This window comes from Canis lupus, chromosome 12, assembly GCF_048164855.1.
Source record: "Canis lupus baileyi chromosome 12, mCanLup2.hap1, whole genome shotgun sequence".
NCBI lineage: Eukaryota > Metazoa > Chordata > Mammalia > Carnivora > Canidae > Canis > Canis lupus.
The window spans coordinates 40,497,153-40,630,016 of NC_132849.1; the positions used below are offsets into that span (position 1 = coordinate 40,497,153).

Here is a 132,864-nt window from a genome sequence, read left to right on the forward strand (position 1 = left end):
CCTTGGACTGGATAATTTCAAAGTCCCTGTCTTCTATCTCACAGATTCTTTTTTATGCTTGATCCATTCTTCTGTTGATGCTTTCTATTGCACTTTTATATCATTCATTGTATTCTTTTGCTCCAGAATTTCTGTTTGATCCTCTTCTGTGATTTCCATTTTTTAATTAAACTTTTCATTTTGTTTGTTTGTTGTTTTCCTGATATTGTTGAATTGGCTTTCTGTGTTTGATTGTAGATCACTGAGTTTCCTTAAAATAGCTCTTTTGAGTCCTTTATCAGGTAAATCATAAATCTCTGTCTTTGGGCTAGGTTACGGGAATATTATTTTGATCCTTCGGTGGTATCATGTAACCTTGAGTTTTCATGTTCCTGGAAATTTTGCATTGCTGCCTTTATATTTGAAGTAGCCTTCATTTCCTCCAGTCTTCACTAACTTCTCCAAGACATCCAAACCCTTCCTTCCTTCCTTTCTTCCTTCCTTTTCTTCTTTCTTTCTTTCTTTCTTTCTTTCTTTCTTTCTTTCTTTCTTTCTTTCTTTCTTTCTTTCTTTCTTTCTTTCTTCTTTCTTTCTTTCTTTCTTTCTTTCTTTCTTTCTTTCTTTCTTTCCTTTTTTCCTTCTTTCTTTTCTTCATTAGTGTCCTAGAACTTCTCCTCTGGAAACCTGGACTTCCACAAAGACCATCTTGTCAGTGGGTGATTGTCTAAGACAGTTGTTTTCCAGATTTCCAGGGCTTCCCAGATGGCAGCTGAGAGGGACTAGAGCCAGTTCATGAGCCACTGCAGGTATCACAGCTAGGACCAAGATCTGTAAGCATGTTACATAATGCAAGGTGGCAAGACTCTTCTCAATGTTCTTGGTGTATGGTGCTGGATCCCATAGCTCCCACAAGGCCATCTTTGTCCCTGGATAGATACTGAATTATTTTTGTTTGGAGGGGGGACAAAAATGAGGGACATCTTATTCCACCATGGTGCCTTATAGCCTTCAATTAGTGTTCTCTAAAACAAAGTTCTCTTTCACAGACTCTCCATTTAATGGGTTATACACATATGGACAACCCTAAACACCTAGGATCATCACAAAGAAGATAATCTAACAGTCAGAAAAGGATTACCTGCATGTTAATCAGTGCTATATCTTAATACCTGCATATTTGTCTCCCAAGGACCCAACGAAATTTAAAAAAAAAACACATTTTTTGTTAAGTTGTAGAAAGTGAACATTGCACATTAAGAGATCTGCAAGCTTCTTGCATGCAAATTCAGTCTAGCAAAATCTTACCTAATCTTATAAAAAAATAAAATTAAATTAAGGACACCTGGGTGGCTCAGTGGTTGAACATCTGCCTTTGGCTCAGGGTGTGATCCTGGGTCCAGGGATCGAGTCCCACATCAGACTCCCTATGGAGAGCCTGCTTCTCCCTCTGCCTATGTCTCTGCCTCTCTCTGTGTCTCTCATGAATAAATAAATACAATCTTTAAAAATAAAATGAGATAAAACCAAATATAATAAAATAAAAAAGAAATGATTAAGAATTGAAAAGTAGTTTCTCTCAAAAAAGTTTAAATCAATAGATCACAGCTTTTTGAGTTGTGCTTACACTCACTTCCTCACTTTTTTTTAACAAAAGAAAATTATTGATATGAAACCTTTGAGAAGTTTCATTCCACATGAAATTTTGAAACTAAGAGAAACTCCTTTCATCCTATAGTCCATAGCCAACTTTACCCCAGTATCAACCAGGAAAAAGCATACCTTTAAATTATATAGGTTCCTGAGGGGTCAAGATCAACCTGTTTGTAGGCCCTAGTGTAGTCAATATGGTTAATTGAGGTGGGATTTTTTTTTACCTAAACAATGAACCAGCCTTAAAAAGAAATACATCTTTATTGTTTACATAAGTATTTCTCAGAAATGAGGTGTGGCTTTCATGATCTTATTTGCATAGTGAGATTGATCTTGTGACAGATTTTCACTTTTGATAGTGAATTTCTTGAGAAAGAGCATTTTATTTCTTTATAATTCTTTGTATAACATGTAGCTTGGAAAATGAAACACTGTATTTATTAACTAGAGAAGAGGAAGTGGAGAACAGGGTAGAGAAGGGAAGGTCCAGGTTATAGTATTTGATGACATATCCCAGAGGTAAAATGACCTTGGAGGGGAAAGATTGGCAGAGGTCATGAACTCCTGTGAGGTATGAACTGGAATGAGCTTCTGGATTCTGGAGTCTAAGGTTTCTTAGATATATTCCTTCAGATCCCTCTGAGGTGCTTTAGGGGCCTCACATCTAAGGTGGGGCACAAGGGGTAAAACTTATTGAAGCCCAAATACATAAAAATAAATTCAGTAATTCCATGAGAACAGCGCACGCGCATGTGTGTATGTGTATGTGTGTGTGTGATAAAATTCACTACAAGTAAAATCATATTGTATTTGTTGCTTTGTAACTGGCTTATTTCATTTAGCGTAATGTCTCAAAAGCTCATCCATGTTGTAGCATGTATCAGAATTTCCTTCCTTTTAAAGACCAAATAATATTATGTTATGTGTATATACCACATTTTTAAGATCCATTCATTCATCATAGGACATTTGGATTACTTCCAAATGTTCTTTTTTTATATACGATAGCCACTGGAATGAGTGTGAAATGGCATCCCATTATGGTTTTGATTTGAGTTTCCCTGATGACTAATGATGTTGAATATTTTTCTTGTGCTTCTTAGCCATTAATATATCTTCTTTGGAGAATAGCTATTCAAGTCTCTTGCCCACTTTTTAAACAGAGCAACTCATTTTTAAAAAAATATATTAATTTTTATTTATTTGAGCTTCCAATTAAAATTTGAAGAAATAGTTCCACTGATTCTTTTAAGAAAAAGTATATTCAGAAAGACTAATCTATCCCATCTTCCCTTATAAAGACAAGGGCTCTTCAGTTGAGTTCAGATGTCAACTTTCAGAGCTGTGCTTTGCCTTACACGTAGATTAGTGCCTTATACACTTCCATAAAGACCATCTCTCCAAATAAGGTCACATTCTGAGGTACCGGGGGCTAGGATTCTAACATACATTATTCTGGAGCAGATAATTCAAGTCACAACACATTCCAACAGCCTACAGTTGCAGAATGTTGCCCTTGATTCAGATGGAAGTCACTCCAGGCTCATCATTAACCAGCCTCTCTGGGGTTCAACCTCTCCCTGTAATGGGTAGGACAAGGTGACCTTAAGACCATCTTTCAGCTCTAAAATCTCTCTTCCCCCTTCATCGACACCTACCCGCTTGATATCCATTTCCCATGTGCCTGGAACTCTGCTAAGGATTCTCTCAATGATCAGTTAAACATTTGAAAAACACTTGAAACCAGTGACATGACACCTGTCTCCAACAGTCCCAAGGCTTACAGTTGCCACATGAACTGGGGAGACTTTGGGCCCTGAGGCTCCAACCCCAGACTTTGGGCCTTGAGGCCTGTCTCAAAGATGGCATCAAAGGCTCTTGGTCTCATTATGAGAAAGAATTCAAAAACAGACAAGCACAGTGGGTGAGCAGTACAAGCCAGAAAGTTTATTAATGCAAAAGTACACTCTTGTGATGTGAGAGTGGGTGAGTCTTGAGGGGGTGGGGAAAGAGAGAGAATGAAAGAAGGTGAGAGAGAGAGAGAGGCCCATGTGCACTGAGATTCGGGTTTCTATATGGTTTCTATAAAAGTATTGACAGTTATTAACAACAAGGTGGAGAATTCATTGCTTGTGGTGGAGATTTCTTGGAATCAGGGTTTCATGCTTTTCCTTCTTTATTTGGTCAGGGGTCAGGTGTCATGGTACCTACCATCTTGGGCCTGTCTGGTTTCTTATGGCTTTGTTTTCGAGTGAGCAGGACAGGCCTCTGACTTCCTCAATAACTGGCCATGTTTTCCTCTTTGCTGGTCTCCAGGTATCCTTGCAGTGGGCCATCAGAGAGGGAGTATACTTTGAGGACAGATGGGACTTAGCAGAACCCATCTAAGCTCAGTTTCCACCATCTTGGGACTCTATATTTCTCATTTCCTCACACATCTGGAATACCAGCCTTCTCACCTCAGCCCTGGAGCCATGACAGTCCCAGTCTCACCAGGGGAGCTGTTCATGTGGAACTATAAATGTTGTCCTTGGTGACAAAATTATCCAGTGAGGGTGGGGAAATGCACCCACACAGCAGGCAACCTGCAACTGACAACAAGTCTCCCACAAAACACCCAGCAGCCAAGCTCCCAAGTGCTTATTAGCATCAATATCTGCTTTGCTAACATCTCCTCACACAGACCTCTTGAGCCCTAGAAAAATGAGATGGACATTTAGGTTTGCAACCTCCTTATAGACACAGAGTCATCCATAGGAGAAACTGGTAGGAAACATTGGCACGTGCCTTCCCCCTGGTGGGAGCACATGATCCATTTTCTTTTTCCTTTTCTTTCTCCACCCACTGCTCCTCATGGAAAAAAAAATTTAAACTACGGAAACATGTGAAAAAAAAAAAAGGGCATGAATATAATGAACCACAGTCTTACCATACAGAGGCAGTTATTGTGACATCTTGACATTTTTGCTTCCAGAATTTTCCTCAACCATTGTAAAACATAGTTGAAATCATATTGAATGTATTATTTTCAGTCCCATTTCTCATTCATTTGATAGTCTCACAGCATTTTGATAAGTTGATTATAGTCAGCTTCATAACGATTGTCATTTGGGAGACTGGCAACCCACTGACGAAGCAGAAATTCAGCGTGAGTCAGTTCTTTAGCCCCATTGGTGGTTGCCTTTCACGTTGACTTTGAGATTTCTTCAGACCCAGGGGGGCATCTTGTTTACCATTACAATACTCCCCTCAGATTTCAATGCCTCCTGCCAGGCCATAGATTAAAGAAAAACTGGGCAAGGCTCTAGGTGGTACTCCAGTGAGAAAAGAAGGGATCTGAGCATTGAGCAAGTCTGAGTCCAAGCATGTGGTAACCATCCCCCTGGAAACAGCACCAGTGTTTTCTCAGTATCTTAGCTACCAGGACAAGCAGCATGAACTGGGGACAAGTCTTGTCTTAAGTGTCCTATGGAGTCAGAGATGGCAAGAGACAGCTCAGGTGGGCAAGGCCCAGCTCACACAAACTCCACTGCCCCAGATACTGCCCACCCATTGCATTTAGTACTTAGTGAATCTACAAGGTATTCAGACCCATTGCAAAGACAAATTAATGGAGGCCTGAAGATCTTAATGACTTGCCTAAATTAAGTAAGGGGCCAAGCTGGGATTCTAATTCAAATCCAGAGGTTTTTACATGATAACCAAGTTGCCTCTTGAGGTCCCTGAGAAGCTTCCTTCCTCAAGCAAAGCAATAAGATATTCATTTCTACTGAAAAATCTTCTCTCAAAAAATAAAGCCCCCAAGTATAGTCAGTAGAGTGGGCAACGTGGTATTACAGGTAGGTCCTGGTTCAGGACTGGGACATGCAATGTCCCGACTTGATCTGCTGGCATATTGACAGCTGGTGGTCCTGCCAAGTAGGGAGACTCCAGGCATTGCCTTGAATTGTCCTTGACGGAAGAGTCACTCCATCCGAGGGCATGCTGCCTCCCCAAAGACAGCCTGTACTCAGTTACTTGTCCATGTTGGAGATTTTAAAGGCTTGCCCTCATGCCTCAGAGTGGAACAATTCTGAAGATTCTAGAAGAGTCTAGACCAGCCATGGGGGGCTGCTGAGACCTTTGTTGCAACAGCCTCTACCCGGGTCCTTCTGCCTACTACCTCCCTCTTCGTTGTCTCACAGGCACCCATCCCACCAACACTCCCCAGTACATCTGCACATAATTTCCTTCTCAGAGTCTGTTTCTCAGGGATCTTGCCCTAAGACCTTAGACCATTAGTCACTTGCATGCGATGAATGAAGGGGGTATAGAAATACACATTTTCCTTCCATGACTCCTGAAAATTAGCATACTCCCCCTGTGCCACACTGAGGGGAGAGGGTCTTCTCTGCAAGAGAGGGCGGGGGTGGGGGAGCACTCTGAGAAACAGTAGGCTGGGTGGGGTGGCAGAGCTGGGGCCTTTCAGCAGCCAGAGGGATGGTATGTGCACTGAACAATTGGAAATGCCCCTACCTGTGAGGGAGACAGGAGGGAGGGACCCAGGAGGTAAGAAAGAGATTAAACCCATGGTTTTCAATCCAGGCTGCACATTAGAATGGCTCAATGATCTTTTTAAATATATTACTACCAGGAGCACCCTCATTCAACCCCGAGTGTCTGACTTGACTGATCTGGGGGAGGGTATTTTTTTTTAAATCTTCCTAGGTGATTCTAATGTACAGCCAGGATTGAGAATCATTTGGTGAACAGAGGTGGGCAGGCACGGAAGGCTAATAAGTGCCCGTAAAATCTACTCTACAAGTTTACTCTGACCACTGGTAGAAGGGCCCTGACTTTCCACTACAGATCCCCTCCAGGGCCCCCTGGCATGCTCACAGAAGGCAACCCTACCTCTTAACCCTATAAGGGCCCTCCAACCCTCTGGCAGCACCAGGGTCTTGGCCCATGTGTGCATGTGGGGAGGGGGTTACCTTTTCTGAGCAGGGGGCCAGCAGCAACCAGAGCTACTACAGGGATTTGTCCCCAAAGCACTCTCCTGGGATGCCTGCTTACCCATGGATTCTCGTGCCCTACCCCAAATTTCCTAAATGGAAATCTCAACATTTTGTAACAACCCTCTCCCCCAGTGAATCTTACGTATATAACTTTGAGAACCACAGCAGAGGGCTCACTGCCAAAGAGCTTTCTCTCATACACCAGTTCACTGGTGTGACAGTTTTGTTTTCTATGCAGGAAAGGAGGTCTCCCCAACTCCTTCCTAGCACACACTTGGGTAGAAGTCAGTTCAGGTTCCCCAGTGAGCAGATGAGCTTGCTGGTGAGTATCTGAGTATCTGAGCAGAGCATGAGAATGTGAGAGCAGGTTCTTTCGAGTTAGTTTTTTCCTTTTAGCAGATTATTTTGAGTTAGTTTTTTGAGATAGTAAACATCGCTACATGGCTCGTGAATTGTCCCAAATATTTTTTTCCCGTTGTGCAATTGAATTGACAGTTTTGCATAATAAAAGGTTAACATGATGAACAAAGAAGAAATGAATAAAGCTTGATTGTTCAGACACAGAATTTGCAACGGAGCACACTGTACTTATCGTCATGCTCCATCCATTGTCGGATGATCGTCCTCTCCAGATGTAAGTATGGCCCTAGCATGGATAAAAATAGATATTAATAGGCTTGTACACAACCTCCCAGTAGCATTGCCTTATCAAGGAGGCACAACTATTTCTTTGACCTCCTCTTGGCTTTCTGTAATCATTAACTGGCATATCTCTGTATTGCTCATCCACAGTTAATACTTGGCAGTTTTCACTTCCTCGTTTCATTACTTTGTGATGGCACCAGAATTCAGATTAATGACATTATTTTGATTGTCTTTCATAGTGTGTCGGTGGGCAGTTGGCAGCCCTGTAAAGGACCCCACGGGGACCCTCGGCTGCTTCAGGCCCCACGGTCTCCACTTTCTCCTTTCTCTTAAGGCCCCTGCCTAATTTGCTCTTTCCTTCTGGGGATTCACTTATCTGTGCTGTTGTAGTATTTTTGTCACACCCAAGATTGGCTTAGATGGAGACAGCCTCTTCAGGATGTCCCTTTCTTTCGCACCCCTCAAAATGAGCTTAGGCATACTTTTTAATTAGTTTTATTGTTCATCATGCTGGGGGACAGATGGAGAAACCCAGAAATCCACAGGAAAAAGCTGCACTGGATCTTGACCCTGCCAAGATCATTTTCTTCCTTCCTTTTTTTTTTTTTTTTAGAATTTTATTTATTCATTCATGAGAGACACACAGAGAGAAGCAGAGACATAGGCAGAGGGAGAAGCAGGCTCCCTACTGAGCAGGGAGCCTGATGCAGGACTCAATCCCAGGACCCGGGGAGCACGACCTGAGCCAAAAGCAGATGCTCAACTACTGAGCCACCCAGGTGCCCCTCCAAGATCATTTCGTAGAGGGTCTCAGGGAGTCTCTCCCATCATGAGGCACTGAGGATCTCTTTTCAAGGCAATTGATTCAAAACTCAGGGGTCTCACCAGAACCCAATGTGAATTTGGGGATATAGATCTAGTGGTTTCTCAGACCCTGCAAGAACCTGCTTGTCGATCCTTTGTTCTGGGCATCTCCTCTCTTCCTCTTCAAGGTCTGCTGACCCACAGAGAGCAGCCACTGGCAGGGTCTATGTGACATGATGGTGGAGGCCTGGGTGGGCCTCGGGACACTGCGGCCATCATGGGTCCTGAAGGCAGGCCTGACTCAGTGGAAGAGGAGGTGGGTCCCAGGTGGGGACCAGGGGGCTGCATCTCAGAGCAGATGTGAACTGCCCCAGGTGGGAAGAATGTGAGGGGCATGGCACACTTCCTTCTGACCTGGAGTATGATAGGCTGGAGAATTATGAGTAGAGAGCACCCAGTTTATAGCCCTGGGCTGGATTTCTCTGGAAAACACAAATCCCTGGGAGTTGGCGTCCAAAGAATACATATGGATGAAGAGAGAGAACATCAAAGAACCAGCAAAGCCCCAAAAGGAAATGCCCTTTGGATCTGAAACAAGCCTTCTTCCCAGAGTCCCCCACGTTCATCCACAGAGACTTGTCTCCTAGTCCCAAGAATGCTCCTTTGGGAGATGGTTCCCTTTTCAACCCAATACCCCCAAGTCTTGCTCTGAGGCAATAGTAGTTGCTTCCAAGGGGAAAACAAAAATATTTGATGATATGAGAGAAGACAAAATCATCATCAGTAAGCAGGGAAACCCTCAGTGTTTTTAGGCACTGTCTCATGATACACTTAGGTGGGCAGAGCCTTCTGAAGCATTTGCACAGTGTATTTTTCTGGAACTATGGCTTTCAAACATTTTTGATTGCATACCCTATTAGTAAAGTCATTTTGAGCCCGCACCACAAATAGATGTCTATTTATTCATTAATTATATTCATGCGATAGTGTGTTTATTGCTGACTGTATTTACAGTGAAAGTTTCAGCAGAATATGTCCCCTGGGGTGCAGGCGTTCTGTTAAATAAATATGAGGGAGATGGGGCAAGCCTCATAACTCTCATATCACAGTCCACCATGACTCAGAGGAGAAGGGCCTGGCCCAAGGCAGAGAGCTAGGAATTGTGGAAGTGGGATTAAAGCCCACTTCCAATCATTGAGGGACCCCTCCCCATCCACCTGGCTGCCGCCCAGGGGTGCAGTCCCAGCCACACTTGGCAAGCGCTCCAATTCTTCCTTCTGTGGTCCAAACCCATCTTTTCCTCACCATCACAGGATGAGGATGGATCCAGTCACATCAGTGTCTGGTGCTTTCTACATTTTTTTCTTGCTTTCCCTATTTTATCATTCTCACCTGTAACACAGGTGAGCTGTGCTATCGGGGTTCTCATCTCTTTATTCCCCAATCTATTAAGCAGCAGGGATGTGGACCTTGCCCCAGGCTCACCAAGCCCAGGGGTTAATGAGGTCTGCAACCTATTTGTAGAAAGAAAGTGCCCTTTCCAGCAGAAGACCCATGTGAGGTGACTTACTCTGAGTGGCCCCTCTTGATGTGCAACACATGGCAGCCGCACGTTGCACTCACTGGGTGAGCCTGTTTCAAGAGGGCTTCTGTAGAGACTCGGATAACCCATTCCTGTTGCCCCACATAAAACAAAGGCACTGACATACCTGGAAACAATGGGGAAAAAAACCACACCCAAGGCAGCCAAGAAATTGGCTGCTCAGTGGGGGGCTCCAAGAGGTTAGCTGGAATTAGGAGGGGACAGAGAAAACCTTGCAGGTGAACACAACATCCTCTCTCCAGGAGGCCCTGAGACCTGGTCCAGGAGTCACTGTTTAACTAAGGTGGGGCACTCCCAGGTGAGCCCATATAAGGAGGAGCCTGAGGGAAGGAAGAGGCACAGACTCTGCCAACGCTGCTAGCCTGCTGCGTTTCCTCCAGAGACTGCTACCCTCCTCTGCCCCCGCCGTTCTCCATCCTGCAGAGTGCTGCTGCTGAGCGTGTAGGACCTGGCCAGCCCTAACCTGGACCACTGACATCAGATACACCCATCTAGGAAACAGGTAGGATGGGAGCGGTGACCTCCCGGGGCTTTGGACCAAAGTAGTGGTCCAAACTTCAGTGAGCATATGCATTTCTCCCAGAAGGTGTCTTAATTATGTCCATTCTGAGTCTCCCCACCAGAGATGTGTGTTCGGTAGCTCCAAAAACCTGATACTTCTGGTGCAAATGGTCCAAGGTTAGGCTCTAAGGAAAACTAGGGCAAAGGATGAACCGACTCCCTAAGAGATCATCATCTAAGCTTGGCATATGTCCTCTAACATTAAGTCACCTTTGATTTTGTGTGCGAAGGGCTACATGGACTGTAAGGGACACTCTGTTGGAATGAATCCTGTCTCCTTGTTCACCCATGTTCAATTTCTGACACGGTGTATAGGTTTAATATTTGCAGAAGGAAGGAATGGGGCCCAGGCCTTGCCTTTTGTTTTCAGATGATCTAGCTTGATAATAACAAGAACAAAGTTGGAAAATCTGGATTGACCACAAGACTGATTCCCCCTTCAGAGATTGAGATGGTTTCCGTTACCCTTACGCTACCTCACTGTCGGTGCCTATGCCTCTGTGGCTGTTCAGGTCAGGTCGTCTTTGAGATGGGATTCTGTTCCTAGGGAGCTAGAGTGCTAGCTGTTTTGCTTGAACCCAAGCTAACCAGAGTAGAATAAGTGCAGACCTTTTCCCTCTGTGGATACAGTTGGGTTATGACCTGCTAACTGCCCTGCTGGTCCCTGGACAGAAACAGAACTTTGCTGACTCCCATGTGTCATCAATGGGGTAGTGACTCAGTCTCTCTTGAATTGTCCCAGCTGGACCTAAACCTGTGTTGTTGTTTTTTTTGGGGTTTTTTTTGTTTGTTTTGTTTTTTCCTGTGGGTGATAGCTTCAAGAGGATCCAATACTTAGCACATTGGGTAATGAGAACATAATTCGCCAAAGGTATTTGTGCCACCGGTATTTGTGCTTCCCACTCTCTACCTCCTGCCTAGGCCCTCTCCACCCCAGAGTCCTTATATGCACATTTGCATATAAAGGCTCTGATGTTACAAGCACCCTAACTCCACCTGCAGGACCATCTTCTCCCCTCAAATGTAGCTCAGGACTGTTAACAGAAATCAGCTCTTCTTTGCTAGGATGTCCTAGCCCAGTGGACACCTCTTAGAAAATGTGCCGGCAAGAACACTCAAGGAACATGGTTCTGCTTTTGTTCTGACATTCCTAGAGATGTTCAATCTAGCCTCAATAACAAGAATAGAGAAGAGGAGGCAACCTCCTTTAAAGGGCATAAGCCTGAAGGTCATCATTGCTTCTACTTATTATCACTTGTATTTACTGTGTTCCAGTGCAGCCCAGTACCTAACTATAACAGCTGATTGAAATAAACCAGGGTTATCCCCTTTATTCAAGTTGACCCATGAAAAAACTCAAGTGGCCCTGTGAGAGGTATTACAGGAATAAAACTCTGTGACCCCTCAGAACAGCTCTTCTTGGTCTTCTCTTGGATCAGGCAGCAAAGGGAAGATTGCCAGAAAAGGCTTCCAAAGTAGAAATCCAAATGTCAACCACCACACACTGGCCATCTCCTCTTCCATACATGCCTAGATTTGAAAGATTGCATTAAAACGTACTCTAAGATTTAGGGGAAGAGGTGTAAGCCCCAGGCTCTCCTCAGTGGAGGTCAGCAGTGTCGGAGTGAAGGAGAAAGCAGGCATCTTCACCAATATTGCCTCCCCCACCCAAACACAGTTCCCTTCTTGCATTTTCATGCAAGTTAGGTTGGCAGTGATGGTGATGAGAGGGTGATGTCAAGTATCTATGGACAAGATAGAAATTTATGGAACCAACCAGATTTAAGGGCCTAACGTTCTCCAGATCCTATTCAGGGGAGGTTCCTAACAAGACAGGAATAGTATTGCCAAGGTCCCTGGAAACAATGCAACCCTGCAAACCTGATTCTGTCAAGTGACCTCCATTTGAGACTCCTGATCTCTAAGATTGAAAGGTAAAATAAACTAATTTAAGCTGGAAGAAAAAAAATAAATAAATAAAGGCTCTGAGAAGGGCCCAACCAAAGAAACTGGTCCAGCAGAATCGGCCAGCACTTCCCATACCCAAAGCTGGGCTGGAAGCACTGCTTTGGGCCCTCGCCCTCCTGGGTTCCGTCTGGCTTGTCTTGATCCCTAAATTATCAGGGAACTCCTCTACCATGTACTGCTTTTTGCTTTGCACTAACCGTTTTGAATTTAAAAAGACTGTGATATGGTGGAGGCTGTGCATGCTCACCAGTCTGCAAAGCTGGGTCCCGCAATAAACAACCAGGAAAGCTTGACCGAACCTTATTTCCTCATTTTAATAATTAAGATAGTTGAACAAGGTGATCCTGGAGGGGCCTTCCAGGCCCTGTGAACTGTGCAGCTGAGCGTCATCTCCTGCTCAGAGACCCTCTATTTAGCTAATACACAAATGCAGGTAGGTCTTCAGGAGCTGGTGTAGGGGTGTGGCAATGAAGGCTGGGCCCACTGCTGCCCCTTCTGCTGGAGTCATAGGGAAGATGCCAACAGTGTCCTGTACTGAGGTAGTGACCCAGGATGGGCTGCCTCTGAGTCCTTGGGCTCTGAGATTGACATTCTCATTCTGCCAAAAGAGCCACAAGGGACCTTTGGTTCGTTTCTCTCTGAAGTGATGGTCCCTCTGGCAGTTCTCTGCCTTCTGCTCCCTGGTCAGCCCTGCTGTGCCCACCTCCCGTACCTGTGTATCAGGTCAGGCCTGACCAGGAGGACCTCCTGGAGCTCAGGGGACTGAGCCAGGCCCCATCACCGCCTGGGGACCACAGGCCCTGAGGGGTGTATCTCCATCAGAAGTGACCACACACCTGCCTTCAGGAGACGCAGCCAGTGACCCACACCTGGATCAGTACTGGGCACAGGAGAGGTCACAGGAATCTTTCCTCGATTCTCCTTGCCAAACATCAGGTCTTGTCCCCAGTCAAATCCTTACCGGTGTGGCTGCCAACCAGCTAAGCTACATCATTCGGCTCCATCTCCAAACTCCCCAGCATCCCTTCAGGAAATAAAGGTAAGAAACTTTTAGATGGCATTGGCTGGGGGAGAAACTCGGGGCAGAGGCATTCAGGATGTGCTGGCTCCCAGGACTCTGGACTGCCGGCCACCGTGGGCACATTCCTTCAACTCTGGGGCCATCCTGATCCAACACTGCTGTCTCCCCATGATGCTGCCTGCAACTCTGTCTTCTTGTGACCACGTCACTCTCTCCAGATGGGCACAAGCCTCCCCGTGGCTCCCGCAGGGCCTTGCCTGTTCTGGCACAGAGCCGAGGCAGCAGGAAGGAGGGAGGCTTCCTGGGGTGGCATCTCCTCCTGGCTTCAGCTAAGGCTCCGTGGGTGCAGTCACTCCCTCTCCTGTCTGCTCTTCCCACAGGGCCTCTTCACACCCCTCACAGGCACGCTCCTAGATCCTCCGCTCCTCTTTTTCCCACCTCCTCTGCCTAACCCCAGCCCCTCCAGTGTTCTGGCCTTCTTGGATTTTTTAAGGGGGGAGGTGAGAAAACGTGAAAGGAGGATTGTGGGAACTCTCAGAAGCCTAAGCCCCCCTCAGCCTGCTTTTCTCTGCTTCACTCACCTTCTCACACACACATACACACACCTCTTCTAACTTCATCACACACAGACATTCTAAGTTCATTTTCTTTCACAGTGCTCTTTGACCTATTTAATTCAGAAACTCGTTTCAAAAGACTTCCTCTCCCACCAACCCATGCCCCGTCCACATCCACCTGGGTGGAACCTTGGTTTCAGAAAATGCTCAGAGCAAGCAGGTTGACCTGGGCTTTCTTGGGACACACCATTGCCGTAAGTTCTGGAGCTGGTTGGCAAAGGGAGTCTCTCCCTTAGAGTGGTTGACTGCTGGTGCCACTGACCCTCTGTCTCCACCCCTGCCACCCCCACACCACATGGGGAGCGGCCGTTGGTAGAGCCAGGACCGGGCTCCCAGTCCCACACTCTCCCGCACTGCCCCTGTGGCCTCCACAGGCCTGAGATGCCCAGAAATGCCAGATGCACACTGGGAGGCCCGAGCTCCAACTGCTGTGGCCGGAGCAGTGGCCTGGATCTTACCCTATGGACCCGCGTCGCAGGAGGGGACTGTAGAGCAGGCCCAGGGGGTCTCTGCCATTGGATGCCTGAGGGCTCACGTCTGCGGGGTGAGAAAGCCAGCGGTGTGTGGGCTCCGATTCAGCACCACAGGATGCTGGGCTTGCATGAGAACTTTCCGTAGTGGGTTTTGTCCTTCCTGGCAGCTTGGCCTCATTGCTTTCCCACTTGTCCTCAGGATCCCCAACAACCCACCGGCTGTCTCGGTCCCCTGCCCTTCTCCCTATGTTTCTGTCTCATCTGTTTTCTTTACTTCATCTGCCTCTGCTGAAAGTCTAAGACCAAGAAAAAATTATTTAAGAATAAATTGATTATCTAAATGTGGTATCAACTTTCAAAGAACTTTAGGAAAGCGAAAAGGCCCTACACCCAGGGAACACAGGGCCAGCCTACACACCCTCTCTGATTCATGCCTCTAGGCCATGAGCACTCGAGCCTGGGCTCCCTGGGGAGGGTGGGTCAGAAATAGCAGCTCTGAAGACCTAGATTACACATGACAGGCCCCAATGTCCTAACCCCCGCCTCCCCCCCCCCCCCCCCTTCTTAAGAAGGAGCTGGAATGTGCTAAGTAGAAAGTGTATCTTCTCTTTATGAATAGGAAAAACAAAAACAAAAACAACCCATGCCCTGAAATCCCAAGATCATACCAAATATTACACAGTGTTTCTGGGGCACAGATAGAACCTAGAATGAACACTCAGCCTTGTCCTCTGAATATATTGCCAATATACTCAGGAACTTTCTAGGCTTCCTCTGTGATTAAATGACACATATCAGAGATCTTTGGGAATGGGAAAGAGGGTCTTTTCATGCAAAGGCAAGTTTCACTTTTTAAAAAAGATTTTATTTGAGAGAGATGGAAAGCATGAGCAAGGGCAGAGGGAGAAGCAGGCTTCCCACTGAGCAGGGAGCCCAACATGGGGCTTGATCCCAGGACCCTGGGACTATGACCTGAGCTGAAGGCAGACTCCTAACCGACTGAGCCACCCAGGCACCCCACAAGTTTCATTTATTTATGTCTGCACATGGTGAACCCAATTTAACTGAAAGAAATAATAGATCAGTAGGTTCCTATTTCATTGTCTGCCCAGCGGTATTGGTTAGGGTGCATTAGAACCCACATTATCTGCTCCAGAAATATAGAACATTGCAGTGAAAAGCACCAACCTTCTGAGAGTTCTAAAGGGGGAACAGGCAAGAGGAAGGGTACAGCATGCCTCAGCGGAGCGGTACAGACTCCCCTCTGCCCGGCATGCAGATCATTTTGCTACCCTGCAGGGTCTCCTATGAGGGACCCATTGGCTGAGGTCTTGAGCAACCTGAGACCCCAGGTCCTGGAAGTGGCTGGAAGAGGCTGGGTCCACACAGTGAGGGCACCAGGGAGCAAGGAGGATGGGGCTTCACTATCTGGGGGCCACAGAGAGTGGTTTTGGCTTTCTGCCTCCCCCCTGCCGGGCCACCCATCTCCTAGGCCATCAGCCCTGATGCTGAACCTGAGTCCCTGGGGGGCAGGCAGTGGGTGGTTCTGTTTGGAACATTTACTCCTCTGCTGCCTGTTCCAGGGCTGGGAGCTTTGAAAATCTGAAGCCATGCTAGAGCCTTCTTTCTTTTCTTTTTCTTTTCTTTCTTTCTTTTTTTTTTTTTTTTTTAAGATTTTATTTATTTATTCGAGAAACAGAGAGAGAGGCAGAGACACAGGCAGAGGTAGAAGCAGGCTCCATGCAGGAAGCCTGACATGGGACTCGATTCCTGGTCTCCAGGATCACACCCTGGGCTGAAGGCGGCGCTAAACCGCTGAGCCACTCGGGCTGCCCTAGAGCCTTCTTTCATTTCTCTGGCTCCCATGGCCCTCGGTGGGTTAGAGATGACCTCAGACCTCTCAGTCCTAATGAAACAGAAGAGAAGATGCCTCTTGGCAGGGGACAGTGACATGACCTTCTTGCAGGCCAGATTGCCAGCCTCAAAGCGGAGGGCTGGACGGGAGTCTCTGCCAAGGGCTGGCCAGACTTGACTTCTTTGACTGTAAGCCTCAGTTTCTCCTACTGGATAGTGAGCCCACAGACTCCTCCTCTGAGACCTACCTTTCTAGGGGCCGCACATCCCTCTCATGGCTTTCAGGCCACAAAGGCCAGAAACTCACTGAGATGATTCTGAAGTGGGGGAAGCACAGGTCTAGGTGTTAACTTCCTTTCTAAAATATAAAGTTTGTGCTCCTTTTCACCTTGACCCCACCTCATACTACGTCTCTTGAGAGATAGTCTTGTGCCTTCCCAGCTCATAGGTGATTTGTATATGTACAAAATTCCCCTTCTTTCTCTTTTTCTCTCTACCTCTCCCCCTCTAACTCCTTCTCTTCCCCTTGCTCTATCTCCCCACTGCCTTCATCTCTCCCTCTCCTCCTCTCCTCCTTCCTCCTCCTTCCTCCCCCTCTTCCTCTCCATACTCACCTGCCTCTCCCTCCATTCCCCCTTCTCTCTCTCTCCAAAGCCCTGAGGTGTGCCTAGGTGTCATATAGCTGCAAGTGGTTTGCACGGGGCTTTTTTCCGCCAGAGAGCAGTTAAGTGCCTTATTTTCTCCACTCGGGTGGCTAAATTATTCTCAATGTGTTAAACAGTGTAATTAAACACATACACACGCGAGTGCGCCGGGCCCCTTCCCCCACCCTCCTTCCTTGCTCCTTGTCAGCAGAGAGAGTGTCAGCCCCAGCCTTCAAGCTCTGTTAGTTTTAATTTGAGTTGTGGAATTAGTAATGGGTTTTGCTGGAACACTGTTGTGGGAAATAGATCGCTCCTCGTGCAGGGTTTGGGCACCATTTCAAATGAGTATTTGTTAAAGGGAAAACCATCCCTTGTCATGTTCTGCTACATTACATCAGATTTATTTCCATTGTTCTGAAAAACACCAGCCAGGAGAGAGCTGTGTGCATCACTCCTGGGCAGGGAACAATTGAACTCGGGCTTCCTGTTTCTTAGCTCATTGAAAACAAAATGCGAACAGAATCACCCTTTGTTGCTGGGACTTGCTAAGCTCCTCCTGGAGGCGCAGACCCCAGGGTAGGCAAGTGGGGCACCTGTCTCTGTGAAGCCTGTGGAGCTGCGGGCTGGTCCTGTCAGTACCACCGGCCCAAAGTGGATGGTTTGGTGGCAAAGCCTGGATGTGGAGGAAGAACAGTTGAGAGAACCCCAGCAAGTGAAAATTGAAAGGATCTGCCCAGTGCAAGGATTCTTCTGCGCAACCCCTTCCCCCACCTGCCCTTTAAAGGTTATTCAACCTCGGCTTGACCATCACCACTAAAGAGCGCACATGGTCATTTGTGACATTAGCAGATCTTCGGCGCTATCCGATAAGGCGTCCACTGGCATGGGTAGATATTTACATTTAAATGTAAATTAATTAAAATAAAATTTAAAATTCAGTTCCATAGTTGCACTTGGCTGTATTTCCAGCGCTCAATAGCCACATGTGCTAGGCTTCTGGGTACCACTCTGGGGATCTGGCGAGATCTACTGTTGGAAGTCCAAGATGCAGCTGGCCAATGCCTGGCATGCCCATCACCTGTTACAGTGCCCTCGCCCCTGGGTTCAGGTTCATGGCTAGGGCAGTGGGCACCTGGGGAGATGCTGACACGCTGATCATCAGGAGACCTACCACATAGCTTTTATTACATCCCATGCCAAGCCCTTGATAAAAAATCATGTTGCTTAATATCCATGTAGTGCTCTGAGGCTGATTACCACCACCTCCAGCCCATTTTTTTTGTAAGGAAAGGAGGCTCAGATAGTAAGAGCATTGCTCAAGATAAGTCAGTCTCTAAGCAACATCTAAAGTCAAACTTAAGTTTAAAGTTTCAAACTGATTCCACATGCTCTTGACCACCATCCTATGATGTTGACGTCATCTTCTTTCTTTGTTCTTCTTTCTTCTTTTTCTTCTTTCTTTCTTCTCTCTTCTCTTCTTTCTTTCTTCTTCCTTCTTCCTCTTCCTCCTTCTTCCTCCTCCTTTTAATAAAGGGCCCAGACAGAGCCCAGTTTTCTGAACAGGAACATAACCCTGGGAGGTCAGAGAAGCAGCAAGAGGGAGCCAGACTGTGGGACCAGGATGGCTAAATCCCTGTTCTCTCAGATCAGGATTATTCTGGAGCACTGGGAACAGGACTTCTGGGCTGGGTCTGACAGTCACTGTAAGTCCCTTGGTCTGTCTTTCTCCCAGGAAATGTTTCTAGATTTCCAACTTCTCAGGAGGTGGTCTCTAGATTCCATATGTGTTTAGTTGCTGGCATTTTTGTATCATTAGAAAACCCCACCTTTTCCAGGTGGATGTAACTGCTTACCAGAAAACCTTGCTTGCAAGCAAAGGGCTCCGTCCTGGCTGGGTGCCCTGTGCTACCCTAACACCCTGCTTTGGCTACCACTGAGGGTGCTGATGTGCTGCTTGAAATGTGGCCCCCAGAACTGAACACAGTGGATTGGACGTCTGCCAGTGGTCAAGAGCAGCTTCGTAGGAGGCCAAGATCTACCCGGTGTCTCTAGCAGCACCTCCCTGCCGTGGCAACTGCTCAGAGTGGGCACATCTTTCACCATGTTGTCTCATTTACGATAGGAAGCCAAATAAGCCCTACAAAGTCTTTTCAAAATGAAAGTGAGCCAAGGCAAATCTCACTCACTGTTTACTTGCACAGTTAACTTTTAAATGAGAAGACAGATTTGCAGTTTCCTTGGGTAACTTCCATCCTCTCGGTTTTGAGGTCCTTTAGAATTTTAATTGTGCCATCTGCTTGGATAATTGTTCTTCCTTTATATCATTAAAAATGATGAAAAAGTTGAAAAGTATCTTCATTTTCATTTCAACATCTTCATCCAGGATCAAGATAAAAAAAAAATGTTAAGCAGGACAGGACAAGGGAGAGTTCTGCGACTATTATGGCACGGTGATTTTGAGATAATCCAAAATTATTCATCCATAATCTCTAGCTCAAACTGTGAATTCTGTGTCCTCTCCTGTACTACACCACACAGTATTTCTGTGCTATACAATACTATAGCGTACAACCTACCCAGTCTTGCAGTCTAGTCTGATTTTGCCATCCTATATATAGGAAATAAGGGGAAATTTTATCAAATACTGTTCTTAAAAAATCGAGGTATGTTCTATATGTATCTTAACACACATGACCACATCTATGTGGCATTCTTCTCCTCTAAAGTAGGAACTTTTTTTGAAAAGTAAAAAAGAAAAAGAGAAAGAAAGCTTAGTAATTGATTTTGATAAGGCTGTATTTGCTTCTAGAAACCCGAGTATCATTTCCTAAGTGTTCAAAGTGTTTCTTTGTAAGTCCACTTCAGAATGCTGCTGTGAATATCCTACTTCTTAAAAATATTATTATAGAGTTATAAACAGTTTTTAAATCAGTGCTTTGGGGAGGAATGATTGTTAATTACAAATAAATTTCCTGTTTTATTTATTTATTTATTTATTTATTTATAAGATTTTATTTATTCATGAGAGACACACATAGAGAGGCAGAGACACAGGCAGAGGGAGAAGCAGGCTCCATGCAGGGAGCCTGATGTGGGACTCGATCCCAGGACCCTAGGATCACACCCTGGCCCAAAGGCAGGTGCTAAACCGCTGAGCCACCCAGGCTGTCCAAACTTCCTTGTTTTAAAAAGAGAATCCCTCCCAAAGTTTCTTATATTATGTTCCCAAATGCATTAACATTTGGCTCAATTTATAAAAATTAAACTTCCAAACAAATAATCATAACACATTTCTATTTGCGTGAGAATATCTATGTTCATCAAAAGATACTGTAAATGAAATAAAAAGATAAGCCACCAAGTAGGAAAGGATATTTGCAATACATATGACTAACAAAAGATGACTATCCAGAGTAAATAAAGATTTCCTACAAATCAATAAGAAAAAGACAACGTGATAGACAAATGGGCATAAGATATGGATATTCATTTCACACAAGAGGGAATATGAATGAAGAATAAACATACTGAAAGATGCTCAGTCTTACCAGTAATCAGGGAAACATAAATTAAGACTGCAAGGAGTTGGCATTTCACTCCCACCAGATGGGTTCAAATGAGAAGCTCGCCAGTAACAAGTGCTAGTGAGGAGAAAGAGTGATGGGAACTCTTATACATTGCTGGTGAGATTATAAATTGGTACAACCTTGGGAAATAATTTGGTATATTTAGTGAAGTTGAATATATGCATAGACTAAACAAATTCCACTCAGTGGTCCTACCACTTCACGTACATACCAAAAGTATATGAAAGCTTCAGTTGCCATCTCCCTATCAACACTTAATATGGTCAGCATTTAAAATTTTAGCCTCTCTAATGGGTGGGTGGTGATTACTTCGTGTAGTAATAATTTGCATTTCACTAATGACTTAAAATGTAAAGCATTTTTTCACGTTGGTAATTGCCTGTTTTTTGGGTAAATTGTTCATATCTTTTGACCATTTTTAATGGGTTCTTTTTCTCTTATTGATTTAAAAGAGTTCTTTATTCGAAATACAAGTCATTTCCCTGTTTTTTGTGTAATTTGCATTTTTGTTTTCTTCATGGTGTCTTTCATGTTTTGGATGAAGTCTAATTGATCCATTTTTTTTTTTTCCTTGTAAGGCTCATATTTTTGCATTCTGTCAAAGACACATTTTCCTACCCTTAAGTTTGCAAACATTTTTCCTATGTCTTCCTCTATGCAAGTATTTTCTTCTGTTTTCTTCTAAAAGTGTTATAATTTTAAGCTTTATTTTTAGGTTTGTGGTTGTTTTGACTTGATTTCTGTATATGGTATGAAGTAAGGGTCCACATTTTTTTGTTGTTGTTGTTTTGTACTTTTTTCCATATAAAATTGATCCAGAATCCTTTTTTGAAAGACGTTTTTATCTCCATTGAATCATCTTGGAAACTTTGTCAAAAATTAATTGACCATTTATGTTGTGGTTGGTTTCTGGATTCTCCATTCTGCACCATTGTTATGATTGTCTATCTTTTTGTCAGTTGAAGTCAGCTGGCTAAGTGTCCTTTAATGTTTTTTTTTTTTTTTTTTTAAGATTTTATTTATTCATGAGAGATGCAGAGAGAGAAAGAGAGAGAGAGAGAGAGGCAGAGGGAGAAGCAGGATCCCTGCAGGAGCCCAATGTGGGACTTGATCCTGGACCCCGGAATCATGCTCTGAGCCAAAGGCAGATGCTCAACCACTGAGCCACCCAGGTGTTCCTTTTTTTTTTTTTTTTTTTTTTTTACAGTAGGGTCCACACACAGCATGGAGCCCAATGCATGGCCTGAGCCCACGTCCATAAGATCAAGACCTGAGCCAAGATCAGGAATAGGATGCTTAAATGACTGAGCCATCCATCTTTTAAAGAAGACCCCAATGTCTTCTTTAAAAAAAATTATTTGGTTATTCTAGTTCCCTTGTGTTCAAGTATAAATTTTGGAATAAGCTTGTCAATTTCTTTAAAAATGAAAAGACATTCTAAAATTTTAGTTGGGATTGTATTGAATCTGTAGATACATTTGGAGATACTGAGTTTTCCAATTAATTTAGGTCATCTTTAATTTTTCTCAGCAATGATTTGTAGTTTTTGATGTTAATTTTTTCAGCAATGATTTGTAGTTTTTGATGTAGAGAGCTTGGATGTCTTTAGTTAGATGTTTTCCCCAAGTATTTGTAATGGAATGCTATTGTTTTCCTATTGTTTGCTGCTAGTTTATGATAATAAAACTGATTTTTTAAATATTAACCTTGTATTGCTAATTTGATCATTAATTCTAGACTTATTTTCTTATAAACTGTCTAGGAGCTCCAGTACAATGTTAAATAAAAGTGGCGATAATGAACACTAAAAAAAGGTGACAATGGGCATTCTTGTCTTAACTATGATCATAAGAGGGAAAATATTCTATTACTAAGGATTGTTTTAGCTGTAGATTTTTTTTATATATACCCTTCATTAGTTTGAGAATGTTATGTACTTTTCTAGGTAACTCTTCTTTGTGAATTTTTACCATAAATATATGTTGAATTTTGTCAGATAATTTTAATGTAATTACTGGCTTTGTTTTTAGCTTTTTAATATGGCTAATTACACTGATTTTTTTTTTTCAGTGTTAAACTAAACTTGCATTCCTGAAATAAATCCTACTTAACTTGATGTACTATTCTTTCTCTTCTTTTTTACATTGTTAAATTGGATTTGCTGAAATTTTGTGAAGGATCTTTGCTGTCTCTGTGAGGAATAGTGATGCATAAATTTTTTTCTGGGATGGGAATTTGTTCATGAGATTTTATTGTTAGTATATGTTGACCTAATAAAAATAAGTTCAGTAGTGTTTCCCTTCTCCTCCTTGCATAAATTTCTGAAAAAAATTTATGCAAGATTGGTGCTATTTTGACCTAGAAAGAGTAAGAGAATTCACCAATGAAACCACCTGGGTTTGGGGGTTTCTTTTGGGGAAAGATTTTACTAACAAATTCAATTTCTTGATTAGATACAGGGTTATTCAGATTTTCTGTTTCTTCTTTTGTCTACTTTGATACATTGTAGGAAATGTATCCATTTCATGTGACAGCAATTTTTTTTTTACCTTAGTTTCTTCATAGTAGCCTTTTTTTTTTTTTTTTTTAAAGATTTTATTTATTTATTCATGAGAGACAGGGAGAGAGAGAAAGAGGGAGAAGCAGGCTTCTCACAGGAAGCCCGATGTAGGACTTTATCCTGGGACTCCGGGATCATGTCCTGAGCTGAAGGCAGACGCTCAACTGCTGAGCCACCCAGATGTCTCATAATTTTTGCTTTAAACCCACTTATGTATTCTAAAGAATTTAAGAAACAGTCTTACATATTTACTCCTATATTTACTGTATACCATTCCTGCATAATCAGTTTTCCCTATTATTATTGTCCTTCAAACTGAAGAACTTTATCATTTCTTCTGAAGCATCTTTGGATGATGAATATCTTAGTTTTTGTTCATCTGAAACATCTTTATTTCACTATTATTCCTGAAATATATTTTTCACTGGATACACAATTCTGGGTTGACGACATGGTATTTTGCTGGGGGCTGAACAGACCAAGACAGTCACCCAATTCAGCAGAGAACACAAGGAAGGACTGAACCAAACTCCCTTTACAAACATTGCAGGGAGCAGAACAGATTTTATAACCATCAACTTCATCTTTTGCCTGCTTCTCCTAGTTCTGAGGCTTGATGCATTAGCTCACACAGCCTCTCACATTAGGAACTTTATGTAAACTTCTTTTGTTTTTGCCATTTTTCTAACTCCTCTTGTGCCATTCTTCCTGCTAGCCTCAAGAGGTAACCCCAGTAGTAAGACAGCTTTATATCCTGAAGATCAGGAAGAACTTTCATCTCTCGCTCTTTTTTTTTTTTTTTTTTTTTAATCTAGGCAGTTGAGTCTTCTGTGGCCTTTGTTTACTTTTCACAGTGAAGCAAGATAGAAAAAAATAAAAGAAATAAGCCAAAAAGTCCTCCCTAAAATGACAGTTAGGAGAGTTGGTTGGCCTTTTCTGCTGCACACAGTAGTGAAATGTCAAATTCTGTAGACACTTTCTACTTGAGAAAGTGAGTCTGCAGGCTATTTCCTGGCAAAGCCATAAGCAATCCAGGAGGCCACAGAGTGAACCTGGTAGGTGTGAGGTCTACACAAGGAGCGGGGAGGCTCCCTCCCCTTCCTGCCTGCCTTCACTTTTTTCCATCAAGATTCTCTTCTCTCCCAGAGCAGCGGACAACCTCCTCCACCAGCAGACACCTAGACCTGCCAACCTGTCCCCCAGAGTCTTCCCTTCCTGCGCTCTCAGTGCATTCAGAGCAGCAGCAGAGCTAAGGACACAGGTATGATATGTTAGCCCTAGTCCTCATCCCTGCAGACCCCTCTAAGACTGTTGTTCATAAGAATAAGTCTTCATCTTAGAAAGTGTAGAGCTTTCTGCACAGTCCTTTCATAATCAAAATGATAATAATTCTATTAATAACCATTATTTATTGACCACTTTTTGTGTACCAGTCAGTGCTAAGTACTTGACAAGCATGGATTCATCTGAGTCTTAAAACAATTCCACAACATGTACATTATTGTCATCATTTCACAAATAAGGAATGTGAGTCTTACACAGGGATTCTTAACTATCCACTACCCAATGGTGAGCAGTGAGGTCTCTACAGATATCCTGGGAACTGACTCCAAGATGTAAGTAAGGCCTTTGCAAGATTCTGATGGAGAAATCAAGCCAAATTCTTTGGACTCACTTCTACATGCAGACTCACTTGTACATCCCATAATTGTGCTATTAAGAGTAACTACTATTTGGTTTCCTAAACTAAAATTAGCTCACTGCTGGAGTTTATCACATACCCTAATTTAATATTTTACTGAAAGGTAGGTGGCTTGGCAATGCTGTATTGGTTCCACTGTCCCTGAGCATGTGCAGAGTTGGGAGACCCATAATTTTCACAACTCTCCATTATCAGGTGTCATTGCCTTTGTCTTGAATTGGCAATCAATTTCTATTACTGTTTTCTTGCTCTTGAATGATACCTTACTGTATTTCAGCTTTCTATATAATTTGTTGTGGGCTCTCCTCTTAACCCTATAGTAAGTGGTGAGGCATATTGACATGTTTTCACCATTATTTTCCAAGAACTAGGTTGAAGAAATGCATATAACATATTGAGCTAAACCAAATGAAATGATCTACATTCTAACATCTTTTCCTTAGGTGAAGCCATATGAAATAGACTATATTCAACAATTTTTGACCCAAAAAATGATAGTCTCATATGGTCCAACCTAATAGTTCAAATAGAAATTATTTTTACCTCATTTGCTAGACATTTGTATGTGTAATTCCCTCCAAATATGTGAGTACAGTGACACTTTATAGATGATACTCTGCCTATGAATTTGTGTTCTCTAAATAACATGCAACATACTATTATTATATGTGTATATATTATTAACTGTAAGAACATCACTAAGTTATTTTAAGCTTGTATGGTTTTTTTGTATGATCCAAGATTTGATTGTAGGCTCTATTCTTTCTTGAGTTGTTCATTTATGTTCCTCTTTAGTTCTTTATTGTCATTTGATTCCTTTTTCACTGTGAAGTAGGAATGGGTAGGACCTATGGACCTTGGGGTCTTCTGTGCCCTGGTCAAAGAGCTTAAAATGCACTACTTTAAGGGCTAAGGAGGCTTTTCAAGTCCCACAATCAGTAAGTGCAGATTTAGGATTCAGACTCAAGTTAGCTTCCATCACAGATTGGAGAATGTGATACACATTTTGGTAAATGGCATCAGTTATACACTTATGGCTTCCTGAACAAGAAATCCCAGACTTTCTTGACATCTCTTAAGGGAAATTAGGATGCCAACTTTTATTGAATGCCCACTGTATGCCAGTCACCCTTCTCATTATGGTAGGTTGAACCTCATTTACTACCACAACAAACCCCATGAGGTTGGTATCATTAACTTGTACAGATGGAAAAGTATGTTCACAGGCTTGAATACTAACTCTGTATTGTGGAACTGGTAGGTGGGTGGTGAGAGCAGAAAGCAAACTTTTAAATTCATTGATTGTTCACCATAGTACCTTTTATTCCCTGCCCCACATATCTTTCTCCTGTCCTCATATTCAAATTATCATGTAATCCTATTGGTTCTACCTATAAAATGGCACTAGGATCTGTTTCTCTATCATTTTCACTAGTCATGGTCTAAACTATCTCTCCCATGAACACATGAAGCAGTATCCTAACCTCTCTATCTCAGTTCCTATCTGTCCCCTCCATGTGGCCTCCAACTCCCTTCACAATCCTTTAGATAGATCTGATCATGACCTACCTCTTCAGTGGCCCTGCAGTGCTTGCAGGACATAAAAACATGTCACAGTCCAGCTTTCCAACCTACTTTCCTGGCCATCTCTGCCAAAATTCCCTATCTCCAGCCCTAACCCCACTGACTCCTCCACCCCGCCCCCCCCCCCCCCCCCACACACACACACACACAATTCCCTCTAACACCCATGACCTTTCCAATCCAACCCCTGGGCTTCCATGCATTTGCTACTCAAGGAACCTAGACAGATTTATATATAGAGAGAATAATTTATACATACACACCCACCAGTTCTCTATCTGGCATAGTCTCTTTCCTTCAAGGCTCCATTCAAATAAATGTCACCGCCTGGGGGAGAGTCATCCCAGACTTTCCCTGGCACTTCATAGCTCCTCCTTTTTGTATCCACAGGATTTTGTACACATTTTTAATTAGAGAGTTTCTGTTGAATGATAGCTAGTTGTTGAAAAGTCTTATCTATCTTTCCCACTTGATAATGAGCCCCTAAGGGATAAAGATCATGTCGTATTTATCTTTGGATTGCCAGCATTCAGAAAAGTGTCTGGCATAAGGTCAGCACTCAATAAATGTTCATTAATGTACAAATACCCCCTGTAGTATCTCATGCACATAACAGCATACTGAGTAGCTCTTTGGTACAGCAGATTTAAAATTGAACTATGAGGAAGAATGCTTGAATTCTAGTCTGGGTTCACCCATCAACTGGCTCTGTCATTGGGGACAGAACTGTTTTGTGTCTCAGTACTATCAACTTGTAAAAGGGGGTAGGAGTACCTTTCCAAAGCTCACATCTGTTGATGCAAAGAACTTGACAGCTTATCCCTAAAAATGTCTCTCTTTCTTACCAGAAGGAAAAGGCCTTAGACATCTTTTTTTTTTTTTTTTTTTTCTCCTTAGATATCTTCTAAGGAGAGTCATGGCATACAACCAGGAGCCTCTAGCTGAGACCCCTGTCATCAAATTCAATGGCCAGGACTATAACTCCTTGCTGGATCGTTGCCTAAGCACAGGCCTACCATTTGAAGATGAGACATTCCCTGCAGAGATTTCTTCCATAGGTCTGCAGCTGGTCCAGGGTAAAAACCTCTCCAGCCTGAGGTGGATGCGGCCAAAGGTGAGTGAGCCCCACAGGAACACACCCAGTTCCTGGACCCTCTGAGCTGCCTGCCATGGTACCTCCCACAGAAAAAAGGATGGGCCTGTGACCTGGTTTTTAAGGATGGCCCAAACCAGATGGGAAGGAAAATGAAATGTATCTGGTCCCTCAGCTACAGTGTTGTATCCTCAGTGGGTTGGAAGGACCCTGTACCAGGAACCAGGACCCATGTATTCTAACCCATTTATATAGCACTGAGTGCATCACTAGATTACATGCTCATGTTCTTATCCAAAACGTGGGAAACCATGGGTATTAAGATTGTAGTAGTTGGTCTTATCTCCATAACCAAGCCCGTTTGTCAGTCTCCATCACTCTTTATTCTTTTCCTTATCACTGTCCTTATTTTTTTTTTCTTTTTCCCCTGTTGGAATTTACTCAAAGGGAAGATAGCATGTCAGTCACTTATTCAATAGGATAAATTTAAATAATTGACTCACCTCTCTCATTTATATTTCTATTTTCAATCTTGCAAAGGCTTGATCACTAATAAAAGAATTTCAGACATTAGCTGTAAAATTAGGGAGATATTTTAGGGCAACATTCAAAACCCCCTCCTCCCCTACCTCGGCAGATTGCCACTAATTCAGCCTTGTGGTAAGATGAGCCCTGTTGGTTTTTCTAAACTATATTCATTTCAGGGCATGAAGCCCCAAGAAAAATTTCTCAGCCCACTTAACATTCTCAGAATCTGATCAGAGCTAGTACTGATGCAAAAGACACAGGTGAGGACCATTCTCAGGGTCCTAATGCCCAACCACGTGTTCTTTCTTCCAAAAGCAGCCAGCAGAACCTAGAAAAAGAGAAAATAATATAATGTCTAGTGAGCTCATTATAATACCGACAAGTGTTATGGAGCACTGATTAAATACCAAGCACTATACTTTCAATAAAGTTATACAGAATGACATATGACAAAACACTGAATTCTGGAGGTGACAACTCTTGCCCTAACTTGGGACAGATTTGTAGTTTTGGGGAGGAGAGGAGGGTGATTAGGGATCAGGTGGGGCTCAGGATCAGATGGTACATCAGGCTTCTAGGATCCATCTCATCAGTCAGAGGCATTAAATCCCCAGCAATGATTCTCTTCTTCTGGCCTTCTCTCCCGTGGAGAGCTGAATAGCAAACTATATAAGTATGGAAGGGTTATATTTTTCCCTTTGTTATTTTTAGATGCTGAGATTCTTTTAGAAAGTTTTTTTTCCAAGGTGCTGACTAATAGATGTGAGACCATATTTCTAGTGTTAAAGAATTTATAACATTTCTATTTAGGAAGGGTTGAGAGTTTCTTACTTTCTGATTCCAGCAACATCTCAAATTTTGTGTTTTGGGGGGCAAGGAGAAACTGAGCCAAATAGGAGTGAGAAGACCTTCACAGAATCCTGCCAGGAACCTGAAAAGGGCAGCCAGAGGCAAATACATCTTACTCTCATTCTTCTTCTCAGCCAAAAGCTGAGACAAATGTCTTCATGTCCTTCATCACAGCACTTATATTTGTATAGTATTTTCCTGAGTTTTCCATGTATTGTCTCTTACTGTGTCTCTTTGTTCTTTCCCAGTTATATTAAGAAGAAAACAGATTTAGACAGGTGATGGGACTTGCACAAGGTGACAGAGAAGAATCTGGGATTTAAACTAAGATTCCAGACTCCACATGCTATACTTTTCTTCACATGGGATTTTGTGCCCAATAGGACTCTTATTTGTATTTGAATGAATGAGTAAGTGAACAGATAGGAATGACTATCTACAGGTCCCTGACATGGGTTTCAAGCTCCATATGTACAACTGAGAATCCATAGGTTGACTCATTTAACAAGGAGGGATAGTAGATGAGAAGGCCACTGAACTCACTCTTCAACATGGTGACATCCTCAACTGCCAAAGCTTATAGTTGTTCCTGAAAAGGGGCTTGGAAGAGGAGCCATGGCCAGTGTGGCTCAATCCTAGTTGTGAAAGCTAACACTTATGTACTACTGACCATATGGCAAGCCTGGCTTTAGAGGCTTTGAATCATTAAATCCTCACAGTAATGCTATAAAAAGGTACTATTATTAACCCCATTTTATAGATGAGAAATAGAAATGGAGACTTACGTAACATGCCCAAAACGGTACAGCTGGGATTTGAGCCCTGGAGTCTGTCTCTAAGACTTGTCCTCCTATCATCACCCTATACTACCTCCTGTCAGGCCTCATCATAAGCTCATGTTGTATTCTTGGCTCCCATTTGCCACAAATATTTTGTTCACCAATAGACTCCTATCAATGTCTATGTTGTATCCTCCTTTCCATTTTTTAGGTGAAAAAGAATGAGGGTAAAAATGAAATGTTGTATGTGTACCTCATATTATTCTAAGGAATAAATGAAGACAATACTTAGAAGAATGTCTAGCACATTGAAAACACTAGCTATTGCTACTACAATTAATTTGGGGGGAGGGGTGGTATAGGATAGCAGCCTCAGAGACTGTCCTTTTGGATCCCCTGGGATGTCACAGTCCAGGCAGCTTGAGTCTTCAGCTAATATCAACAAACACTTTTAGGGGAAAAATGTAGGTCAGATGAAACCATTTGAGGACCTAGGGGAGCCTAGCAGGGAGTATGAAGTGACTTTCTTCTCACATTCTGCTGCCTGTCACTTCTTTCAGAAGGTTGCCTCTCAATCTAGAGTTTGCCCAGTCACTGTCCAGAGGTCTGGCTGGCACTCCTTTAAAGTTCAACTGCATAATGGCTGAGGTGGCACCAAGGCTTCTGAGGCCATCTTCACATTCTAGGCTTTTCCAAACAATGGGGATCCTAGGGAATTGCTAAATCATCATGGATATTGTTCTACTCTAAGTACTCACTCAGGCTTGGTAGATTCACTAATAGCACAAGAGTCAGAGACCTAAAACTAGACTCCGTTTTCTATGCCTGGTGCAGAAAAGCTGTTTAATGCCCCATAATGTTCTCTCTCTGACTCTGTTTCTCCTTTTCTCCCTCTCTCTAACAATCAACCTAATCCATGTTGCTGCTGGAACTTTGAAATAGAAGCTCTTTCATATCCTGCTTCATTCAGCTTTCAGCTTTTCTTTAAGAAATTTCTAACCTACTCCTGACACTCTCCCCGTTGGCAAGCAATCAGGTTCTGGAACAGCCTATGACCCTGCCATGAGTAAATGGCGCTGATGGGACCCAACTCCTCATTAGCCTCAGCACTGCCTGCAACCCCCCATGTCAGCAAGAGACAATGCTGAGAATTAGACTTGTACATGGAGTATCTATGATATTTCCCTGAATGAAAGTTGGTGTTAGAGTGACTTCCTTTTAAAATTTTAATTTCATAAATAATAAATCCCATTTATCAAGTATGTACATGCATTAAGTATGACTCTAAGCACTTTACATACATTTCATTTAATGACCATAATAGTCCTTTGAGGCAGATGATATTACCCTTGTTCAATAGATGAGCACTGTACATAGAGTTTCCATGATAGCTAAAAGATTCTTTTGGTACTGTCCAGTAGAGTAGCCACGGGTCATATGTGGCTATTGGGTGCTTAGAATATGGCTAGTACAACTGAAGGATTAGAGTTTTATTTAAAGCAGCCACGTACGACTTGTGGCTACCATATTGAACAGCATAGAATTATAGACCCAGATCTTCATCGCAGAGTCACCAACATATATCAGATTGAGAGACAGCAGTTTCATTTTTGCTCCCATTCTTCCATGAAAAACCTTTCATTTCTCAACTGAATAATGGGCTGTGGACCCAAAACCTGTTGTCTGATGGGTACCCGAAGCTCAGAATGCAGCCCCTTTTGAGTTCTGGCCTCTGGCCATCCCAGAATAAATTATTGCCTTTTAAGGTAACAACTTTTCATCTTTTAAGTAGCCAGGGTGGAGTTTCTGAAAGGATCATTTACCAGAAATGGTTCACCTTGGAACCAAAATGAGTTCTTCAGAAAATGAAGGGGTTAACAAAAGAGACCTATGAATGTAGTTTACAAAGCCAACAGGTAACAAAGTGACAAAGTGATCATGCCAGGACCAAATGCCATTGAGCCAAAGAACTTTGAAGCCAATAAAACAAAGCTCTCTAGCAAAAATAGAAAGAGAATGACACTGCCACCTGGCCCAGCCTGAACTCTGGCCACCCTCTGAAAGATATATTTAGCCTGTGTCTGAATGCCAAGATACTAAACCTGGTGTTCCCTCATCTAAGAGCAGCACACCATCTGGGATAGTGCATTAGCAGTCTTTGATGAATGCAAGAATCACTCCAAAATATACTAAGTGATGTTGCATTGGAAGAGCCCTCTCCAGAAGCAATGGCAGGAGAGTGCCTGGTTGGGTTCCACTTAAGAGAGAGTATTTTCTAAGATTCCAGGGGATCTTGCATTTCATGTGCTTTTAATAGAGCTAATATAATACAGATTGCCCCCCAAAGTTTGCCTTGAGACAGGACTTCACAATGCAGAAGTTGCTAAGATTACTTAGTGTGACTATTGCTAATGGCTTCTGTATTAGGGTTCTCCACAGAAACAGAAACCATAGGGTGTATATATATACACGTGTGGGCGTGTGTGTATGTGTGTGTCTACATCTATCTTTTCTATATCTATATATCCCGTAGGATATAACCAGTAAGAAATACATAGATTTAGCCTCCTCGTGTATTTATTGTGAGGAATTGACTCACGTGATTTTGGAGGCTGAGAAGTCCCACACTGCTGCCACCTTGTCTCCTGCAAGCTGGAGACCCAGTAAAGCCAGTGATATAGTTTAGTAAGACTGGGTGCTGATGGTGTCCTTCCCAGTCCAAGGATAGGAGAAGACTAATGTCCCAGCTTGCAGTCAGGCAGAGAAGGGACAGATTCTCCCTTCCTCTACCTTTTTGTTTTATTCAGGTCCTCAATGGATTGGGTGTTGCCCATGCACACTGGGGATGGCAATCTGCTTTACTAATTCCGATTCAAATAAATGCTAATTTCATCTCGAAACACAGACACATTTAGAAATAATGTTTAGCTGAGTATCTGGGGACCCCATGATCCAGTCAAGTCATAAAATTAACCATCACAACTGCTGTCTATATGCATGATGAGAGCCCTCGAAGGGCCCATCTCACAGAATCAGGAAACCCAGACACTGAGAGGCCCCTGTCCGCCGGTGTGGTCCTCGGGGAAGAGCTAGGCACTATGGGGCCATGTTGCCTGCTTCACAGCCCATCCCTGTGGAGTCGGGAACCAATTGCTCAGCTTCCCTGAACCTGCCCCCCGCTGCCCTGGCAGGGTCTTAGAATCATCAGTGTTGCCCTGTAAATCCTGAATGCTAACTCCAGCTAACCTACTCCGTGCAGGCTGTGGGAGGCAGCCCCACAGTCTGCTTGTCTGCAAAGGTCCCATGTGATTCTGAGTCACACTCAGGGTGGAGACTGTTCCTTGCCACTCTTACATACTTCACTGCTTTGGTGTGCTCATCTCACCTGGTGACACCTGCAGAGCATTGCTAGCTCTTTATTTTTTAAAAGGTTGATTTTAAATTCCTAGCTAGTTAACACAGTGTAATATTAATTTCAGGTGTATAATTAGTGACTCAACACTTCTTCCAGACAACACCCTGTGGTGCTCCTCACAGCACGTGGACTGCTTCATCCCCATCACCTGTTTAACCCAACCCCACCCACCCCTCCTCTGGTGACCATCGGTTTGTTCTCTATGGTTAAGCGTCTGTTTCTTGGTTTGCCTCTCTCTCTTTTTTCCACTATGATTATTTTTCTTAAATTCCACATATGAGCAAAATCATGGTATTTTCTTTTTCTCACTTATTTTGCTTGGCATAATACTAACTCCAGCCATATTGTTGCAGATGGTAAGATTTCATTCTTTTTGATGGCTGAGTAATATTCATATATATATATATGAATTTATATAAATGTATATATTCATATACATATATATACATATGTGTGTGTATATATGCCTATATGTGTGTGTGTGTGTGTGTGTATATATATATATATATATATATATATATATATATATATATCACATCTTTACCCATTCATCTTTACCTATCCTCTCAACAAGTCAGCCCAGCAGACTAAAATGCTTGTGGGTATAATTTCCATCTCTTCCTACTTCTGCTCTTTACAAAAAAAAAAAAAAAAGAGATTTATTCATTTGAGAGAGGGAGAGAGCACATGCACTCATGCGTCAGCAGGGGGAGGGGCAGAGGGAGAAGCAGACGCCCTGCGGAGCAGGGAGCCCTGTACAGGGCCTGATCCCAGGATCCTAAGATTACGACCTGAGCCAGTCAGACACTCAGCGGACTTCCACCCGGGCGCCCCTACCCCTGCTCTTTTTAGATAGTTTGGCATCCCCCTGAAGCCCAGGCTGGGGAAAGAACAGCAGCTCAGAAGACATGAGACACAGATGCAGGTCTTGTGCCCAGCATTGATGCAGAGGATTCCAGTGTTTTTCCATAAACTTGATAATGAATATTGACTTGCAATAATTGCCATTTAATTTTTATAGCATTAAAATATCTTTCTGCTCCTAATTAGCTACATTTTTAATTTTGATTTTTATCATTTTGGTAAATCAGAGAAAGTTGTACATTTATTAGGTGCCTTCATGGCATTTATTAGAAGGATATAAATCATTTCTCCTTTGGCTCGTGTAAATACTATCTTATAATATTACATATCCTGATATGCAACCACCCTGGCATCCTTCATTTCTAGGGCAAACCTTGCTTGATTATAGTGGGTTAGACATAACAATTTCTTGTTTCATTTGCTGGATTTTTATTTTGGTGTATTTCCATAAGTGAAATCCATCTTGTGAGTGTGTGTATATGTATGCATATTGTGCTTTCACTGTCCCAGGCTATGCTAGCTTCTTAAAATAAATGGTAGCAAGGCCTCCCTTCCTCCCTTCGTCTGAAGCTGTAAATGACACAGGAATTGTCCATTCTCTGCAAAATTTGAGAGAACTCCACGGGAAATCATGTGTCCTTAGAAGCCTTTACAAAGCTGTTAGGGAGATATTCTTTGATCATTTGAAAATACAAAATGGCAAGGTTATTGATTTTTTTTCTTTTTTACAGTTTGTTTACTAATGACTCATTTTGGGTCATGTTAATTTTAGTCAGAAAATCATCACTATTTTTAATTGATTACTATAGAATTTTACATCATGTTTTTATATTGCTAAAACCACATTTTTTGTTTTTCCATATTTTTAAAATTTAAATTCAATTAACATATAATCTATTATTAGTTTCAGAGGTAAAGTTCAGTGATTCGTCAGTCTTATATAATACCAGTGCTCATTCCATCACATGCCCTCCTTAATGCCCATCACCCAGTAACTCCAACCTCCCCTCCCTTCCAACAACTCAGTTTTTTCCCCATGAGTCTCTTATGTTGTCTCTCTAATTTCATCTTGTTTTATTTTTCCCTCTCTTCCCCTATGATCTTCTATAAAACCTCGTTTATATTTCTAATTTTAGTTGGGCTTCTTTCCCATATTTGCCAAAGGTTGGGTCTATGTAAACATTCTCCCCCAAATGGAATGAGTTATTTGCTTTATTGATCTTGCTGTTTTTCTATTTTAGAATTCACTAATTGTCCTCTTTTATCATTTTTTTCCTGTCTATATTTGCAGCTCTTTTTGTCTTTCTAACATCTATGAGTTGACTGTTTAATTCATGTTTTTATTCTATCATGTTTAATAATGAATGCATTTGAAGCTCTGGGTTTGTCTGAGTGTGGCCTTTTTAATTTTGCAAATATTACAGAAGAAGGGAATCAATATTTATTGACCATGTACCTCGTCTGATGCTCTGCTAAGTATTCACATCCTTCCTCATTTGTAAAATGGAAAGACTCCTGCTTTGCAAGGCTAGTGGGAGACCATGGGCAAATAAAGCCCCTGGACCCCAGCAAGGCAACCAGCACCTAGAACGCTTTATCACTGGCATCTCCATTTTGCACATGAGGAAACTGAAGCCCAGGAAAGTCATGTGGGGAGAATGCACAGCAGGATGCCACACCAGGTCTGTGTGGATGCCTCTCAGCACACCCACTCCCCCCCTGCCAGTCACTTCAGGGAAACCAGGAACAAACAGCAGAGGAGAGCTGGGGACCCGCAGGTGGGTCAGGGAAGCTGAGCAGAGCTGTCTTTGTTCCCAGTCCCAAGGCCACTGGTCTTTACTCTGTATTTCCCTCCAGTGGAGAATTTAAGCATCAGCTCACTAATAACAAACCCAGTGAGACCTTCACTTCCTTTTTGTAGTAGAAAGGGCTAGGGACAGCTAGTGAAGTGTCCCCAGATTATTTTGAGTGGGGAGAGTGGTCCTGCAGAGTTCTGTCCTGCTCACTTGTGTTTGGGGAGGTCCCTGTGTCTGCCCATACATGGGTATTGGGTGGACTGGGCTTGGATCCCAGATACGGGTACCTGGTGGGCCACCTTGGCGCCTCCCCCCTACCTCCCCCCCACCCTGGGGAGGATCTGGGCCTATGTGCACCTCTCCTGGCACATATGAGAGGCCAGCTATTTGTAGAGAAGGCAGTGGGAGCAGGCTTAGTGAGGCGACTACCCCTCCAGAGCAAGCTGGGCTGAGGTGTTTGCAGACATGCACACCTTTGTTTGCCTCTTGGCGTCTCCACCAGGAAAGTGGCAGTTTATGAAGGTCCCTCAAGGCACAGGACTCTGTATATTCACAGGCTGTTGAGCAAATAAATCTATTTCCACTTTGTGGCCCTGTTCTCTGGGGACTTATTTGTCATTGGGAAAAGAAAGGATACAGGAACAATTACCAAAGTATGCAAATGCAAATTTATGCAGTGGAAATGCAGGAAGAGCCAGGCAGAGAGGGTGCTGAGGACAATCCTATGGACTTGCAGTAGGGGAAAGCTGGGGAGTACCTGGGGACCCTTGACCCAGGAGGTGAGCCCCCTCAGGAGCTCTCACAATCCTTGTATCTGCTGAGAGTTCCCCACACTCTCCCCAGACATTGTAGCCCTGCAGAATTCTAGTGAACCCCTTTCTATGACGGACAGGAACTCTATGTGTTGGAGTTTGAGGCAGGACTGAGGTAGCACCCAAGACAGGGGGTCTTCCAGAATCAGTCTGTGAGTTAGCCAGGGAGTGGGTGAAGGTCTGAGTAACACATCTTGCATCCTGTACAGCCTGTGGCTGGATTTGAAACTGGAGCCCAGAATGCCTATACTGACTTTTTTTTTTAGATTTTTTTTTTTTAAATTTATTCATGAGCGACAGAGAGAGAGAGAGGCAGAGACACAGGTGGAGGGAGGAGCAGGCTCCACAGAGGGAGCCCGATGTGGGACTCAATCTCGGGTCTCCAGGATCACACGTGGGCCGAAGGCAGGCACTAAACCGCTGAGCCACCCAGGGATCTCCTTATACTGACTTTTGAGAGAGAGCATTTCACAAGGAAAGCTTTATTATGCTTATCAAAGTGTCCTCTAATAAATGACTCTCTTCTTTTGGTTGTCTATAGCCTGTTACTGAAACACTACTTGTTGGGACTGGGATGGCTATTAGATGTGAGGATCCCAAGTCCTTATTTATGTTTATCTCTTTATGCATTAGCTTATGTATTTATTGCCTGTCTTGTCAGTTACATATACACCCCTTTGGCACCTGCCTTCCTGATAGCAATCAAACCTGAAAAACGAGGGCAACTTTGCTAACTCAGATTTTAAGTACCTATTTAAGAATTAACCTCTACCCCTCAAAGACAAAGTGAGTGATGTCTTGGGTACCACATGGGGACATAGGAATGAAAGATGCTCATGGCTTTTCTCCCTCTTGCCTAAGGATATATTAGAGGGTAAATCAGAGCCTCACTTCATACTGGAAGGTGCAAGCAGATATGACATCCAACAAGGAAAGGCCGGTAAGGACTCAACATCTTTCCTCCTGGCCCTGGAATAGGCAGGCTGCCTGAAGTCAGCCTTCAGGTAGGGAGGGTCAGACAGTGGTGCCCACCCAGACCCCAGAGTTCTACCCCAGCTTCTGAGGAGGCAAGGTCGGCATCCCTGGTGCTGCTGTGGACAGACTATTCACACTGGCAACAAAATTTCCTGTAACTTCAGCTCTGGGCACCTCTGGCAACATGAGAATCAGAGGCAGTTTGGCCTACCAGCCCTGCCGAAGCCTGGCTGGGGCTCTCTTGACATCCTTCACCATTGCCATTGCCATCTCCTGAGCCTCCTTCACCTTCATCACAGCCAACCCAACCCCCAAAGCCCCTATCACCACCAACCTTATCACTACTGCCCCTAACACCCCCCACACCACTAACCCTATCACAACCAGCTCCTCAGTATTGCTTGGAACTGGCCCTAGTGAATCCTTCCCCAGTTCTCACCTCTCAGCCAGAAAAAAACAAAACAACAACAACAAAAAACCGTGTTATTCAGAAGAAGGCATATGGATTCTGGTGACAACATGTGGGTGGAGTGGGGCTTCCAGAAGTGACCAGTAGACCTCTCATGGCTTACATCCCCTCACAGGAGATTGCTGGTTCCTGGCAGCACTGGGCTCCTTGACACAGAACCTACAGCAACTACAGAAGATCCTGATGGACCAAAGCTTTTCACACCAGTATGCGGGGATTTTCCGTTTCCGGGTATGTGCACTGTAGGATGCTCCTCATGTGGATGGATCCTATGAGAGAGCCGGGGGGCCAGTGTCTTCAATAGCCTCATGGTCTGCTAGCCTAAGATGGAAGAGTCACCTATGTGTTAGTTACTTTGCATATCTCTATAAAAGGATTTGAGCTCAATATTGGACACTGCATAGGAAACATGAGAGTTAAAATGTTTTCATGTAAATAAAAAGAAATGGCAGAAACAATTTGCAAAAAAAGAAGTCATTAATCAAGAACCCTATACATCATTGAGCTTTTGTCTGTGTTGATTCCTGTGCCATATCTTGCTATTTTAATTACAGTAACTGTAGAGTCAGTTGCAACATCTGGTAGAGTAAGTTTTCCTTCATTATTCATTATTTCCTCAAAAATATCTTGGTAATCCTTGCATTTATTTTTCCATGAGAATATTAAAATCATTGTGTCTAATTAAAAGGAAAAGCCACTGTGATACAGAGTGAAGCAGGATTAAATTTATGTATTAATTTGGAAACATCACACTTTTATTATTTTAATTATTCCTTTCCAGAAACATGGTATATCTTTCTATTCAGAACTTAAATAAAATGTTTTTATGCCCTTCAATAAAATGTTATAGTTATGTTTCCATATTGGTGTGACACCCTTCTTGTTAAATGTATTCTCAAATATTTTACAATTTTGTAGCTAATATGAATGAGATTTTCCTCATTTCTTTATTTTTTTTAAGATTTTATTTATTCATGAGAGACAGAGAGAGAGGCAGATATACACGCAGAGGGAGAAGCAGGTTCCCTGCAAGGAGGTCAATGTGATACTTGATTCCAGATCCCAGGATCACGCCCTGAGCCAAGGCAGACACTCAACCGCTGAGCCACCCAGGTGTCCCTCCCCCTCATTTCCAACTAGATGTTGCTGACAAGACGAAAGCCACCTTTATTATATATTAAATTATATCTAGACACCTTACCAAATTCCTTGATTAGCTCTATTTTTTTTTTTGAGTAGAGTCTGCGTTTTTAGTTAACAAATATTCTCTGCAAATAAAGATAATTAATTTTGTCTCTACTTTTAATATTTCTAGTACTTACTATGCTCTTTGTTGCATTAGTTAGAAGGTCACAATCTTGAATAAGAGTGACAAGAGCAAAGTCCTGCCTTTTCCTGATTTTACTGATGTATTCTCCTGTGCCATTTTTTTTTTTGATGCACTGTGAGATTCAATTTGATAAAATTTTTATTAGGATTTTTGCATTGATATTATATATAGAATTGAATTCTAGTTATTTCTGCCATGTTGGAATTTTGCTGGCTTTTTAAAATGAACCTGTTGAGTTTTACATATCTCCATCTGAAATAATTTGAACAATGGTTGTTAATCATTGCTTATCTGTTCTTTGAAAGTAAACTAAACAATAGTTAAGTCATCTGGAACTACTTCCTTTTTCAACCTGATTTCTTTAACTCTTCTAGTAAGTCCAATAATTATCGAAATGCTTGTGTCTCTTATTTCTTCTGGAGTTAATTCTTGAAATTTATGTTTTGCCAGGAAAACCAACTCTCTCTTCTATGGTTTCAAATTTATTGCCCAAAGAGTTGTTTATTTGATTCTCTGAAAATTCATTTAATTTCTTTTAATCAATAGTTAAATACACTTTATCAATCCTTGTGCTATGTTCTTGTTTTTCCTTTTCATCTTTAACCAGGTTTTCTTAGCCAAACCAATCTATTTATTAGCTTTTGAACAAATCAACTTTTGATTTTCATTCTTCTATTTTTCTTTGAGGTTTTATTTTCTATATAACTTAAATTTATTTTTATTAATTCCTGTTTCTCTGTTAATTTTATTTTTTGTTTTCTGAAACTGTTCACTTTGCTGTCTTTTTTGTTTAATAGTAAAAGCCTTTAAGACTATAAATATTCCTCTGAAATCTTATCTATACCTATAGGTTTTGATAAAATGTCTTGCATTAGTTTTAAGATAATATATTTTAAGTTTTGATTGTAGAGAATATATTAATAAAAGCTCTACATTTTCAGGAATCATTAAAGTTTTATTTATGACCAAGTCTACAATAGTTTTTGCAAATGCTTCATGGACATATGAGAATATCCAATGGGTAAAAGTTTTACTTAAGAAATCCAGCTTTCTGATTTATAGATTGTTGTATCTGCAATTAACTTTTTAATCTTGGCTTATTTTTTATCTGCTTGATTTATCAAATTCTAAAAGAGGTGAATTGAAGTTCTTCCCCAAAGTTATACCTTGGAGGGTTCCCCTTATGTTTTCAGATGTTCCAGCTTTAAACTTTTCCTTTTATATTCTGTGGGTACCCAAAGGTTTATGTTCTTGCTATCTGTTTGTTGGAATTAAGTTCACACAGCATCCCTCTTTGTTTTATTTAATGTGTTGGGCTTTATCTGACTGTTTGTATTGCTACTTCAGCTTCCTGCCATTTACATTTTCCTGTTACATCTTTATTCATGCTTTCCTTATCAATTTCATTTTCACTGTGTTTCTTGTACAAAGCATATTTGAAACTCACTAAAACAAACAAACAAACAAACAAACAAAAACCTCACTGCCCACCATTGTTTCTTTTACCCTTCATTTCCCCTTAAGATTTTTGTTCTAATTCCATCCTCATTAGGTATGTAGTTCCTTGAATAATCCCTCCCCCCCCCCCCCATCACATGAGTGTTTTTCATTTGTTCTTACTTAAGAACAATGTATCAGTTGGGTTTGGGATTCTTGGATCACATTCCCTTTCCTCAAGTAAATAATAAACATTATTCCTTTGTCTCATAGCTTCCAATATTGCAGAAGAAAAATCCAGTGCTAATCTATGCTCTTGGCTTTGTTTGCAACATGTTCTTTCAAACTGCAAGTTTATGAGAGGTACTCTCTCTCCTTGGTGTTCAGAAATTTCTCTGAAATACGTCCAGATGTGTGCCTTTTTGAAATTAATCTTGTCTGGAATTCAGTGAGCCCTTTCATTCTGAGGACCTGTCTCCCTTTTCTGCTCAGCTAAATTTCCCTTCATTATTTCTGAGTGTCCTTTATTTTTTTTTTCTCTCTTCCTGAAGTCTAACTATTTGCATACTATATCTTCTAACAAGTTTCCAGGGGTTGTTAATGCTGGTGGTCCAAGGCTCTGACCAAGGAGTGAGCTAGAAGATGCAAGGTTTACTGTATGAGCTCAACTCAGACTGTAACATGTGGTTAGGAGAAATTGAGGCCCAGGCAGGACACTGTCTGCCCTTCTGGATGGCGAGAAAGTTCCACAGTTCTCCAGAAAGAGCTGAGGTGTTGACTTCTGTACATCTGTTTTTATCACTCTAAGCTTGGGCACTGTTCTCTGGAAAGAACCTAGTGCCCAGGCAATGTGGCTGCTTTACCAAAACACTTCTGGCTTCCCTCAGACACTTGAGTGCTGACAAAATGGTACCAGCATTCTTTTTGGAGGGTCTACTCATTATTTGATGCCAGCCCTCCTCACTGAGTGGGATAAATCAGGAAATGCAGATTGGTGGCCTCATTCTTGATCTTATTCTGGAAACAATGATCTTATCTGGTGTTCCCTTTGTATAAGGATAGCGAGTTTGGTCAGCATTACTCATGTGGAAATATTGGGGTGAAGGTAACTTCTAAGTGGAAACCAACCACAAGAGCTCATTCAAGTCAGGACTCTCATTCCTGATAGTCTCCTCCACCAGGCCTCTTCCACAGCTGGATATCCCAGATGTTGGGTTGTTTCATCCAGCTGAGGACACACTAGGTTCTGAACAAAGAAGCTATTGAAAAATAGTTTCTACTTTCAAAATGGATCTCACTTTCACAATCTCATTTGACCCTAATCACAGCCCTCTGAGGAATTTTTTATCACCATTTGACAGATGAGGAACCTAAGACACAGAGAATTCAATGTCTTACCCAATATCTGTTGTTCCGGTAACCAAAGGCAAAACCAGGACTCAAGCACAGTACCAGTGACTGGCCACTATCTACCACACTTTGCTATCTAGCTAAATCCCAAATCCAGATCGTGCTATTTTTCCAGTACCCCACTTTTAGTTCTCCTTGGGGCATCAAACCTTCCCAAAGAAAACTAGACCTCCCTCCTAGTATACCCCTGTTGGCTCTTAACCTCAACTGTCTACACATTTTATTGCAATAAGGACTCAAATCCACAGCTGTGCCAGAACCAGCTGAAGTACACAGAGCTCATTAATGACCATGAAAATATCTTCTTTGCTTTGTCTCCACTGACATCTCTGTCTTGGTCTCCATCTCTACTTAGAAAGTGTGTTCTCAGCTGGATGAAACAACCCAACATCTGGGATATCCAGCTGTGGAAGAGGCCATGTGGATGGCTTCCCATCACTGCCAAATAGATGATAGATCACATCCACCCAGCTTTACTCCAAGCCCACCTGTCAGAAGCTTTCCTTCATTAAGGTTTAGGCCTGAAGCTGGAAGCCCTGCTGCTTATCCCTTATCCAGCATAGGGGAGACCAGCAAAGAAACTCCAAAAGGCTGGCTTTGTTATGAATTTTCCTCATTTGGTGATGTCCCCGGGTGAACCATTAAGAGTTGAACACCGAAGATTAAAGCAGTCTGTTTTGGAGAGGAACATCTGGTTCATTTGTGCTCTTAGCGGTAGTGGTGCCAACCAGCTTCATTTCTGCTGCTCTGATGGCAGAGCCAGCTTCACATGAGCTGAGGAGGCCTGAGTGAGGCTGTCACTGCTCAATCTTCCCGAGCAATCCTCATCATTTGGACCCTAGGCCTTTGCCCACTCTCCCTGCCATCTGGGATGGCTTTCCTACCTCCATGCCACCCGCTTAAATCCTGCCTCCTCCCTCAAACATTTGGCTCCCAATAGTCTCTCCTGTCCCCCCATTATAGCACACTCTGTATCTACCCTTCTCCTTATCATTCAGCATCTGTTTCTTCTATTGCCATTTTGTGCACAAGACATACCCGGAAGGCCTTATGTGTGTCTGAATCTCTTAGAGGACTTGCCAAAGTGAGGTCAGAGTTAGTAGCAAATTTGAACGAAAACCCAAGTCTCTTTCATGCCAGCCTGTATTTTCTTTGACTCACTTGATCTATGACTCATCTGTCCAGTGCAGTTGACATGGAAGGCCCCTGTCAACTGACCCCTGACCTGGGCTGGGATTTTGTTCTGAATAGTTTGTTGTTTCATTGGGAAGGTCATGTCACGCCAGTGGGTATCATTTGGCATGGGTTGGGGATCCAGAAGCTCGCCTTCTGCCCTACCTCTACTAAGGCGTATATTCACCTCTCTTCTAGTTCTGGCAGTGCGGCCAGTGGGTGGAAGTGGTGGTTGATGATCGCCTACCTGTCCTGAATAAGGAGTGTCTCTTTGTGCACCCTCGCAAGAACAACCAAGAGTTTTGGCCCTGCCTGCTGGAGAAAGCTTATGCCAAGTAAGAGTGGCCTACCCCTCTGCCCGGGGCCTCAATGCTGGCCTTGCCTGCCCAGCTGCTTGCCCTGATGGATGCTCTACAGCAGTCAGTCCCAGGATTTTTGGCAGCTCTGCATGTAAGCGATGCCCTGGCAGCATCGGCTGGGCATCCTCCATAAACAATCACTGTATGCAAAGCTATGTTGGGGCCACAGGAGGAACCCAGAAGCATATGACAAGCTGTGGGCAGGGCAGGACTGAATAGAGGTATATACTAATAATACTACTATTGCAAGGGCTAGGAGAAGAGCCCAAATAAAACATAATATTATGACCAGTGGACAAAGTCTGATGAGAGGACATAGAGACAAAACATTCTTGATTTTCTGACTCACAGAGAGTCAGGGTGAGGCTATATAGAGGACATAGCATTCAGTGAGGCCTTGAAGGATGGCTAGAATTTCAGCAAGAAGAAAGGTGATATGTTGGATAGTTATTCCCAACCATGGGAATGATTCAAGCAAAGATCTAGGGGCAGGACAACTCAAAGTGAGGTCGAGCAGTAGGGGGTTCTGTATGGCTATTATAAGATGGCATCTGTGTTGGGGGGCAGGGCAAGAGTTCTGGTTATTATATGGTCTAAGCACCATGCTTCAAGGACTACCTTCTACTGTTAACAAGCTCAAGAACTTAATAAACACTCTAATTCATATGTTTTACTTAAACACTTTGAGTTCCATCTATTCAGAAGATGTGTATCAAGCTTTTAACCATAGGCCCACCATTGTGCTTGGCACTGGGATAAAGACTCTGAGATTGGCTTAAGTGGGTGTTAGCAAGAGTATGTGTTATGTGGAAGAGGTCACTCTCATAGAGACCTACATAGGTGAGGGACACATCAGAGATAGAAATCAATGCTAAGAGACAAAAGGACCATCCCTTTCAGGGGAAAATAAATTAGTGGAATGTCACCAAATTAGATTCTCCGAAGATCACTAACAGCATTTTACATATTGGGAAACCAAGGCTCTAATAGTCATGTGACAGTAGTGACTAGCTTGAATCTACTGGGGTTTTCAGTGATTTGACTCAGGGACATCATTTAGTAAGACTGAAGTCCAGTTCTGGGCCTTGAGGTTGCTAACAACCACACAGACCACTCCAGTCCCTGTTCTTGCAGAGGTCACATTCTAAACAGCCATGTTTTCTCAAGAGCTCTTTTTTTATTTCTTTTTTCTTTTTTGCACTCTTTCTGTTGAGATTATTTGTAGAAAACTAAAGCTGTTGCTCATTTCCAGTGTCAAAAAGAGCTGTTCATTAGCATTTGAGAAGGAACCCCAGATAACAGCCAAGGTTGTTGAACTGATCCATATGTTCGGGGAGGTTAATTTGCTTCTAAGCTACTTACCCAAACACTGCCATTTCTTTCCAGTATGGATTCAGCTCTCACAACTTCAGGGCTTCGTTTCTTTTTTCTTTTTTTTCCTTCTGTGAAAGGGGGAGCATGCCAGTTCACTTGGAGAATTAGAAACCTTGTGGAATGAAATGATGACTTTGACCCCATTTTGTTAAGAGTCGACCTAAAGCAATCATTCAGCTTTAAAAGGAAATGGGAGACTGGGCCCAGAATCCACATCCCACTGCCTACAGAAATCTAGTGGAGGCTAAAATGTTTCAAACAAGTAAGCTGTTTAAAAGCTTTCCCCTCCATCCAAAGAAGGAATCACAGAAGGTGGAGTGAATGCAATAGAATTAGAGCTATGAGGGCTGGAAGGGACCTCTGTCAGCCTCGTGCTCTATGTCTTCCTTTGAAAGATGAAGAAGCTAATATGCCGAGAGCTGAAATGAGTAGTCCAAGGTCACGTGGTGGTCAAGGCCAAGCAGGGATGAGAACCGTTCCCCTTGTCTTGGGCTTTTCCATCATCCCTTGGTACTTGTCAGTTCTGTAGGAAAAAGATTTGTCTTTTTGCCTCTTTGGAACTCCGTGTCTGGCACATAATGACCACAGCAAAAACATGAAGAATTCATCCATCCAGAGGAGATGATCCTCCTTCCCCAGCAAGAATGTAGGCCAGTGAGCCTCTGCCCTCCAAACTTTCAACTGTCTTTGCAACTGGGGAGTGTGGAAATGAATTGGTTGAGTCAGTCAGATCTATACTGGCAGGGTTTTTTTCCCCAGAGGTCATAAAATAGGAGATCTCAGGACAAAATCTGCTAGGTTGCCTATCATCCTGTATGGAATCTGGATAGTTAAGAATCCCAGCATTTTAGCATTCTTTTTGATTTTGATATAGATGTCTGAATTCTTTCCTCTTTTCTAGCATTGCTGGGCAGATAGACATTTCCCACAAATGAGGCTAAAGCACAGAAATGAGAATAAGGCACGCTCTGAATTCCTGGGCCCAGGTGACAAGGTGTAGTGACAGGTGTGGTGAACATCACTCTCGCTATCTCTCCTTCCTTTTCTGTTTCCTGTCAGCAAAGGGGGCTAAGAATAGTTGCCATGTTCCTAGAGCATCAGCAGGATTTGTGAGCTCGTGTTTGAGAAGCAGAGAGATAGCTCCTTGTCAAAATACCCAGCTGCTGCTGAGACAGGCTTTGTGGGCATTGGGGCGGGGGGGCTGCCGGCCTTCCCCATGCACTGGGTGTCTCTGTGGCAAATGCAGGGGGGCGTGAGTGCAAGACATCAGACGAGGCCCCTAGACACTGAGGCAGTGGGTCTGAAGTGCCAGGACAGGACAGTGCTTTTCTGGAAGGGTTCTGGTGCAGCCCTGTCTACAGCCAGGGAGGGCCCCTGAGTGCATCACCAAGAAGGGACTGTGGCAGTGTGAGAGGTCATACTGGTGAGCTCTAGGATGAGTTCCAGAACCCCAGTCTTGTGAACATCCAGGACCCTCAGCAAAGCCCTACCTAATCTAGGACTGGAGCCAGAATACATATGGGAAATCAAAAGTCAGGCATTCAAAACCAAATGAGCATGACCATTATCCAAGGCAAGCTTTGCTTTAGACTAAGTAAATAGCCCAGAGATAAGAGTCTAGTACCAGCCATAACCCCAGGTCAGGGAGAGGGAGAGACAGAAAGGTAAGATTTAGAATGAGTTTTATAACAAACAGATCAATCTATCACATGGCAGTTTCTGTAGAATGGCCCGCGTTTGCTTAGCCTTCTTTTATAAAGGACTTTTAAGCCACCCATGGCATTTGTGCCTGGGACGTTATCTTGCTTTGAGGGGCTGTTTGACATGTATTTGCTGAAGTGAATTTATGTGACTTCTGGGTGGGGCCCAGGAGGAGAGAGTGACAGAGGTAGGAATATGGTAAGAAAAGGGGTATCTGGAGGACCCCACAAGACTACCCAGTCTACCTCGCTGTTCCCAGGTGAAAGACCCAGAAGGGAGGGTTGCAGGCCCCCTAGAGGAGCAGTAGGGAGGAGCTTAGGCCCAGACCCCCACCCTAATTTGCATTACCAGAAAGCAAGCCATGGTCAGAGCTTCCCAACTGCCAATGGCCTGTGAGGGGTGTGGCCTTGGCTTCCCAGGAGGGACAGGTGAGAAGTCCTGTCGTCCCCCCCACCCCCGGTGGAGTGTCCTGGGGCAGTGGTGAGGAAGACTCCCACTGGACAGCTTTAACACCAGGAGGCAAAGTCTTCTCCCCACCGGGCCACTGGGCCTCAGAGGCTCTATGTGTTTTATGGCTTAGCCCTGTCTGTATTTGAGGGTTCCCTGGGAGCCTTTCCAGTTCACCCCATTGATAGGAATTCAAGTTCTCAAAACAAATCTGCCGCTGTCTGGCCCTGCTTCAGTGGTCAACGTGGCCTGTCTCCCAGGAGCACCAACAGAGGCTCCATTCCACCGTGCTCTTCCGACCCTGAGGGTTCTTCCTCCCTGGAAGGCCTGTCCCACTGTCCTTACCAGGATAAACTCAGCTCAGAGGTGTGCCCCTCCCAGGGCCCTCCCTGGACCCTCAGGCACTTCTTCCCTGTTCCAAGATGATCCACACCCTCTCACAGCAAATATCTCGACCCCCAAGGGCTACTAAGAAGCTAGATGAGTCGTTCTAAGGAGAGTGTCCCCGTGGCAGAGTGCTCTTGGGAAGGAGTGACAAGTGCGGGGGGGGGGGGGGGGGGTAGAAGTGGGGCAGCATGGCCTTGCTGTGTCTGATAGTGACAGTAGCGAGCACACCCTCTGCAAGCCAACGCTTTCTACGTGCCACACATGCCAGAACCGGCACAAGTGTCACAAGGGCCCTTTGAGGCCAGGGCTGTCCCATGCCCCTTCTCCAGCTGACCAAAGGGAGCCTTAGAAAATCTCAGCCTCCTGCCCAGAATGAGAACTCATGAAAGGGGAAACCAGGAGTTGAACTGGAGTGGTTTGGCTCTTGAATCTGGAATCTTCCAACCTCCCTAGTGAATGACTGGGCTGCTCAGATTTGGGGAGGATGGGGAAAAGGTGAAATGGGACAATAAACCCAAGCAGGGGCAGAAAACCCACACAAGAGTGGGGAGAGGAGCTTTAGGTTCCATGTGGTTTTGCTTTGAGAACGTGTTGGATAAGACTTGTCCTCACTTGTGTTACCTTCAGTAAAGTCAGCTAGCCTCCCCGATGATCCTGGGATGAGTGAGTTGGTCCTGGGAGTGGGAATTCTGGAGCATGCTTTGCACTGCATGAGAACAGAGGCTGCTTGTGGCCACAGCAGGCACCAGGGCTGTTGGCTGAGTGAGCTCTTGGAGGGCAGGGGCAGGGTCTTGTCCATCTTTGAACACTCCATACCCCTCAGACAACACGTATCACTATTGTTAAACTGAATAGGAAAAGTGGATATTCATCATCATAATGCCCAATGTTTATTAAGAGTTTGCCACGTGCCAGGTTAAGTAACTTGTCCAAGGTCAAGCAGCTAAATATGCGGAGAGGTTGGGATTCGATCCCTGGCCTGGGGCTCCAGCACTCCTAACCTCTGCCCAGCCCCAGGAGACCAGGGGAAGGACAGTGGCACTTCACTGGAACCTTTACCCAGGCCAATAGAAGGCGGGTGGCCATAGTTCAGGGGTATATCAGAGAGCCCTTCCCTGGGCCATACGCAGATGTCAGCTGTACAAACTCCCTTCCTGGAGCATCTCACAGAAGCGCCTCGGGTTGATATGTCTTTCCCCCTGCCAGGTTTCATGGGTCCTATGTCAACCTGCACTACGGTTTCCTTCCTGATGCCCTGGTGGACCTCACCGGAGGGGTGGTCACCAGCATCAACCTGAACTCCATTCCTTCTGACCTGGTGATGATGGTGAAGACAGCGGTCAAGACAGGCTCCCTGATGGCCTGTGGCACCCTGGCTGATGTGAGTGAGTGTAGACTCTTCATGCTGGGTCAAGTCTTTCCTCACCCAAGAATATCTAAGCCAAAGGCCCGTTTGGCTAGTAAGGGGCCACAGAGCGCTGGTGCCGTGCCTCATGTCATCCTCACAGCAGCCCTCCTTCTGATATAGGGGTTGCAGAATTCACTTCCAGAATAGGAAATGGGCTCAGAGAGGCTAAGGGAAATGCTCCCCATCACACAGCCAGTAAGTGGCTGAGCTGGGTTCACATGCCTTTTCCTATCACTGCCGTGTGGCTTGGTGCAGTGGAGTCCAGAGGGACTGGGCAGCCGTTTGAGTCTCACTGGCTCTAAAGGCAACATCCACAGTCAATGTATCCCATCTTGAGAAGCTTGGATGACTTTCCAAATTATTTTGGAGTCTATTCTGAGATAGCCAGCTCCCTATCCATGAGGATCTTTCTTGTTCTCTGTAAACACGTGGGTTTTGAGTCACACACCGCTAATCTGAAACACCACCTGAAAATTAATATGCATTTTAAACCCCAATTGCTCACAGCATGGGGGGGGGGGGGGTGAGCGTTCCCGACTCTTACAGGGTGTCCAGCAGACACTTTTTGTGCCATGGGTCATTGATGACAAGGGGTCAGAAGAGCAAGCAGTCTGGGTCGGCTTCAGGACTCAGTGGGGTTGTGTCAGTAATGGAGTAAGTCTCCTGAGGGATGAAGTGCCCGGGGCCTCAACCACCTGACAGCCTTCCAACTCTGCCCTCTAGAACAGAATTCCAAGAACGTATGCCATTCTGGCGTGAGTCAGTGGGACGCCTTGCATGCAGCCACAGCTTAGCTGCTGTGATTGAATTGTGCTTTTCTCTTTCTCTGGAGAACCTGGAAATGTGTAATGCTTGGTCTGCTTTCCTCCTCTGAAGCCGACAGGTGAGGCTAGGAGAATGGAGAACGGCCTGGTGACTCAGCACGCCTACACAGTGACTGGGGCTGAGCGGGTAAGGTGCCCATGGGTTGTCCCCTGGTTTCCTTGCTTCTCTAAACAGAAGTCAGAATCAAATGCCTTCTGCAAACCCAACACAGCCTCATTCCCTCTATTCATCCAGAAATTCTGGTGCCCAGCATCTTTATCCCCCAGGGACCCACCAGAGATCGTGCTATCCTTCAATGGATCCCAGACAAGCTGAGTGTTTAGCCAGACTGTGGGATTGGCCCAAAAAGAAAGAAGAATGAACTACCTCATTGACTGGGGCAAGCCCTGAAAGTGTTTTTGTTTTTTTTTTAATGATTTTTTTCAAAGATTGTATTTATTTATTCATGAGAGAGACAGAGAGAGAGGCAGAGACATAGGCAGAGGGAGAAGCAGGCTCCCTGCTGGGAGCCCAATGTGGGACTTGATTCCAGGACCCTGGGATCACGCCCTGAGCCGAAGGCAGATGCTCAACCACTGAGCCACCCATGCATCCCAAGGGCTTTATTTGTTATGTACCAACTAAACCGCTACCACAAAGGCCCTCCAAAATACAGGGGCTCAACTAAGATAAAGTTCATTTCTCTCTCAGGTAAGCAGGTAAATCCAGAGTCGATAGGTGACTCTGCCATCTGCAACATGGGGCTTCTACCTGGGAGCCCAGGGCAGCTGCTTCAAGTCCCTCATCTCTCAGCCAGGGGAAGAAAAGGAAGCCAGGGGACACTTCATACATTCATATAGGAGGCACCCACCAGAAAACACACACACCATTTCCTCTCAGATCTCATTAGTCCAAACTTAATCCTGTGCCACACCCAGGCCCAAGGGAGTCTGGGAAGCATCCTGTTTAGCTGGGCCACCATTTGCACAGCTAGACTTTATTCCATGGAAGAAGGGGGGGCAGCTATTGGAGGACGATGGTTCCCCTGGATGCAGCAATGGACTTGGGGTAGACGAAAGTGTGTATGATTACTGTGTGCAGTATCATTTGGTCTGGAAAAGACTACTGAAGTCCAGCCTCCTCTGTTCAGCGAGAAGCAGAGGCCTGAGAGGGGAAGGCCAGGGTTAACACAGCTACTTGGGATGGCTGGGCCGAGACACCATGTCCCCTCAGTCCCCCTCTGTGCTTACCACATAGCTGTGCAGTAACAGTGCTTCCTGGCCTCGTGATGATTTCCCACACACATGCCCCCATCTCTTTACATTTCCTACAACTCCTCAGGTCTAATAATGTCCTCTGGGCCCTGAGACACAGGGTTCCAAGCTCCAGGGCGCATTTTCCACAGGTACTTAGGAGCCACAGAAAGCAGAGTGTCGGGTGCTGTTTCCGGCACGCTTTCTCGCGGCTCCTGTCCGGTGACCTCAGGCCCTTTGCCCCACTATTTTGCGTTTGGCAAACTTTCCACAAACTACAGTCAATATCTTCTGCTTCCTGCTCTTCTTCAGGAAGTCTGAACAAAATGCTTCCTCTGCACAGTACCTAGGAGAGTAGGCATCTCAAATGCTCGTGGGATTCATGGATGAGTGCGCTTGCCTGAGTGACCGAATGCATCCATCTTTGGCCTGTGACGACATGACATCACCGAACCGCTGCCTCCCTCAATGAATGGATGTGACGAGCTCAACATACATTTCCCAGAAGCCAGGAGGAGGTCACCCTGATTAACCCTGGCCAGGAGAGCTCCTGGTCACAGCAGCCCCAAGCTCTCTTCCCCTGAATTCCCTCAAGCCCATCCCAGAACTCTCAATGGGGGCAGCCAGTACCATCATCACACAGGCCACGTACAGGCACTCTGCTTCCCACCACTCCCCGTCCCAGACATGGAAAGTCTAGGCTAAGGATAACAAATAGGTTTTCTTGTGTGCCAACCTCGATCTTTGGCAGTGCTGCTGGGATGACTGTGTTGACAAGACACTGGCACTGCTTCCAGATTTGGGGAAAGAGCTATGATCGATGAATCCTCTCTGGGCTGGGCATAGGATGAAGGAACCATGGTACCTGCATGGTGTCTCTGCCACTCCTGGAAAAGGCCCTTTATACATCGGGACAGCCTTTGGTTTCGGTCTGCCAAGAGCCATGAAGCCACCTCTCCTGGGACTAATTATTAACAGCCTGCAGGACCAGCATTTAAGAGAATACATTTGAGGAAGTAGCATCCTAGACTAGATAACCTGGATCACCTCTTGCCCTGGGGGCACCTTTCTAGAGAGCTGACCAGGGCCAGGGTGTCCAGTGAGTAGCCAGGAGAGTGAGGCAAGTGGACATTTTCAGAGGTAGTCGTGACCTTGGCCTTGAGCGTGACCCCTGAGCCTCTCTGCCAAGGCCCAGGAACTTGACTTGGCTACAGATTTCTCCTCTAGAAAGAGGAGGTCACGACTGACCACAAGGGCTAAGATTAAACCAGCTCGTACATGCGGTGTGTTTTTTAATCCGCTCATCCTCCTCTGGGTGGGACACAGACAGGAAGATAAATGAAATTGGCATTTTTTATTATACACCTCGCTCAATCGGTGACTCCCCTGGGCAAGGGGGTGAGTGTTTATCTGCATGCCTCATTTAGTCCCTGCTTTTAGCTCCTTCACTCGCTGGCCGTCCCTCCCCCCTGTGCTCATCTGAGCCGCGGCTGTGTTAGGCACGGACGGTGGCTCATTAAGCTTTTGGGGCCACCGGGCAACCATTTCTCACATCCCTGCTCCGTGGGTTCCATCAGGCACTGACGGTTAATAAATATGCTGTATGCTAGACCTGGAGTGCCTGAGGGTGGGGCGGAGAGGGCTGGGGAACCCTGGTCTGTGCCAGGAGCCCCCCCACTCCTATGTAGCATTAAAAGCCAAAACACTAGGGCACCCGGGTGGCTCAGGGATTGAGCATCTGCCTTTGGCTTAGGTGGTGAACCCGGGGTCCTGGGATCGATTCCTGTATTAGGCTCCCCGTGGGGAGCCTGCCTCTCCCTCTGCCTATGTCTCTGCCTCTCTCTGTGTCTCTCATGAATAAATAAATAAAATCTTTTTTAAAAAAGCTAAAGCACCTTCCCCTACGGTGCCAGCCATCTAGAAGTGAATGGAAAAGAACGTTATCCAAGCCAAGTTCTTTGGCTGTTGTCTGACTGCGTTGCTCCTTCACGGTAATGTCCTCCTGGTGATGACAGGGGCCTTGGCCAGGTGCCCCCAAGGGTGGGATTTGAGGTCAAGATTGTGGCCACACCTGAGAGGGGGCTGGGCCCTGGAGCAGATGCGTCCTTTTTCCACTCCCACCCCCAACTCAAGAGCCTGGGCTTCAGAGACTGGCAGTGACTGGAATGACAATTATTCATCTGTCATTTACTTTGTGGCCTTGGGAAGGTTGCTGAACCTCTCTGGTGTTCAGTTTCCTCCTGTGCAAGACAAAGGTTGTGTAAACATTGGCTGGCAGGGGTGAGGGTGGCGGTTTGAAGGATGGAATGTGCTGGGCTCCGAGCCCCACCTCCACACACCGGGTTCTTTTCCAGATGGTGATACCACACTCAGGGCTTTCTCCACGGCCTCTGGCCTGGAATCATGGAGCAAGCGGGCCCCTTCCCTCACCCCTGCAAGGCCGCAGCCTCCACAGATGGCCTTAGCACACATCAGTGTCGCAGCTACAACTCAACCATGCTTTAATTCCTCTCACCAGGCTGAGGGCTCCTGGATCTGGGAATGTAGGTTCAAAGGGTTGAGTTTGTTTTGCTGTTACTTATCAATGGTCCTGGCTTCCAGCCTCCATGGTCTGAAGGAGCCAGCCTCCGTATCTGGGAACTAGTGATGATGAGGTGCCTGGAGAAGGAAGAAAAGTTCAGGCCATCGAGGTACCTGCTTGCCAGCAGAGGCAGGGTAATGGGGGCCCGGGGCAGCTCCGGGGTGCAGGTGGAGGAGGGCTAACCTGGGCTGTCTGGATGCCCAGGCTGTCCCACTCTTGCTCAGATCAGCGTCCTCCATAACCTTGCTCAAGATCATGCTGTGAAGACCCCAGCACAGCTCCCAGGGAGCTGCGGGCAGGAAAGCAGCTATGTCTGTGGAATAGAGATGCTGGTGGGGAGACAGGGCTTGCAGGAGGCCAGGGACCCGTCAAGATCTCCCCTCTGCAGCCCACAGCAACACTGCGTGCCATTCATCTGCAATTCCTCCTCAGCTCACACGCATGCCAGGAGGTGCTGGACCAGAATGATGAAGCTGTGCCCACCTTTCGAGGTGCTAAGCAGAAAGAGGGGCCGTTTGCTCCTCCCTCTTTCCAACTCCATGCAAGCAGCAGAGAGACATTGATTTTTTTTTTCTTTTTTCTTTTTTTTTTTTTCTGGCTGCAGCCAAATGAGGTCAGAAGTTAAATTAGTCCTTGGAGGTAAAAAGCAGCTGCATTCATATCCTCTCTTTCTGCTGACTTTTGCTGGAGAGCACTGACAGGTTCTTTTTCTGTTCTTTGCAGATTCAGTACGGGAGGGGCTGGGAAGATCTTATCCGCCTGTGGAACCCTTGGGGCCACACCGAATGGATAGGACGCTGGAGTGATAGGTACGGCTTCTGAAAACCTTTCTCCGGCCTTTGTGAAGGCCTGGTGTGCAGAGAGCGCCACCCACCCATCCCCACTCCCACCCCAGCCCCGGGAGGGCAATCTCCGTCTCACCTGTTATGGATCCCACTGCTGGTCTGTCTAGTTCACACCTATGTGTGGCTGTCGATCCATCTCCCATTCTCATGATGCCATTCACCAGGCATCTATTAGACACCTATTGCATGCTCTCTGCCGTAAGTTTACTGTGTTAGGTGGCACTGTGGGATACGGACAGATGACAAGACCCAATGTCTATCCCCCAGAAGGTTACAGTCTAGCACTGTGAATCCACGTACCCAGAATTAGCTATTTTTTTTTTTTTTAAGAGTTGAGGAAAGAGCAGGACAGGTGCCAAGTTCTACTTGGCAGGGAGAGATGGGGAGGAGGTGCCTCATCCCATAAGGGATCCCATGGGATTCTGATCGTGATGATACCATCAGGAAAAGACTTCATTTTGGGGGGAGTTGGGGAGCTGAGGCAAAGATCTGGCCACCTGGGTTGTCCAACCTCCCTATTGATCTGGACTCTGATGTATAACCGGTGTCTGGACTCACACTTTGCTCAGAGGAGGAGTGAATGGAGCTAGGTGAGTGTCAGACGCCCGTTAGCCGGGTCCCACACAGCTGGCCAGTGGGGATGCAGCTCTGTGGTCAGTGGTTCCCTGGAGCTGGGACAGCATTGCCCAGCTGCCAAAAAGACTGATCCCTAGACCCCACCCTTGCTGACTGAGAATGAGATGGCTGTCCCTAGATGGCCAGCTGGTAACAGGTTACCTGCTCCTCTGGCAGCCAGTAGGGGAGGTGGAGGCAATGGGAAGGAGAGTAAGACTGGAAAGGAAATGCAAAGCATTCAGACAAACAGGTGAACAGCATCCAACAGCAGTGAAAATCAATGCAGCGAGAAGTGAGTCCTGGAAGGCAGATGCAGAGTTGGCCAGTGTCCCTGCCTTACTTCCGGGCTGCTCAGAACCCCGCCTGACGCCACAGGCCAGGCTGCGGCAGGGGTCACTCTGATCCTCTTTGAACCCCAACAGCTGGCGTGTGCCTGCTCGAGTGGACACTCGGCAAACATAAGGTGACTGCCCGTCAGAGTGGGAGGTAGAGAAGGGGAAGCAGGCGGAAGGGAGGGAGCAAGCTGAATGAATTCCTAGAAAGCACCTGGTGGGACCGGCTGCCCCCTGGGGAACAGGACAGCTGAATCCCCTCCACAGAAGGGGAATGAAATTGCACACCAGGAACCACTGGACACTTGTGTTTTTACTCACCGTTCCCCTTTCTCCTTCTGTCTTGCCTCTTCCTTCGTCCCTGGGGTAGCCTTTGCGTCTTCCAATGTAAATCTTAACAACCTCTGGCCTTTGCCAGTTCTCCTCCTCAGTCATTACCCTGAGCTGCCAGTATGGCCCAGGGGGCGATGTGGTGAACAGAATCCCTGACTCGGGGTTGGCTGTTGGGGTTGGAGTGAAGGAAGGGCAAATGTCAATGACACATTTGCCTTGGGTAGGAGAAGAGGGGACAGGTTCAGCTTTGTCTCCTGTGCTATCACCTGACTCCCAAAGGCCACAGGGGGCGCCAGAGATGAGGGAACAGAAGCTTCCCGTGGGCTGGCAGTCAGGGCAAGCTTCACAGGTAGAGTCGGACTTGAGTTCAAGCAGGAAAAAAAAGTACGACTCACCCAGAAAGAGATCACCAGGTAGGCGGGGAGGTGGAGAGCACTGTGCTGAGCCAGGGAACGCGTATAGTGTGTCCAGGGCCAACAGAGGAACCTGGCAGAGAAGTGCTGGGAGCTGGGGCCAGAGCGCCCAATGCCAGCTTGGAAATTTGGGCGTACACCCTACGGGCACGGGATTTATAAGGCCCTTCAACAGGGGGGAGATGTGCAGAGCAGAGAACAGAGAGGTGGACCTAGCAGCACTAAGTCTGAAGGGCCACACACCTGGCTGTGCCTAAGTTCAGCACTTCCCCCTCTACGCCCCCTCCCTCGAAACAGGGCTGCGAGAAAGTGACAGGGCCACATAACCACCACCTCCACGCAGGTGGTCGATTTCCTCCCTACTTCTAAGGAGTGGAGATGGATGGAGAGAGCCGGATGGTCTCCTCTTGGCCGTAATTGAAATTTCAGACGCACACACTTAAAGGCAAACTTGCATGAATCGATAGCATATTGATTTACACCACATTTATTTTCCCTTACACACTGCAGAAAATGTAATTATCACTTAATTATAAAATTGCCATTTTACAATAACACATCTGACTGGCTCAGCCTACAGCCCGAAGCCTGAGTAGTGGTCTCCGCCTTGCTCTCCCAGCACAGAGCTGACCCCGGCCCCCGGATGCAAGCTGCTCCTAGAGGGAGATCCATTCCATGTCTGTGTCTCTGGGGCCTGATGCTTATGAGAGCATGTCTCTACTGTGAGGCGTGGGCTGCAGATGGGACAGCTGCTCCTCCTCCACCATGGACCCTAGGTCTAGCTTCTGGAATACATTATCCCAGTGAACTCAACAACTGTATTAAAGAAGCAGAAGATAACTATTGCATGCCCTGTGCCAAGGCACTGCGTGACCCCCTGTGATGATGTCGTGGTGGGAGAGGCTCGCTGAACTCGTGGAACTCGGTGTCTGGTGAAGTAAACAAGCACTGGAAACACGGGGTGTTAGGTGTTGAGACCAGGAATGCTACAGGGTGCCATGTGGGTTCTGAGGAGGGTACTGACTACGGGGGTGGAGTGCAGGCACCACTAGTGGAGATGGAGTTGGGACGGGGAGGATGGGGAGAACAATAGGCTTTGGGGAGGAAAGATGAGTGATGTCCTTGGAGTATAGGACTTGAAAGGAGGAAGAATATTCCAGGCAGAGGGGACCCTCATGGTCCAGGGTAGGGATGGGACAGGTATGTCCAAGGGGACAAAGACTTTCATGTTCGGAGTGTTGAATTCAACACTGTGGGGTGTGTGGAGGAAGCAGGTCGCTGCTTAGGTAGAGCTGGAGAGGTGTAGGCAGAGGCCAGGGTTCTGTTTCAGGAGCTGGAACTTCTTCCTGCGAGGTAAAGGGAATCTCTGATGTGCTTTAAGCCGCAAAATGTCAGAATCTGATTTCTGTTATAGAAAGATCGTTTTGATGGCAGCGTGGAGAGTGGATAGGAAGTGGGCAGGACTGCATTTTGGGACACCAGTGGGAAGTCCAAGAAGGGGATGAGGGTCCATGAACTAGAAGAGCAGCAGGAGAGGTGGAAGTAAGCGGATGGCTTTGAGAGGGGTTTCAGGGGTGGAATCATAAGTCATCACTATTTGGCAGCTGCTTGGATATGGGGGGGTGTAAGGGAGTGGCCCCTCACTTTCCCACTCGGGCACTGGGAGAAGGCAGGGGAGCAGGGTGGGAGAGGTTGGTTTCCAGGTCCCTACGGGCTCCAGTAGAGACGCGGCATGGCCCGTGGCATGTATCCCTCTAATGCTCAGGAACGAGGATCTGGCTGGAGACTATTTGGCAGCCACCAGCGTGCAGAGAATGACAGAGTTCTATCATTAGGCAGAATGACAGCCTCCGTGTGCACCCCCAGAACTAATGGAGGACAGGGCTCCTCTGGGGCACCACAGATGCGGTGCTTGGTGAGATCTCACATTGTGGTCTATCTCCCCATGCTTAGGTCTCCGGAATGGCAGAAGATCCGCAGCCAACATAAAAGACTGCTATACAAGGATAAGGAGGATGGCGAGTTTTGGTATTTTTTCTTTTAAAATTACATTTTAAAGCTTTCCTTATTACCCACACCCTCAATCCCTACCCCTTTCCCTAAACTTTTATGAGATCAGAGATTAGCTTTGCAGAGACCTATGTAGAAGGAGACTATTTTTTTCCACCGAGACACAGCAGCTCTAGATGGAAAATTATTTGTGTGCTTTCTCTTTGTGTCAAAGATACTTCAGTTCTGAAATATTGGAACTTCCAGGAAGTGTTAATGGTAAAAGGGAATATTGGCCCCAAAGCTTTGAAATCAACAGTTTCCCAGAAACCAGGACCTCATTATCACGCCTGGATCTCTCATGCCACCCACAGCGTCCCCCTGGAGCTAGCTCCACAGTCTTCCAAAGGAGCAGTTCATTATTAACATCTCAGCCCTGACTCTAGAGGTCTGGGTAGGACATCAGTGTCCTTGCCTGGCAGCTATGTTGGACTAAATGTTTTAAAACCGCATTTTTGGCCATGTGCTCACATCCTAAAGGGTAATATGGACATTTTCTTGAGAGGCGGTATGGTTTATTTAGTAATGTATTTAAATGAATTTAGCATGTATGAAAAGGAGCTGGGTCTCAGGAATTAGGAAGCAGAGTGACAAGTGTAAATTAGAAAGGAAAAATATTTCCGATAGCGCTGCTTTAATCACAGTACAAGGTGGGATTTTAGACGTTGCAACCATTTTACTCTGATAAGGAGTGCAACAACGAATTTGGCAAAGGGTTCGAAGGAATGGCAGTTTTCCTAGCAGCATGTAGGACCCAGAGCAGAGAGAGACGACAGCCAGCCTTCGTGGCCGTGAGAGGGACATGCAGAACCCAGAATTTAATTCTGTTCTGTCCTCCCGACCCCTGAAGAGAGAAGTGTGCTTGACAGTAAATGAGCCAGGATGAGGCTCTGGTCTTTGGGTAGGACAGTGGCAAGTCCCTGGGTACTGGAACTGACAAACAAAGGTACCGTGGAGTGATGGGAACCCCCACCCTAGGGACGAAACCAGTAAAATGGTGTGTATCTGTTTATAACAGGATGTCATGTCAAGATTTCCAAGACAACTTCTTCTGCCTGTATATATGTAACCAATGTCCGATCAGCCTAAACCACAGAAACATGCCTCATGAAAGATGGTCCCAAATGATGTTTAAGAACCGTGCAACTCCAGGAAACACCGCAGGTAGTTATGACGCTGGTACTTCTTCTGCCAGATGGAAGCTGCCAGCCCTAGCCCTGTCTTGACTCCAAGTCTCAGTGACTTTGGGTTCTAGATCATCAGCCTGAACTTGAAAGGAGAGGAATCTGTCAGTCTAAAGGGACAGATGTTCTTCTCCAAGGGAAACAGCTGCCGGCACACTGCGTAGGAGAATCTCAAGTGTGCCTCCCCTGCCCTGTCATGCTCTCCTACTGTCCTACCAATCTCCACCCGCCTCCCAGGAGGAAGAAAGGCTCACTATTCTTCAGTAGTTACCCAGGATGGTGGAGAGCTATGGAAAGAATAGTGGACAAAAGTCAGGGTTTGGGTTAAACCACCACTTTGCCCCCTAAAGCACCATCCAAACATAAGAGAGAATATACCTAGCCCATGCTGGTTGGTGTATCTCGCAGCAGCATATTGAGATCCCAGAGGTGGGCACCTCAGGACCTGTCTTTGGGCTTCCCTGAGCTGAATTTTGTTGAGTGTGATCTTGGGAGGGTCACATATTCTCATTGAACCTCCTGCTCCCCATTTGCGACACAGATGAGTAAAATAGCTCCCCATGAACATGAACTTGAGTACGCTTACACATCCTCTAGAGAAGCTATGCAAACAAGTGTGTGTGTGTGTGTGTGAGTGTGTGTGGTATGTTCACACCTAGACATGTGCATTCCCTCTCCTTGGTACCCGCTTGTTGAGAATAGTACCCCTCTTTTCAAACCTCCAGGATCTTCACTCTGCTGGTCAGAAAACCTAGGCAGCAGGAGGCCATGGGTAGAATCTAAGGAACTGCCAAGTCATACTTGGGCAGTAAATTTATTGATTCACCTTCCAGAACCTCATCTGTTTGTGGGGTCAAAGTCATATTCCCTGGATACAGTGCATATCAATGAATGAAGCAAAATGATACACTGGGGCTATTTTTAGCAATTCCTAACAAGGGAAAGAGGGAAGGGAGCTAGGGAGCAAGTACTTGCTGGCCCTGCTAGGTACACCTGAATGCATCATCTTGTTCAACCCTCACAAGGAGGAGCCTCTGTATCTCCCCACCCCCCTCTCAGAGCCTCCCAACCTGTGACCTGAACCTGTTGATGTGTCTTGACTCCTCTCCATCTTGACTTCTCTTCATCCTTCCATGTATTTGCATCTACCTTACTTAATCCCTTACTTCTGTCTTGCTCTGGCTCTGCTGAGCACACCTGGAGGGTAGAGTACTGTGGATTGCCATCCCTCTGCCTATTTTCCCTGTCTCCATTGGTGCTTGGGGATTGACACCATTTCAAGGCTCTGATGGTTATCACCAATGCACAAGCTCATACATACAGGATTCTGACATTCCACTTATTATGATAAAAATAACCTTCAACTTTATAGTTAAGGAAACATTTTCACCAAGTGGGGAATACACTTCCCCTCATTGTTTTTAGAAGGAAGAGACAGAGGCTCACAAAATGAGGAAGCTCATGCCACATCTTGTAACTGTAGGGACTGGGACATGGGCCTTAGGTCTCCAAATCCAGAGTTTCCAACACAATCCACCAGAACTTTCTGAACCAGCATGGCCTGATCTAGGAGTTGTAGAAGCCATGCTGATCTCCAGTGACAGCTCTTTCTCATGCAGAAGGACCTCTGAGAGACATGCAGTACATCTTCTCTGTGCCAGAGAGCATGGAACACGACAATGTCATCACGTCCTTCAATGTCATGCCACAAAACTTAAAGGCCAAAGGTGAATTTCCACTGACCTTCGAGGTATTCAAGGTAAGGCAGCCCAATTGAGGGCTTATCCCTTTCAGACATTTGTGTATTCCTCGGGCAGAGAGAGCAGCTGAGGTCAGCTGGGAGATTTCACTGAACTATCTCAGAGATCAAACCCAAAGGGCTCTAGAGTTCACCTGGTTCAGCTCTAAATTTGCAGGAGAACCTGAGCCTGAGAGGAGATTAGGCTTGACCAGGCTTACAGAGGAACATACCTCCTTCCTGGTGTGCTGCAGGCTCAAACGCGTGTTATTCAAAAAATAGTCTGGTCCAAGACCAGCTGTTGTAACAATGCAGATTCCTGGGACTGTCCCAAACCTTCTGAATCTGAACTTCCAATGACAGAGTCTGAAAATCCGTATTGTAACAAGCTCCCTGGGTACTGCTTATGTGTAAGAATGTTTGAGAATCATTGGTTAAACATTGGCAGGAGCTTAAGGAGAAGACTGATCCTGGCTATAAAACCAGGCGGTATGTTTTTCTCTTGTATTTAGACCAAAATCCAGTCAGAGCCTGGTGGTTGGCTTACAAGCATCTGCTTGGCCACTTATCCAAGACGAGGTGTTCCTCTCCACCTGGCCTTCCCTCTTCCCATGGCATTCCCAAGCAGCTTTGCAGCTCCTGAGGGCCATCCTTCCACCCACAAGCCTGTACACACCCCACTGTGAGGAGGTAATCGGGAAATATGTATTTTTAAGTAATACTTAAAAGTATTACAAAAGAAAATCTGATACCTCTGCTTCCACCTCCTTTACCATAATTTAATGCATCCCAGAGATCAAGTGAATGGTTCTTAAATCATAGACACCATGCCCTCTCTGCATGGACTTGGATAACTAAGATCCCACAACCATCCAATGCTGGGATTCTCTGTCCCTATGGTGGAGTTGAAGGAACAGAGGCTCAGCAAGGTAAACTGATAAGGTCAGAATTCATGGCAGAGCTGGGGATTGGGCATCAGATGTTCCCCAAGTCTTCAGCCAAACATAACCATCACCTCTGTGGCTGGAGCTCTGATTATAGCATCTCTAGGAACAAGCTTCATTCCTGTTCACTAAGCCTAAGGCAACAGTCAGAACCACAACTCATCTGTGACAGGCAGGGCTCCTGGGTACTCTGCTCATGCTGGTGCAGTCCTGTGTCCTGGCTGTAGTTCACTCTAATGAGAAGGCTTCCCCATGATACCGTCCTTCAGAGTTCAAAGCGTGTTCACATTCATTGCCTCAAAAACCATTTTTATAGATGTGGAAGCCAAAGCCGAGAGCAAAAGTGCCCCCCGCCCGCCGCCCAAGGTACAGCTAGGAGGGAATGGGAAAGAGCTTGATACCAGAGCTCCTGGTCCCAGGTCTGGGTCTCTCAGGGTTGCTGAGGCACTTCCTTTTCTCATGATGCTCATAGCTTGAAGGAAAACAATGATTCTGGCTCTAGAAGAAGGAGAGCCCTTTGAGTTCTGTTCTGAGTACATTTCTACTTCCCGGTTGCATGAAATCAATGGAAAAGAAATGGTTGGAGTTTGCTATGGTACTTCTGAGGTGCCTGAAACCATCAAAGGACATCTAAAGATGCAGCAGCAGACAGTTGTCATTTTCCTCACCACCAGGCACCTGATCTCTCTTCCATTTGGTGGAAGGCAGGATCTAGTTTCTCAGCACAGCAACCAAAGAGACCAAGTATTTCCTCCCCAGCCCCTGGATGCAAAGGGGTAGATGTGTGAGCCAGGCTTAACCAATTAGATGCTCCTCTCATGACTACCTCCCCTGCCCCCATACTCTAGGTCACTCTGGGTTTGAACTCTTGAGAAAGTCACTAAAAGAAGGAGGACCAGACAAGGAATTATTCACAGCAAAACTTGGGGCCTGGCAGCAGCAGTGCAGGCAGATCCTGGGCTGCCATCCAGCTGTGTAGCTGTCCCCACTGCTTCCCACCCACTTTCCCAGCTGCATTCTCTAGAATTCTCATAAATGGCTTTTTGCTCATCCCACCCTGGTTGGTTTCCCTTGCTTCTGGCCAAGAATCTCTGGTGATTCAGGTGCCTTCCAAGAGGACTCTCATCCTCAGAGTCTCCTAACTCACCTCCAAGAACAAAGGAAAAGGGCTGGGGAGGAATTGAGGCATCTGGCCTACCCAGCCAGGATTGACTAGTTCTCTTATCAGGAAAGAGTAGCAGGAGAGGGCAGCCCTGCTATTCTCTCCTAATGAGGACTACTGACCTCTCCTGATGAGAAACAGAAGCCCAGAGAGGGAAAGAGGGCTGCCTCTGCACAACTGGGGATGCCGTTCACATTGCCATCTATGAGTCTGGTGCCTCAGAGCTGGACATCACAATAGCCTTGTGTTAACCAATTTGCCCAAAATCATTAGAGTTCAGGAGCCCTGGCAAGATTGTAATCCTGTTTTTAAACGCTGCTGAGCCCACTTGTCTACTTTTCAGCCAGAGATGCATTTCTCAACTATACACTCTGCTAAAAATGCAGTGAGACCAGAGGTCTCCAGTGGATCTTTCAGGATCCCGATTAAGTTAAACACCAAAGAACTGTCCAGACTTTGGCAACTCAAGAGACATTTGGGTTCCTTTCCCAGTTCAGCTGAGAAATATGCTATGTGCATGCCAGCAACAAGACTCTTAGAAGTCTACAGGGCTCTGATGCTGTCTGTGGGTACATGCTGCCTGCATGACTGCTACGTATGGTGCTATGGCCCCGGTGTGGTCCTGTGACTCCCATCTCCTATGGAAGCACCACTTTGCCTTACATCACAATAAACATGGGTGAAAGGCAGGGTAAAAGACAGGACAGAGAAAAAAGACAAGGGTGGATAAGCCATTTCTTTTTTTTTTTTTTTTTTTTTTTTGGATAAGCCATTTCATCTTTACTCCAAGGCTTCCCTCCTGAGGCTAGGACTTCCCACCTCCCTTCCAGCTCACTCTTTGTTCCCAGAAAAGGATGCCTGGGCAAATCAACTGGTCTGTATGCATGGTTGCAGGGGGCCAGGATGATAGGATAAGCAGGAGAAAAGAACTGAAACCCACCAACAGTGGAAGACAGGGTTGGGTGGTGGGTCTTCATCACCAAGGAAGCAAAGCAGCTTGCTTTATTCCTCCTCTGCTCCTTAGACTGCTGGGATTGTTTCCACACCCATAAAACAGGGTCCCAGGGTCTGCTTTCAGGGTTACAGGGAAGCACCTTGCAGACAGCAGAGTGGCTTAAAAATGGGGCTGCATCCTCAGTGCTTCTTTCTGCCACATGGAAAGACTAAAGATAGTATTTTCCCATTCAGACGCACACATACATTCCCTATAAACCCAGGGATTCCTCCCATATTTCACAGTGGCGTGATGGAATAAAAAAGTTTCCTCACATTGGAGCTCCTGATGCTGGGAAGCTGACATTTGGTCTAGGTTCTATCTTACCTCTGGCCCTATTGACATCTTGCTCTTCCTTGATTTTATCATCATTGCTATGAAGAATAACCACACCTGGCTGAGCTGACAAAGGGAGAGTCTCCTCCCGAGTCCTTCCGTCTTGAGCTCCCTACAACTAACAACAGGTTAGGTTTTCTTTTCACATCTCTGCAGAGAGAATGAGGGATGGTCCCATCCTCTGGGGTGTGCAGAGAACAGGCTGACCGCAGGAAGAAGGACCACAGGGCCCTGAGTGGGCTGTTGGCATCTGCTTGCCTGTGTGTTTTGGTTTAGATTCCTGAACCTGCCTTTCTTTTTCTTCCCCACAGGTCGACCCTCAGGTATGGCTCACTGCCTTCTCATGCCTTTGTTGCTGTGCATTGGTAAACTGTTACACCTCTTTCAACACCCGCAACTTTGGCACGTCTCTTGCCATTCCGTGGCTGCAAATTTAGTCTTGCTCTGTCTGGTACCAGGTACAAACTTAGAATGTCCAAGCAGATCAACAGCACAGGACATATTTTTGTTATCCTGGTCTAAAGATTGAAGACCCTGAGCTTTTCTTTGGTTTGACATCTAAGAGGGGCTGCAACCATGAAACCATCCTCAGGAATTTGACCTTCAATAGATAAGATTAATTATAGCCGGTTCTTTCCTATTTAAGATAACAAGCAGAGCTAATGGCATCTTAGGGGGACTTTAGCCTCATATTCTTTGTCAGCCTCCAAATCCACCACAAACAGGGGGCACGCTCTACAAATGCACCTGCAGAGCATATCTAGCTCCTCAAACCAAATTGCCACCTCTCCCGAGTAGCTATTCTGGCTTGGCATTGGTACAGGGTGATTTAAGAGTAAGGATGGAAAAGGTCAGATGGAGTTACAGGCACTCAGACCCCTTAAGTGGATGTGGGCTCTGCTGGACTGTGGCTGCCAGTGGAGGTGCGAGTGGCTGAGAACCAAGGATGGCAGGGAGGGAGCAGGATGTAGCCACACCAAAATGTAGCACCTGTAGCATTTTTCTGGGTCCTGGGCAGCTCCTCCAGGACTTCCAGAGTTGCCCCAATAGGTAGACAGAGGCCAGGATAGGGGGTCTCTAAGCAGGGTATACTCAGAAGCCCAGACAGAAAGCAGATGACAACGAACAACAGTGGCCCAGCCACAGAGTTGGGTTTAGGATCTGATCTTTTTTTCTGGCACCCTGGTCATGGGAGTAGAACTTCTGGAAGGGTTTTGAGGGAGATTCAAGTGCAAGGAAAAAAATCAGTGTTCTAATTCCCAGAGCTGGAGAAAGGAGTAAGGACTTGACCCTGGAAAGGGCACAAACCCCACCCTGAGAACCACAGGGTCAGGTCTGTGTGCAACTAGACTCCTATTAATTTGATGCTGGGTCTCTGTGCTAGACCAAGAGCCTCCATCATGCCACATACACACCTGGCTGCCACTAAGCAAGTCTGCTCTAAAGGATAGTGAGTCTGGACAAGGCTTCAAGAGGCCAATGGAGAGAGGAGAGCAGGGAAGCAGGGAAATTCTGGATTGCAGGAGGCACACACACTTCTGTACATAACGCCTCCCTGTGTGCACATGCATGTGCTTACACACATACGTACCCAGAGCCACAGGACAGTGCTGACTTTCTGGAGAATTGTTCTCTTCATAGATTTTGCCAGAAGGGCTTACACAAGCCAGCTGGGCCCACTGTTAGCATCAGTAAAATCATTTTGGAGGCTCTTTCCAGCCCTTGCTGCCTACCTGGGATGGTGACCTATCTCCCATCTCATCTTGTAGCCCAGCCCAGTTTCTGCTCTCTGAAAAGAAACTCTCTTTTTCTCCCTGTTTTCCCCCAAGGCAGAGCTCACAAATAATCATTTCACAAAGCAAAACCATTCTAAATGGAATCCCCATGCTTGACTGTATTGGAAAAAATTATTTAGTAAGGGGTTTTTATTATGTAATATGTATGTGACATCTGGTAATGGGAACTACATTATATTTATTGTTTTATCTCTAAGAAAGTATTGAAATAAAAGGAAAATGATCGGAGCCTATTATTCTCCAATGAGAAGGAATTCCAGGGCTCTACTGGGAAGATGAGATGGAGATAATGGGGTCCATCCAACTCTGCTGTGCTATAGAGTCCAAAGAGTGCTATAAAAGGTTCAGAAGAGAAGGAGCTTCAGGAGTTCCAAAAGTAATTCAGAGTTGGAACAATTTCACTCGTTTCCATGGAAGTCTTTATATAAGCAGAGAGATAAACCCCCAAGACCCAGGATACTGTGGGATTTAATGAGATAAAACCATGTGCCATATTTTTTCGCATTCATTGTGGTGTCAGCGTCTATATTAAATAACATTCTGAACTCTGTGGCATTTTGAAAATCCAGGTAAGCACTTATCTCTCTTTCTAGGGTCAGTAAGGTTGTTTTGGTGAATGGAGAAGGGTCTGGAACGGGGGTGGGTCTCTCTAGGGGGGCTTGGCCCATGCATGTAAGGGGCTTTCTGACCATCCTCATGTTTCTTTCAGTTCCAGCCCTTCTGGAAGAGGTTGCCATCCACCTTCTTTTCTCAGTTCAGAAATGCTATCGAGGGTGTAGTTTTTAAAACCAAGCGCAACCTCACAAAGTACTTCAGTCTGAACCCTGGGACCTACGTGGTGGTCATCTCTGCATACAGAGAAGAAGTTGAGTTTTTGCTCCGAATCTTACTGAAAATGCCAGATGGTGATAGGTACAGAAACTCTGAGCTTCTAAATGTTTTATTCCACTTGATTTTATAAAGACACATCATGTCACCTTATACAGCAGGTACTGTGTCAGTAGAGGACATGGCATGGGCCTCGCTTGCAAGAAGCTCAACACGAAGGGTGATGAGAGAGTCTGAACCAATAAGGAAACCATGAACAGGTTGGGGGCACTGCTGGGTGCAAGTGCAGAGTCACATGGGAGGATGGAGGAAAGGGACCCAACTCTGGCAAGACAGACTTAGGAAGGCATCTTGGAGACAATTGTCCGGAAACAATTTGAACTAGTCCTTGATGGAAAACATAGTCTAATGTGTAAAGGAAAATGTTAGTGCAGATAGAAGAAAGAAAGCATGGACAGAAGCAGGGAAGTAGGTGAGTACAGGGCCTGTTGAGGTATAAGCAATGTCATATGCACAGGAAGGTGGTACATGGCCTGTGTGGCAGTTGTCTGGAATGTGACCAGGATGGAAGTATGGTCAGTACATCAGGGAGACAGTGAAATATGGGTCTGAAAGACAAAGTCCAGTTGTGGAGAGTCTTCAGTGCTAAGTCAGTGGTCAAGACTGGAATCACCAAGCACACATCCTGTTGGGGACCTTCTCCCCTATTGTCCCTAAAGCTATCATCGTGGCCATCGTTACAGTTGAGCATGGGTGATGCCTCAGTCCAGCATGTCACATAGTCACTGTACCACCAGAACTGGAACATAAGACAAAACTTATCTGCCATCTTGGCAATGGGGGTCGCTGTACCTATGTGTGTGGTTGTGAAAGGAACCATTTGCTATTTAGCTTGATGATGTCTAGTCAAAAGCCTGGACATGTGGTTATGATGCTTACCTGTCTGCCGACTCTCATGGCCGCCCACTTCACATCGTGCTGTGCTGAGGGCCCTTAACTCAGATCCTTAGTGTAAATGTCTAATGCCACCTAGAGTGTCCTCCATATGCCAGCTTCCTTTAAATACCCATTCATCAAAAAATAAATAAATAAATAAATAAATAAATAAATAAATAAATACATACCCATTCATCCATGTCACACTGTTTCCCTGGTTTTCTAGGAATCTGGACAGCAATCTCAATCTTACACCACTGAAGGTAGGTATCTGAAGGTTTGGTTGGCGAGCTTCATTGGCCGCATCCTATCCCCAAGAATTTCTATCTCCTTCTTACCTCAGCACGGAACAATGAAAACAGAGACACCATAATGGCCTGATGATGGCTCAAAGGATCAGGGCAGAGGGCAAAAGACCAAGCCTGAGCCAATCACCTTCCTTCCACAGGCTTTCGTGTTCCCATTCCCCTACAAGTTTTATCCGATTGCTGGATGAAGCTTCTGTCTCAGATCCGGGTGTGGGGAGCAGTTCTTGTGCCTTCACTGTACCAGATAGCTTCTTTCCCCAGAAATTTGATATTAACTATTTTCCTTTTGATCCAGGCAAGTCTTCCAGAAAGTGACTCTCAAGAAAGCATCTTCCACAAATATTCTCAACAGGTACAGTATTTACTTAGCACTTAGGGACCAGTGACAGAGGGACTGGAGGCAAGGAAACCTCTCCCAGACCCTTATCAGGGTACAGAGAGGAAAGTGACTTGGTGGGTCATTTTATCAGCCTCTCACCTTGGATGTCTCCAGAACTGATCTGGCTACCAAACCCTGGAGAGCAGTAGCACCCTAGTTGGGTGACATCTGGGATGGAGTGTAGAGCTTGGTAAGGGTGGGGCTGATTATAGGGGGGTGGTGGTATTTTAAATCTTTAAACAAGTAATTAGCAATACCCCCGAAAGCTTTCCTTCTGCTCTGCAACCTCCCTTGGCATCATTCCTCCCGGGAGCTAGCCAGCTTCAGAAAGCACCAATGGTGTTTTTCCTGCCAAGCCACCTATGTGCACAGAGGATTTTCTTAATGGTTTAATAAACCGTTATAAAGAACTCCTTGACTTGCCAAGATAAAAACAGCTGCCAAGGGCTTTGCACAATGGGCCTTTTTCCATTGATAGTCACGTTGGTTTGGGAAATGCAAAGTGATAGATAGATATGACCATGTGTACTATGCTGGTCTTGGGCCAGGCAAAGGCCAAGGACAGGAAGGATGCCAGGCATTCAGAGGGCTAATGGGGGTAACTAGGAGGCAGTTTAAAGGGAAATTATTCAGGCAGCCTGGGCCCAGAGGGAAAAACAAGGAAAAATGAAGAATGTGCCTGTCGTGAAGGGAATGTGTTTCAAGGAGCTGCTCAATATGGAATCAATAGTGGCCCAGGATTCAGGTCCATACATGGGCTGATTCAGAAGGCACTTCACTTGATGCAAGACAAGGTCTGTCCAGATGATTATCCCCAGCCTGTGAGCTCCCAAAGGCTCCCAAATGCGTCCCAAGGACGCATTCCTTGTCCCCAATATCTATCACTGTCCTTGGCACAGAGAAGGTGCTCAGTCAATCTGCATTGAATTAAGACAGATTAGCTTCTCCAGAGCAGATGTCCAAACTAAGTTTACTGCCCTGAAGCAATCAGCAGGACCTAATTAGGATACCTGAGACCAGGCTTCCTTCAGGGGCAGATGGCAAAATCCTCGACATGGTTCATGCACCTGCACATCTGAAATAAAAAATATAATTTGTCATTTGACAAATGGTACAGATTTCCTCTAATCAGGGTTTTTTCCAAACAACCACCAAATGTCTCTTCATAGAGGGTAACTGGTAGCCCAGATGGGGCCTTTGTAGGAATTAAAAGACACAGACAGCTTTGTGCCAACATGCACAGCTCGGAAGTGGAATAGGCTGAGCTACACCCCCTTCTCGCCCCTTGGCTGCACACCCTTGAACAGGACTGATGTAGCATCATTCTGCACAATCTGTAAACTATCCTCAGAGGTTCTATCCTCAAAGGAAAGATGAAAGCAAAATGGGCTCACTGAGTCTTCTCTCCTGACCTCTTGTATCTGTTTAGCCTTAAGTGAACGCGATGACATGGCTCCCACTCCCATGGGTTACCTTCCTCAGCCATGATGGTGGTGATGGTATTATAACTCAGGGTCTGCCTGGGAGAAAGGAAGGACATGCTCAGCCTCTGAGTCAAGTCATGTCCATCTGTCTACCATTTACTCCATTGGCAAACATGTACCAAATACCTAGGACGTGCCAAGTACCACACTAAGCATTGGGAATGCAAAGCCTCCATCCTCAGGGATCTTATGTTGAGGTGGTGGAGACAGATATGCAATTCTTTGGGTATTTGTTTAAGGCAACCCTCATCTCCATTCCTATCCTCATCTTCTCAAGCATTTTGGTGGTTCCTAGATGCAGGGACCAGGTAGGAGCTGTCCTAGGATAGAAGGAAAGAGACACGGTCCATGTCCCACAGCTACTTATATTCTAGTTGGTGACCCATGTAAGTTAGAGTTCCTTGCCAACTGCTCCACAAGTTAGGTGACATGATTCTTTTGAGGAAAACACTCTGTTGACGGTGGGCACACAATGCTGACTTTCCTGACATAACCCACCAATGAGATGTTGGAGGGATGACCTGAGGGCCAATTTCAAACACTGGCAGCATTTTTCATGTTCTCCCCTGAGGACAGGCTGTGGGGCTGCTTTCATTTTCATCTGGGTGGTGAGGCCAATCCTGGGGACAGCATGCCTGTCAGTCTATGGGGTGCCTGTTCTCAGAAGAACCCAACAGGTCACCTTCTTCCACCTGACCCAGTCCCACTCTACAAAGCCACTTGCTGAGGGACCTCACTCCAGCTCCTTCCCCCATGCAAAGCTCTCCCAGGGTGCTGATGACCCATCGTCTCCTCAGCTTTTAGCAGCCCGCACGTAAGAAGTGGCCACGCACAGCATGGCTCTGCTTCTCTGTGGAATCATCATGGAAGACACTGCCCATAAAGCTGCTCAATGTCCCTAGTAGAAAATTGAATGCAGCTAACAACTTCAGAAGTTTAGGCTAGGAAAAGTTTCTCTTCCCTCAGCCTCCATTGCTTCCTGTTTTTAATCCAAAGAAAAACCATGTCTTCCTCTTTGCTTCAGTGGCTAGGAAGACTAATGCTAAATGATGTGCTCAACTAGAGCAGCTTCTCTTAGCCTAGATTCCTGACACTTTCATTCTCTTCTATCTGTGCGAGCACACATACATGCTCATGCTCACGCTTACACACAATAGTCCTATTTTCTCTCCATCCCTCTCTGGATGCAGATGGGGAAACATACCTACAGGGCTGAGTTGATTCATTCAACACACCTCCTGAGAGGCTCCCAAGAGCCGGGTATGGTGAGGAGGAAGGAACTTCTGCTTTCAGTCCAATAATAAAAGAAGAAGTCAATGCAAGGTGACCCACATGTGGTAGCAAAGGTCAGGAGTGATGAGCACTACAGGCCTTCAGGGAAGGGAGCATCACCATGATCTGGAGCAATTGGGAAAGGCTTCATGACAGGCTGGATGGGTGCAGAACGGGAACAAAGGGCTTAGAAGTCTGAGGACTTCTACAGAGTAAGGCAGGCGTGCCCCTCAACTCCTGGACACACATGGATTCTTGCATTCTTCTCTTGTTCGGATCAGGGACTGTACATAGATGCCACCCAGCTTCAGAACCTTCTCAACCAGGAGTTTCTCAAAGGTAAGGTCAGACCCACAGGCCTACTGGCCCCAACATCATCCCCACTGCTGAGCTAGTCTAGTGTCACCCCCACCCCTGACATTTCCATTTTCTCTGTTCTCTACCCCCAGGAACTTCAGGGGACACATTCTCTTTGGATGAGTGCCGGAGCATCGTGGCTCTGATGGATGTATCCTTTGCTGTGCACAACCCCCTCCCCCACACTCCTGCAGCTCTAAGAGCCCATCTGCTCTGTGGGCTTCCCTGGGGGGTCTAATTAGGATGTTAGGAACGCTTTTCACTCGCATTGTTTTCTCCTCTTTGGTTCTAAGGGCTCACCAAAGAGCCTGGGTTCCTGTGGATTCTATGCTGACCCACCACCTCTCCTGAACAATCACAGCAACAGTGTCAACGGTTACCATCTATCAGGCATCTTGGCATGCCAAGAATAGTACTGGGATGTCCACTTTTCCTTGTAGTTCTTGCAATAACCCTTAGATAGAAGAAGTATGATCCCTCACAGAGAGAGAGAGGGGAGTCCAGAGAGGCTAAATAGTTTGTTAAGTAATCACACAGCCAGTCAGCATTTGTGCCAGGATTTGAAGAGTGTTCAGCCCCCCAAAATCTGTGTCCTAACATCATTCTGTACTACCTTCTGGCAGCACCAATGGGGGCTGTTTTCCTCCCACCCCTCCCCTTAACCACCCGGTGGGTCTTCACTTTCCTTATTCAACAAGCCCCAACTCAGTAAAGATAACAACCTCTGAAACTTGGAGAAAACGCCCCGGTCTACACAGCAGCTGTACCCCGTTAGTGTGGAGGCCGGGGCTGGAGCAATCCGTGGGCATGAGCAGCCGGGCTGGGGATTGAACCCAGGGCTCCCGACTCCTGTCCTGACTGCCGCCCCCCAGTGAGCCATTTCTCCCCAGGAGAGACTGGGCGTCTGCGGCCTCCCCGGGGTGAGACAGATCCCCGGCTCCTCCACTGTTAACAAGGCCCAGTTGGGAGGAGGCCGTGGTCGAGCCAGAGGGCCTCTTGAGGAAATCATAAATCAGGCCCCATCTCCGCTGGCCGTGGCTTGGAATCACCCGGTGACACTGCCCATGCCCTGCGGGTGAATCAGAGTGGCCCGCGGCCCCCCACAGCCCTGGACAGGTAACCCTGGGCTAGAGGCTGTCTGCCAGGCCCCTGCAAAGGCAGGTCTGTGCCCCCCCACCTCCCACCCACCGCTCCCCACCAGCAACTCCAAGGATGGGTTCTTCTCCTCACATTAGCTCTCATTAAACCTACTGTACTCCTCCGGGGTGAGCAGGGCTGGTTCTTGCGCCTTCCCTCCACTCACGTGCACCCTGGTGCTGCTTTAGGGGCTGCAGTGAGCCCTCGTGCTCCTCCCTCCTCTCCCCTGCCAGGGACCCCACTTCTCCTGGTGCAGGCCTTCTGGGCTTTGTCTTCCCCTGGCTGCGAGGGATGCTGACCCCCTTTTCTTGGGGCTGTTTCCTCCTTCTGGTTGTCCATTTTCCTTTGTAAAATAAAACGAAGCCAGGTCCCCACAGACACAGTGGGGTTGGCTAGGGTGGGGCCACATCCAGGTGACACTGGGCTGATGGTGTTACTAGTTTTTTTTTTTTAAGATTTTATTTATTTATGTATTCATGAGAGAGAGGGGCAGGCAGAGACACAGCAGAGGGAGAAGCAGGCTCCATGCAGGGAGCCCGACATGGGACTCGATCCCAGGTCCCCAGGATCAGGCCCTGGGCTGAAGGTGGCACTAAACCGTTGAGCCACCCGGGCTTCCCAAGATGGTGTTACTAGTTGATGGATGGACATGCTCCTGGCTCTGTCACGGGGCTTCTGCTCCCTGCATGCTGCACAGTTAACTCTTAACTTCCCACCAGCTGAATACAAATGGGCGGCTCGAGGAAGAGGAGTTTGCGAGGCTCTGGGGCCGCCTTGTCAACTGCCAGGTACCGGCATGTTCTCTTTTTGTCCAGCTTAGCAAATATCTACTGGGTGTCCCACATGCACAAGGTTGAGGGCTGTGAAAGAAGAGGAACCCAGCCCTGCCCTCAAGGAGGCTCACATTTTGTTCAGGGAGACTACACACACCACTAGAAGACACATGGCAGTGCCCGAGCAGCGGAGGAACGCTCTAGGAGGTTGAAGGAGAGAGGGGTCACTGTGAACTGTGGCTAAGGCCGCCAGCTAGCATCGCCCTCCCCACTTCTCCCCTGGCTCCCTGAGACATTCCCCCCAGTACACTTGTTCATCTCCCTCCCTTTCTGTCCATCTGCCAGTTAGGACAAAATCACAGAGGTAGCCTCAGCATGGCCTCACCATTGTTCCCAGGACAAGGTCTAACCTCATCAGCGGTGTACACAACATCCTTGAGCTGGGACCCTACTTTGGGGTCCAGGAGGAGCCTTTGTATTTATCCCACTCGCTCCTTTAGACCCCAGCTGTGATACTCTGAGGCTGGCCAGGACCATTCACCCCGACTGTCCAGCCTTTAGAGTCGCTTCCTGTGAGGTTTCACCTGCCACTAGGCCCAAGTTACTTCCCTCTCAGCTTCTAATGCTTGAACCCACAATAATGTGATAAAGTGTTCCCACGGGGCTATACAAGGATGTATCACCTGTCCCTGGCAGGGTCATTTGGCTTCTCACAGGGCATCGTAATGGCTGGTATGTCTCCCACCCACCATTAGACTGCAGGGCAGGGGCTTCCTCACATTCATCTGCTTCCCCCAGCATCTTTCTTAATGTCTAGTATACAGCAGGCACTCAAAAATGCTGAACAAATGACCAAACTAATGATTTACCAAACGAGTGAATCCCAGTTGAGAGCTTTCTTTAGACTCACCAAAACCAAATAAGGCGCCCAAACTCGTTCTTGGGCTGCTATTTCATAGTAACTGTTGCCCTGTGGGCCTGGGTCACACACCTGCTGGGGGTAGGTTGCCTTGGAACAACTCCTGCGGGGCGGCTGAGCAGAGACCCAGATGGGAAGCCTGAGTCTGGTCGTGTGGCAACTGCATGCTTCCTCCCAGAAAGTCACCTGTCCGAGCTCCTATTTGTCACCCAGGAAGTGTGGTGTTGATCAGGATTCCGATGAAAACCAGGGAGAGATAGAAAAGTCCAGGGTGCACAGAAAGCCACCATCTCCTGGGGCTGGGCCAGGACCCAGGACACAGCACCCACCTGCCTGCTATACAAGCACTCACTACCGTGCAAGGCATGTTCCTAAGCTCTTTGTAACGATGTGCTCCTTGTCCCTAGCAGCAGTCCTGTAAGGCAGGTACTGTACTTGCTGCTGTGCTGCAGGTAGGGAAACCGAGGCCTGGAAAGATTAAGTCACTCGAGACTAAGTCATTTAAACCCAGTGGTTTGGTTGCAAAATCTGTGCTTTTAACCACCACCTGAAACAGTCTTGAGCACTCTACACCTCCTGAATGCAGCAAGCTGCCCCGTGTCAGGAGCCCAATCTAGGAGGTAGGGAAGGAAAGAAAGGGGGTTGGGAGAGAGGAACCCCCAGCCCCACAGCGGGTAGCCAGGGTGGTTGGCTTCACCAGGCAGAGCCCACTCCTGCCTCCCCGGGCACTGAGCTGAGCTGGCTCTGAGCTGGAGCCACTCCTGGTGTATTGAAGCAGTCTCCAGGGATGAAAAAAGGGATTTCTAGGACCCCTCTCTACCCGGGACATCCTCTTTAAGGTGACCGAGGGCACTCATATGGACTTCTTGCTTCCTTTCCCAAATTAGAGTGTTTTCCAGATCATCCAGAAGCGCTCTGGAGTTTTTCTGGGTTTGGATTTGTGGAAGGCTATGACGGATACAGGTAAAGCAGGGGCCTCCCAGTGCCGTCATGATCGGGGGCAGTGGTAATGGTGATGTGTGTGTGTGTGTGTGTGAGAGAGAGAGAGAGAGAGAGAGAGAGAGAGAGAGAGCAGTGCCCACCACTCACGTGCTGTAGGCAAGGCTGGTGCAGGAGAGCTGGGTAGTCAGGAGAGAGCGGATGTCAGCCTTGGTGTTCTCCCTTGATTTCCACCAGCTTCTGTGGGCTTCTAGGCTCAGGACTCAGACACCATCCTCCCCAACCTAAGATCTCCTGTGCCAGTCAGTTTTCCCAATTACCTTTTGTCTCCAAACGGCTCTGTGTGAAAATCACCCCACATCACTGATACCCCACCAGAACTCAAGCTTGCTTTAGAGACACTTCCATCCCAACATGTGAGCTGTCAGGGTTAAACACCCACGAGCAGGTGGATGTGCTCTCCTCACAGGGCGTTTGGAGCCAAGTGCAATCAAATGGCATGTGTCTACTTCAAGAAGGCAAGAGCATTCTGTCCTGGGATGATGATAAGGAGACTGTAGGGTGCCTAAGAGCTTCAGCTCTTTCAGGGAGAGCTCGTACTTATGTCATCTTGTTTAATTGTCTGAGTTACTCTGTGAGCAAGAGTCATTGTCTGTCCTGTGCCAGTGGAGGAAATGGATCACCAGAAGGTTAAGTCAGGAAGCACATCTTCCTGGAGAAAATGTAGGATCGGATTCCCTTAGGTAAATGATGGGAGGAGAGGCTCCATGGTTCCTCCTCCTATGGCTCCCAGAGGGGAGGGCAGGGAGAAGCGTCTTCCTACCTTAGCATCTGTTCTCCCCTTAATTCTTCATAGCAGAGAGCAGTGGTTCTCAAACTCAAGTGTGCACTGGAACCATCTGGAAGCTTTCTAAAGCACAGATTGATGAGCTTCATCCCTCACCCCAAATCTCTGATTCAAGAGGGCTTGAGTGGGGCTCAAGAATTTATATTTCTAAGAGGTTTCCAAGTGAGGCTGATGCCCTTTGTCTGGGGACCGTACATTGAGAACCCTGGAATAGTTATAGAAAGATGAAATCGTATAGGAGACCGCACTAATGACTCCAGAATAATAAAAGGGAGACAGATAGAGAAGAGTTGGAATCCAACTAGAAATTCTCCAAGGACCAAGTAGATAACTGAAAGGGGTAATGGAGTTAACCGTAAGAAAAGAGGGTGATTTTTGAATGTGACAAGCTCGAGAGTGCAGGCCTATCTAACCAAAGGCATTCAAATTCATATTTTATTAATGCTGCTGGAGAAACCAGATGTCTCTGGTGCATGGGGCCCATGGACCACCAGGCTCACCCCCTTGATGGATGGTTTGGCTTGCAAGGGTCTGCTTGTCCTCCAGAGCTTGTAGACATGGCCATCTGCCAGTTTGCTGTTGTCTGCTTTGGGGTTGGTGCCTCCTGGAGCTCGTAACTAGAGGTGCAAGACAAGCAGGCCTGAAGAAACCAAGGTGCCTGTGTGTTGCCCACCTGTAGCCACCTTCTGAGCATGGTCTCCTCTCTGAGGACCAGCTTCTTTCCTGATCTACCAACTTAGGACTTAATCTCCCACTTCCAGGAACCATACTTGCTCACACTAGCAGCATTCACACCTAAGACCCACAGGCAGTCCTGGGGTTGAGAAACAAGGTCATTTTAAGGTCACCAGCAGAGACAGGCCTGACAAAGGCAGGGCTGGGAGCTTCCAGGTGTTCTGGAAGCTCCCAGTTCACATGGGAATTATCCAATGATTGTGAAGGCTGATGTCTCCAGAGCAGTCAGTGTCTTGACTATCTGAAGTTGATATCTGGCCAAGCTCTAGTACAGTGTCACTGGGGCCCAGCAGCCAACAAGAAGGAGGCAGCTAGAGAACCAAGAAGTGGACTGAATGGGCCCCTGAGCCAAACTGAATAGGGAACAGTGGTGGAAGGCCACCACTCCAGGAAGGTTGCTCAGACTTGGCACATCAGAGGACCAGACCTGCTAGCACCCAGCCTCCTCCCACTCACTAACCCACCCCGTGGCCCAGATTTCCTTGCAGGGACCTCCATCAGCAATGAGCTACTGGATCTCATGATCCTCCGGTACAGTGACAACAGCGGCCGGGTCAGCTTCCCTAGCCTGGTCTGCTTCCTGTTGCGACTTGAAGCCATGGCAAGTAAGTGTCACCTGGGGGACATCCTGGAGACCTTTGCAATGACCAAAAAACACAGGAGAGGATCAGGAATGCACTTCTGTCCCAAGGCCTGGGCAAGACCTCAGGTGCAGGGTGGGCTGGGGTCTTGCTCCAAGAGGCAGAGCCAACATTAGCCTGTGTAATGGTGGAGTTGGCTGGGTCCCCTGGGTCCCTTCTACACTCTTTCTGTCCAGGACATTCCCTTATTTCAGGTCTCTTATTTCCTCATCACCCTACTTACTGCCTCTTTCAGAAACCGGTTATTTTAACTCACTGAGTTCCCTCTCCATGTTGTTTATGGTTTAAACCTACTCCATAGTCTTGCAATGGATGATTGGGGTCTCTGCTGAAGGAATCCACACACAAGTGAATAGGTGAGGGCAGGAGGCTCCAGAAATTCAACTATGTATGTCAGATGTTTGGATACTTCTTAGCAGCCTACCCTTTTTTTTTCAATGAAGTCCTATGTAAAACCCCAAGCCATAATATATCTCGAGAGTTGTGTTGGGGTAGAAGTGGGGTCTTGCCTTATCCTAATCCTCACCCCATTCCTAGCAAGAGGCACCTCTGTAAACTCCACAGCTCTGAGACAAATAAAGACTGAGAGAACAGAGCCCTGGAAGCATAAAACAAAGAAGGACGAGGCATAAACTTCCAGAGATTTCTCAGTTGGACAAGGGAGCTTCCTGAAACTGTGCCCATAGAATACTTTATAACACAGACCCACATATCTCCTCAGCCATATACAGAAAAGTGCAGAGTGCAAGGGCACTAGAAGAGGGAGAGGTGAGTGAGGACCAGAGCAGTCAGAGAAAGCTGTCCCATAGGTGTGGGGTTTGGCTGAGAAGAGACAAGGAGGGAGGCCAGGCACACTGGAGAGAATGAGAGAGTACGCAGAAACACCGTGTTTGCTTTTATTTCCCTTGGCCTCTCCTGATTCCTCTCTTCCTCTTTAGAGACTTTCCAGAACCTCTCCAAGGATGGAATAGGACTCTACCTGACAAAAATGGAGGTGAGGTACCTTCCTGTCCCAGACACAGGGCACAGTCTCAGGCCACCTCTCCTGATTCCAAGGAGCATTTTTCTCCCTGGGGATATTGGATAGTCTGTCAAAGGCCAGCCAAGCTGCCGGCCCCCCTGCCTCCAATTACTGCCTTTATATATTGCTGGCTGCCAAGGCTGCTTTAGGATCTTGGCAGACAGATTTTATTTTTTTCCAATAGCTTAATAAAGCAGAGGATTATGTGGGAGTCATAAATCCAGGAGGGAACTGAAGAACACCTGCTGAGCTCACTGTACATCAAACTTACTCCCAGTGAGCTTTAGAAAGAGCCTCTGGCCCAGCCAGCTGGTCAACCCCAGCTATCCCTCTCTCTGTCTAGCTACTCAAGTAGCAAAAGATACGCTGTAATGGGGGCTTGAGGCTTCCTTCTGGGGTGGAATTAGCTGGAAATGTTGAGATCTCTGAGACTAGACTGAGAGGGAAGAGGGTACCATTTATCCTGCTCTGTATTAAGGGAACGAATTTAAAGCTATGTCATAATGAAGATGCTTATTTCTCAGTGGATGAACCTGGTCATGTACAACTGAAGCAAGGAGTAGAGCAGACCCCAGAGTCCAGGTAAGACATGGCAGCTCTAGAATCATTTCCTTCTAGAAACACATTTCCTCGTCTCCCCCAAGACTGCACACTAGACTCTTGCCCTGGAAACAGCCTCCCTAGAGATTATAGAGTCCTTATCTGTGTGAACCAACGCTCAACCTCTCAGGGCCCCTGAATTTCAAAGCCAGTGCTGTAGGCTTCAGCCAAGCCATGGATCGAATGAGCAGTGGGCATTTATGAAAGAGTGTGGCCTGAAAGTCATGAGTGAGAGATTTAGAATTCTTATTTATTCACTTATTTTTATTGAGCTATAATTGACTTTTAATAATGTATTAGTTTTAGGTATACAATATAATGATCTGATATATGTATATATTGTGGAGTGATCACCATAGTGAGTCTGGTTAACATCCATCACTGCACACAGTTACACAGTTTTTTCCTTGTGACGAGAACTTTTATGATTTACTCTTAGCAACTTCCAAGTACATATGCAATACAGTATTGTTAACTATAGTCACAGCTCTGAACATCACATCCCCAGGACTTAATTATCTTATGATTGGCAGTTTGTACCTTTAGACCATCTTTTGCCCACCCTTCCACCTCCTACTTCTAGGAACCATCGATCTGTTCTATCTATGAGTTTTGTTTTTACATTCCACATATAAGTAAGATCATGCAGCATTTGTCTTTCTCTGATTTATTTCACTTACCATAATGCCCTCAAGGTAGGTCCCTCCGTGTTGTCCTTTTCTGTGGCTGAATAATAGTTCTTTGCATTAAAATAGATTTTCATCATCCATCCATCTGTTTGGTGGACACTTAGGTTGTTTCCATGTCTTGCCTGTTGTAAGTAATGCTGCAGTGAACATGGGCTGCACATAACTTTTTAAGTCGGTGTTTTTGCTTCCTTCAGATAAATACCCAGAAGTAGTTGCCAGATCATATGATAGTTCTGCTGTTAATTTTTTGAGGGACCTCCATACTGTTTTCAACAGTGGCTGCATCAATTTACATCCCCATCAAGAGTACACGAGGGTTCCCTTTTCTCTACAGCCTTGCGAACACATGTTATATCTTGTCTTTTCTCAAATAGCCATTCTAACCCGTGTGAGGTGATAACTCACTGTGGTTTGGATTTATACTTCCCTGATTACTAGAATGTTCTACCTTTTCATGCACCTGTTAGCCATTTGTATGTCTTCTTTGGAAAAATGTCTCTTGGTCTTACTTGATTATTTTTGCTTTTGTCGCTTTGGCTTTTGGTGTCAAATCTAAAAAGTCATTGCCAATACCGACGTCAAGGAGCTTATCCCCAATGTTTTCTTCTAGGAGTTTTATGGTTTCAGGCCTTACATTCAAGTCTTTAATCCTTTTTTTTAGTTGGTTTTTGTATGTGGTGTAAAATAGTGGCTCAGTTTCATTCTATAATTCTTAATTTGAAATTCCAAAGAGGAAAGGAAGGCAATCACTCATCACAGGAAAGGCTAATGTGTGGAGCAGTAGAAATGATCAGACCCTGGGGAGATGAGAACTGGGTCCAGCCTCAGATCTACCATTGCCTCACTGTGCAGCTGTTCACACATCTGTAGGCATCATCAACATCTATACCTCTAGCATAAGCGTGCTGAAAAATTAATGCCCATGTCACATTTCTTCTACATGATTATTTTCAGGGAACAGACTCTAGAGATACATAGTCCATACCCCAGACTACTTTAACAGCAGCCCCAACAATCTGCCAGAACCTTCCAGGACTGGGGTGCTCAAAATTTTGTGTTCCCCATTGTTGGATATTTCCAGGTGTTAGGTGGTTTTTGTTTTGTTTTGTTTTGTTTTGTTTTTAATCTCGAGGCAACAATCTATTTCCCTGGAACACCCCTCCCGCCCCCATGCTTCAAGTTCTACTCTGGACCACTGTAGAAAAAAGACTGCACGTGCCAGACCTTCACATACTTGCAGACAACTCTGCTGCCTCACCAAGGCCTGTCTTTTTTTTTTTTTTAAAGATTTTATTTATTCATGAGAGACACAGGGAGAGAGAGACAGGAAGAGTCACAGGCAGAGGGAGAAGCAGGCTCCATTCAGGGAGCCTGATGTGGGACTCGATCCCAGGACCCCAGGATCAGGCCCTGGACTGAAGGCAGGCGCCAAACCGCTGAGCCACCCAGGGATCCCCAAGGCCTGTCTTTTTACTTAGTCCTCTTGATTCTTATCTGAGACCTATTGGTGGCCTTTTCTATATGCCAATGTCCCTTTGAAATACACAGTTCTGCTATGCAGCAGTCTTGTAATCAGCATATTTGGGGACCCTATAATTTTTGTAGGGCATTTGTTGAATCTCCCAACTGTGTACCTTGAAATCAAGAGACAGACACTCTCTCCATAAAGAAATGATATTTTAGCATTAATATTTCCTGATGAACTCTTGGTGCTTCTTAATAAATACAAGTTAACAAACATTCGGAGATCAAAGTTAATTAGATTCACCTGTATTTTCTTGAATTCTCCTTTCATATCTTTTTAAAAAATAGGGCATTTGAATATTTCCCATTTCTAGTCTGCCTGATTTCCTATTCCAATCTGCATGCTTTCTAATGTCAGGAATGATTCTTCAATTGTATCTTTAAGCTAATTTAGCATGCAGGACCTAAAGCTTGAACTTTTAAAATAACTGGACTGTTTCTCATTATCCTCTCTCCTATATAGGGTCCCAATTCCCTCTCAACTAATTTTTCTATACTTCCTGTTCTGAACATTGTGTAAGAAGGAAGTATAATATAAGATGCATGGTTATGTGTGTTTCAGTCTTTTTCATTAACACCTGTCATCATCATCCCTAAGAGTGCTCCCTATCTTCCTTATTAATCACTGCCCTCTGACATCATATTCTTAAAGTAGATCCACTCACTCTTGGGTGATGGGTTGCTATGCAGAACTGGAGGCAGGAAGATAAAGAAGTTCTGCTTCCAAATCTACAAACTCACCTTCATCTATAACCATCTCCCACCTTCCTCCTGTTGTGCTAGAGGGCGTATGTCTCTGAGGATGTTCTGGATCTCATTACCTTCTCCCTTCATAAGGACCCAATAGAATGAATTCTCTCCTCTGTATTCTGAATACTAAATCTCTCATCTGGAGTCTTCCAACTCCCATCAAAACATGCTTATTCTTTAAATTTCCTCCATCCGTATTCCCTTCCAGCTACAACTCCCTCTCCTCCCTTTACAACCAAACTTCATATAAGAGCTAATTGTCTCCACATCTTCTCCTCCCACATTCCCCTCCAAATTACTTCAATTTGGATTTCTCAGACATCATCTCTCTCCCTGACTTTTGCATTGGCCCCCTATCTGATTTTCCTATATCCACTTCCTTCGCTCAAGTTAATTTCCTACAGTCTAAGCACACTTTTTAAAATTCACATCCAATCATTGCATTCCCCTTGTTAAAACCCTTCAACATCTTCCTATCTACTATTCAGGAAAAGTTTAAAGTCATGAACGTGGCCTGTATCACCTGGCCTCTGCCCACTTACCTAACCATACCTTGCATCTCTCCTTCCTGCATTCTACTTCCACCATGCCAGCATTACCTTTTTTCCCCTCCAATGTTTCATTCTTTTCCCAATCTCAGGTCCTTTGCCCCTACTGTCTGCTCAACCCTAAGGTTAGTTATATAAGTCCTGATCTTTCGTGCCTTAACCGCATTGGGTTCTCATATTATTTACTCACTATCACACTGCCTGGATCATGACATTCAGAACCCTTTATTGTTGTATTTACCCACTCATTATGTTTTCTAGGGCCTTATTGAAATGTGATTCACATATCATATGGTTTATCCATTTACGATATAGAGTTCAGTTGCTTTCAGTGTAGTCACAGAGCCATGCAACCATCACCACAATATAACTTTAGAACATTTTTGATCACCGCACAAAGGAACCCCATGTCCAACAGCAGTCACTTCCTATGTTTGCTCTACCTTCTAGTCCTGGGAAACCACTAATCTGCTTTCTAAATCTATTGATTTCCCTGTTCTGGACAGTTTACATAATTGGAGTCCTGTAACATGTGATCTATTTCTTTCGTCCATGTGGTAGTATGTATCAAGATTTCATTTCTTTTTAGTGCCAATTTCTTTTTAGTGATGTTTCATTTTGTAAGTATACCATCTTTTATTCATCCATTCATCGGTTGATGGACATTTATTTAGGTTGTTTCTACTTTCTGCCTGTTGTGGATAATTCTGCTATGGTTGTTTGTATACAGGTTTTTGCATCGATATGTTTGCATTTTGCTTGTGTGTATACTGAGGAGTGGAATTGCTGGGTCATGATAACTCTTGTGGTAACATTTTTAGGGAATGCTTTCCAAAGCCATTGCACCATTTTGCACTCCCACGAGCAGTGAATGAGAATTCTGACTTGTCTGCATCCTTGCCAACTTGTCATTTTTATTATAGCCGTCCTACAGAGTGTAAAGTGAGAGCTCATGGTGGTTTTGGTTTGCAGTTCCTTGACTGCTCATGATGTTGAACATCTTTTCAGTGCTACTGACCATTTGTATATCTTCCTTGGAGAAATGTCTATTCAGGTCCCTTGTTCATTTTTAAATTGGTTTATTTAACTTTTTTTAACCTACTTGTCAGAGTTCTTTATATATATATATATATTCATTCTAGTTATAAGTCCCTTATCACCTATGTGATTTTCAAAGATTTTCTTGCATTGTAGGTTGTCTGTTAAGTTTCTTGGTTATATCATTTATAGAACACAAGTTTTTAATTTTGATGAAGCCCAATTTACCTACTTTTTTGTGTCACTTGAAACTTTTAGTGTTATATACAAGAAATCATTACCTCATCTAAGAACATGAATATTTACTCCTGTATTTTTCTCCTAAAAGTTTTCTAATTTATCTAATACATTTAGGTATTTGATCCTTTCTGAGGTATTTTTTTTTACATGGTGTGATGTAGAGTCCAACTTCATTCTTTTGCAAGTGTATATCCAATTGTCCCAGCACCTCTTGTTGAAAAGACTCTTCTTTGCCCCATTTTATTGTCTTAGCACCCTTTTCAAAAGTCAATTTATCATAATGTAAGGATTTATTTCTGAATTTTCCATTATGTTCCATTGATCTATATGTCTGTCCTTATGCCAGTACCACATTGTGTTGATTACTATAGTTTTGTAGTAAGTTTTGAAATCAGGAAGCATGAGTCTTCCAGCTTGGTTTCCTTTTTCAAGATTGCTTTGGTAATTCTGGGTTCCTTGCTTTTACATATGAATTTTAAGATCAACTTGACAAATTTTGCAGGAAAAAAAAGGCAGCTGAGATTTTGATAGCAATTACATAAATCTGTAGATCAATCCAGAGAGTATTGTCAACTTCACAATCTAAAGCCTTCTGGTCTGTGAACATGAGACTTCTCTCCATTGTTTTAGTTTTTTATTTCTTTCAGCAATGTTTTATTGTTTTCAATGTAGAAGTTCTACACTTCCTTAGTTCAATTTATTCCTAAGTATTGTATTTTTGATGCTATTATAAATAATATCATTTTCAGATGTTTCATTGCTAATATATAGAAATAAAATTGATTTTTGTATATTGATCTTACATTCTTCTACCATGCTGAACTCATTTATTAGTTCTAATGGTTTTTAGGGGATTCCTTAGGGTTTTATATCCATAAAATCATGTCATCTGTAGAACTGCAAGTAGTTTTATGTCTTCCATTCCAATCTGGATGCCTTTTTTATTTTTCTTACCTAATTTTCTTGGCTAGAACTTCTAGGACAATGCTGACTAAAGGTGAATAAAGCAGACACCTTTGTCTGCTTGGTGTTCCTGATGTTGGGAGAATACACTCTTACCAATAAGTATAATGTTACCTGTGGGATTTTCATAGATTCTATTTGTCAAGCTGAGGAAGTTCCCCCTCAATTTGTAGTTTGCTGATTCAACACACTTTTAATTACTTGCTTGATGTCTCTATTCCCTGCTGGACTGTAAGCTTAGGTATGTCTTTTTGTTGCTATCTCTTAGCACGCCGCAAAAAGCCTGGCATAGAGGAACCACTCAATAACAATTTCCCAAATGACTGAAAGAAATTGCCCTTTCAGGTTCATGTCTTCCTTTGTTTGTTCTTGTCCCAATTTTTATAAATGTTGTCTTCAACCCAGTTCTTCCTGCCATCAGCTATTTGTCTATTTCTTGCCTACCAGGATTACTGGAAAGCAGATAATTAACATTACCTTGTTCTAATCTCTAGGACGTCATGCTATATATATTTTTATAAAAGGCTTATTGTCTGACCTGTTGATCCTCTCATCCTTTTGAAAACTGCTTCCCTGAGTCCAGGGCACATTTCAACTCTGCCCAACACCCCTTTGTTTTGCTACTATGAAGTCAAAGTTACCTTCTTCCAGGATTTCCATCACTCCCAGGTTAGCAAAGAGACTCTCACTATTGGCCAGCATCCAATCCAGAGAAAAGTTCCCTTTCCTTGTTCATCTGACCCTCTGGGCAATGAAGCTGTCACTAGAACAAGTGAAGGCCTTGTCAGATGAGCTAAGTGAGCTTCTCCCCTGAGGTTGGGGTTGCTAAAGCCTCTTCATCAGCCTGCTTAGACCCACCAGGCAAGCTGGCATGTACTCCCATTGGGAGAACACTTCTGTTCCTCTCTCTCTCATCTCCAACCCATCTGTTCTACTCTCACTTAATAAATTAGGATATAGAAGTGTGTAACCAGACAACTCTTCTTCCTCCCCTCCCATCATACCTATTTCTTTTGAATGAAGCATGTACCCCCATTGTCATATTGCAGGCAATGTTTAGGTCAAAAAATGCTAATGCTCAATGTATTGGTATATGATGCTTGGAGAATTAAGGCTATTGTTGCCCTTATCTGCTTTCAAGTCCAGAGTAAGTAAGTAAGTAAATCAGTAAGGTGTAAGTCACACTCTGCTGAGAGTTTGTCTAGCTAATGTCATCTACATTCATGTTGGTCTACTCTCAGTATGGCAATAAAGTGCCTTACTCTAACAAGGTTATTATTTATAACAGTTTACTACTACATGGAAGTAAACTGTCCTAAGGAATGGGCCATTTTATCCTACTCTGCATGAAGGTGACATCTCCTATTCTGCTTACCAAAGACATTCTTTTTGAGAGTTGAGAGTCTGGATTTGCTTCCAGGGAGGTGAAACTCTCTACTGCCTTGGCCAACATACACCTGGTGATTACTATAGAACCCAGCATATCCAGCCTTCCAAATCTGGCTTTTAAAAAGAACTGTATCCAACTAGAAAAAAAAATGACTTGAATACTCCAAGGGCATAAACCAAGAAGGAGGAAGAGTTGGCATCCAGGAAATAGGATCCAGTACTAGACCCTTCACTAACTAGGGAAGTCCCACAGAAAGAGAGAGGAAGAAGACCAACAGGGAGCAGAGTCATCTTTGGGGAAAATGGACCCAGTAGTTTACCTGATTACTTAATCATGGGTAAAATTGTGCTCAGAAGGATTTTAAAATTTTGCTGGAGAAATTTTGGAAGAATTATTAGGATAATGACAGAGACTAAGCAGATTTTTTCAATGAGGTAATTATTAACTCCTGAAGAACAAAGAGTTATAGAAAAAAAAGAAGTGATCCTGGAGTATTTTTTCACTCAGCAGTGAACTTGTACATACATAATTGTGATAAAATAAAAATGGAATATGGATTTAACAAAAAAATGTGACATAAATATATTGGAGAATGGAGGGGAGAAGTGCAGGTATAGAATGAGTTAAGAGCATGCCAGCCCAATTTCCCAGCATAAGAAGTCAGGCAATTAATCATGGACAAGTCCAGGGGTAACTGTGCAGGCATATCATAGGGAAATATTGAGGTACACATCAAAAGAAAGAGTCTGGAAAGAGGAATTTAGGGCATGAATGGGACAGAGGACTGCTGTTTTTTTCTTTCTGCCTTATTATACCGTTTTAAAATTCTACATGCTAGGCTGGACTTTTATGAAAAATAAGCAAGCTAGTAAATAGACTGAGAAAAGAGTTTTTAAGATTCAAGAAGAAAGAGATAGAGAAGAATCAAGTCTTAACCACAAGGCCAGGAATGCTAGCTGATTATAGTTGTAGCAAAAATGTCCACGCAAGAACATCACTTTAATCCAAGAGATGTACACTTGAGAAAAGCCACTCTTCTACAGCAGACCTTAGCTCTGCTGAAACAGAGGAAAGAGCTGCTGTCATTCTAGGTGCTCCTGGTCTCAGCCCTTCCAGCCTGCCCAGAAGGTCAGAAGAACATCTCCCAAACTTACCCTCCTTTCTGACACAGGCGCTCAGGTGCTCAGTGTGCCAGTTTGGACTAAGGACAGAGTAGGTGGTGGGTAGGGTGCCCCCGAGGAATTTTGGAGAAGGAGGTGGAGATATTCCTGCCCACTGGGGAGCCATGGAGGTGATGGAGCTGGTCCAGCCTCAACATCAGGTGGTACATACACTCCCTCTGTTGTCTCGTGATCCCAAACAGTATCTGTGGGAATGGGTCCAGGCCCCTGTGGTCACTCAAAGGAAGCAAAGCTTCTTTACTCACCTGGCCTTCTGCATTTGAGCATCTGTGCTTTCTCTAGGACAAGCTCCCAGTGATCCCTCAAGAATTTGGCTCTCATCACAATAATCTGCCCCCATGATTGTGATACGATGAAACCTGCTCTCCCTGAAATGTAGTCAAAGCTGCCTTCAAGGAACCAGGGCCAAGTCTTCAGCTGGGTCAGGCCCTAGTAAGCCTGAGGTCCCAGAGCAGATCCCCTGAACACTTCAGGACACCAGCCTCGGATACCCTGGAGGATGAAGCAGATGTTCCATTGTGTGGAAGAAGGAGAGAAGCTTCATCTCGGCTGCCTCCCTCCAGTCCAATTCATTTCTAGGAAAAGCCAGAATAAGCCAGTCTGCCCACCCACAGGGTGCTGGGGGCAACATGGGCACAGTCCGCTGGGCATTGCAAAATAATCATACTTCCCGCTGTCTGTATCCTGATTGTTTCACAGCCAAATGGCAAAATAAAGCACAGTTCCTATAAAGGTTTTGGACTCTGTGACAAATAGGATCATAATTCTGGATAAAAAAATGTTTGGGGAAGGAGAAATCCAGCCAGCAAGGCCAATGTCTCCATCCCTCTTTATTCATAAAGTTCTCTCTGAAAGAGCTTGGCCCACTACATCATAGACGAGTTTCCAGAGAGTAACCAGACCAGATCCCACTCAGGAGAATCTGTGGTTTGAGGCCACATTCCTGGAAGCATTCCCCAGTGGGAGAACCCTTACAAATATGTGTGTCGAGAGGACAGGAGGGAGGAGACTTTCTGAGCTGACACCATCAGAAGGCAGATGGTGTAGGGCAGGGATACGCCGTTGCAAACACCCGTGCTCAGGAATAAGGTCAACATTGGGAGGCGGACTCATCCTGGTACGAAGGACAAACATCAACTAACCTGCATCCCACAGGGCCTGATGCAAAGTGTTCATGATCATTTCGGCAGCATAGCAGGGACAGATGCACAGCAAAGCTTGGGGTCATCTTGCCTCCTTAACCAGTAATGGTTATCAGCATGGACTTAGGAGGTAGAGCTAATGCCTGAGGACCCTGAGTCCCGGGCTGTCAGACTGCTCTCTTAAGTAAGATTCCCTGCATGCAAAACACTGGTACCAACAGATAACAGACTCTGCTAAAAACCATGAGATGGCAGTTGGGGAGGGGGGCGCGGTGCTGGTGCCCAAAAGAATGAATGAGCCACGTCCCGCAGGACTTCACCTGAACATCCAGGTGGGAAACCCAACAGACCTGCACACTTTGCTGCCCCAACTACATGTCACCCCAGACTCCTGGGCCTGCTTTGGTACTGGGAGACAGGGCCCAGGGTTGGCCATGCCTCCTCTGTCCCGCTGGATTGGTGCCCATAGGACACAGAGTAGTTTCCTACCTCACAGGGCTCTGCTCAAGAACCGGTCTTTAATTTTCTCTTTAACCTAACAGGATATAAGAAGAAAGTTCACTCAATTGATGAATTGAAAAGCGGGTTCTGAGCCACACTGGGGCTAGAGGGCTTGCATGGCCCTGGGGGAGGGGACTGGCTTCTCTCCATGGAGCTGGGGGGAACTTTGTCCCCATCTTCCCACGAGAGGGAAGGGCCTTGATCCTTAGCCCTGGCACAGGGCACACCAGGCAGCTTATGACTAGGCTGTGCCTTCCCAGGGCTCCCCAAATCCTTCAGCCAAGGTCAGGAAAGTCCCCAAAGCGGGGCTGAAGATACCCTGGCTCTACCAGCTTCTCCCTATGGGTTCTGGGAGCAGGTTATGATGTCTCTGGAAATGAGACAGTGGGCAAGTGGCACAGCTGGTGCCAGAGGGATGGGGAGGGGTGGGAACCCTCAAGGAACCAATGGGGTGGCCTCAGACCCCTAGAGCCTTCACAGCTGCAGCCACTCCATGAGGGAAGCAGGGCGGTCAGGCTCTCCTTGCCATTCTAAGAGATAGCTGCCCCCCATTACAAGCGGCAGATACTAGACTGAAACCCACGTCCCTCGACTCAGCAGCTGTGCCTAGGCTGGCCCTGCCTGGAGGAGAGGACAGGCCTGCTCCTGAGCACTGAGGCTTACCCCAGTGAGGAGGAACATCTGAAAGTGGTTGCATGGACGTACGTGCACATGCACACAAACATCAGGGAGGCCCAGCCCCAGAAAGCACCACGTGCACACCCAGTGGCTTTGGGTGATGTCAACCTTGCTTCTACCAGAACAGAAGTGGATCCCTTTGCTGACTTCCTTCTTGCCACCTCTAGCCCCGGGGGTCAGAGGCAGGACTTACAGTGAGAAATCACAGAGGACTTGCCATGCCTGTGCACTGCCTCAGGCCCGCCCTGCTGCTTCCCCTTTGTTCCCTCAATGGCCCTCAGCTCATCAGTTAGACTCCTTGAAGAAGCTCAGATGTAGGCAGCTCACTTCAATGAGGAGTTCTCGAACTTTTATGGTCAACTCACCTCTGTCTTACATTAAGAATGGAGATAATACTGGGTGACGGGCACTGAGGGGGGCACTTGACGGGATAAGCACTGGGTAATATGCTATATGTTGGCAAATTGAACTCCAATAATAAAAAAAAAAGAATAGAGATAATATAACTTATCCAAAACTAAGCGTTTTAAACTTTCCATTCCATATAACAGCCAGTTGGGGGGAGGGGTGGGAATAGGACAAGGGGAAAGGGTATGGAACACAGAGGCTACATGGGAAGAACAGAGGGTATTAGGTGGTGTCAGGCAGGAAAACAGGAACCACTCTGGAGTGGCTGGAGGAGCAAAGGCCAGAGAAGGTGCCCAGGGACTCCCAGGCCTACCACTAGCTTTCAGAGAACAAGTTGCTGCTGCCATCCTAGCCAGACGCTGCAGGGAACCGTCAGCAGGGGTCACGGCTGCCTGCAGCCCTAAGGCGGGGGAGTTGCAGGGCAGCTCACATCTCCTGAAGCCTGCCTGCCTGCCTGCCCTGCTAGGGGAAGAGGAATAAGGCTTCTGTCTCTCTTCTGCCTCCCAGATGTCACATAAGTGCATCTCACTGGGGGGACTTAAAGTGTATCAGGAACTCTCCTGCAAGGTGGTTCTCAGGCTTCCAGCCCCTTCCAGACAGGAGAGGATACAGAAGGGGGTGTAAGGAGCGTCAGGTGCCAACAGAAAAGAGAAATGGAGGGAGAGAAGGAAAGACAAGCAGGTGGATATGGAGAGCCAGGAGAAGAAGGAAGATTCTGGGAGTGGGGCAGACAGATGTGGTGTGGTGGGGAGCCATAGAGACAGATGAGTAAGATGGGAGAGGCTGAGGACAAGGCCAAAATCGGGAGATCAGGACAGAAGGACGAGGGCTGGGGCCCATGGATGTGGATGGGGGTATTGGCGATCAAGCCCAATCATTGGAAAGCCGTTGCCAGGGGAAGTGACTCGCCCAACACTGATCAGGGTTAGGCCTGTAACTCTCAAGCTTTATTGTGCATAAAAATTACCTGGAATAACTTTTGTTAAAAAAAAAAAAAAAAGATCTATTATTTATTTGAGAGGGAGAGAAAGGGAGAGTTCAAGTGGGGGAGGGGTGGAGAGAGAGAATCCCAAGCAGACTCCTAAACGAGTACAGAGCCCCACTCAGGACTCAACCCCAGGACCCCACAATCCTGAGCCAAAAACCTAGAGTCAGACACTGAATGATGGAGCCACCCAGGCACCCCACCTGGAGAAAGTTTTTGAAAAAGCTTCACAGATGCTGATCCAGAAAGCCTGGGGCTAGGCCTGGGAATCTGCTTTTATTGAAAGTCCCCAAGCGATGCCTGTGGTCCTTGGGCAACATTTTAAAGATTTATTTATTTATTATGAGAGACACAGAGAGAGAGAGAGGCAGAGACACAGGCGGAGGGAGAAGCAGGCTCCATGCTGGGAGCCTGATGTGGGACTCGATCCCGGGACTCCAGGATCGGACCCTGGGCCAAAGGCATGCACCAAACCGCTGAGCCACCCAGGGATCCCCCTTGGGCAACATTTCAGATGTCCCTGCTCTTCTAACTCCACCGAAGGCTCACAGCACTCTGGGCCTCCGCAGGCACAGGAGGCGGAAGGTGCCTCACGACTTCCAGCCCCAGAGCTCCCAGCTGCACTCTGCATGCAGCACCCCATAGCCCCCGGAGTCCTCCCTCCCCGCACCCAGCTGCCTCCTCCCTTTCCTCCCAGCTCCCAGAGAGCTGATGTCCTGGTTTATTTTTACCTCCAACAAGCTAATTAAGCAATAATCCTAGAAGAATCCATCACTCTGACAAGGTTGTTGATTAACCATCCCCCAGCCAAACCAAGAGCGCTTCACATCCCAGTGGAATGGTCAATAAGGAGTCGGGCCCTGCTTGGCTGCGGCAGCAGAGCTGGTGAGGCCTGCATCCCAGCAGAGGCGGAGGTGAAGCAGGTGAGGGCTGCATCCCAGCAGAGGCGGAGGTGGAGCAGGTGAGGCCTGCATCCCAGCAGAGGCGGAGGTGAAGCAGGTGAGGGCTGCATCCCAGCAGAGGCAGAGGTGGAGCAGGTGAGGCCTGCATCCCAGCAGAGGTGGAGGTGGAGCAGGTGAGGCCTGCATCCCAGCAGAGGCAGAGGTGGAGCAGGTGAGGCCTGCATCCCAGCAGAGGTGGAGGTGGAGCAGGTGAGGCCTGCATCCCAGCAGAGGTGGAGGTGGAGCAGGTGAGGCCTGCATCCCAGCAGAGGTGGAGGTGGAGCAGGTGAGGCCTGCATCCCAGCAGAGGTGGAGCAGGTGAGGGCCGCATCCCAGCAGAGGTGGAGGTAGAGCAGGTGAGGCCTGCATCCCAGCAGAGGTGGAGCAGGTGAGGCCTGCATCCCAGCAGAGGTGGAGGTAGAGCAGGTGAGGCCTGCATCCCAGCAGAGGTGCAGCAGGTGAGGCCTGCATCCCAGCAGAGGTGGAGGTAGAGCAGGTGAGGCCTGCATCCCAGCAGAGGTGCAGCAGGTGAGGCCTGCATCCCAGCAGAGGTGGAGCAGGTGAGGGCCGCATCCCAGCAGAGGTGGAGGTAGAGCAGGTGAGGCCTGCATCCCAGCAGAGGTGGAGCAGGTGAGGCCTGCATCCCAGCAGAGGTGGAGCAGGTGAGGCCTGCATCCCAGCAGAGGTGGAGGTGGAGCAGGTGAGGCCTGCATCCCAGCAGAGGCAGAGGTGGAGCAGGTGAGGCCTGCATCCCAGCAGAGGCAGAGGTGGAGCAGGTGAGGCCTGCATCCCAGCAGAGGTGGAGGTGGAGCAGGTGAGGCCTGCATCCCAGCAGAGGTGGAGCAGGTGAGGGCCGCATCCCAGCAGAGGTGGAGGTAGAGCAGGTGAGGCCTGCATCCCAGCAGAGGTGGAGCAGGTGAGGCCTGCATCCCAGCAGAGGTGGAGGTAGAGCAGGTGAGGCCTGCATCCCAGCAGAGGTGCAGCAGGTGAGGCCTGCATCCCAGCAGAGGTGGAGGTAGAGCAGGTGAGGCCTGCATCCCAGCAGAGGTGGAGGTGGAGCAGGTGAGGCCTGCATCCCAGCAGAGGTGGAGGTGGAGCAGGTGAGGCCTGCATCCCAGCAGAGGTGGAGCAGGTGAGGGCCGCATCCCAGCAGAGGTGGAGGTAGAGCAGGTGAGGCCTGCATCCCAGCAGAGGTGGAGCAGGTGAGGCCTGCATCCCAGCAGAGGTGGAGGTGGAGCAGGTGAGGCCTGCATCCCAGCAGAGGTGGAGCAGGTGAGGGCCGCATCCCAGCAGAGGTGGAGGTAGAGCAGGTGAGGCCTGCATCCCAGCAGAGGTGGAGCAGGTGAGGCCTGCATCCCAGCAGAGGTGGAGGTGGAGCAGGTGAGGCCTGCATCCCAGCAGAGGTGCAGCAGGTGAGGCCTGCATCCCAGCAGAGGTGGAGGTAGAGCAGGTGAGGCCTGCATCCCAGCAGAGGTGGAGGTGGAGCAGGTGAGGCCTGCATCCCAGCAGAGGTGGAGGTGGAGCAGGTGAGGCCTGCATCCCAGCAGAGGTGGAGGTGGAGCAGGTGAGGCCTGCATCCCAGCAGAGGTGGAGCAGGTGAGGGCCGCATCCCAGCAGAGGTGGAGGTAGAGCAGGTGAGTCCTGCATCCCAGCAGAGGTGGAGCAGGTGAGGCCTGCATCCCAGCAGAGGTGGAGGTGGAGCAGGTGAGGCCTGCATCCCAGCAGAGGTGGAGCAGGTGAGGGCCGTGTCCCAGCAGAGGCGGACGGGGGATTGGGCGCGACTTGGCAGCGCGGGGAGGACACCCAGAGGGGGCCCGGCTGCCGCCCCACAGGCGGGTCATCTCTAACAAGAGCCTAGGCCCTTCTTTCCGAGACCGCCGCCTGCCCCAGAGGGTGCCTCGGTTAGGAACCGCTCTGCACGCGGAGAAGAGCCCATGGAAAGGGGCTTGGACCGCGAGGCCTCCTGCTGCAGCTTCGCGGCGCCGTCGGGGACCGGGCGGGCCGGGCCGGAGAGCAGAGACGGGCGGACGGTGAAGTCACTGCGGGGCAGCCCGGGGGGCGCAGCGGTTTGGCGCCGCCTGCAGCCGGGGCGTGATCCTGGGGTCCCGGGATCGAGCCCCGCGTCGGGCTCCCTGCGTGGAGCCTGCTTCTCCCTCTGCCTGTGTCTCTGCCTCTCTCTGTGTCTCTCATGAATAAATAAATACAATCTTTAAAAAAATAAATCAGTGCCTTCGGGAGGCCGTGTGGAGTCCAGGCGGGGTATCGTCCTTTCCCACACTTGGACTCAGGGCACACACCCCTCCATCCCCGAAAGCCTTCCTTGCGGGGACCCGGGGTACGCGGCGCTGGAGCGGAGGCCGCGGTGGGACACTGCCCCCTGGCGGCCGCCCCCGAGGCCCCTTCACCGAGCACCCACATCTGGGGACCTGTCCCATCAGCCGCGGTCTCCTTTCTGCAGTGCTTTGCATTAAGAGTAGATGAGGGGGTGGCTCAGGCGGTTAAGTCAGGACCTCAGCGGCCCCTGGGATCCAGCCCCACACGGGCTTCCTGCCCAGGGGAGTCGGCCTCTCTCTCTCCCTCGCCACTCCCCCTACTTGTGCTCTGTCTCTCTGGCAAATAAATAAAATAGTTTTTAAAAAATAGATGATGTTGGCAAATTCTCTGGACCAAGAGGAAGGAAACCGAACCCCCCCCGCCCCCCCAAAGCTGGGCCATGCTGCTTTGGCCACTGACACGCCAGGTGGTCTTACTCTAAGATTGCTTACTTTAGGAGTCTCCAATTACATTCAGCCACAAAGAAAAGAAAATAGCGGCTAGTAAGTGTGCAGTAATGAATGCGTGAACCTATGTAAAGCCAGAGAGCGTGGTGGAGGGGACAGAGCAGTGCACAAGGACTCCGGATGTAAGGCTCAAGACCCGGGTTCGGCCTCCAGTCAGCTGTGTGTGTGTGTGTGTGTGTGTGTGTGTGTGTGTGTACGTGCACGTGCTTCAGGGCATGGCCTTCTTGGTCTGGGCCTCCTTCTCTAAAATGAAGGGCACTGAAGTTGGAGGTCTCTAAGGTCCCTTCACATCACACACTCCAGGATCCGGATCCTAGGGATTGCACTCCGCCAGCATCGAGAAGGGGCACTGATGAGCCAGGAAAAAAGAGCAACAGCTCTTACCAGGACCCACTCTCTGGAGAAATAAATCCAACAGTGCTCTCCCCCCTTGGCCTGGGAGTCGCGGCTCCCCTGACATTTGTGAGCCTGGAAATCCAAATGCCCCTTCAGTCATCCGGAGTTGGCCAATGGCCTTGATATTATCCCCCCACAGGCTGGGATTGAGCTGCCATGGGACAGCTGATGGCGGTGGGATGGTGACACCTAGTGGCTGTCTCCACTAGTCACAGCCCGTGTCCGTGGCTCTGCACTCGCCAAATCCCCTACTCCCTACATCTAAATGGGAAGCAGTAGCCCCCAAGGATGAGTACAGCAGTGCCCTGGAACTGTCTCTCCATCTGACCTTAATCAGGAGTTTGGCCTTTATGTCCCTCTTCCAACTCCCTTGTCCTCTGAGAGACCCCACGGCTTATGGCTTATAGGCAGGGATCCTAGGCCCACACAATGGGCAGAACAACTGTACTGGGAAGCCAGAGGTCACCACCCCAGGAGCCCTGGCGTTCCACCCACGTGGTCATGCCCAGTCCTGCCACACACCCACCTCCACCCAGCCATGAGACAGGACCACACAACCAGGCCATTGGCACAGGTGTTGCATGCCAAGGACTGCCCCACCCCAATGACCAGCTGCTGAGGTGGGGGAAAGTGACAGAACCAGCTGAAGGAAGCTTCATTGAGCTACCTTTCTGTTGGGGGCAGGGGTAGTTCATCTGGTTTTGCCCACTTTGGGAGCCAGAATCTTGCCCTCTTGGTGGGGCCCATAGGGGTTGTGTATCCCTGGAGAACAAAGCAGAAGGGCTCTGTTTAACACCTTCCTCCCCTTACTGACTCCACAAACCACAAGGAGTGGGAAGTAGGCTGCTCACAGAGGTGTCACTACCTCCCCACGGGGCCCAAGCGCTTGTCCTGTTTGGGCATGGCTGAGGACAAAGAGGCTGAGTGGTTGGGTCTTTCGTGAGTCCCACATCATTCTGGTCCTGGAAGAGTTGGGTTCCCTGCCCCTTGAGCCATGTCCCTTATCACCCACTTTTGGTCTTTGGTTTGCTAGTTTTTCTCAAAGTACAATATTTAAGTGGTGCACGATTTCCATGGAAGACCTTGGTTTTTTCCAGTATGCAGACTGCAAAAATGCTCGACAAGGCTGTCCCTTTACTCCTCGTGGCTTCCCCTGTGCCGTCCCCATGAAGTGCAATGCGGTAGCCCTCTACAATCCTTTGAAAAAGGAAGCCATTCGTTCACTGGGGATGCAACTTCTAGAGCCCTCACAGCTTCTGGAGGTGGGTGGTGATCTTCCCTTGCCATGTGAAAATGCTTTGTGGGGGATGGAGGGCAGGTGAATCGTCATTGTACGACACCTGCTATATGTTAGTCAGGGTCAGGGTCTGGTCGGGAGACAAAGCTCACACCCGCTGTTTGAATAGGGAAAACTTCATACAGAGGGTTATTAGCTAGTGAAAGGTCGTTAACTACTAACAGGGACGATAGAGGACTCTAAGGGAGACAGGCGCCCCTTCTAGGGCTGAGGGAGAGTAGCCAAAGAAGGAAGGGTCGGATGAGATTCTCACCACGTTGGAGAGAATGCAGCCCATTGGGTGGTGTTCACTGGGGCACCAGCAGGCCGGAGCGGAGTGCAGGACACCCCACCCCCCCGCTGGGTGCCGGGGAAACTCCGCGGAGAGAGCACCCCTGGGTGCGGGAGCCCAGATGCCGCCAGCAGTCACCCTGGAGGAAGAAAAAGGCGCCCTGGAGCCAGGAGGGCGAGCGCCCGCTCCGTAGGCCTTGCGGTCCCTCCTGTACCATCTGCAGGCCAAGCCTGGCATTGCACCCGCGGACAAAGGAGCGCCCTCCCCAGGCTCTAGAGCTGCAAAGTAGGGCCAAAAAGCTGGGATTCGGAGTTAAATACCTACGCTGTGCCAGGCCCCAGGTTGTGCAGTTCCTTCATGAGTTTCATATAAACCCAAGCACAATTCCTTGAAATAGGTATTCGCGTTCCTATTCTAACGTTGAGAAGGCACTAAAAGCTAAGGATAATCCGAGAAGGCTATGGCCCTAGCATAGGAGCGGAGCAGGTGTTTAACCCGATGCGTGTGGGACTCTGCAGTCTGTGTTTCTGCACCACCCTAACAGGGCTTCTTTCTGTAAAGGATAAGCGGGCCACAGGATCCTGTCCTCCTCCGGGAGCTCCCGTAACCGCCTTTACTTCTTGGACTCTCTCCCTAGGGAGGCAGGTGCCCAGCGGAGGCTCAAGGCAGAGATTCCCAAACCAGAGACGAGGGGAGAGCTGGTGAGAACTCCGGAGACTCCCGGGCCTACCTCTGCACTTTCGCACTTAATAGACGGAGGGAGGCTGGACTCTACATCCAACAAATCCGACCCCCCCCCCCCCGCCGAAGTCCCGATACAATGCAAGAGAGGAGCGCCCCGTCCACTGGACTAGAGGTAGGAAGTGAGGAGCCGCCTGGCCTTTGAGGGAGGAGAGGGTCTTCATGCTAACAAGCTCCTCGAAGCCCCAGCACCCGAGATGATCGAGAGGCCACTATCGATACCTGGTTTCTGAAATGAAAATCAAATAGGGCACATGGATCTGCTGCGTGGGTGATGAAGTTGTCATTGGCAACGGAGATGGAATTGATTCCTATTTGTCAGCTGGGTAATTGGAGGCTGGGCTCCGGGGGGAGCACGCCCTTCAAGCATCTTTTCTAGAGGGGAGGTATTTCAGAGCTAAGGCTCGCCAGAGGTAACCCCATCTGGCTTTGGGAATGGGACCACCGGCTTTGGAGCACGTGCCGTGTGCCAGGAACTCTGCGCCATCATCCCCAATCCCTATGCCTCCTCGGGAGGGGCAATGCCACAACTATCAGCTGAGAAAACTGAGGGTCTCACCAAGGCCACAGGGACCCAAGAGCAGGGCTGAGATTCCAACGCTGGGGGTGTCACTCTAGAGCCTGGTCACTCTGTGGGCTCATGTAGCCTCAGGAGAGGAAGCAGCTTTGGATTTGAGGTCCTTGGAGGGCAGAGCCAGGCCAGTCTTGAGAGCAGCTGAGCATTTGCTGCCCTGGGAGGGCCGGTTCCGAGCAGCCTGCAGGAGGCCCCGGGGGTACCTCCGTGGGGAGGAGGGGCCCTACCCCAGACACCCTGGCTGTGAGAGGCATGGAGAGGAAGCTGGGGACGAGATCCCTTAAAGACCAGTAATTCAGTCCAGCATAAGTGGGGCCCCAGGGATGTTACAACATCTGGTCAGTCCTTCAGAGTCACCATAGAAAGGGCCACCTGTAAAATCACATCCAGGAAGGGGGACAATTGAGACAGGTCTTGAGTGCCAGCCTGTTGAATCCCACAATAAGGCGAGGACAGCTTCCACCTCACATGGACCTCAGGGAGATGCAAGAAACTCAGGGTCGGCTGATTGAGGCCTCGTGAGTGCAGGGAAAACCAGCCCTGCTGCATCTGTGGACACCCGCGCCCTCCCACACACCTCCACCCCTGCCCCCATCCCCTGCCAGCTCCGCCTGCCCGGGCCCATCCCCAGCGGCCAGCTCGGCCAGCTCGGCCACACAGGAGCCCTCTGCAGGAAGCCCTGCGGCCCTGGTACACTGGGACAAGCAGGCCCAGATTCCCGCCACCTCTTGCCAGTGTGGCATGATCCTCACCGCCTGGGCCCAGCTGCCCTCCTTTGGAAACAGGCCAAGTACCACCTCCGGTGCAAACTCAGAATGTATGACCTCAAGAGTGAGCCCGAGTGAATCCTCATGTCAAGCGCCCCTAACAAAGGTCCCGCTCTGGTGGGGGATGTGGCTGGTGGGGAGGGTGGGCACGCCTGGGGGTGGGGGTATATGGGAACTCCCTGTACTTTCAATTTCCCTGTGAACCTAAAACTACTCAAAAAACTAAAGCCTATTTGAAAGGGGGGGAAAATACTTCCCCTTCAGGCTGTGGTAAGAATGAAGTAAGAGAGTGAGGAGGGAGTGCGCAGCCCGTGGGGCCCACAGTGGGGCCTGTGCTAGCTGAGTGAGGGGGGTCACCTGAAGCCTCGTGCAGACCCGGGAGGCTGCCGACCTCACCTCCATCACCCCCTCGGCTCCCTCGGGGAGCCCTCTGGGGACTGGGGACAGGTGTAGGAATTGAGAACCAGACCAGGCCAAGTGACCCTATCAATAAATCAGGAGACAGGGCAGCAAATGCAGCCCAGGGCTGGACATAATAACAGGCCCCAGGTCTAGGAACTGTAAGATCAGTTCCTCCCTCCCTCTCACCAGAAAAAAGTTTTCATAACCAAATGAAAGAACAGGAAAGGACTTGGCTATCCGGCAAATGCATAGTGGCTGGCAACTCCCCTGCTCTAAAATCCTCACTTCCTCCCCGGTGCCTTCACCTGACATGTAGGCCCTCCCTCCACCTGCTCGACCCTGCAGCCACTCCAGGTACCATGCAGGGGGTGGCAAGAGAACAGATGGGTAGCGGGAAACCCCACCCTGAGACCTAACTCTGTGGTAGCTCTGTGACCTTAGGAACATCGCTCCCCCTCTGTGCCTCAGTTTCCCCAGCCTGGATTCCTTCCTTCCTTCTTTCACTGAATACAGTACTGAGTGCCACCCCTCAGCCAGACAACCTCCAAGGCCTTTCCTTGTGATATGATTTTTCCATACGATGCGGTTCAGATGCTCTGGGAGAAATAGCACATACAGAGAGGCACAAAGCATACACGTGAACATTAAGAGGTTTCCTTAATCGCGGTTCCCCAAGGTGTGCGTTTCCTCCCAGGCTGTGCCTCTGAACCCACACTTCTGCGCCCCCTCCTTTTGCAAATGGGACGCTTGTTTGGAAAACGCCTGGCTGACTTTGAGGATCGGAGGGCTGTGACCGCGTGCTCAGCATCTGTCCAGGCCTGATCCAGGACACAAGCAGATGCTTCCTGACCACAGCTCCTGATCCCCCCGAGTCTCTGTCATGGTCAGGTCTGTCCTTCCCGCCAGATGCCCCCCTCGCACCCCCAGGCCCAGAGCCCTGTGAGAGGATTGGGACGTTCTCTGGGGAAAGCACGTGGGGCCCAGACAAGCCCGAACTCGGCTCCGAGCAGATCCTGGTCCTAGCTCTGCCCTTCCCTCGCCGCGGGACCTTGGGAAGCTGCTCAACATCCCTGAACCCCGCTGTCCTCTCTTTGGTGGGAGAGACTAACTCTTCCCCCGACAGGGTTATGGTGAGGAATGAGTCAAAGAGCATGAGTGATGCTTCTGGCCGCAAAGGGCAGCAGCACCGTATTCGATGTGAGACGTTCGGTAGGTTCGGTAGCTTGTCCTCCTGAGGCCCGTGCAGGGAGGCGCTCCGCATCGCCTGCCCGCAGCCGCCGCCCTTTCATTCCATCCCTTTGGGTGGCTGTCATCGCCTCCCCGGTGGCCGCCAGGTGGCAGCACGGGGCCGTGGAACCTGAGGCTGTCACCTCTCAGAGTGTGCCGGGCAGGGATCCTGGGTGACAGTGACCGGAGGCTGTCTATGGAGGCTTATTACCATGCTGGGTGCAGGGGAGCAGCAAGGACGCGTGGAGGGGCGCGGTGTCTGCCTGACGCCGAGAAGGGCGGGCGGGTGGCCGGTGGGCCCCAGGTGGGTCCCGATGGGATGGGCTGCAATGGGGCGGAGTGGCGGGCAAACCCAGGCTCCCTGGCAGCCGCCTGGCAAGTGCCGTCTATCCGTGCCAGGGACCTGCTGCTGCTCCGGGAGCCACGCCAGGCAGACGAGCACTGTGGGGCTCCAGGTGGGAAGGGAGTAGGAGCCGGGCCCCCACCCCGCGGGGTGCCCCTTGCACACACAGCAGTCTCCAGGGAGCGTCCTGTTGGCCAAGGCTCCCGCTGCCCCGAGGCCCAGCCTAGGCCCAGTGAGGGGTGTAAGGACCCCAGGAAAGCAATGTCCTCTTGCCTCTGCCTCATCCGCCAGGACCTCTTCCAATCCCCAAGTAATCTTTGCCACTGGCAGCCTCAGTGATTTGTGGGAAACTTCCTCCAAATCCCCAGCTAATCCTCCTTTGACTGAACTCCTTTAGCAATTACATTTGTGCTCCGTGGCCTCTAATCCCTTCATCCCCAAATGTCCCTGGGAAGGCACATGTGCAGACCTGTGGCCCACCAGGGCCTGGCGGCCAGAGGGTCTGGGCCAGAGTGTGCCTGGGATCACCAGCTTGTCCCACGCAGAGTCTACCTTCGTCCTCCCTCCTGTGGACAGCAGGCTGAGGAGAAGCCTCAGGTGTGGGCCTGTGGTATCTGGGCAGGGCAGCTGGGCAGCAGCATCGAAGCATCGAAGCCAGCCCCCCGTCTCCACGCTGAGCCACTCTCAGGAAGATGATCTTACTTAAAGTGAGGGCCTCGGTTTTCTCCTCTCTTGCATGGGGCTGAAAATAGTCCTGCCTCACAGGGATGCTTATGAGGACTTACTAAGGTAGTTTATTGTAATGAACTTAAAGGAGAGCCTGGAGCCCAACAATCAGAACCAGTTAGCTGTGGTTAACCTGGAGGGCCTACCTGGCACCCCCACCCCTCGGTGATGACGCCGGCCCTTGTCTCTTCCCTACCTCTGGAGGTGTGGACCCCAGAGCCACTAACGTGAGGAACCTCTTTCTGGCGATCAGGAAAAGGCCTCCAAAACATGTCTTGCCAGGTGAAAACAGCAAAGCAACAGAGCAGTATGCAAAGTGTGCTGTCACTTGTGTAACCGTGAGCAGGGAAAGAATAGAGTCGTTCTCCTGTGGTCGCATAAAATACTCCTGAAAGGATAAGAGGCAAGTTGTAACACTGACTTCCTGTAGGGAGAACTGGGTGGGGGGTTGGATAGGGAAGGGAAGGAGACCTTTTATTGTCTGCTAATGAACAGTGACCCCTGTGGTAGTATATCCTATTCAGAACTTAAAAATATGTACAAGGACAAAGAACAAAACGAAAACAGTTGCATGAGATAAGAAACTAAGACCTGTACTGGTTTGTTGCTTTACTCAGAGAGTGATTTATACTCTCCAAGAACCCAAAACATCAAGACATCCATCCCATTTTTAAAGATCTGGGCAGCCCCAGTGGCGCAGCGGTTTGGCGCCGCCTGCAGCCTGGGGTGTGATCCTGGAGACGCGGGATTGAGTCCCACGTCGGGCTCCCTGCGTGGAGCCTGCTTCTCCCTCTGCCTGTGTCTCTGCCCCTCTCTCTCTCTCTGTGTCTATGGATAAATAAATAAAATCTTTAAAAAAAAATCTCCCAACATAACTCAAAAAAAAAAAAAAACCTCCCAACATAATTAAGCTTCTGGACTTTTAATCTCAAAAGGCTGTAGGATGGCTGGCTTTTGCTTAGGGTTAGAATTCTGCAAAGAGCATCGCTCTCTCACCCTTATCAAAAGCAAGGCCAAATAATCTACAAGATGATCATCTTTCCTTGAACTACACTTAGCTGAAACCTTTAGGAAAACCCATGCCTCGGAGGAGAGCCAGGACACAGGGACTTGCTTACCTGTTGCAGATGTTGGGCACCACACAGCGGGAAAGAGGAGTCCAACTACACCACTTCTGAACAGATTGCTAAAGGCCAAGTGCGGGGAAGGTACAGCCCCCATAGGAGGTGCAGACAGGAAGCAAATACACAGCCACCTATGCTTCCTTTGCCCTGGACCACACCGAGTTCACAAGAAGGAAGGGGGATGGGGCGGGCGGGAGGGCAAGCAAACCTCCTTGGTCCTGGCTGGGCAGGAATGGTGCTTCAGGAAAAGCATGGAAGCCCACACAGATCCTTCTTCCTGTCTCCCTTAGAGAGGGAATATAAGCTATTTGTGAAAAGAGCAGTGAATGCTGTCGCCCTTGGGGCACAGGTGAGGACCCCCCCTGCAGCTGGGAGAAAGGAAAGTAAACAGGGGTTGGGGAGAGACCCGGGGCCAGTAATCTCTGGTGGGGGAGCTGCAGGGTCATGGAAGCAGACACAGGGATGTGGCATCTTCCTAAGGCTGATGCTGATGCAGAGCAGAGCGGAAAACACCCCCCCCCACCCCCAGGCTCAGAAATGGTGAATAACGGGATAGCAGGCTCTAGTGAGGGGGGATCAAGAATGAGGAGAGAAACTTCCTCTGAGATGCAGGCAGGAAGGGAAGCCCTGACGAGGGGGCTGGTGAGGATGGCAGCTTACCCCACGTCCATCTGCATGTTCGGTAACACTTCCATAAGACCCTGTGCAGAACTGTGACCAGAAACGGACAAGCTGATGCTAACATCTCTATGGAAAGACAAAGGAACCCGAGGAGACAAACCAATTTTGAAAAAAGGAAAGCAAAGTTGGAGAAAACCCATGATCTGGGTTCAAGGCCTCCTAGACTTACAGTAAAGCTACAGCAATGGGAAACAGGATATTCTGTTGAATGCACGAGGCTGAAACAATTGAATATCATCCATGTGCAGAAAAGAGAGAGAGAGAGAGCAAGCCTCAAGCCGCATCTCCCGCCCTATGCAAAGATCCCCTCAAAATGGATCAGAGACCTGAATATAAAACCGAATGTTGTAAGACTCCTAGAAGGAACTTCGAAGAAACCCTGTGACTTCGCTCACTGGACTTGTCCACGATGTAGCTACAGAAGCCGGAGTCATGTTCCCAGGCTCCCACCTCCCTGATTTACTTCCTGGTTGTTGGTTATTTTAATTTAAACGCAGAACTGAAGGTGTCACCCTTGTAGCAGGTGACAGTCTGAAGCTCGCCGGGCCATCCCGGGTCTTCCTGCAGGACTCACTGCAGGGCTCGGGTCAGCTGCAAGCATGGGACGTTCTCTCCGAGGCTCACTGAAGCCACAGAGCAGACTGCTCACTGCAACCTGCAGCCCCCCGCCAGCCCCCAGCCTGGCAGGTGGCTCTCGGGGCCTTCTCTCCTGCCCTTGGCCAATTTCCCTCATACTGACTGAGCGTCCAGTGGAGCTGGAAAAAATTAAAAGATCAAACCCACAATTTCTTCTATGCTTTTCTCTCTACTCCCTCGATCTGCCTTTTGTATTGATCGATCATGCTAAGTAGACGTGAATCAACCACAGAGGGGCTTGGAATAGTAGTTGTTGAATCAAGGACCTGCCTTTCTGTGTGCAGGTGTGTACGCGTGTGTTTGTGGGTCTGCGTGTATGTCTCGGTGCATGTGTATCTGTGTGTGCATGTGTGCGTTTATACAGAAGAAGTGTGCGAGAGGCAGAAGCAGGGGCAGGGAGAGATGAATAGGCATGAGAAGTTTCTTTTCGAGGGAAAAAGAGCCAGAAATTACATCCGTTCAAAACTACCCTGCCTCTGTCACAGATAAATATAGCGACATGAGTAGATGTGTCACCAAACGAAACTTTCAAAACAGATCCGGAAAGAGTCACTGGAAGAGACTGCCGCGGCTGGCTCTCTCCCCTTGCTCCCCTATCTCCTCTGCCCCCGGGCTCCCAGGGCTCCCAGACCACAGTCAGGAAGAAGAGCGAGGAGGTGCATCTGTGCCTGGCCTCCCCCACGATTCCAGCAGAGGGGAGTTGCAGGAGCAGCGTGCTCCTTTTAAGAGAGCTGCTGGGGGATCCCTGGGTGGCACAGCGGTTTGGCGCCTGCCTTTGGCCCACGGTGCGATCCTGGAGACCCGGGATCGAATCCCACGTCGGGCTCCCGGTGCATGGAGCCTGCTTCTCCCTCTGCCTGTGTCTCTGCCTCTCTCTTTCTCTCTCTGTGACTATCATAAATAAATAAATAAATAAAAATAAAATAAAATAAAATAAAATAAAAGAGCTGCTGGGGGACGCCTGGGTGGCTCAGCGGTTGAGTGGCTGCCTTTGGCTCAGGGCGTGATCTCCGGGTCCTGGGATCAAGCCTCACGTAGGGCTCCCTGCATGGAGCCTGCTTCTCCCTCTGCCTGTGTCTCTGCCTCTCTCTCTCTCATGAATAAATACATAAATCTTTAAAATAAATAAATAAATAAATAAAAGGGCTGCTGGCTAGAGGGAGAGGTTACCAGATGTCTCCCCGACGAGGAAGCACTCGTGAGGCTACTTCTCTCTGTTATAAGGCAGTGGAGGCTCAGAACAGGAGGGAAGCCCCTCAGAGGCAGATGTGTTATGGCTGGAGCAGGTCATTGGAGCTAAGATCATGTGACTTGGACCAAAGGGTGCCATCAAAATCATTTGGCCACCAGTACAACAGAGGCACCCACCGGCCAGAAGGGATTCTAGTCCTTGACAAAGGGGAGGTATGAGGCCCACAGTGCTGCCCGCCAGCTGAGACTGGGCCCCCAGTAGACCCACATGCAACAGACCTTCCCAACAGCCCTCAGGTAGATATTGTCTTCCCATTTTTTCAACAGGGACACTGAGAACGGGGGCTGTTTGATGATTTAACCCAGGTCCTGTGCTTGGTCAAGCAGAGCTGGGTTTTGCTCTCCTGAGAGTGTCAGAGAGGGCCACCAGGGCTCGAAGTCACTCCACGTGCAGGAAGGCAGAAGCTGTGCGGCTGCCCCATCCCACCCTGCCCACCAGCAGAGCCTCGGCCGGCGGTGGCGGTGTGCGCGGTGGGGCAGCCCCTGGCTCCTAATCCCTGCGGGAGCGGAGAGTTGCAAGTCTTCCAGGAGGACTGTTAGACTAGCATCTCTGGTCTAACACCCGTTAGACTCCTGACTCAGCCAGGCCTCCACCAGGGCCTCAGCCACCTGTCCCTCCAACTGCGCCGTAGGCCCGGGCACCTCCCTAGCCTGGCTGAGCGAGAGCTCCTCGCCCCTGGGCTCCAAGCTCTGATGAAGTTTCTTAGCATCTTTTGAACCTGTGGGGACAGACAAGACCTGGCTTCAAATGCCACCTCTAGCACTTCCCCAGCTCTGTGGCCTTACAGATGAGTTTTTTATCACTACTAAAACAAATGACCACAAACTTACTGCCTTCAACAACACGAATTTGTCACTTTATGGTTCTAGAGGAAAGGCATCAAAATCAATCTCAATGAGCTAAAATCAAGGTGTCTGCAGGGCTGTGCTCCTTCTAGCTCTAGGGATAATCCATTGCCATGTCTTCTCCAGCTTCTAGAGGCTGCGTATGTTCCTTGGCTGGTAGCCTGGCATCACCGGGACCTCTGCTTCCATCACTGTGCCTCTTCCTCTCGCTCTGGCTCTCTCACCTCCTTCTTGAAAGGATTCCATGGGATCCATCTGTAAAATCCAGGATGATCTCCCCATCCTGAAATCCTTCATCACATACACAAAGTCCCTTTCACTTCTTCACAGGTTTTATGGAGTAAGACATAAACATCTTTAGGAGGAGGGAGCATTACTCAGCCTTCTGCATCTCAGTTTCTTCACTTCTAAAATGGGGTGATGATCTATACCTCACAGGTCTGCTGGAGGACGAATCATGTTGCAAAGTGCCAGCTCCATCCCTGGCACAAAGTGGAAAATGAGGCCACAAAAGGATGGCTGCTGCTCTTTTCCGTGTCTGTGTCGGTGTTGTGTGGAAACACCAGTGCCTGTCCCCAGGCCTGCTCTCAGTGGGGAGGCAAAGAAACCCTGCTGAAGTAGACTCCCCATTGTGATGGACGGGTGTGACCTCTCCAACCCTGGGCAGGGCCACTTGCAAACGTAAAGGCTTCTAGGCAGCAGGAGGAGAAATATGAGCAGAAACAATAAGTTCAGGGACATTTAAAAAAGTGGTTTTCATTGGGAAAGCTGAACTGAAAACCATTCCATCTGCTCTCATGTCAACTGCTCTCTTAGGGTTGGCTCGGCAGAGACCCCTTCCAGCCATTGAGCATCTCTCCCTGGAGGCGGAGCGAGGCTCTCCTCGAGGGAGCAGAGTAGCCTGAGTGCCTCATCCCCACTCACTGCCCAGACCTGGAGGGTGGTGGCTCAGGCTGACAGGAGCTGGGGGCAGCATGTGGCTGGTTGGGGAGCACAGACTGAAAGTCCCCATCTTCTGGGAAGGAAGTCAGAGCATGGAGGGGGCTGTGGCCTTACTGGGGGAGGCAAGAGGCAGGGAAGGGGCCAGATTCCTGGGAAGCCGTCCTAGCATCCCCTCCAGCAGAAGGCTGTCAGCACAGTTTAAGCCCATTTTAATCACCCTCATTAGAGAATCATTTTCAGGCACGCCCTCCCATAAATGCGTATTTATCTCTAAATTATATGGCATGAATCCCTGTGCAGATATCTTATGCACATCAAAACTTTCAGGCAATATAAACAGAATAAAGTAAAAGGCTGTAAATACACATCAGTAGAAAAATCAACGTTTTGATGGCTGCATCGTAGAACAAGCAGGTAGACACACCACAGCACTCTGGAGGCTGCCGGCAGCAGAAACTACTCTTGCATGGGTTGCTCGTCTTTTTCCTCGAATCCTGTTTATTCCTGTGTCTGATTCGGTGAGCACATCTCCTGCCAGGCAGGGCTGGTACCTTGTTTGTCCACCTGGCTTATAGAGTTGCCAAAGGCAGGACATGGCAAGCCTAGACAATGCAAAGTGCATAGTTCACAGCCGGTGCATAATAAAGTCATCCAATGAATATTTTCTGAACACCTACTCTGAGCCCGGCTCTGTGGCAGGCGCACAGGGTTCAAGGAGCAGGATGTGGTCCCACCTTCATGGAGGGAGCCCAACAGAGTACCTGTTCGAACTGGGCTTGGGCTGGCAAGGACATTTGAGGCAGATGAGCAAAGAAATAGCATCCATCAGAGGAAGAGTGTGTGCAAAGGCCCAAAGGCCTGCAGAAGGCTGATGTGTCTGGGAGGCTGTCAATGGGCAGCTATGGTGGAACCCATGAAGGAAGGGAGGGCCTGGTGAGGGAAGAGCCTAGGAGCTGGCAGGAGGTAGCTTCTAGGTAGGTAGCTGAAGCTCCTAGGTAGGCAGAGTGTATGATTAGTCCTGCCTCTGTGGCTTTCCCACCTGGAGGCGCACTCAAAGCACCCTTTTTGCCATGTATCTTCAGCACAAGAGGAAGAGGGTCAGAGGGCTGGTGAGGAGGCGTCTAGAACAACATAGGAAAGGAGAGGGTGAGCCCTCTGTTCTCACCAGTGCAAAAGCAGGAGTGGAACCAGACCAAAGCCAGAGGATCTGGAGGTCTGGGCTTTATTTGGAGGCTGGCCCACAGCCCCCAGGAAGCCTCCACTCACTGCCCTCTGAACCGCCAGGCCTCTGGGATTGAACGAGGGGCTTTGCATGGCTCTACTAGGGAGCTATCTCGTGGAGGGCCTGCTTCAGGGCTACTGAGACCCCTCTACCTTCTGCTGGGTCCATGGCTCCAAATCCCTTCCCTGCTCCCCAAGGTTGAGGGCTCATGTTTTTTCAGTTTCCCTCAGACTCCCGGGCAGTCTCCAGAGCTGGGAGACCTCCAAGTTGAGCTCGTCATGTCTGCTTTGGGCCAAGGAGCTTTAAATGCTTTCATGGGAATAAACCTCACAGGCACAGGAGGAAAGGTGTGCAGATGCTGGACCTCTAAAGCAGGGGATGGGGGACATGCCCAGGGGAAAGAGCTGTAAGAGGGCACCTGGGTGGCTCAGGTGGTTAAGCATCTGCCTTCAGCTCAGCTCATGATCCCAGCCTCCTTGGACTGAGCCCTGCATAGGGCTCCCTGCTCAGTGGGGAGCCTGCTTCTCCCTCTCCCTCTGCCACTCTCCCCTGCTTGTGCTCTCTCTCTCTCTGTCAAATAAATAAATAAATCTTAAAAAAAAAAAATCTGTAAGAGAGCATCAAGGGCCTCAATCCTCCCTGACACATTATGTGGCCTTGGGCCAGAGAACTTGTGTGCCTGACCATCTGCCTTAGGCCTCAGATCTCAGTGGTTTTAGGCCTCAGAGTGGGAAGGTGTGGACAGAAAGGCATCAGATTGAGCCTCACTCCAGAAGCTGGGGGGTGGCATTGAGAGAAAAGGCATTAACTCTTTCCTCCCAGATCTCCGGACTCTGCAAGGAGCACGGAGAGGGCAGGAGAGAAGCCCAGGAGGAGCCTGCCAGGGCAGTCGCGGTGAGCAGTTTGCTTCGCATCTCAAGGAGTTGCAGGGAGCAGACTTGCGGACATTTAAAGGTGACCTAAAATAGAAGGCTGGAGAAGAGGGTCTGGTGTTAGAGTAATCTGAAGCCAGGGTCAGTATAATCCACAAGCCTGAAGAACAGGATGGAGGGGCCCATGCTGGGCCACTTTAGGGCACCCACAAATTATAAAGCCCCCGGGGCAAAGTCACCTTGCGGGTGGTGAATTTGGGGCACTAGCTCTGGGCGGTGTGGGCACAGGGTGGGAGCGCCTCTGGCACCACGGCAAAAGATCACTGCTCCAGCACGGGCCCCGGGTACCTGAGGCAGGGAGAGCTGCTGGCTAAAGTCTGTGGTCCCCTTGTTTAGAGACTCAGGGTGTCAGGAGCTACCACATAGCCCAGAGGGTTCACTGAGCCTTCCAGGGTGGGAGCCACCAAGGATCAGGCCGGGTCAGGCCGGAGGAGAGCGGCTGGAGGCTGCCAGTGCTGGCTCTGCCCGTGACCCAGTGGGACCCAGCTTCCGACTTCTTATCTGGTCAATGAGGAGAGTGGGCCGCCAGCCCTCTGGGATTCCTTCCAGCTCTGACACTCTTGACACCATCTGGGTTCCTCCGGGCCCTGCTCAGCCCTTTCCCATCTTACAGCCTCTTGACACCATCTGGGTTCCTCCAGGCCCTGCACAGCCTTCTCCCATCTTCCAGCCTGAGTCACAGCCTGTCAAACGGTGGGCCACCTTCCAGGTGATCCGCCACCACGGTGGGCTTTTGGAGAAACTACTAACTGGCAGTTTCCTTCCTGAGAAGCCGGGGAGGCGTCTCCCCACCTCACCCCACCGCAGGCCCCGGGGAACAAGCATCACCCCCTCCTCAGCTCCTGTGGCTTCCCTGGCGTTCTGTGAAGGAGTCTGAAAACAAACCATCAGAAGAAGAGAAAATAAGCCACCCATCCCAAAATAGCTCTGTAGGCTCTCCAACCCCACACCTTTTTGGTAGCGATGTTCTATTATTTTATTTTAACAGAGCAGAGAGGGCCACCTGATGGATCCTTCTGGAGTCTCCCTCATGGGGAATGAGCTTGCAGCGTGTGCATGAGGACAGGCCAGGGCAGGAGTGAGGGTTGTGGTCTTGGGGCAATGGATAAAATTCTGCAGACCTGTGATGGAACACTGCAGGCTTCCTTACGCAGGGACAGATTATATATAGGACAGCCTCCCGGCCAGAGACACTTGGATCATAATCCAGTGAGAAGGTGGAGAAATGGTTCCTCTGCACTGGTCACCAGGGCTCAGAGCACAGAATAAGCACCAAGAACTCAGCTGAGCGGAAGAAAATACCGCCCACTGTCATTAGGGGGAAGAATTTGAACAGCTAACATACCTCATGCTGATGGGTTGACATCGGGCCCTTGGGCAGAATTCAAGGAGTCGGTGAACTTGCATGGGAAAGGTTTTTACATCCTTATTTTCACTAACTCAGCCCAAATTTAGCTTCACCTGCTATTATGAACGTACGCCAGGGACCTCAGACATTTCAGCAGCGCCTAGGATTTGTCACAGGTAGAAATCACAGAGACAGTGAGAGCACTGGCTGCAGATAGCTGAAATTATTGTTTAAGCTCATCACGGCTTCAGAATTACGGTGGTTGTTAGACCTGTCACTAGATCTCGCTGATGTGTGAACAAAGAAGCACGTGTGATACGATATCACGAATCTGAAGGTTTTAAAAATATTTTGATAACCACACTTCAATGTAATTGGTTTCCTTTATAATCTGATGTATTCTCTTTAATGCATTTAAAAATTTTACTCTGAAGAGGGGTTCATAAACTTCACCAGATTGCCTTAAAAAAAGAAGTTAAGGACCCCCTTCCCCTGGATAACCTGGCGTACCCCTCCCACACAACCGGCCAGTGTGGTGGGGGCAGGTGGGGGTATCAGGATTACTGATTACCTTGTGAAAGCTGCAGCCCCACTGGTAGTGAGGGGCCCGGCAAGCTGTGGGGCCGCAGCTTTCACAAGGTAATCAGTAATCCTGAGAAGCCCCAATTTAAAAGGTTGCTTGGGCGATTAAAGGAAACAATGCATGCAACGAGCTAAATTCCCTCTGCCCTCCTGGATGTATCTTGCAAGAAGTTGCTGTGGCCAGGTTCAAAAAGGGTGTTGCCCGTGTCCTCCTCTAGGATTTTGATGGATTCTTGTCTCACATTTAGATCTTTCAACCATTTTGAGTTAATCTTTGTGTTTGGTGCAAGAGAGTGGTCTAGTTTCATTCTTCTGCACGTGGCTGTCCAATCTTCCCAGCACCACTTATTGAAGAGACTGTCCTTTTTCCAGGGGATAGTCTTTCCTGCTTTGTCGAATATTAGTTGACCATAGAGTTGAGGGTCCACTTCTGGGTTCTCTATTCTGTTCCATTGATCTGTGTGTCTGTTTTTGTGCCAGTACCACACTGTCTTGATGACCACAGCTTTGTAGTACAACCTGAAATCTGGCATTGTGATGCCCCCGGCATTGGTTTTCTTTTTCAATATTCCCCTGGCTCTTCGGGGTCATTTCTGATTCCATACAAAGATACAGATGTAGTGAAACGCCGGGACACCTGCACCCCAATGTTTATAGCAGCAATGTCCCCAAAAGCCAAACTGTGGAAGGAGCCATGTTGTCCGTCGAAAGAGGAATGGATAAAGAAGACGTGGTCTATGGAGCAGCCAGGGTGGCTCAGCGGTTTAGCGCCGGCTTCGGCCCAGGTCATGGTCCTGGAGACCTGGGATCAAGTCCCGTGTCGGGCTCCCTGCATGGAGCCCGCTTTTCCCTCTGCCTGTGTCTCTGCCTCTCTCTCTCTCTCTCTCTCTCTCTCTGTGTGTGTGTGTCTCTCATGAATAAATAAATGAAATTGAAAAAAAAGGTGTGATCTATGTATACAATGGAATATTACTCAGCCATCAGAAATGACAAATACCCACCATTTGGATGGAACTGGAGGATGCTGAGTGAAGAAAGTCAATTGGAGAAGGACAATCATCATATTGTTTCACTCATATGGGGAATGTAAGAAATAGTGAAAGGGATTATAAGGGAAAGAAGGGGAACTGAGTGGGAAAAAATTAGAGAGGGAGACAAACCATGAGAGACTCCTAACTGGGAAACAAACAAAGGGTTGCGGAAGGGGAGGTGGGCGAGGGGTTGGGGTAACTGGGTGAGGGGCACAGAGGAGGGCCCTTGATGGGATGAGCACTGGGTGTTATACATATGTTGGCAAATCGAACTTCAATAAAAAAACAAATAAAAAAATAAATTCCCACTGCTGCTTTCTCTGGGGAACTGGTCTGTACCTGCCCTGGCTTCCTCCAGCCTCGGCCACAGCCTCCCTCCTATCCTCCACCTCTGAGGCAGCTTCCTGACAGGGGTGAGCTCAGGGCTGGTTTTTAGCATCCAGACCTGAAACCTTTCATTCTTCCCCTCTTTGCAAGCCTGTCACTTGGCCTCCAGGGGTGTTTTGGCAGCGGCAGAGCTCACCCAGGCAGCACACACTGGAGCCATTCTCTCATCACCTAATAATTAGCTTGACATGTAGAATGGGCCTCCAGGGCTCTGGGATGACAGTGCTGTTTTCAGATGCAAAGATACTGTAATTTTGCATCTGTGCCAGACAAGATGCCTGCGAGCAGAGGGGAGAGTGACCCAGGTTTTGCGTGCCCTCAGCAGTGCTTAGCATTTTATACAGAGGCGGATTACTGGGGAGATAATGAAGCATCATCTTCAGGGCCCCTCAACAGCAGCTCCCTGGTTTCTGCGAAATCAGCAAAAGTAGTCCGTGGGTGCATGTCTTTCATAAAGACAGTCTTCAAAATTGTATAAATTTCAGGCTCCACAAAACCTAACCCACCCTGGGGTTGTCTCCTGGGTCTGCCCTGCCTAGAAGTGGACCCCTCCTATTGCTGCCATTCAGGACTGCCGAAAGGATTGGGGGGTGCAAGTCACGGAGAGCACTGCACTTTGGGCTAAGGAAGTTGATGATTTGCTGGAGCTGAAGGGGACACCATCCTCAAGGAAGCTGAATTCCCTCCCTGTTTTGCCATCTGCGGGCTGGGGGACTTGGTGCCTGGGTCTGAGCCTGGGGGTCCCCCCTCTGCAGAATGCATGGATGGAGTCTGAGGAGTCTGATGGGCCCACAGTGCAATGACAGAGAGAAAGAGCAAAACGTATCTGTTAGCGGTCGGGATGCTGAGGTGCCAATGTCCATGATGATTGCGGAAACACACAAGACACTGACTTAAGGATGAAAAGCCCAGAGGTGAATCCCCCACCTCGACCCCTGACAAATCATGGAACAAGGTGCATAGCCTGTGTGTGTCTCACTCAGCTGAAAAAAAGCGGGGAAACGTGCAATAAATTCCTCACGGGTATAAGCAGGAGCCCAGGATCTGGGAGGGAGAAGCAGTCATCTCCAGCTTCTGCAGCCTCAGAGCTCTTGAAGTAGCACCTGGAACAGATGACCAGGGAAGAGCATGTGGGTTCAGGCAGGACATGGAGGAGGGAGGTGAGCAGTGAAGGAACAAGGCTGCCATTACTTCTGTCTGTGGCCCAACATCCCATCTGGGCTCGGACCCCACAGCCCCCTGACACCTCCCCTTCTTTGTTCCCCATATCTAATCAGTTGCTAAAATCTAAAATCCCTCCCCTCGATCTGCACTGCTTAGTCCCCTCCTCTCTATTCCTATAGGCCACCATTCATTTCTTATCCACACGAGGGCCACAGGCATCTAATGCAAGGCTTCCAAACCAACGGGCCACAGGCCTGCTGAGAGTTCCATCTCCTGAGCCCTCGGGGCACTGCCCAGGCTGGGGAGACCAGAGCCTCCAGACCAGCACTTTGCAGCTGCGGGAAACCCCATTTGTTAATCCCAGTGTGCAATTCGAATGTCAACATTTTTTGTGTGTTGCTTCCACCGGAGAAGGTGTGGGAAGCAGCCCGCGGAGACCCATGCTAGGCACTGTCCACGGGGTCCAACCTCAACAGCGTGGCTTGCCTTCAGCGTGGCCATCAAGATTCTGAACTATATGAAAGTTACAGAAAGCTACAGGGGCGGGCAAGAGGACCCAATCCTAGCTTGAGGAGAGGGGTGGAGAAAGGCAACCTGGGAGGACAGCTGGAATTGTCACCCTGCCCTTTGGGTTGGGATGGTGATTCTCAGACTCCACCTGTACCAGTATCACCTGCTGTATATATGGAAGATGCAGATTGCAAGGCCTCCTCCAACCCCACCAAACTTTTCTTTTTTTTTTTATTTTTAAGATTTTATTTATTTACTCATGAGAGACACAGAGAGAGAGGCAGAGACATAGGCAGAGGGAGAAGCAGGTCCTTGCAGGGAACCTGATGCATAACTTGATCCCAGGATCACGTCCTGAGCTGAAGGCAGCCGCTCAACCACTGAGCCACCCAGGTGCCCCCACCAGACTTTTCTTTTGGTGTTTTTGTAAGCAGATCCAGCAGTCTGCAGTTTGGGGAAGCACACTGATTGTGGACACAGGTGTTGCACAGACTTCACATTGAGAACCCATGCCCGAATGATCTCAGCTAACCAGCACTCTTTGCCCTGCCAGCTCGTATATAAGATAAAGCAATGGCATATGGGTGGAATTTGTAGTAAGCTGGGTCTCAGCCTGGAACCTCAAATCAAACATATCACTTTGAAATATATATATATATATATATGAATAAGAGATCATTAAAATAGGGAAAGCAGTTGAAAGGAAGACCATCTGGGCAAACCAAAGTGACTCATCCCTGAGAACATTCTCCCAGAAAGGCAAACTACATGGAAAATATTAAATGTAACCCTAAAGAAAAAAAGAAAGTCTTGAAATCCTGAAAAGAAATTATTTATAATCTAGAACTCAGGCAGCCCATTGTGCAGACAAACACGGCAAAGTGTTCTCTAAAACGTACCAACGTGGAAGTCGTACTGAAGACAAGGAGTATGTATGTGGCTGAATGATGGCCAGGGGGTGGGGTGGCAGGGACTTGCACACATTCCTTTAGGTTTCCAGAATGGAGAGAACTTTCTTCGTGGTGTTATTATCTTCAGTGTGGGTGATGCCACAGCCTGTCCAGCCGGCTCAGGAACCTGTCACCTGACTCAGCTGGATGGTTCTACAGGTTGTCACAACTCTGTCTGATTCCCAGATGGAGGCATGATGGTATGGCTTATGAGAATGCCAGGAACTCATCGGACGAGTGGCTCTGGTTGTTTGAAAGCCAGACTGATGCGAAAACATAAATTGCCTGTTCACAGCGATTTTGGAAAGATGTTTGGATTTTCTTCTTTTTTATTATTATTTTATTTATTTATTCATGAGAGACACAGAGAGAGAGAGAGGCAAAGACACAGGCAGAGGGAGGAGCAGGCTCCATGCAGGGAGCCTGACACGGGACTCGATCCCGGGTCCCCAGGATCACACCCTGGGCTGGAGGCGGCTCTAAACCGCTGAGCCACCCGGGCTGCCCAGATGTTTGGATTTTCCATCCTCGCCTCCTCCTCTGCTTCCTCAGCACACCTCAAACACCATTTCCTGACAGGTCAAAACTCTGCCTGGAGCACCGGGTAGAGGAGAAGACTCAGGAACTATTCCGAGTGGCGGAGAGGCTCTGCTAAAATCGAGCCACAGAAGGGACTGCTGGCTTCCTGGTACCGGGACAAAAGGTGTGCTCCTTCCTCTTTGCTGGAGGAACAGCAGGCGGTGGTTCTGGAAGGGGCAGCAACACCATCTGGCTGCATATTAAGACCTGATTCGGGCTGGCTGGACAGCAACGGGACAGGCACCCGCTGACAGCGTCCCCAGAGGAAGCGTGGGAGGCCTTGGCTTGCCTCTCCATGAGGTGGCGGTGAAGCGGCTCAGGGACGATGATTCAGGGGGAGGCTGAGAACCCGCGCGAGGAAGTGCTCAGAGAAGGAGCCTGTTTTCAGCCCTTGTGTGAGGAGCTATTTTTAACTGGGGTAAAATATCTGTCAAAGAAAGAAACACAAAAGGCTCAATTAGATCCTTTTAGAGGTGCCCTGGACACTCATCCTGGCCAAACGCAGAATGGCCAAGTATCAAATATTGAGCGGGGGCCAAATGGTGCCATTATGAATACCCTGTGGGATACAATAATAAATATGACATTTGATTTTAAATCTGTAATTAGAGCTGTCCCTCTATTGCAAAACTGTTTAATGTTCAGATTTCCAGCTTGACTTCAGAGCACAGGGACAGAGGGGGCCGCTCCGTCTGCTGCAAGACGACCCTGACCTTCACACTGCGATGCACATTTGTGACACTCGCTGGACACTCGGTCTTCAGAGGTGGCCCTGCCAGCAGGTGGCCCGGGATGGCCAGGCCGGCTGGCCTGCCAAGCTAGCCTCTTTCCTCAACCGTAACTGGCGGAAGACAATTCCTCTGCCAACTCCTGGATATAAAGGAGTCTCGGCCAGGACTTCCTGAGAAATTCATGGCACATATAAAATTAAATATCAAAAATTAATTAATGTTGCTTTTATGAGCTAATTTGTTTACTGTTACCGGAAGCGCTTATTTTACCAAAGAATTCTCTCAAGATTAGAACTGTAATCTAATTAGAACTATAATCTAATCTATTGTTCTGCCCTGTGTTGTTGGTGTGATTGTTTGAACCGCTCTCCAAGGGCCACGATCAGATCCACCATTCAAGATCATTTCACCACGCGGGGGCTCAGGCCTCGGGGGTCAGTCTCGCCTGGGCTTTGAGCACAGAGCCCAGCCTCCCGCGTGCTGCCTGCCACGGAGCCGGCCTTCCGCGCATATTTGCTGACTGGCTGAGTGGCTAAGTGAATGAACAAATTAAGAAATGAAAAGTGGGGGGATCCCTGGGTGGCACAGCGTGTAGGCTCCTGCCTTGGGCCCAGGGCGTGATCCTGGAGTCCCGGGATCGAGTCCCATGTCGGGGTCCCCACATGGAGCCTGCTCCTCCCTCTGCCTGTGTCTCTGCCTCTCTCTCTGTCTCTCATGCATAAATAAATAAAATCTTTAAAAAAATGAAAAGTGATACAAGTGGGAACCAAGCAAAGAGGTGTCTGCACCTGCAGGCTATGGATGCACTAGGTAAGGTGAGGTCAAGGGGGTGGACCTAGAGCAGGAAGGAGGATAAAGCCAGTCCTATTGGGAAGCCACGATGCATCCAGAGAGGACGGGACAGGAGGGGGCTGAGATAGGGCAGCGTGGCCACAGGTAGGAGTGGGTGAGTGTCCTGGCAGACAGGTCAATAGATGTCCCCAGGGCAGGAGACATGTCAAGGTCATATAGAGGACACAGGGCCTCAGGAGCAGACTCCAGACTCCAGCCAGAGTGAGTTGTAGAAGGAAAAGAACTTGGGCCAGCTGTCACAGCCCAGAACACCCAGATGACAACTGGAACAGGAGCTAGAGGCAGCGCTTGGCCACGGGAAGACAGCCTGGTAGTAAACCTGAGACCTAGGCCAGCAAAGGAGCCTGGCCAGGCTGGCTCGAGGGCAGATCCCCAGGGCCATTCAGCTTTCAGTTTCTCCCCAACTTAGGAAAGAAACTACCCAGGGATCTCAGCACAGATGGGCCTACATGAAGGTGATCAAGGGGCCCCAGGGAAGGGGTCTGGGAGGCTACAAAAGCATGGAGCCAAACAGACACAGCTATCTGCAGAAAAGGTAAGCCTAACCAGTTGTTTCAGGCTTTGATGTAACATGTAACCAGCTGTCCTGAGCCCTGAATAATTTAACTGACTAACGATGATTCTGTGAGACCAGAAACGTGGCTAGCATTGTGCTTTACCTGTTTGGGACTGGAAGCGTAAACAGTCCTCAACCAGATGAGCATGTACTAGGTATGCACACTATGTCGCTATCCACGAGAAGAAATGAGGATGTAGAAGGGTCGACACCAGGAAGTGCCCCAGCAGAGCATGATCAGGGAGGGCTCTCTGGGGCTGGTGCACTGTGCCTTGGGCCTGCGCTTGCTGAATCCCATCTCACAGGTGAAAATCCTGCAGCACAAAGTCAGCACAATGAGCACGGGCACGCGCATCCTGGAGGCCCCACAACCTTCCCTTAACACGAAAGAGCTGCTTTCCTTTCTCCTGCTAAGTGGAGAGCTGGCTTTGGCTTTATCGTGAAGGTTTTAGCTAGTTCTGTTTTCTTTGTTTTGTAGGAGTTACTGAAGGAAGGAAAAGGGGGAGGAAATGACTTTTTGCTTCCAGTGGTAGGACTGGTTCTGCGCTCAGGCACAGGGGAGAAGGCCCCTCCCTGGGCCAGGCCAGTGACCGGAGCCTGAGGCTGCCTCCTGATGGTTCCCCATCAGGCCGCGATGGCCTGTTCGGCTTCCCTGTGGCTCTAGCACGTCGCAGCCTCAGTGACTTGAACTGACGCAGATTTATTGTATTAGAGTTCATAAATCAGAAGTCTGACTGGGTGTTGACAGGACTGTGTTCCTGTTGACAGGACTGTGTTCCTTTCTGGAGGCTTGATGTGAGGATTTGTCCTCTTGCCTTCTCTAGCATCTAGGGGCCACCAACACCCACAGACCCAATAGCGGCCGGTTGGGTATTTCTCCCATGGCACCACTCTGCCCTTCTCCTTTGCCCTTCTCTCCTGAGGGCCCTGTGACTACACGGCACCCACACAGATAATCTAGCCTGCAATCCTCCCTGTCCTGAAGTCAGCTCGTTGTGCAACCTTCCCTCTGTCTACAACACTAATGCAACATAACAAGTTCACCGGTTTCTGGGATTAGGATGTGGCCATCTCTGGAGGGCCACTGTTCTGGCTGCCATGTCGCCAAGGTCAGAGGATCGAATATGTTCTATTTAACAATCTGCTGGCCAGGCTTATAATTTTAAGCATCTGGAGATCCAGTGTGTAGGCTTCCATTTGTGCTGTTCTGCTAGGGCTGCTCTGGGGGGAAAGGGCAGCTGCCCCCAGCGTCATGGGGAAGCTTGCCTTTGGCCAGCAGCTACCCCCCTGGACACAGTGTCCAAGGCTCCCCCAACCTGTGGGTCTCCAGGGAAACCCGTCACCTTCATCCTCTTACCTCTGACTCCTGACACAGCTGTCTTTACAAGAGCATTCCTCCCAGCACAGCTCAATCTCCAGCTCTTTTTGCCTTTTACATAAGAAGGGGAGAAGCAAGGGAAGCAACCTCCTAATCATCTGGGCTCCAGTAGCACAGGCACATCAAAGCACACCAAGCGCCTCAGGAAACCAGAGCGTAGCTTACATCATCCTGCACCACATCACTAAGCAGCTGTAGGATCAACACTTGTTTCCATGGAGATGTCATTTCATCGCCATCCTTCAGGCAGAGCAGAGAAGTGCATCCAGGAGGAGTGAATACGATGGGCCGTGCCAGAGGATGACAAAATCTGGTAGCACAGACCTATCATCCAGGTGAAAGGTTGACGAGAGAGAGCCCTAGAACGAAAACAGGAAGGAGGATGGCCCTGGGTGGCTTGGCAGGGAATGACTGGCCAGAACCAGCCCCAGATGCACATCATGTGGCCCACTTCCCTCAGCACGGGGAGCACGGGGAGCAGCCCAGGGTGGCCTCAGACTCCTGTCCAGTCCTGCACAACAGTTTGTAGGCTGAGCTGAGGCCAGAACCCAGACCTCATGCTACCCTGTGCAGGACTCATCCCACATGAAGGAAAGCACTAAGAAGCAGGAATACTCTTTCTCCCCTTGGTTCAGGCAAGCAAAGATGGGTCTTGCCCCTTTCGCTCCATGTCAAATTCTGGCCTGCCTAGCACAGTGACTTCCAGGGACGTGTCTCCCAATCAGCAAACCCTGTTGCTACAAGGTGTGGCCTTCCAAAAGGACTGTAGCAGAGGGGAGTGGGAGAGAATTCATGGTTACTGAGCACTTGCTATGTGCTAGGCATTGTGCTATGTGCTTTTTACAAGTAATCTCAGCTAATCCTCAAATTCCCCTTATGGAGTGTTAGAGCCTATTTTACAAGCAAAGAATTGCAGCTCAGGGAGGTGGGGTAGCTTATTCAATACAAGACGATAAGATAGGAGCAAACTTTCAGAATTCACTTAGTGTGTGCCATGCATTAAGTTCTTTACAAATATTAATTCATTTTGTCCTCATACCAAATCTAGGGGGGAATGGGGGCAGATTATTGACTACCCACTAACAAGTGGCAGAGCCAGGCTCTGCAGGCTGGGGTGCCCTTTCCACTGTGTATGGTGACCCCACTGTCAACACTAAAGGTAACAGCTTAGGGGGTGTGGGGGAAAGCACAATGAAATGAGCTGGTGATGGACTGGATTTTGAAACCGGGTGCCAAATAGGATTTTTCTTCATGTTCCAGAACTGCAGGCAAAGACCAAAGCTAAGAATAAAAGGCACTAAGAATTCCATGTTCTCAGGTCAGAAATCCACCTGCAGTGGTGCTAACCCCTCCCTCAGACTCAGGAAGAGAACTGTCTCCCATCAAACACTAAGTACTCTGCCCACCCAACCTGCTGGCAGTTCCAGAAGGCTTAAGACAAGGCCTGGGGGAAGACAGGGGAGGCAGGGTCTCCAGGGACAGGTGGAGCTCATGTTGAGGGGTTCCTCCTCTGCAACCTGGTGAGAGGATTGTCAGAGACTCCTTGGTTACTTGACTGTCTGTGTCAAGGGGAGGATGCTGGCCTGTTCCAAGGCTGGGCTGATGCTCACTGGGCTATAGATCCAAAGCCATCCCTGGCTCTGCTGCTGGAGTCATGGAACAAGAGGAGTCTTGGGGGGGTGTTCTAGGCCCACTTGTCTGATGTAGGTCTTCCCCCACTATGGGGGAACAGAAGGGTGCATGGCATGTTCCTTTTACCCCTCTACCTCTGTAGAGATTTCCAAAGGCAGAGTCCTTATAACTCTCAAAGTTTCCCCATTCTACTTTGTAATTCCTCTTTCCTGCCTTCCCTAATCCCCATCTCTAAAAGTTTCCCCATTGATATGTTTTTTTTTAATCACTATAGATTAGATTGTGCTTTCTAGAATTTTTTGTAAATGTAGTCATAGATATGTATTTGCTATTTAGATTCTTTCATTCCATGTAATTATTTTGAGATGCCCTTGTATCGGTTCCTTTTCCTTTCTGAGTAATATTCTATCATGTGGATATACTTTCTTTATCCGTTCACTTGTTGATGGACATATATTACAAATAAAGCCACTGTACATATTTGTAGACAAGTCTTTGCTGTGGACTTGTGTTTTAATTTCTTTTGGTAAGCACCTGAAAGTAAAATTATTGAATCACATAGTAACTTTAGGCTTAACATCTTAAGAAACAGTCAAATTGTTTTCCCAAGTGGCTGTACTACCTTATATTCCTACTATAGTATTCCAGTTTTTCTGTATTTTCATCAAAACTTGATATGATTGGTCTTTTTCATTTCAGCCATTCAAATAGATGTGTAATAGTTACTTGGTGTAGTAGTTTTAATTTACACTTTAATGTAGTTGTTTTAATTTGCATTTACCTAATGACTAATGATGTTGAACATGTTTTCATGTGTTTATTTGCCATCCATGTGTCTTTTTTGTTGAAGTGCTCAAGTCTCTTGCCCGTTTTCAAATTAGGTTGCTTATTTTCTTATTATTGGTTTTGAGAGTTCTTTTTATATTCTGTATACAAGTCCTTTATCAGATCTATGCTTTTCTTATTACTGGTTTTGACAGTTCTTTTTATAGTCTGTGTACAAATCCTTTATCAGATCTATGCTTTTCTTATTACTGGTTTTGACAGTTCTTTTTATAGTCTGAATACAAATCTTTTATCAGATCTATGCTTTTTTCCCAATCTTTGGTTTGCCTTTTTAGTCTCTTAACAGTATTTGATTTTGATAAGTCAAATGTATCTTTTGTTCATGGGTTGTGCTTTTAATGTCCTATATTTAAAAATCTTTGCCAAATTCAAAAAAATCTTTGCCAAAAAAAGATTTCCTCTAGAAACATCACAGTTTTAGGTTTTATATTTAGTTCTATGATCTATTTTGAGTTAGTTTTCAGATATGGATGGGAGTTTGTTTTCTGCATATGGATATTTAATTACTCCCACACCATTGAAAGGTAGAGTTTTTATTCCATATTTAATTTTGGATGATTATGATTTCCACTGCTAATCTTGAAGTACTCACATGCTCTTTACCATGATCCTCCTCACTGGCTCCTTTGAAAGCCAGCGAAAAACTGGGCGAAGGCAGAAGACCTTATATTGGAATAAATGGCATGAAACCCAGGTAATCTGCTGCCGTGGAGGAAGGGCACAAAACCCCATTCTTATCCTGGACTCTTTTATGAAGAAAAAGTCTAAAGCCACTGGAAGGGCAGGAAACAAAATATGTAGGAAAAAAAAATCCATGACATTTGGACGATGATAAAAACAAAACCATTTGATTTTGGAGAAAGAGTAGGAAACCTGTCTGTTCCCATCTATTGCTGATGAGTGGCAAGAGACTACTCAGTTCCAGGACCCTGCACTGATACAAAACAGAGGTCTGCTGTCACTAGGGAGTGAGGTCAGGGTTGGCGTGAGGCAGGAAGCCCTTCCCTGCCCAAGATGTCCCACAAGTATAGGCAGGGTTTGGTTTCCACAGATGTGAGAAGCAGCAATAATGAGGGCCAAATGTACACAGACTGCCTAGGACAAAGGCAAGATCAGGAACGTGGGAGCCCCATCTACCCCACAGGAGACTCAAACTCATTATTGAGCAATTACTGTCTACAGCTAGGGAAGACTATACAGAGTCTCCCTCTATGATTCAGAAAGGCAGGGCCTCCTGAAATATTGGCTGGTAGGAACACTGAGAAAAAGTTTATAGCACACAGACACCATACTGAATGCAAGGTAGCAGGCAGTCCACCACTGGAGGAACTTGAAGTCTGCACTGCAATGAGGTAAATTATAACAATTACAAACTAAAATTCACCACAACAGCTGATTATAATTGCTTCAACCCCACATACTAACAGCCTGACGGGAAAAGAGGGATACCCACTTCCTGTCATAAATTCTATTTACCTCAGTCTTTACTGTTATTCTAAACACAACATTTAGAATACATTTAAAAGTTACAAACACAGGGATCCCTGGGTGGCGCAGCAGTTTAGGGCCTGCCTTTGGCCCAGGGCGTGATCCTGGAGACCCAGGATCGAATCCCACGTCGGGCTCCCAGTGCATGGAGCCTGCTTCTCCCTCTGCCTGTGTCTCTGCCTCTCTCTCTCTCTCTCTCTCTCTCTCTGTGACTATCATAAATAAATAAATAAATAAAAATTTTAAAAAAAAGATTTAAAAAAAAGTTACAAACACACACACACAAATTATGAGACCTGCAAAAAAGCCAGGCAAAAAAAAAAACCTATTATCGAGAGAGAAAATAATTCCTAGAACCAGACTCCAAGACAATACAAATGTTAGAACTATCAGAAGCTTTAAAGTAATTATGATTATTTTGTGGAAAAGAATCTAGTAGAAAAAGTGGACAACATATGTAAACAAATGAAGAATTTCAGCAGAAAGATATAAATCATAAATAGTCAAATGGAAATACTAAAATAAAAAAAAGGTAAGGAATTCCCCTGGTAGCTTATAAGCAGACAATATATAGTAGAGGGAAGAAATAGTGAACTTAAAGATAGCTCAATCAATAGATACTATCCAAACTGAAACACATATTGCCAAAATAATGGAAACAACAACAAATGAAGAAACCATCCAACAGCCGTGGGCAATGTCAACTATCAATGATTCAAAATTGGTGTTTCAGGAGAGAGAGAAAATGGGGCAGAAGAAGCATTTGAATATATAATGTCCAAGAATTTTCCTAAATTAGCTAAAAGCAACAAACCACAGTTCATAGTTCTGTGAAACGCTGAAAATAACAAGGATAAATTTAAAAACAAAACAAAATGAACAAAAACAAAAACTAGGCCCATCACAGTCAAACTGCTGAAACCCAAAGATAAAGAGAAAATGGTGTAGGCAAACACGGGGGAGAGATATGAAATGTACAGGAGAGAAAGATTCAAATTACAGCAGACTTATCTTCATAAATTCTGCAAAACCAGAAGCTGATAAGACATCTTTATTTTTTACACCATTATTACACACACACACACACACACACATATATATATATATTTTTTTTACATATTTTTAATTGGAGTTCAATTTGCCAACGTATAGCATAACACCCAGTGCTCATCCCATCAAGTGCCCCCCTCAGTGCCTGTCACCCAGTCACCCCCACCCCCCACCCACCTCCCTTTCCACCACCCCTTGTTCATTTCCCAGAGTTAGGAGTCTCTCAAGTTCTGTCTCCCTTTCTGATATTTCCCACTCGTTTTTTCTCCTTTCCCCTTTATTCCTTTTCACTATTTTTTATATTCCCCAAATGAATGAGACCATATAATGTTTGTCCTTCTCCGATTGACTCATTTCACTCAGCATAATACCCTCCAGTTCCATCCACGTCGAAGCAAATGGTGGGTATTTGTCGTTTCTAATGGCTGAGGAATATTCCATTGTATACATAAACCACATCTTCTTTATCCATTCTTCTTTCGATGGACACGGAGGCTCCTTCCACAGTTTGGCTATTGTGGACATTGCTGCTAGAAACATCGGGGTGCAGGTGTCCCCGCGTTTCATTGCATCTGTATCTTTGGGGTAAATCCCCAGCAGTGCAATTGCTGGGTCATAGGGCAGGTCTATTTTTAACTCTTTGAGGAACCTCCACAGTTTTCCAGAGTGGCTGCACCAGTTCACATTCCCACCAACAATGCAAGAGGGTTCCCCTTTCTCCACATCCTCTCTAACATTTGTGGTTTCCTGCCTTGTTAATTTTCCCCATTCTCACTGGTGTGAGGTGGTATCTCATTGTGGTTTTGATTTGTATTTCCCTGATGGCAAGTGATGCGGAGCACTTTCTCATGTGCATGTTGGCCATGTCTATGTCTTCCTCTGTGAGATTTCTGTTCATGTCTTTTACCCATTTCATGATTGGATTGTTTGTTTCTTTGGTGTTGAGTTTAATAAGTTCTTTATAGATCTTGGAAACTAGCCCTTTATCTGATACGTCATTTGCAAATATCTTCTCCCATTCTGTAGGTTGTCTTTGAGTTTTGTTGACTGTATCCTTTGCTGTGCAGAAGCTTCTTATCTTGATGAAGTCCCAATAGTTCATTTTTGCTTTTGTTTCTTTTGCTTTCGTGGATGTATCTTGCAAGAAGTTACTGTGGCTGAGTTTAAAAAGGGTGTTGCCTGTGTTCTCCTCTAGGATTTTGATGGAATCTTGTCTCACATTTAGATCTTTCATCCATTTTGAATTAATCTTGGTGTATGGTGTAAGAGAATGGTCCAGTTTCATTCTTCTGTATGTGGATGTCCAATTTTCCCAGCACCATTTATTGAGGAGACTGTCTTTTTTCCAGTGGATAGTCTTTCCTCCTTTGTCGAATATTAGTTGACCATAAAGTTGAGGGTCCACTTCTGGATTCTCTATTCTGTTGCATTGATCTATGTGTCTGTTTTTGTGCCAGTACCACACTGATAAGACATCTTTAAAGTAGTGGGTTGGCAGGGCGGGTGGCTCCTGAGTGGCTCAGTTGAGCATCTGACTCCTGACTTCAGCTCAGGTCATGATCTCAGGGTCATGGGATTAAGCCCCATGTCAGGTTCTGTGCTAGGCATGGAGCCTTCTTAAGATTCTCTCTCTCCCTCTTCCTCTGCCTCTCACTCCCCCTCCCCCCAAGATAGATAGATAGATAGATAGATAGATAGATAGATAGATAGATAGAAGTACTGGATGGGGAAAAGAAACCATCAACTCATAATTTTATACCAGTGAAAATATCTTTTGAAAATTAAGACAAAATACTCTTTGAGACAAGCTTGAGCAAATTCATTACCATCAGATCTATGCTATAAAAAATGTTAAAGGAAGTTTTGCAGATAGAAGGAATATGATATCAGATGGGAATTTAGATCTCAATAAATAAATGAAGATTCCTGGAAATGGTGAAGACAAGGGTAAATATAAAATACTTTTTGTTCTTATTTTTAATCTCTTCACAACAAGTAACATGTATGAAAACAAGAACACAAGGGTGGGAAGGTTGAATGAAAGCATCCTGTGACCCTCTCACAAGATATGTGTAATGGTATCACTTGAGCACTACTTATGATAAACCCTAGAGCAGTCACTATTTTGAAAAATTAGAGATCTGAATCAAAAATAAAAATTTGATATATATCTTGACAATATACAGCTGACACCATTATTTTAACTAAAGGGAAGAGTTCAAAAGACTGAAAGGAGAGTAAGTTTGCTCATTGCCTCATCTGTAACCTGTGGTCATGAAAAGCTAACAAGTGTAGCAATAGAAGTATGTGCATATTTAACATGGCAAAGATAAATTCAAAAAGATACTTTTAGAATTCCTATAACTCAATGGCAAAAATAATAATAATCAATTAAAAAATGGACAAAGGACCTGAATAGACCTCTTCGCAAAGAAGATATACAAATGGCCAACAGATATATGAAAAGATGCTCACCATCACTCATCATTAGGGAAACACAAAGTGAAGGCACATGAGTTATTGCCTCACACCCCCAGAATGGCCATCATCAAAGTGACAAGAGACAACAAATGCCAGCGAGGATGTGGAGAAAAGGGAACCTTGTGCACTGTTTGTGGGACTGTAAATTAGGGTGACCACTATACTATACTCTTCCATACTTGAAAAGTATGGAGGTTTATCAAAAAACTAAAACTAGAAGTACCAAATGATATAGCAATTCCACTCCTGGGGATATACCCAAAGGAAACAAAAACACCAACTTGAAATTTTCACCCCCGTGTTTATTGCAGCATTATTTACAAGAGCCAAGACATGGAAACAACCTAAGTGCCCATGGGTAGATGAATGGATAAAGAAGTCATAGTATATAAATACAGTGAAATATTATTCAGACATTAAAAAACAAGAACACCCTGCCATTTGTGACAACACAAGTGGACCTTGAAGGCATTATGCTAAGGAAATGAATCCGAAAAAGACATACTGTACAACCACTATTATATATGAAACCTAATTTTAAAAAACCATCAAACTCATTAAAAAAAAGAGAAAAAAGACCAGATCCGTGATTACTGGAGGTGCGTGTGTGTGTGTGTGGGGGGGGGGGGACTGGAGGAACGTGGTCCAAAGGCACACACTTCCAGTTACAAGATGAATAAGCACCAGGGCTCTGATGTGGGATACAGTGAGCACAGCCAGTACTGCTGTGGTACAGAGAGCGAGCTATTAAGAGATTAAATCCTAAAAGTTCTCATCACAAGGAGAACTTTAATTTTTTTTTCTTCCTATTGCATCTATATGGGATGATGGATGTTAACCAAACCCATTGTGGTACTCACTTCACAACATATTCAAACTATCATGCTGTATGCCTTCTACAGTGATGGGTGTCAACCATTTCTCAATAAAACTCAGGGGCTCCGGGGTGGGGAGAGGAGATGCTTTTATGAACCAATGCAGTGTGGCAGAGGAAAGGGAGGATGGGAAGGAAGAGGAAGCATGCTGGTTTTGTTCTTGTTATAGAAGGAGACTAATATATTCTGTTTAAAGGAAGCTAAGGATGTTATATAAAGTTTTAATTGTAAAGATAAACACTAGAGAAACAAATCACCTTTCTTACCATGAGAAGAACCACACAGAAAAAACAAGGCCAAAAAGAAAAATTATAAAAAAAGGAAGCCAGGGTGTGAGAGACCAGGAGACAGATAAATAAAAGGAAAAATTAAAAAAATGTAACATAAAATTGCATGACAAAATGTGGAGCAAGTATTTGTCATGTTTACAGATGCAAACACGCTAAACTCACCCCTTAAAAATATTTCTGGACCCCTGGGTGGCTCAGTGGTTGAGCATCTACCTTCGGCTCAGGGTGTGATCCCAGGGTTTTGGGATTGAGTCCCACACACTGCTTCTCCCTCTGCCTATGTCTGTGCCTCTCTTTCTGTGACTCTCATGAATAAATAAATAAAATTAATATATATATATATATATTTTTTTTTTTTCAGATACGAGCACAAAACAAAACCCAATTCTATGGCACAAACAGAAGGCACACCTAAGAGAAAGTGGGTCGGGAAGGCTGAAAATAAGAGTGGGTGATGTTATGCCAGGCAAATGCCAATAAGAAGAAATCAAAAGTCATGAAGCTAAAACAAGGAAAGGAAGAATTCAGGTCAAAGAAATCATTAAACAAGTCAAAGAAAGCCAGTTTCTGATGCCAAAGGTTATATAGTTCACAACTCCAATTAACTACAAATATTTATATGCCAGTCAACATACTAGAGAATTTCATACAGCAAAAATTACAGGAAATAGGAGAGACTGACAAAGCAGGAGGGTATTTTTTTTATCTCAGGCCTGAGCAGATCAAGAAAACAAGTGAAAAGAAATAGATCTAGTAATAGTCAACCTTACTTAAATAACAGGGCAAACTCTATACCCTGATAATAGAAAACACACCTTCTTTCCAATGCCCAAGTAAGTACGAACACTCATAAAAACCTTACACAGAGCTACACAGACCCATAAATAGTATAGATGATATTCTCTAATCCCAATATAATAAAACTAAGACTTTATAGCAATACCAGATAAAAAGTCCCTTTCATCTGGAAATTCACAAACTCCTTTTACAACTACCTGAAGGTTAAAAGTGAAAATACAACTAGAATTTCTAAGGATGCCTGGGTGGCTCCGTGGCTGAACATTTGCCTTCAGCTCAGGGTGTGATCCGGGGTCTTGGGATTGATTCCCACATTGGGCCCCCTGCAGGGAGCCTGCTTCTCCCTCTGCCTATGTCTCTGCCTCTCTCTCTCTCTGTGTCTCAAGAATAAATAAATAAAATATTTTTTAAAGATAGAATTTCTAAAAAAAAAAAACAACAATGAAAAAGTATCTTTATTCAATCCAATGGAGTCACAAATAGAGATCTCAAGAGAAAATGAATAATCTTGATTGATACATCAGGTAAAAATAAGTAAAATAGATGAATTAAGAGCCAACTCAGAAAGATAGAGTCTGTCTGCACCCCCTTGATCTGGCCTCTCCCAGAGCCTGCTGTCTGTGGGGTGGGCTAAAAAAGATAGAAAAGATAGAAAAGGAATAAAAACACAGAGCAGAAGGAAGGAAAATATAAAAACAGAAAGTAATTTGATGACAGAGAAACACAGAACTCATCCATGAATCCAAAAGCTGTTTTTTTGAAAAGAGTAAATGAAATACATAAAATATTAGCTAACCTAACTGAAAGATTAAAAAGGCACAAAAAACAAACGAAGATATATGGTAATATATATAGAAGAGAACATCAAAACAATCATGTGAAACTGCTTTGCGCAACTATTAAGTAAATATGTCTTAAAATTTTGTAAAGTGGAAGTCAGTTCTGGCTCAGAGGGATGGCATGAGTAATTGGTAGAGCAAAAGCTGTACCCCAGTCTTGTGACTCCCAAGTCAAGGCTTTGCTAACACATCCACTGCTTCCTGCCTCCTACTTGGAGCTTCCGTGGCCAGAGGCTGCCTGGCATCTGCAGGAGGGATGATTGGCAGCGAGGGGTAGCTCTGGATTTGCAGAGCCAGTGAAATCAAATAATGCATTATTGTCCCAGGGCACCCAAAGACCCAACCAGGCAGTGTCACCCTTTTTTTATGGCAGGCTCAGCCTTGTCGCCTAGCATCAGAGAGCACCCTGGCCATAGAAGACTCCGCAGGTCACAGTGTACCCCATATCACAGCTGTGACGGCACCCTCCATCTGCTTGGGGTCCTCACTCAGACACAGCACTCGCTCTGCTACTTCCTCCATTCTTCCACTTCTGGAAGGGTTAGGTCCCAGCTGGCTGCCAGGCAGACCCTTGTCTTCCCAAGAACCCGACACAATACCCAAAAGGGGAAGGGTCACACTAGTATTCCCTAACCCAGGGTGGAGCCCACCCCACAGATGGCGGGCTCTGAGAGAGGCCAGATCAGGGGGGTGCAGACAGTCACAAAACATGCTCCCCATATGTTACTCTGAGAAATAGAAAGCTGGAACAATGTGATTAATATGACCCACTCTGTAAACTTTTCTCCTGTTCCTTGTAAAAGCAAAATGGAGAGCGAGAGAGACTGAAGAAGGGAGAGAAATAAAAGTATAAAGTGAAAATAAAATTTCTTATCACCCCAGATTCCTATCCCCAGCCCGTGTCCAGGAAGCTTTAAGCTCTTGTATTGATGTCGCATGTGTCCTTATTTTTCCAAAGACGTTCCATACATGAAACATCATTTACGTGTACATAAACAGGTCACACACACACTCAGAGCCACATTCTCTTAAGTGTTAACACCAAATGGAGCCATTCATTCATTCACTCACTCATTCGTTCCTTCATTCATTTAGAAGACTAGATGCTAAGGATCCAGCATGCACAAAACCAGCCCGGTCCCTGCTCTCCCGAAGCCCAGCCAGTGCCAGTGCCACGATCCCCAAGTAACCACGTAAACAAAGGTGCAATCAAGAACCGAGACCCAGTGAGGAAATACGCATGACGTCTGAGCTGAGAAGCCCCGCAGGTGACAGCCAGCCACGTCTGTCACTGTTTAACGGACGGTCACTAGCAAGCTGGGTGCCCGGACCTGGCCGCGGGCACAGTGTCTTCAGGGCCTCAAGGCTTCCGACTGAGAAGCGGGGCTGTGACTCACTGCCCCCTGCCATCTGCTGCGCAGGACGCACATGACTCACGCCCCCACCCCACCCTGTCCCCCAGGAGCGCTTCAGAGGAACCGGAGACAAAATGCTCGCATGTGACTCAGGCAGGGAAGGCGCAGCCGGCCGCCCCCTCCCTGCCTGGGATAAAGGACAGCCACCACCAACCGCTGCGCTGTGCGCGGGCTGCGCCTTGGCCTCCGGCCTCCCGACTCGCGTTCGGAGCCCTGTGCGGATGGAGGGACCGTCCCCTCCCAGCAGGGGTCCTCGGAACACCGGTCCTGCCTAGTTTCCCAGCACAGGAGCTGAGCGCCCCACACACGCACCCCAGAAGCGAGGGATCCTGGCTCCCGCCACCTCCTGCCTCTGCAGCGCCCCGGCCGCGGCCTTCAGCTAAGGCCCCCCCCAGCGCCCCCATCTGGGGCTCGGCTCTGCTGGCCCCCCCAGGCCCAGGCACCTCAAACTCTAGACACCCCAGCAGGGCTCACCGGAGGCTCCTCTGCCTCCCGGGCTCCTCCACCCTCGTCCTGGACCCTGCTCTTCCCTCCGCGGCCCAGCCCTCCTCATCCCCTCCCTCCCCATCTGCCCTTCCTCCTCTTCCCCTGCACCTGCCTCCTCCCATGCCCCGCCCTCAGCGGCCTCTCCTAAGCACCCGGGCTGGCAATGCCCCTCCCTGCTGGCATCTCCCCCCATGGAGGGCTGGCAGGTGCGGGGGTTGACAAGGGGCCGCCGTCAGCACCGGAGAAGCCTGTCCTGGCAGGGACAGCCACCCCCCAGCCGCAGCTAAGTGCAGCTGCAGGAGAGCCAAGGCTTCAGGTTACCAGACCTTCCAGGCTTTCACCAGAACCCAGATTTGCTCATAAAATCCCTTGATTTATAAAAGTTGGTACCTAATTCTCATTTGCAACACTGAAGGATTCCTCTACTCCTGTATTTCGGACCTTCCTCTGTCTTGGTCCCATCTACTCTTCCAGAACCATCTCCCATGGTGGCTGTCCTCCCCTCTCAGGGCCTAAACCATAGCGTGCTCCGGCTTGCACGCCACACTGACGCTGTTCCCTGAGTCGCCCTGTGCCTCCCCTGTGATGTCTGTCCAGATCCTCCCCACCTAGGAAGATCACCTTGCTGCCACCCCCGAGCGATGAGTCTGACTGCTCTGTCCCTCTCTACCCCTGTGCCTCCCCCGCATTTTGTCCCTCTGTCCTTGAGTGGACACAGTCTGACCCGTGTTACCATCTGTGTGTGCACCCATCGTCCTCGCCAGATTGGAGACTCTTGGGTACAGACACTGTCCTATCCACACAACCTGCCCGTGTCAGGCGCAGGGAATTTCAGGAATTGTGCTAATTAGAAGTGCAGAACGACACAGTGCGGGTCTGGACATTTGGGGATTCTCAGACCCACTGCACACCCAGGGTCTGCCTCCTTGGCGCCCATTCCTGGGCAGGCACCCAGTTTCTCTGGGGCCCCCAGCCCTTAGCCCCAGCCCAGCTGCTTGAGCATGGATGTGAGCAGCTGAGGAAGTTCCGAGTCCCCATCTGCGCTGCAGC

The 132,864-nt window shown here is 47.2% G+C and overlaps 1 protein-coding gene and 1 long non-coding RNA gene across 4 annotated transcripts; one reads left to right on the forward strand and one right to left on the reverse strand.

Annotated features, from left to right (window-relative positions):
* Nucleotides 1-10,029: 10,029 nt before the first annotated feature.
* CAPN13 (calpain 13) lies at nt 10,030-88,465 on the forward strand. Of its 3 annotated transcripts, none has more exons than XM_072770628.1 (24): nt 10,030-10,180; nt 24,110-24,224; nt 27,147-27,363; nt 37,247-37,325; nt 37,945-38,060; nt 43,378-43,514; nt 48,654-48,828; nt 49,732-49,806; nt 54,217-54,302; nt 57,985-58,059; nt 59,099-59,244; nt 60,884-61,023; nt 64,750-64,761; nt 66,944-67,146; nt 68,225-68,261; nt 68,602-68,658; nt 71,723-71,780; nt 71,891-71,949; nt 73,655-73,723; nt 75,515-75,590; nt 77,625-77,753; nt 78,728-78,783; nt 79,335-79,392; nt 88,016-88,465. In XM_072770628.1, exons 3-23 carry the CDS (start codon nt 27,166-27,168, stop codon nt 79,359-79,361), a joined length of 2,010 nt encoding a protein of 669 aa, XP_072626729.1. In that variant the 5' UTR covers nt 10,030-10,180; nt 24,110-24,224; nt 27,147-27,165; the 3' UTR covers nt 79,362-79,392; nt 88,016-88,465. The 3 variants fall into 3 exon arrangements, with proteins under 3 accessions (XP_072626729.1, XP_072626730.1, XP_072626731.1); XM_072770629.1 differs by having other exon boundaries at nt 24,115-24,224; XM_072770630.1 differs by lacking the exon at nt 24,110-24,224.
* Nucleotides 88,466-106,431: 17,966 nt separating this feature from the next.
* On the reverse strand, nt 106,432-131,884 carry LOC140601564 (uncharacterized). The gene is made up of 4 exons (XR_012004571.1): nt 131,803-131,884; nt 119,594-119,973; nt 118,340-118,550; nt 106,432-116,524 (listed from the first exon to the last, which is right to left on the reverse strand). It is a non-coding gene; the product is annotated as an uncharacterized lncRNA (long non-coding RNA).
* Nucleotides 131,885-132,864: the final 980 nt, after the last annotated feature.

What these genes read in the sequence shown, in the direction of transcription:
- CAPN13 (XM_072770628.1), top strand. Translation starts at nt 27,166, where the DNA reads ATGGCATACAACCAGGAGCCTCTAGCTGAGACCCCTGTCATCAAATTC. An exon ending in CCTGTGGCACCCTGGCTGAT is followed by an intron (nt 48,829 to 49,731) that starts GTGAGTGAGTGT and finishes CCTCCTCTGAAG; the next exon opens with CCGACAGGTGAGGCTAGGAG. An exon ending in AAAATGCCAGATGGTGATAG is followed by an intron (nt 67,147 to 68,224) that starts GTACAGAAACTC and finishes CTGGTTTTCTAG; the next exon opens with GAATCTGGACAGCAATCTCA.